This window comes from Lynx canadensis, chromosome C1 (assembly GCF_007474595.2).
Source record: "Lynx canadensis isolate LIC74 chromosome C1, mLynCan4.pri.v2, whole genome shotgun sequence".
Lineage (NCBI taxonomy): Eukaryota > Metazoa > Chordata > Mammalia > Carnivora > Felidae > Lynx > Lynx canadensis.
Genome location: NC_044310.1, coordinates 172774283 through 172918461, shown reverse-complemented (window position 1 = coordinate 172918461; position 144179 = coordinate 172774283). Strand labels below are relative to the sequence as shown.

The window sequence follows — 144179 nt, the reverse complement described above, 5'->3', positions numbered from 1 at the left end:
TATCACAGAACTGAGATCCAGCAAATTGTCAGTCTAAAATAGAGGAGATGGGGGGGCGCCTGGGTGGCTCAGTCAGTTGAGCATCCGACTTCAGCCCAGGTCATGATCCCACAGTTCGTGGGTTCCAGCCGCACGTCTGGCTCTGTGCTGGATCAGAGCCTGGAGCCTGCTTCAGATTCTGTGTGTCCCTCTCTCTCTGTCTCTCTCCCACTCTGTCTCTCTGTCTCCCAAAAATAAATAAACATTAAAAAAATTAAAAAAACATAAAATGGAAGAGATGGGCAAATCCACAGACACTGCTGGAGACATAAACTGGTAGGAACACTTAAGTGACAGTTTCTACAAATTGCTAGAGGTTGCGCGTGTATTATTTTGAGAGAGAGAGACTACTGGGTGTTGCTGTCTTAGGAGTATCCTGTATCCTGTGGGTTTTTATGTTCAGGAACTCTACTATGTCCAGTGAAAAGCCTGGAAAGAGCCCCTCATGCTTCACACAGAAATAGGGGACGATTAATAATAGAGAATGAGCCAGAGCAATTTCCATAACAAAGGCCTACTCTCTAGGGGATAATCTTAAGAGAGCTTTATTCCACAGGACATATCTCTCACTCAGCCCCCTGAAGCCTTCTTTCACCAACAGGGGATAGAGGAGAAGAAACACTTGGGAAGGTCACTGATCAGGTCAAAGGCCCACTAAATGATACATTTATCCACAAGATCATAGAATGCTTCCCCTCCTCCACACCTTACCACCACAGCAACAGGGCTCCACTAATAATTCTGGATCACAGCTGAAAGAGCTGCAAGATGGACTCTCTGAGAAACACTTAAGGACGCCCAGGGGCACCTGGGTGGCTCAGATGGTTAAGTGTTGAACTTGGGCTCAGGTCATGATCTCACAGTTTGTGAGGTCAGCCCCGCATAGAGTTCTATGCTAATAGCTCAGAGTCTGGAGCCGGTTTCAGGTTCTGTGTCTTTCTCCCTGCCCCTCCCCTGCTTGTACTCTGTCTCTCAAAAATAAACATTAAATAAATTTTTTTTGAATTAAAAAAAATATTTAAGGAAGTCCAAAGCCAACAGAAACAAGAGAGAAAAACAAGGCCATTAGAGGAGGTTGCAGCTATACAAAACATTAAACAAAGCCTAACTGACAAAACCTTACACTAAAAGCCTATTTACTTCAGTTCCTGTTGGCTACCACATCACATTTGACTTGAACAAAAAGTATATATATTAGGCATGTAATGGGCAAGAATTGAGAGACAAAACTAACCTAAGAACTGGGTACAAATATGACAAAGATGTTGGAATTATCAGACAGGGAATTTGAAATAAATGTCACTAATATGTTAAGGGCTCTAATGACAAAAGTAGAGAACATTAAAGACCAATGGCTATTGTTAGCAGAGAGGTTAGCAGAATTTTCTGTAAGGAAGAGTCAAAAGGAAATGCTAAAACTCAGAAACACTGTTACCGTAATGAAGAATGCCTCCAATGGGCTCATCAGTAGACTTAACATGGCTATGGAAAGAATCAGTGAACTTAACAAGAAGTCAATAGAAATTTCCCAAATTGAAATGCAGAGGAAAAAAAAAGAATAAAACAAGTAAAGAAACAAAAAACAGAACCTCCAACAACTATGGGACAATTACAAAAGGTATAAAACATCCATGAAGTTGGAATAACAGAAGGAGAAGAAAGAGATAGTAGAAGAGAGGATATATTTGAAGTTATCATGGCTAAGAATTTTCCAAATTTATGACAAGACACCAAATCACAGATACAGGAAGCTCAGGTAAAGCAAGCAGGATAAATATTCAAAATTCTACACATAGGCATAGCATATTCAAATTTCAGAAAAACAAAGACAAAGATAAAATCTTGAAAGGAGCCAGAGAGGAAACCAAGCTCTTTATGTATAGCAGAATAAGGATAATAATTACAGCAGACTTCTCATCAGAAATCATACAAACAAGAAAAGAGTATAGTGAAATATTTAAAGTGTCGAAAGAAAAAAAACACTCACCTAGGATTCTATATCCAGTGAAATTATTCTTTGGAAAGGGAGATGAAAAAAAGCTTTCTTAAACAAAAACTGAGGAAATCCATCATCAACAGATTTGTTAAAAGTTCTTCAGGAAGAAGGAAAACTATATAGCTACTCTCAGGAAACAGTGGAGACTACTTTGAAAGTAAATAGCAGAAACGGTTGTGAGGTCATCATATTTATGGGATGTCCACGGAAAACATCTTGAAGTAATTAGAATTAAGCTGAGGTATATAGAATAAAAAAGATTTGCCTTCTGTAAATGTAGGAAAGGAATTTTAGGTAGAGGAAATAGCATGTACTGAGTTCCTAAGGCAAATAATAGAGTGATAGCCAGAGTATGGACAGCACATATGTTGAGGAGTTTATATTTTGAAAGGTTTTATGCAAGAAGGTGAAATATATAGATACTACTAGATTTATATTGCTATTGTTTTTACTCATAAATTGTTTACATTAACAAAAACAGCCAAAATCTAAGAAAAAATCTAATTTACAATAACGTCCAAAAGACTAAATATTTATGAATAGACTTACCAGAAAGGTGAAAGACTTGTGCTCTAATAAGTAGAAACGTTGATGAAAGAAATTGAAGGATACACAAATAAATAGGCGATGGCCCATATTCATGGATTGGAAAACTATTAGAATATTGTCAGTCCATAGTACTCAAAATAGTCTACAGAGTCAATAATATTTTGATCAAAATCCCAATGACATTTCTTACAGAAACAGAAAAATGAATCTTAAAATGCATTTGAAACCACAGAAGACTGAGTAGCCAAGCAATCTTGGGAGGGAAGAGCAGGGCTTGAGGCATCACACTTCCTGATTTTAAATTTATATTACAAAACTACAGTAATTTTTAAAAATATGGTACTGACATAAAGGCAGACATATAGACCAATGGAACAGAGTAGAGAACCCAGAAATAAATCTACACATTATATGGGCAACTGAACTTCAACAAGAGTGCCAAGAATACCCAGTGGGAAAAGGGTGGTTTCTTCAACAAATTGTGTTGGGAAAACATGTTATCAACATGGAAAAGTATAATATGGGACCCCTATCTTACACCATCCACAAAAGTTAACTCAAAATAGATTAAAGACTTAACACATGAGACCTGACACTGTAAAATTCCTAGAAGAAAGCATAGGTGAAAGCTTTATGACATCAGTCTTGGCAAGATTTTATGTCACATGACACCAAAATCACAAGCAATAAAAACAGAAATAGACAAGTGGGACTATATCAAACCAAAAAGCTTCTAGCCAGCAAAGGAAAAAACCAACATAGTGAAAGGTGAACGTACAGAATGGGAGAAAATATTTGCAAACCACATCTGATAGAAAATTAATATTCAAAATATACAAGAAATTCCTAGAACGCAGTAGCAAAAAAAGCTTGATTAAAAAATGAGAAAATTACTTGAACAGAAATTTCCCTAAGACATACAAATGGCCAAAAGGTATATGAAAAAGTGCTCAACATCATTAATCAGGGAAATGCAAATTTAAACTAAAATAAGGTATTATCTCATATCTGTTAGGATGGCTACTAAGATAAAAACACAAGTGTTAGTGAGGATGTGGAGAAAAAGAAACCCTTGTACATTGTCCGTGGGAATGCAGACTGATGCAGCCACTATGGAAAATAGTATGGAGATTACTCAAAAAATTAAAAATAGAACTACCATACAGTGCAGCAATTCTACTCCTGGGTATGTATTCAAAAGAATTAAAATCAGGATCTCATAAAGATACCTGTACTTTCATGATCATTACAGCAATTATTCACAATAGTCAGGATATGAAAACAATTCAAATGTCCATTGACAGACAAATGGATAAAGAAAATTTGGTATATACATATAATGAAATAATATTCAGCCTTAAAAAAAAGGAAATCTTGCCATTTGTAACAACATAGACATGGAGACATGCTAAATGAAATAAGTCAGTCACAGAAAGAAAAATCAATGAAGCAGACAGTAAAAATGGTTGTTGTCAGGGCCTTAGGATTGGGGAAAATGAGAAGTTGTTCAATGGGTAGGAAGTTAGATTTATACAAGATGAATAAGTTTTGGAGAATCTGCTATACAGTATAGTGGTCAGAGTTAAAAATATGGCACTGTGCACTTAAAATTTTGTTAGGAGGGGAGAATCTCATGTTAAGTGTTTTTACCACACACATACACACACACAAAGCAAAGGGACACAAGAATATTTGGGGAGTTGATGAATATGTTTAATACTTTGGTTTTGCTGATGGTTTCACGGGTGTTCAAATATGTCCAAAATTATCAAATTGTGTGCATTAAATATGTGCAGTTTTTTGGTAACTCTCAATAAAGCTGCAAGGAAAAAGAATGAAACAACAAAAAAAAACTAAATTCAGAAAAAATAAGAACAAAGTAAACCAACATCATTGCCTTTCTAACAATGGGATAACACCAGACTATGTAAAAAAAAAAAAATTATACTGTGCCTTAAGAGGCATACTGTGCCAGAGACCTGATGTTGTAAGGCAACCAAATAACCCAGGTTTCAAAGACTGACAAACCACTCAAAGGAGAAACAGGTCACAGGAACTGTTTCAACTTTATTAGAGCATGTCAGAGCTAAATGCCATAAAGATAGATGAGAAATAAATCAGTTATGATTTTAACAAATTTCTAAGTGCTGTGTGTGAATTACTGTATCAGTTTAGGATGACTAGAGCTCCAGACACAGGAGAAACTTGCAAACTCTTCCTCAGGAGACCTAGGGGCTCCTAAGAAAGAACGGAGAACTCTGTGCAGTGATGCAGGATAGCAGGAGCTGCTTGCGGCAGGTACCAAATACTGCACGCTTCCCCAGGCCCTTGATCGTTCCTATTTTTCCAGTAATTTGTTCATTTCATTTATAAGATTTATGGGCATAATTTTTCCATAGTATTTTATTATTATCCTTTAATTTCTATAGCATTTGTAGTTATATCCTCTCTACTAGTCCTTATATTGCTTCTTTACAATTTGTTTCTATCCTCTTTTTTACTCTGATCAGTCCGGCTAATAATTTGTCTATTTTAATAACTAATTCAAAAAATAATTTTAACATTTTTGAAATTATGCTTTATTAAGAACTTTGATTCTGGATGAGATTGGGAATAAATGTTGACATGCATAAGATAAAGTCTGATGTGAGCACCCCAACGGTTAGAGGTCAGAGAGGAGGAGGGGTACGAGGAAAAGAGACTAAAGAGTGGTGGTTGATGAGGGGCAGAAACACTAAGCGAAGGATGTCCTGAGGGAAAGAATGTTCAAGGAGGAGGATGTGATCAACTTTGTCAACTTTGCTGATAGGTTGAGAGAAGAAATTTATCATTGGATTTGTCTACACGGAGATGTCAGCATACCTAAAGTACTTGACACAAAGAACAGATCATTTCTTAATACTTTCCTCCTCTATACAACGGAGGACAAAAAATTGGGAATCGTATTTCCTTGTTTGTTTTAATCAGTGAAATAGAAACCAAGGTCACCAACAGAGAGTGAAGAAGAAGAAGGATATTAAGAGTTTTGAAAAAGGAACAAAAGATAGGAAAGTAGTTAAAGATAGTTGTAGAGTGAGTGAAAGAGGAAAATGTAAGTAAATTATGGAGAAGTACTTTCTTGAAGTTAGTGTGACAGCTTCGTGTGTGTGTGTGTGTGTGTGTGTGTGTGTGTGTGTGTGTGTTAATATATGGTATGCCTGATGAGCAAAGGAAAATATCTGAGTGGTCATCTGCTGTCTATTTGGGACTTAAAAGCACTTGAAAGCAGGAAAATGTTCTTTTTTATATTCCATCTTTTGTCTCTGCACTGAAGGGACTGATGACTTTTTCTGCAAGACATATGCACATGGATTATAGTAAAACCAACAAATATCAAAACATAAAATAACAATATGAGAAAATATAAAATACAACACAAAGAAGTATGTTATGTCAGCATTTCTGACGGTACAGAATACAGACTTTTGGCTCAAGTAGAGATGACTGAGTCCAGAAAGATTTCATTGTATAGATGGGGTCTGTCTGGGACATGAAAGAGACATAGACTTTTAATAATTAGAATAACCAGAGGATGTCATGTGATTTACACTAGATGAACAAAGGTGACTCAAGTGGTACCTGACACATACTAGGTGCTTGATTTGAGTAAATTACAAGTGGACACTTGATCTTTACATGCATATTTCCCATATTAGTGGGAAATATAGTTGAAAAGCTATTTGTGCAAGATTATAAAAGACATTAAGTAGGGTAATGAATATAGACATTTTTCTTACAGGCAGTGGAGAATTGATGACTCTTGAAGAGAGAAATCATTTGAGGGTGCTTTTGAAAGAATAAGCAAGCAGCACTGTAGAGGAATAATTCAAAGGAGAGAAGCTGGTGGTGAAAAGCTAGTTAGGAGATTATAACAGTATTCCATAAATGAGTATGTTATCTTTGTCTTAAAAAAAGGACAATATAAGTAAGTGGATATTTACTGAACATTTACAATATGGAATACATTATGTTGTGTGTTTTTGGCAAATGTTGACATTCAACATAGAGCACATAACAGCATGAATACCACAATGTTACCTTGTTGTATCTTGATGTCACTTTTAGGCGATTCCAGATAAGCTAAAATGCATATTAAAAATACCTAGTTTGGGGCACCTGGGTGGCTCAGTTGGTTACATGGCCAAATCAGGTCATGATTTCATTTCGTGAGTTTGAGCCCTACTTCGGACTCTGTGCTGACAGTGCAGAGCCTGCTTGGGTTTCTGTCTCTTTCCCTCTCTCTCTGCCCCTCCCCTGCTTGCTTTCTCTTTTTCTCAAAATAAATAAATAAACTTAAAAAAGAAAAAATACCTAGTTTTTCTGGATATAAAAGCTATAAACCCAATTATAATGTATTAGCTATTTATCATTCTTATAGTTAGACATGGGAAAAGGGTTTACATCTTTGCCGGGTTAAAAAGGATTATAAAATGTTTAATTAAATCTAAGCATTGTAGTTGATAATTTTATGGCTAACTTGGGATGCAGTGGTTAATGTGATTTAATTTGTTGGCATTAAAGTCCTAATTAAAGAGGAGTACAGCCTTTTGTAGTATACTAAGTGAATTTTCTTTGGTGTAGTCCATATGGTATATGGCTTACAGAGAAATTTTCATAATACAATCATGGTGGGGGACAGAAAGCCTACATACTTTTGACACAATATTTAAAGTTTTAGGTTAGCTTAAAGTTAAGTAGAAATCAATAGATACTTTGAAGCAGCTTTGCAAATGTATTAGTAACTTTGATTGGTATTATTAGAAATAAGAATTCATATAAAATTGTTGAACATATCTTTCATGCTGAATTATCTGAAATAGAAGATAACATATTTACCTCAAATTATTCTTTAAAAGATATAATGTGGGAAAAATGATTAGTAATTGAAGTTATTTTTAAAAATTTGTCAAATTCTACTTGGAATTATAGTTATTACTAATGCACATGTCACCATCTTAACAACAGATTTTTATCTTATTTACTTTTTGTATTTCCAATAGCACTTTTGAGTTTAGCAGTTTTTTGTTTTAACTTATTAATTACTTAATAATTATTGATGAATTTATATTGGATATAGAAATTGTTTGGATTAAAGTTGTAGTAGATAGATGAACATGAATTTCTTGTTATATTTTGTAGTTAACGTCATCAAAAATATACTTTAGAGTTTATGTTTTTTTATCCTGTGTTAGAAATCCTTCCCACTTATAAAATGCATATTTAACTTTGTCTTCCTGAGCTTTACAATTTTGCTTGTTATATCTGGATATTTAATCCACCTGGGAACACATATTTTCATATACGATATGAATTAGTAATAACGATAAAATTATTTTTTTATGAAGTGAGTCAAATTTCCCAAAATAATTTATTGAAAATTCTGTTACTTTCAAATTTGTTTGTGATGATACCTGCATGTAAAGCATAATGATTTCTGGACTCTTGTATGTCTTTTACCACTTACTCACTTTTTTTTTTTTAATTCTTAGAGATTTTATTCCAGGGTGCTTTTCCCCTTTAAAATTTGTGCTTTACATATTTTAAAGCAGAATTATATTTATTTTAATACAAAATTCTCCCTAATCCTACAGTAATTTCAAACTGTCATTCAAGTTATGTACAAGCATCTTGTTTAAATAACTTATACCCACAATCCCTATTCTTTTGTTTTGTTTGTTTTTTTTTTACTTTACTCATATTTTATTGTTTTTTACTTGTATTTTAATTGCAATGGCATCAGATCGTTTAATATCTGTTAGGGTGCATTTTCCTTGGCTTCTCATATATGTGTTCTCTTTAATTGTTTTCACTCAATATTGGCATTTATTTTCCTATGTAAACTTTTAAAAAAATTTTTTTAACGTTTTATTTATTTTTGAGACAGAGAGAGACAGAGCATGAACAGGGGAGGGTCAGAGAGAGAGGGAGACACAGAATCTGAAACAGGCTCCAGGCTCTGAGCTGTCAGCACAGAGCCCCACGCGGGGTTGAACTCAGGGACAGCGAGATCATGACCTGAGCCGAAGCCGGCCGCTTAACTGACTGAGCCACCCAGGCGCCCCCCTATGTAAATTTTTTACAAATGTTTATTTAGTTTTGAGAGAGAGAGAGAGAGAGAGAGAGAAAGCATGAGAGGGGGAGGGCATAAAGAGATGGTAACCAACTGAATTACCCAGGTACCCCACTTTTATGTTCTTTAATAGAGTTTTAAAATTATTCACAAAATTCTTAGATATATATTTTGTTACATGAATTCATATATATATATATATATATGTATATATATATATATATATATATATATATATATTTGTTTTTGGTTTTGCTATTGTGTTATAACTGGTTGTTTTGTATATTGAAAAATACCATCGGTTTATAAGTTCCTAGATCCAACAAACTTTCTTCTTTCTGTTAATAGCTATAGCAGTTTGTTTCAGTTTGTATTATAGAATTTAACCTTTTGAGGCCTTACCCATATATGGTTTTAAAATCATGGGGATGGAGCGCCTGTGTGGCTTGGTCAGTTGAGCTTCCGACTCTTGATTTTGGCTCAGGTCATGATCCCAGGGTTGTGGGATGGAGCCTCGTGTTGGTCTCTGTGCTCAGTATAAAGCCTGCTTAAGATTCTCTTTCTCTCTCCCTCTTCCTCTCTCCACCACTTACTCTCTCTCAAAACAATTTTTAAAAATCATATTATATTATTAGAAGTACCATAGTAGCTCCTTACTATTCATTAATATATATCACTTATAAAATTTTTTAAGAGCAAAAATTCAATAGTGAGCTGTTGCTAATTTCTTCTATGAAAATGTTGCATTCTTATTCAGGATAGAAAGATCCTGTTATAGTTAGAGATGCGGTCTTTGCAAGGTGGCAAATGTAACTAGCTTCCATTTCTTATCACTATAGTCCAGACACTGTATGTAACAGCAAACAAATCAGAGAACTTTCCTCTTCTCAGTCACATCTAGGTGGAATATGTAGTATCTTTTCCTTTGAGAAATCAGTCTTTGTTACCCATTAGTCACCCTAGTGAGGCACTGCAACAATCCGACTTCCAGGTTTTAGAGGAACAATGACCAAGAACAGGGCAAATATGGTTTCTCTTTCCTTCTTTACCAGTGTTTGTCAAAAATTGTCAAAATATAATCTAAAGAGCACCATTGGAGTATACTTTCAAACATTGATTTCTAAGAAACAACAACAAAAATACCCCTCTAAACCTGCAAAACTATGAGGAAGTGACACTGGGGCCTCTGGTTGTCCTCCTATCTGCTTGGATGGTGATGGACCATCTGTGGGGCTCCTGAAAAGAAACCCACACAGTAGGAAGCAATGCCAAGTCAATAGGAAAAGAGAGGTCTGAATTCAGTTCCCCTCTTCAAATTCGTCTTCAAGATAGACACTATATTTTATTTAATTAGACTCCTTTGGAGTGTATAAATATCATTCACAGTCAAAAGCATCCTAAGGTGTGCCTGGCTGGCTCAGTCGGTAGATCATGCAACTCTTGATCTTGGGGTTGTAAGTTTGAACCCCACATTAGGTATAGAGTTTACAAAAAAAATCCTAATACTTAGTCTGATACTTGGAAGTAGAATATTACATCTGACTGGTTTAAAGCATGAAATGTTCAGTGTCATTAGATGGGTGTGAACATTACTCCACTAACAGATGGGAATTTGGCAATCTTTATTTGATATCAAACCCTTATTTGATAGTTACACAACTGATTTATGTGTGTGTTGGTGGATGGCGTAATCATATGCCTCCAGGGTTTAGAAGTTTAGAGAACTAAGAAGAAAAATGTGACACTGTAGAATTGTGTTAGCTCATTCTTATGGCCTTTAATACTATCTGGAAAGAAGTAAAGACCTAACTTTACTGAGAATCAGAGATCTTCAAAAAGATTATTGTAAAAACTTTGGCTTTTGCTTTGAGTGAAATGGAGAGCCACTGAGTGGTTTTGAACAATAGAATGAGATGATCTGTATTATTATTTAAAAGGATCCCTCTGGCTTTTGAATAGAAAATAGAAGAAAAGCAAGGAAAGACCAGTTGGGAATCTGTTATAAAGATCGAGATGAGAAATGGTGGTGATAAAGGTAGTAGTAGATGTAGTAAAAAGTAGTCAAAGTTTCAGACATATGGATCTACCTAAATACTAACTGTGAAATATGATTAGCCAATTGGCTATCCCATACTGACTATCCACAGAAACTGAGTAACAGATAACCCAACATACCTGTAAACACTGATCCCTTGGAGTTCCCTGGGCACCCTTGCCTACCCTTTTCAGCCCACTCAGTGGACACAATGCCAGGTTGAAATATTTCAGAGCCTCGCTCCCCAGAAGGCAGATTACTTAAATATATTTCACCAAGATTCCATGATTTCCAGTTGCCATTCCAACCAATAAAGGTGTAAATGTCCAGTGATGCCTCTATATCAAGGCTATATTTTATAAATGTGGACCAAAATGTGGTCACAGGATAAATGTGGACAGGATGTTGTGACTGTATATAAACATGTTACTTAAACCTAAAAATTTTTGGACTTGTATTGTTAAATTGATATCCTATTATTTAAACAGAGTTTAAACATGTCTATGCACTTTTAAGTCAGTTACTTTTGAGACAAACTGTTAAGGGAAACTTTGTTTTTAGCCATGCAGAACTATATATTGCTCTCTTGAGAATTTTATCATCAAACTAATTAAGTGGTGTATCTGAGAAGAGTAAGAGTGCTAATTATATTTCTAATGAAAACTAATAATATATAAATAAAATGTGTTGATGTCATGTTAATGAATATTAAGAACATTAAGAAGGGTCTACACTATGCTTATTATAGCAAGTCCTATTAATTTGCACCAACATTTTAATTTTCACCTGTAATTGAGTGAGGAAGACATTTTAATGTTGTAAATTTAGATACAGAAAGGGAATTAGACAATATTTTATTTCTTACATTAAAGAATTATTGCTGGATTCATGTACTTTAATAAAGAAAATTATTAACTAATTACAAGACAATTGGCCAAGATGTTTTTACATATTAGTGTCTAATTAATAATTCATACTGTCCTATGGTAAGCAGTTTTGAAAGGAAGCTATTTACTTGTGTATGCTACTAATATTTAGCAAACAACCATATGTAGAATCCAGCAAACAGTAGATTCCATCAAAACCCCACTGGGTTTTTTTCTCAGAAATTGACAAGCTGATTCTAAAATTGATAAGAAAATGTGAAGAACCTAGGAAAGCCAAAAACAGTTTAGAAAGAGAAAAGCAAAGTTAAAGGACTTAAACTGCCTGATTTCAAGATTTACCATAAAGCTATAATAATTAAGATAGTGTGATGTTATACTAAATATATGGTAAAATACTGAAATATACATACATACATATACATGTACATATACATATACATATACATATACATATACATATATATACATTGGTGACACAGAATAGAGAATTCAGAAATTAACCAAATGGATATGGTCAATTTTATATTGATAAAGGTGGCAAAAACAATTCAGTGTAGAATAACAGTCTTAAAAAATAGTCACGGGCAGGGCACCTAGGTGGCTCATTTGTTAAGTGTCTGAGGTTCATGATCTCATGTTTTTGGATTCGAGCCCTGCCTCTTCCTGCATTGGGCTCTGTGCTGACAGCTCAGAGCCTGGAGCCTGCTTCGGATTCTGTGTCTTCCTCTCTCTTTGCCCCTCCCTCACTAGCACTCTGTCTCTCTCTCAAAAATAAATAAACATTAAAAAAAATTTTTTTAAATAGTGATGGGAAAGTTGAAGACCCACATGGGAAAAAAATGAACTTGAAAACTTAGTTTATACCATTTACAATACTTAACTCAGAATTGATTATTGACATGAAAGTAAAAACTACAATTGGGAAGCTTCTAGAATAAAACAAAGGAAAAATATTTTGTGACCTTGAGTGAGATTGTTAGACTAGACACAAAAATTATGAGCCATAAAATTTAAAAAATCTGATAAATGGGACTTGATCAAAATTAAAACTATGTTGCTCTTCAGTAGTCACCATAAGCAAATACAAAAGCAAACCACAGAATGGAAGAAAATATTTTCAAAACACATATCAGATAAAAGACTTGTACTCAGATACATAAAGACATTGTGACTCAATAATAACAAGAACATAATCTAATAAAAATGAGGAAGAGATTATGTTCTTGTTGTTATTGAGTTTTGAAAATATTTTCTTCCATCTGTGGCTTGACTTATGACTTATCAAATGCTGTGCACTGAATTATCCCAAGACTTAGCATCTCCCTCAAAAGAAATGTTTATGTCCTCACAGTGTCTGTAAGCCAAGAATCCTGGAGGAGTTAGCTAGATTCTTCTATGACCGAGTCTCTCATAAGACTACAACCAAAGTGTAGACAAAGGCTGCAATCAGGTTAAGGCTCAGGTGGGAGTGGATTAGCTTTCAAATTCACTCAGATGGCTGCTTGAAAACCTCAGATCCACCTGCAGTCTCAGTCACAGGGACCTCTCTCTACCTGGCTGCCTGCATAAATGGTAGGTGAGTGCTCCAGACAAAAACCTTTTTGTAATGTAATCTCAGAATGCTGTCCTGTAGATTCTTTTATATTCTATTCATTAGAAGTAAGTTCAGCTTACAAAGTTGGGATATTACACAAGAGTGTTAATAACAAGAGATGTGAAAATGTTAGGGGACCATCATAGAGACGCTAATTAAAGTATACCCTCTGGTCTCCAGTGATTCACATTCTCCTTGCATGCAAAATACCCAATGTCCTCCAAAGGTGGGTTTTATTGTTTGTTGGTTGGTAGACAGTTTATTGTTTAAACACAGAGCATTATGATGGTACCTTTAGATCTAGTAGACCCCTATTTATAAGTTTAGTTTAAGGAAAACTTCATAACTCATTTAAGGAAATTGGCTTGAGGAATTTTTAGGAAATTTTATTGTTCCCTTATTTTTAAAAATATATTTATAGTAACATACCATACAAACATATACTTTTAAGGAGGAATAAATACCTTTTTTAGTTTTCTAAATATCTTTCATATCCATTTTACTTCTAATAAAATGCTAGGATATTTATAATATACACATAATAATCTCTAAGTGAAATCTCTTTAAAATTGCTTCACACAATCTTTATTTATATTTGCCATTAATTCTATTCTGAATTAATTTGCCACCTCTCAGGGGCACATGGGTGGGTCATTCAGTTGAGCATCCGACTCTTAATTTTACCTGAGGTCATGATCCCAGGGTCATGAGATCGAGCCTCACGTCAGGCTCTATGCTGAATGTGGAGCCTGCTTATGATTCTCCCTCCCTGTTTCTCTCTCCCTCCCTTTGTCCCACTCCCCTGCCTTGTACTCTCAAATAAAAAGAAAACACAAAGAACCCCAAAACATCTATAAATTGCCACTTCTAATATATGAGAAGTCTAGAACTGATAATTTTCAGATTTAAAATAAAAATGATTTATTTTTCAAACTTTAAAATAAATTATGTTTAAAAATACTAGTGGACACTCAATTTGTCATTATTTTTTCTGACTTTGGATTACAAATTAACTTTTTGTTTAATTTCAGAGGGTTATAAAAATTTACTTTATCTACTAATGATTTTTAAAAAGTAATGAAGTTTGGATAGTTTTTGAGACTCCCATTTCAAAATGATTTTATTCTCTGATATATATCTTTCTTCTTAAAGAACTCTTTATTTCATTACAGAATTAGCTCAAAGGCAGGAATCTCATCATCTAAATCAGGTCCGTGCATGGATGAAGCCCTGCAGCTGTGTCTCCTTAGTACAGCTCCTTGGTTATAGTTCTTCTCAATTTGCACAACCAGGAAGTCAAAAAGACATGTTATCTGCTCTCAATATACCTAACTAGCATTAGTGCTGAAATAAGCATTAAGATAATTGCTATAGACATTCTGGTTGTAAAGGGGGAAATGAGAGGTACAGAGTGGTCACTTGTCCTTAAGAATTCTAAAATCTGTCCACATGTTGGAAGCTCCTGATTATATCCCAATGCCCAGAAAAAAAAAAATTCTCCTTGGCACTCATGTCTGTGCTCTGGGTTCTTGGTTTCACTCTGGGAGCCATTTCTTTTTGCATAAAAGTTAGCACTTTTTTTTTTTTTTTTTTTTTTTTTTTTGCAGCTAAGTAGATGTAGTTCCCTGCTTCATGCAAGTAGAATTCTGAAGGTACAACAGCCTCCTTTCATTTGGTACTTGCTTGATTTTGGCATATGTACTTTCTGGAGAGGCTGAAGACTTTTTAAACTATCAAGTCCTGGCTTTTTTTTTTTTTTCTTGTCTTTCTTTGCATTTAGCTCTTTTCTTTTACATTTCACTATTACCAACACAAATAAAACCAGTCCTCATCTTCAACACTTTTCTTAGACATCTCTTTAGGGAAATAACTCAGTTAAGCACATTAGTTAAGTCACTAAATAACAATAACTCTTATTCCTTTTTCAAAGAGATTTTCTTCACTTTTCTACAGGTCCTCACCCTCAGCACACTCAAAGTTCAAAATCCCACAAATAGTGTGTTCAAGACACTTTAAGTTTTCACTAACACTCTCCTCAAGGTCCATTGCTTAATTTCAAAGTCATTTCCACACATTAGGTCTTTGTGATGGCAGTCTTCCATTCAGGCCCCAAAATCTGTATTAGTAATTTATTGCTGCCTAATAAATTACTCCAAAACTTAGTGGTTGGAAACAGCAAACACTTATTATTTCACAGTCTTTGTGGGTACAAGGTCAGATTTGCTGTGTATTTATGCCTAAGCTCAAGAGACTTAGGAGACTGCAGCAGTCAAGGTGTTAGCTGGGATTGCAGTCACCTCATATTTCAAATCAGGTAGGATTCACTGGCAAGCTTACTCTCATGATTCTTGGTATGCCTCATATTGGCTTTCAGGTGTAGTGATAGGGACCTCTCCACTGGGCTGCCTCATAGCATGCCAGCTGGTTTTCATCTGAACAGATAGTCTAAGACAAAGTGAGAGAGAATGCTAAATACTAAGGCTACAGTCTTTTGATGACCTGATATCAGAAGTGACATCGCCTCATTTTTGCTATATTCTTTTCACTAGAAATGAGTCAGTAAGTTCAGCCCAAATTTAAGGGTAGGGTATTACACAAAGGCTTGAATTCCAACAGGCCTGGGTCTCTGGGGTTGGGGGTTGTAGGGTGATGGAGTGAGGAGCATCTTCAAGGCTGTGTGCTATAATAGTTTTGTATAAATACATATCATTAGTGATTTACATTTGTCCATAATATTGAGCAAAATTTTTCCTTCAATCTCAAGATTTTCATAAAACATACAGTAAAACTTGGTTTAGGAGCATAATTCATTCTGGAAACATGCTTGTAATCCAAATCACTTGTATATCGAAGCAAATTTCCCCATGAGAAATAATAGAAACTCATATGATTCATTCCACAACCCAAAAATATTCATATAAAAATGATTACAATACTGTCATATAATACAAAATAATAAAGAAATACAAAATATAAAGAAAAATAAACAAATTAACCTGCACTTACCTTTCAAAACCTTTGTGCCTGGTGTGAAGGAGACAAGAGAAAGGAGAGTTATTGTGTAGGATGACTTTCACTACCACTAATAGAATCACTGCTTTCTGTGGGCTCAATGGAAGCTTTCTGCATGGGGGCCATTGTATATTCTTGCACAGATGTTGGGATGTTGACTATAGTACAGTATTAATAAACTCTTGTCATATGCTATATTTAATGTAACTGGCAATACGGCAGCAGAGGAAAGGGTCCATATCTGCAGCAGCCTGACCTAGAGTGAAGCAAAGCATTCCTAAGCTTACTCTTATATGGAAAAGCAAAGGACTGTCCATAGGTGCTTGGAAGTGACAAAAAGTACACTAGTGCCAGTTGTGGGCACCTTCCAATGTTCTGCCAAACCTCACGACCTGAGACTGAGCATCTGGGCATGGGAGACCATCACCCACAATCCCACAGCGACAGAGAGAGAGAGACAGACAGACAGACAGACAGAAAGAGAAGAACCATTGGCTCAGTTGTGATCATGTGATGCCCAGCATCATGTACTACTCGTATTGCAAGATATCACTCATTATCAAGTTAAAATTTATTAGAAATGTTTGCTCATCTCACAGAACACTTGCAGAACAAATTACTCACAATACAAGGCTTACTGTACTTCTTATCTTAAAGGGGAAACCACAAACCTTTAACTGGTTGAAAATTTCTTCAGTAGACCTTTTAAGTTAAAATTTATCAGATTCAAATTAGATGTGGGTGAAGTTGCCTTTTTTTGTACTTTCTAGCTTTTATTTTATATATGTATGCACCATGAAAAAAACTACTACTGTACCTAAAATGTGATTTTGTTAAATTTTTTTTTCAATTAACTTTCCAGTAAAGGAATTCTCATGAGACTTGGCTTGTGCCCTCATGCTACCACATTTTTCACATGTATCCCCACCTTTATACACTAAAAATTCTTGATATATGAGAATTTGGACCACTGCTCCTCCAGGTCAGAGGAAACATTCTGTATAGGTCAGGATCCAGCAAGACAAAACAGAACAGAACAAAACAACACAAATCGCATATTTAATACAGGCTGCTGTTTTCATGGGTAAAGTCTAAAAGTCTAAAAGAGGATAAAAGGGATGCTAAAGGAACTCAGAGAATCAAAGGTGTATAAAGCTCCCACCACCGTTTCAGCCTAAAGGAAAGAGGTGGTATTACCTGAACCTGGTGGCAGGGACATCCAAGGGGCTGTGGTTTGATGGTGCTCAGAGGACAGAGGGAGGTGGATGCAACCTGGAGTTTTTGAAACTCTAGCTCCTGATGCATGTTGCTGGGCTATTATTCATACTCTACAGGGAGTGGTACATGGCCACTGAGTGTGCCAAAAGAAGCTGAATTCTGAACTTAACTGGCCTAACCAGAGAGAGGTCGACAAGACCAAGGAGCTGGAAGCTGTTCTCACTTGGAGCCCTCTAAGCTTCCACCAGTGACTACCCCTAGGAGAGATTAATTTAGCTGATAAGGCAATTGGTTAAATATAGTTTGCAGACTTCTAACCCCAGAACCCCTGAAGGGAGTATAGAGGGAGAGGCTTAAAAGTAGGAGACTAAAGGTAAGTAAATGCTCCCTAACAGAATGTTGCAATGGTGTCAGGTTACTGAGGGCCTGAACATATATAAAGTTCTATGAGTGCCTAAAAATGTCATGCATATTTATTTTCAGGTTTATAGTAATAGCCTTGATTCATGCAGGTACCAATACAACAAAGTTGCCATAGCTCAGGTTCCCAATAAGCAGATGCTGATAAATAATTGGGCTGTAAGATATTTATTAGAGATTAATGTTTGTAATGGGAAGGGAGAGAAAGAAGGATTAAGGAGAGTGGTCGTTCTCAAAGTTCAGCACCCATCCAAAGCACCGAGAAATTGCTGATATTCACTCCCAGAATATCCGATCAGTAGTTCTGAGATCAACCAAGAATTTGAATTTTTAAAAAGGTCACAGGTGCTGCTGCTGCTGATATGGGCTTCGGGTAAATTACCCACACTAAATTGCAGGCTCAAAAAAATCCTTGGTCACCCTGGAAGGGAGCTCTCTCAGGAGAGTATTGTCTACCTTGCTGGGCCCAAAGGATCAGGCCTTTGCTCTCTCATCTCTTTCAGTCATTGGATAGAGGTTGTCTTGGGAAGGGCCTAGAGTTGGGGGAAGCCAGCTCTCTGCAGCTGAGGCAGGCTCTGAAGAAGTTACAAGTTGGAAGCTGGAAGCTAGCTGCTGACCTTCACCTCTGTTAGGCTCTACCTTCCTGATGGGAGATCTGGTGGTGCATCTCCATATCTACCAAAAAAGTTGAAATGAAGTTTCTTTATTATGGACTGCTGTAAGTTTTTTAAAATTTCAGTTAAATTAATGTGGTATCCAGTATTCAAATAAAATATAAAATACACAACTATAGTTCCTTACACAGCCATAAAACATAATGGAAAGAAAAACATGCTTATAAAAATGAATGTGATTTTCTCTGTGTCCTCATATTGTTCTGAAATAATTGTGCAATAAATCTATAAAACAAAGCTATTTCACAAAAATAATACAGGGTGCAATTAAGGATGTTAGAGCTCTTCTGAAGGATATAGATGTAAAGTCCAGGTATAATGGGTAGAATTTATGATTCAATTATGCAAAATATTTACTTTCTTGGTTGCAGACATAAACTAGGTTCAAGCCAATGGTTGATCTCATTGTGAACTTCACACTGAAACCAAAAATAAGCTCATTTATGAATTATAACATACTCAACATTAATAAAATATATTTAAATACACTGTTCAGATTAATTTCTAAAACCTACATGTTTTAAAGGATTAAAACTTTATATATATCCAGAACAACAAAAAAGTATCTTTTTATTCAGAAGGTAATTAGTAGGAATTTTGCATTTTGAGAAATGAATCAACCATTTACTACATAAAATTATCTGTTCTATTTTAAAATCACACCTTCTTAACAGAGTAAGTTAGTTTTTGTTTTGTTTTGTTTTGCTTCATTTGCAAATTCCATTACTGCTGAATATACAACTCAGATGCTATTTCATAATGGCTATTTTCAGCTAGTTGTTTCCAACTCTATTAGTAATAGAGTTTGTTCAAAAGTTGCAGCAAAAATTCTGATGGCCACATCAAAAACTACAAAGCCTAAAATAATCATAAATGGCTGAAATAAGTGATGATATCTAAGGAAATATACAAAATATACAAAGTAAACTATACAAAAATATTCTATTCTTTATGACATTTACTGTATTAAAAATGACTCTTTAGAGATTTGGAGCAAATCTTCAAGAAATTATGTATTTTAAATGAAAAAAATAGATATACTATAGAGTTGCCAATTCCACAAGAATTCTTCATGTGAGTATATTGTAACACTGAATTGAAGCAATTCAAATGTTAGGAGTATTTTGATATTAATTATTATATCACATTTATATTTGAAGTATTAGAATATATTAACATACATGATTATTTTAGAGTTGATATTATTCCAATAATATTTATAATATTGTGTTTTAATTCCAGTTATATTTATATGTATGTAAGTAAATATAAGTCTATGTGTGCTTTTGGATGTATGGATCTTCATATGGGCATGTATGAATGGTTTGAATGTGATTTAAGAGTGAATGGATGGGAGAATGATAGAAAGTAGGTGTTCCTGAGTGAATCACTGTTTGATGAATTAATATATTTATTTTTAATGCTGTCCTCGCTGCTCCTATTTATCCATATTTATGGATGTGTGTGCATGCAAGTGTTTGTGTTCATAATTTTTATAAAAATCTGTAACATTAACACTGTGGTTTAAATTGCATTTATCGAGTGTAGTGACAAGTTTTAAAATCATTGTGCTTTATATGTTTGTTTGAAACACTTAAGTGGATTTTTTAAAAACTGAGTCTAGTTTATTAGATATAAATAAGCTTTTGAAATATTAGGAAGATGGCTAAATTTGTAAGTAGATACTTCCAATGGTTAAAAGAAAGACTCAGTTTTCAGATATAGTTTGGACTGTCTTAAAGATTGATAAAATCAAGTTTGCAGACATTGTTAGATGTTGAGGGAAATTTACTTAACAAAATGAAAATTAATTAAGCAGTAAACATAAGGGAGAGAGGGAGAGGAAGGGTGGAAAAGAGGGAGGGAGAGAGATGGGAGGAGGGAGGTGGAGACATTGACAAAGATGATCTTTCTTGTCTTTGCCCTCGTATATAGTCCATACTACTAAGAGCAGCCGGCATAATCCTTGGGAAATAAAATCAGGTCATCGCTGGGGTGCCAGGGTGGCTCAGTCATTTAAGCATCTGAATTCGCCTCAGGTCATGATCTCATGACTTGTGGGTTCAAGCCTTGCATTGGGGTCTATGCTGACAGCTCAGAGCCTGGAGCCTGTATCTCCCTCTCTCTCTGCCCCTCCCCCGCGCTCGCTCTCTCTCTCTCTCTCTCTCTCTCTCAAAAATAAATAAACATTAGGAAAAAAAATTAAATCAAGTTATTGCTTGGCTCAACAGACCCAGAGGTTTCCATTCCACCAACATGGCCTTGTTTTTCTTGGAACATATTAAGAATGAATTGAGATGTACTTGACACTCCAAAGCTCCTTCTATCAAATACCCTCTTGTACCTTTTTGAGTGGCTTTTCCCTCTCTTCTGTCAGGTCTCTTCTCAAAGTTCCCTTTGTTGAAGAGTTCTTCCTGGCCTATTCTATATAGAACACTGCTTTCTGTATTATCACTCTAGCTGCTACTTTGCCCTAATCTCTTTACAACATTTATATTGCTCCAGAAGACAACTACAAAACCAGGAACTGTGTCTATTTGATTTACTACTATAACCCAGTATTTAAAACAGTGACTGGAAAATATTAGACACTCAATGCTTATTTCTTATGCGAACAATATATGTAGAGCTAACTTTGAAGAGGTATTAACCTAGATGCCAGGTATTATGTTAAGTGGTTTAAATATATGACACATTATCCTGACAGGAATCCCATGTTATACAGAGAAATGGTCAGTTTATCAGTGGTAGAGATAGGATTTGACCTTAGGCGGTCTGATTTCAGTGACTACACTGGGTTTAAAAAAATTTTTTTAATTGTTTTTATTATTTATTTTGAGAGAGAGATATAGAGTGTGAGTGGGGGAGGGGCAGTGAGCAAAGGAGACACAGAATCCAAAGCAGGATCCAGGCTCTGAGCTGTCAGCACAGAGCCTGACCTGGGGCTGGAACCCATGAACCATGAGATCATGTCCTGAGCTGAAGCCAGATGCTCAACTGACTGAGCCACCCAGGCATCCTACAGAAACTACATTGTTAATCATCATATCAAACTATCAAACCATGAGAAATATCTTTCAGTGTTTAAAATAAAACAGTACTTTCTCTTCTTTGGGGTTTTGGGATTTTTCATTCTCTTAAATAAAGACAGCAAATTTAATTGATGTTTATTTTTACCCTTGCTGAGAGCTTAAGCTTTTGTTTGTTTTCCAATCACTAACTTTACCAACACCTTGGAATATATGCCTTCTCTAACATGCTATCTTTTTCTGGGAAAACGTCGTGAATTAAAAAAAAATTACAATTTGCCTTTAGGATGTCTAATCTGCTGATCTCGTATTCTAGCCTTATTTGTGATTTGCATTGCATTCCTGCCCTCTGGGGAACTTTAGGTTTTATTTTTCCTCCTCAATGTTTTATAGTATGTTCATGCTTATTGCACTTAATTTTGTGCTTTGTGAACACTTTTCCTACTTTACAATGTAATTTTAACTCTAATTATATATGACATGTTAGTGTTACTTTCAATTCCACATATAAACTCTAGTTTCCAGGAAAAAAGTGCAAAAGAATATATATTACTTGGGCTTTGTTCAGAAACTGACAGTATAATTTGGTCATAAAATTCTGTGCTAATGTTTTACTGCTTTCTCACTGAGAGACTGAATATACAAATGGACGATAGCCAGACCATATATAAAAGTAGAGTTCTGACTCTCAACCTGCTGCAGTCAGTCCAGGAAGCTGAACAACAGCCTCAGTAGCCATTGGCCCCAAACAGTCAGGACTTGATCAATAACTGACAGCTTCCCTAAAATTTACCCCTGCTTCCAACTTAGGACCAACTGGAGAAAACCAAATATGCTCCCATAACCAATCACATTGAATGCCCTGCTTTTACTTAGCCCACTCACAGCTTCTCCATGGCAACAGCTTCCAATCAGAGGATACTTGAAACCTTCCCTTTTTCCATATAAAGCTTTCCCATTCATCTGCCTGCCTTTGAATCTCTGCCAAACAAAAGTGTTGATGGCTGACTCCCTTGTTATAGCAAGCTCTGAATAAATAGCCTTTGCTCATTCTCATTTGGGTAGTCTTAACTTGTTTCTATAGTTCCTTTATTAGTACACTGACAATTTCAATTTGTTTTCATTGCTTCTAGAGTATACATTTCTAATATTATATTAAAAATATAAACTTTATTTATTTATATATTATATTCATGAGGACCCATTTTGAGAGTTTAAGTATGGAGGGAATGGCAGTCAAGGACACAGCCCCTCACTCCTGGGCCAGTCATGCTTACATGCATATCGGCATACCTAGCTTGGGTGCCTCCATTCAGAGACTATAGGTGACTATATAGGTGACTAAAAGGTGCACCTAAAATGTGCCTCAGCTGAAACCGTCTCACTAAGAAACTTTTCACCACTCTGATTCAGCACTTTTTCACTCCTAGCACATCCCCTACCTGTTCCTCTTGGCCTTCTGGGTATATAAGAGGCTGGAGGCTTTTGTTTTCAGGATCCTCAACCTGGAAATGATTCCCTTCACCATGCTGCACATCATCTGACTGACCCTCACCATGGACAATTTCATGGAACATGGTCAACCTTCACTCCTTTTCTTTGCCTCTTGCCTGTACCATACCAGTGCTATAATCTGTGTCTGTACACAATTCATATGTTGAGGTCCTAACCCCCAGTAACTCAAAATGTACATTTAAACTTTAAAGAGGTATTTAAGGTTAAATGAGGTCATTGGAATGGTCCCTAATCCAAAATGAATTGTGTTCTTATAAAAAGAGTATTTTAGGACAGAAACGTGCAAAGAGAAGGCCATGTGACATAGGGGGAAGATGGCTACCACTAAGCTCAGGAGAGAAGCCTCAGAAAGAAGAATCCTGCTGACACCTTGTCTCAGACTTCCAGCCTCCAAAACTGAGTTTAAATTACCCAGTATGTGGTACTTTGTTATAGCAGCCTAGTAATAATATCCAACTAGTAGAACTGCAGTAGTATGCAGTTGATTTCAATGTATTAGGATGTCTATTCAATTGTTGAAGCACAAGTGAGTGGTTAGGTTAGTAAAGTAGTATAGACAAAAAAATGTAACTTTAGGTAGAGGTGACATATTTAGTTCTATTAGTATAATCCATAAATGAAAATTATGTAATATGTAATTCTCTTCCAATAAGATCAACACAGTTAAATATGGCAAAAATTGGTGCTAAAACAAAGTAAACCAGGATAGAATCTAAGGTTAACTTTCAAACCAATGTAGGCAGAACTAATATAACTCGAATCAAGCTAATCTCTTTAGATTCCCTTGGGAGAACCAAATACGCAGTTAAATTTCATAATTAAATGGACCTCTCAAAGGTCATGGCAAATGACCAAATATAATTTTATATGAGAGTTTCAGGAGACACAGTACATTTATAGAACCCCTTAGTTTATTTCAGGTCTTCCCAGTCTCACATAAATTAAGAGTTTTGTTTCCATAACCTTTTTTTATATATGATCCAACAAAACTTAGCAAAATATATATATATACTTTTCATACCAAGGGTCTAGACTTATCCATTTTAACTTTGTATTCCAGTTTTGCTCACAAGACACAGAATGTTTAAGTGAAAATGCCTCATATATACATATGCTAGAAATTGTAAAAGAGAGGACTAAGTAATTATTCAGGTAGTCTAAGATATACCAATCTACACCCCCTAGTGTATGTTCAAATTACTTGTTTTAACTTTTTCATTCTCATACTATAGGTTGTTTCTAACTTCTGATTACCTTAAATGTTTTGTGTTATAAGGGAGTAGAGTTATTTTCATTCAAAAAATTCTTTCATACCCACCTACCTTTGAATAGCTCTCAAAATTTGCTGTCAGGAGCCTTTTAGATTTGTTCATTGTAAACACCAAAGGAGAGACCGCTATTATTGGCATCATTTGCCATAATCCATCTTAACCATTGCCAGAAGAGTATCTACATGTTTTCCCTCTACTTCAAAATATGCTACTTCTGATATAGATGTTTTGTAGACACTCACTAATATAATAATTAATTAATTGTCTTGACTCTGAAAAGGAAAGTTCTTTGCCAGTAATGATATTCTATCAAATTAAATGACAAGTTTTTGATTCATATCATTAATATGAATTTTTATTTTCCTCTGCTTAATGATAATGTATCAGCATTTGCAATATTCAGTAGAAAATATTTTTCCTAAAACTTTCAATTATTAGACCAGAAAAAAACTTAGTAAGTTGTATGTAGCAGAAACAGAGCTCTGTTCCCATTTGCAAAAATGAATATATTAGCTATGTACCTGGTGTAACACATTTACCACTTAATTTAGGGTGGTGGCTCTCAAAAATTATTCTCAGGAACTTTTTAAGTTCTTAAAAATTATTAAGAACCTTAATGTGGTAAGTTCTATTTATTTTTACCATATTAGAAATTTAAACGGAGAATTTTTATAATATTTATTTGAAATAGCTATCCTATATAATATGTAACACAACAAATAAAGCATATATATTTTATGAAATATTTATAAAATATTCTATATATTTATAGACCTATAGAAATATCTAAAACAAAGCAAGAAGAGTAATGTTTTATCATTTAAAAAATCTTTTTTGTATTTGGTTTAATAGAAGAGGTCTTATTTAAGCTGCTTTACTATCACACTGTAATAGTCTGTAATACATATAAGAGTGTGAGCATGAAAAAGGCAAATTTGGGGGCGCCTGGGTGGCGCAGTCGGTTAAGCGTCCGACTTCAGCCAGGTCACGATCTCGCGGTCCGGGAGTTCGAGCCCCGCGTCAGGCTCTGGGCTGATGGCTCAGAGCCTGGAGCCTGTTTCCGATTCTGTGTCTCCCTCTCTCTCTGCCCCTCCCCCGTTCATGCTCTGTCTCTCTCTGTCCAAAAAATAAATAAACGTTGAAAAAAAAAATTTAAAAAAAAAAAAAAGGCAAATTTGGCATTGTCGTTGCCTCCTCCTCCTCCTTCTTCTTCAGAAAACAGTTTTGACCTCACCAACCATCTTGTGGAACATAGAAAATCAAGAAGCAGCTTTTTAAGTTACCTAGCAGTTTGCTATAATCATCTATTGTACCATTTGGAAGCTATGGAGACATTCTCTTATGTGTTCTCAGTGTCACACCCTTGGGTATGTAAAAATTCTGATCAGTATATACCTGGTGAACATTGAGCAACTTAAGCTAGTTGATAAGAATGTCAGCACACTCAGAATGCAGGATTTCTCAACAAATAATATTTATAATAACTGGGTTTTTCTGTACAGAAATAGATTTTAGGCCATATTATAAAAAATAGAAGAGGAAATATTGATGAAAACACAAGTTCATCAGAAGTTCCTTTGTAATCTTCTCTTTTTTAATTCTCTATTTAAGCATTCTCTTTTTTTCTTTTTCATCCTATCATTAACTCCTTTCCCAAACTTCATATTTTAATGTGATGATGTTTTATTTTGACAGTTATTTTGTGGAATGTTCCCTTTTCACAGTCTAGCAAACACATTGCAAACTGATAGATATGTAGCATTATGGTGTTATTTACCTTTATGAAATGAGTGGTCTCATCTCAAGTGGGGCAATAACTCCTTTCATATATCTCTTACATTGTTATTAAATTTACAAAAATATACGGTAAACTGCAAGGTGATATAAAAATATAAGCTATAAATATTTCAATGAATAATACTAGTCCTTGATCCTTGATACACATACACTCGAGACACAAACCTGGATCCATGAATAGATGATGCCTTGGTTTCTTGTACCCAAATATTAGTATGAGAATAGGAATCCAGGTTGAGAGGTGATAAACAGCTGTTGTGTAGTTGTGTAGTTTTTCCAGTGAGCATTAGAAAACTCAATTTATGGGGCACTTGGGTGGCTCAGTTGGATAAGCATCCAACTTCAGCTCAGGTCATGATCTCGCAGTTTGTAGGTTTGAGCCCCACATTGGGCTCTGTGCTGACAGCTCAGAGACTGGATCCTGCTTCGTATTCTGTGTCTCCTTCTCTCTCTCTCTCTCTCTCTTTCTCTCCCTGCCCCTCTCCTGCTGGTACTCTGTCTCCCTCTCTCAAACATAAATAAATATTTAAAAAAATTAAAAAAAAAGAAAACTCAGTTTAGCTATAGATCCTCATAGATTTAGTAGATACTAGAAAATACAATTAGTTCTGAATATACTTTGGGAAATTTTAATTTTTTTTTTTTTAAATTTTTTTTCAACGTTTATTTATTATTTTTGGGACAGAGAGAGACAGAGCATGAACGGGGGAGGGGCAGAGAGAGAGGGAGACACAGAATCGGAAACAGGCTCCAGGCTCTGAGCCATCAGCCCAGAGCCCGACGCGGGGCTCGAACTCCCGGACCGCGAGATCGTGACCTGGCTGAAGTCGGACGCTTAACCGACTGCGCCACCCAGGCGCCCCTGGGAAATTTTAATTTTGTTATGTAGTCTAATTTGTGATAGTTGATGACTAGCTACTAGGGGAAGTGTGTGTGTGTGTGTGTGTGTGTGTGTGTGTGTGTGTGTGTGTGTAATGATGAATTGCCTGAGAGTTGCATATTGGAACATGCTCTATCTAGTTCTACAAACTCCAGCTATTCTAGAAACATAGCAACCTCTGGGTAAGCAAAATAATTTTTTTCATCAATCTTACAGATTTAGCATAATTCTTCCTACTCATCATTAAAGAGCATTCTGGACTCTCTGCCTGTAGGGGGAAGAGGAAGTTAATTGCTTTGTGGTAGCAGCAATAGACTGCATTCTGTCACTCAACCAATATCAGTGACTTAAGTGAAATGATACAGTTTCTTGGTACTGCATTCAAAAGAAAAGCTTTTAAACATTTTCCATAGACATCTTAGTATGCCCTTGTCAGTATAATATAGCTGATATAATGGCAACCTAATTTCCCAGTGAATATTCACTTTAGCCATACCAGCTGCTAGGCCACGCTACTAGCTACAGCTTTGATGTTAAACAGAGATAGTCATTTTTGTAAAGAAGTAAATTGCTTTATTTATTACTGATGTTGCTTGCCTCATTTATTGAAACACTTTGTCACAGCTGGAGAATGCAGCTGCTTTCCTCTTCCTTATATTACAATAAAAAATAAATCGTAAGAGAAATACATTAGAGAGTAAAATAGTTTATTCAGTGTTTAAAATAGGCTGTCAGCAAGTTATAAATCTGTAATTTTCAGAAAATGAATACAAAATTTAAACCAAAAGATATTGATAATGATCAATTATTCTAAGTGTGTTGTAGTATTATTTTGAAACTCCTATTTCCCAGTCAAGACCCAAAAAAGACCCATATTTCAAACTTTTAAAGAAAATTAAATCTTCTGTGTAATCATCTACAAATGATGATCAGATGTAAAATTTTATTAAATACATTTATTTATATCAGAACCTGGCACATATTAGCAATGGAAAACTTGAAAACACAAAATATAATTGTTCCTGAATGATATGATGACGTAGTTTACAACATCAAAAATGATTTATCTAAAGCATACTTCTGAGTCAATAAAAACTAAAGTCATACAGTCTTAGTTGTTTTCTAAGGTCAGGTATATTTAGACTTGGTCGTTCAAGCTCAGAGGGAACTTAATGCGCTTAGAGGGAATTCAACAAGGAATTGATCATGAGCTGAACTTATAAAACTCTAGTGTATAAAATATTTTAGCACACAAATTGACCAGAACCTGGTAGAAAGTTTCCAACTAAAATTACCTGATGATTTGCCAAAAAATTATTTTTTTAAAGAAGAGAGTAAAAATAAAACAATAAGTTCTCTTTCCATCCATGACTGAGTAGTGGTCTGGATTTACCCTCTCTTTATGCAAAAACAAAATCTAAAAGCAGACAAAAATATACGCAATATTGTTTTCAGACATTGTACAAAATACAGTGTAAGTCTGATGATCCACTGAGAAAAGAAAAACAAACAAGGTGAATCCTGTGAATTTCTCAAATTATTACCTGGAAACTGTTTTGTCAGTGTAGTACAAGAAAGGTTTCTGGGTATACGGGGGGTGGGGGTGAGATTTTTACCTTCTAATATTTTTATAGGGTATGGAACATCTGCACAAAACTCAGTAGTGGAGTGACTCTTTGTGGCCTGTGAAGAAACACTGGGGCATTAATCTAAGTTACAACAATTAGGGTATTTGATCTGAACAAAAACTATCCATGAATGATACAAGTCTTAATTCATTAATTTTAGAAAAAATTGAGGGAATAGTAAATTCAAATAAAGTCCACCAACATGTTGTATAGCAAAGTAATTGTTATTTAGATTAAATAGTTATAAACCTAGCTTTAAATTTTACAATCTATGACCTTGGATAAGCCTATTAACTTTTCTGGATCTGTCTTTTCTCATCTGTAAAATGAAATTGTTAAATAAGATTGGTAGTTGATAATAATTCAGAGTAATAACAGTGGGGCATCTACGTGGCCTAGTCGGTTAAGTGTCCAACTTCGGCTCAGGTCATGATCTTATGGTTGGTGGTTTCGAGCCCTGTGTCTGGCCCTGTGCTGACAGCTCAGAGCCTAGAGCCTGCTTTGGATTCTGTCTCCCTCTCTCTTTCTGCCCCTCCCCCACTCACACTCTGTCTGTCTCTGTCTCAAAAATAAATAAACATTAAAAAATTAATATATATGGATATATTTGTCGTTATATATTTTATTCTTGTTATTTATTTTTTAGCCTGGTGTCTTAATGGTCACTTCTAGGGCTGCAAAGCTAAGTATTAGTCAATGACTGGGGAAGAGGATATGTGAAGGTTCTAAACCTCAGCTGAATTATCTGCGTATGTTAGAGTACATTCGAAATACAGCCAATCAGAGATGTCTGGGTGGTTCAGTCAGTTAAGCTTCTGGCTCTTGATTTGGGCTCAGGTCATGATCTCATAATCATGAGATCTAGTCCCACATTGGGCTCTGTACTGACAGCATGGAGCCTGCTTGGGATTCTCTCTCTCTCTCTCTCTCTCTCTCTCTCTCTCTCTCTCTGTCTCTCTCTCTCACTCTCTCAGAATAAATAAATAGACTTAAAACAAATAAACAACAACAATAAAAATACAGCCATTCTTCTAGTCTTCCTGGGCTTTCACATCTTTAGTATCTGAGGTATCTCAGGTATCCAAGATCACAGGGATTCTCAAGTGTCTCCAACGCATGCATTTACTTTGTTAGCCAGGAATGTGTGGATAGCTTATTTCGCCCTTGTAAGCTCCCCAATACCCAGGATTCTGGATACAGAACCCTGTACACCAACCATGACTACAAATCAGCCCTAGCATGGTTGCGTTTTTTTTCTTTCTTTTCTACTTAATTTACTACCATTAATGAAAAAAATCACCTCAGGTTTTTACCTTCTACTCTAAATCATGTGCCCTCTCTAGAAGCAAAGCTTCTCATTATGGTGGTCATCTATGCCTGAAGAAAACTGTCCTAGCTGACCAAGTTAAAAAGAGAAGATAGGGAGCAGCCTCATGCAAAAATAGATCTCTTTCTGTTCTTACCTGAAATTCTGTCAGGTTGTTATGAATTCCCAATTTTTTGTTTGCCCGTGGTCTATTTCCAGATTCTTGATATGGTTTGTTTCAATAATTTTGTCTAGTTTTATATTTGTTTTATAAGCAAGAGGATTTATTAAAGTCCTCAAAGCCATAGCCAAAAGTCCCAGCCACAACCTTTGCAAATTTACTCAGATAATACTCAAGCACTTAGAGAAAACATTAGTTTCTTTGTCTTTCTCTAAGTTTTCTAATATTCCTTTCCATGGACTTTTGTGGGATCTCACTTTGCTTATAGGGATATAAACTACTTTTAATTGACATCTTAGATCTGAAATCAGATCCTCTTGAATATCTGAGGGTGAAGTCACAATTCTATTTATGAAGTAATATGTTGGTTCAGTAATTGGTCTCCTTTCTTTTTTGGTAAAAATGCAAGTCAGGTATTAGACAAAGAAGGGTTTGATATAAATTAATAAAACAATGCTTTAAAATTCCCTTCTATTTCTATATGCATTTCTGACCATGCTGCAGAGGAAAATTGCACACTGAATTCGGTCATGAAATCTAGGTGTTCTCAAAAATAAAATATGAGATAAAACTATTGACCAGCTAAACTCCTGAGTTAAAACTGGTGTAGAAAATTGGCAATGTTAGGACAAAGTAAAAGAAGACAGAATTGTGGTATATATGAAAATGTACTTCAAATATTCTTTCTGTCCCTTTTTCTTTCTTCTTTCTGGGATGTACATAATGCATATACTTCATGGCATCTCATATAGGTCCTTTAGGCTCTATCTACTTTTCCTCATTCTATTTTTTTTTCCTGATACTCAAACTAAATAATTTCAATTGTCCTAGCTTCAAGTTCACTGATTATTTCTTCTCCTTGCTTAACTCTGCTGTTGAACCCCTCTTGCAAATTTTTTGTTGCTGTATGCTTCACCTCCAGAATTTGTGTGGTTCTTTTTAAAAACATTATTTTAGAAATTATGGTAAAAATAACCATTTTAGTAAAAATTACCATTTTTAACCATTTAATTCAGTGGCATTAAGTACATTTACAAATGTTGTACAATCATCACTTCTATGCATTTCCAGAATTTGTTCATCCCCCAAAACAGAAACTGCACCCATTAAACAATAACTTCCCATTTCACACTGTCTCTAGTTCTTAAAATTTCTTCTTTCTCTATGAATTTTCCTTTTCTATGTACCTCAGATAAGCATAATTATACAACATTTACCCTTTGTGTTTGGTTTATTTCACTTAGCATGATGTTTTCAAGGTTCATTCATGTTGTAGCATGTGTCAGAGTTTTATTTAAGACTGAATAAATAAATATATTTATTATTATATTATATTATAAATATATAATAAATATTTTGAGGAAATGTCAAAATTTTCCACAGTGGCTTTTTCTTTTAATAATTTCTACTTCTTTATGGATATTTTCATTTAGTTTATACATTGTTTTTCTGATTTCCTTCAGTCTTTATCTATGTTTTTCTTTAGCTTTTTGACCATATTTAATGTAATTGTTCTCTAGTCTTTGTATGATTAACCCAAAGCCTGTATTTCCTTCAGGGATGATTTCCTTTTCTTTTTTTAATGTTTATTTATCTTTGAGGGTGTGGGGAGGGACAGAGAGAGAGAGGGAGACAGAATCCAAAGCAGGCTCCCGGCTTTGAGTGGTCAGCACAGAGCCTAATGAGGGGTTCGAACCCATGAACCGTGAGAGCATGACCTGAGCTGAAGTTGGACGGTTCACCCACTGAACCACCGAGGCACTCCCTCAAGGATGATTTCTTAACATTTTGTTCCTCTCAATAGGCCACATTTTCCTGTTTCTTTGTATTCCATGAGTTATTTTGTTGAAAACTGGGCATATGAGTATTACGACATATGGAAATCAGATTTCCCTCTTTGCCAGAACTTATTGTTTCTCCACTGTTGAAGGCTGTACTAGTCCATTTGTGTAGTGACTTTCTCAAACTATTTTTTAAAGACTGTGTTGTCTTCTCTGACCACTGAAGTCTCTGTTCTTTGTGTTAAACTAATTTTGGCAGAGATTCCCTTGAGCACCAGGAGCTAAAACACAACCCTGCACTCACACCCCTGACCTTCACATACACAAACAAAACAAACAAGCAGACACGGAAACAAAATAATTCATCCCTTTGTGCAGAATGGTTCTGTGCAAAGGCACTATTTCAGTACTTAGCTAGGCTTACATTAAGCCTAAGGATTAGCCTGAGGTGAAAGCTTAGTGTCTTTCACATTGTTTTCTGCACATGAATTTTGCTCTGGGCATGTGCACGGCTTTCTAAATTTCCTCACATGGGAGTTTTTGAATGTCCTAACTTCTTAATGAATCTCCTTAACTTTTGTTCCAGGGCCTTTGGCATCTGTTTCATGTTTCCATCATACTCTTTCCCTGGGAATCTGAGTTGTGAGTTTGGCTTGCACTTGTTTTGAGTAATGCCCACTGTTTTTCTGGTCTGTTTTCTATCAGGTGAAACAGAGACATGCTCCTTGCATCCCTCATTCAGGCATCTCCCAGATGGTTTGGAATGGACAAACATACACAATAATTTTCTAATAAGGTTTGCTGTGCTCCCTATAGAGCTAAGAGCCCAAGGACTTAAATAAGGTTGCAGGTTTCTTTTTCAAGAGTGCTCATGTGCTGGGGGGATGCGGGGGTGTTGGAGCAAGGGCAAGTGAAAACACCACAGATCTTTGTTACCATTTTCAATTTACCTTTTGTCAGTCTTTCTGTGGGGGCTGAGAACTTGGAGCTGCTTACCCCCTTCTGTTGCAATGGAGATTGATGATGAATGTTTTACAAATATGACTACCAACTATTCTGAAATTATGTCTGGATCCATTTTGATTGGCTATTCCCAAGGTAAGAAATAATTTTTACTAGAAATTCAGCTACAAATTAAACTTTTTTAACCCAAGGTCGATTTTGAATGCTCATGTGCCTTCTTGGCAATATATTCAAATAACCAAATCACTAAAGAGATAAATGTTTGAAATTTATGTACTGATATTTTGTAATCACTGATTGTTTATAAAGTACTTCACTAGTAAAGTCCATTGCTTTTAGAAATATTCTGCATCCTTCTTATCATACTCAACTAATTTATGGATCCCAAATTTTTAATGGAAATGAGTAAGCAAACTACCACCAATGCCATAAATCTAGACTGCCATCTTTTTTTGACCAGCTTAAATGCTAAGAATGGTTTTACAATTTTTTTTCCTCCAAGATTTTAGTTAAATTCAAGTTAACATATTGTGTAGGATTGGTTTCAGGAGTAGAATTTAGTGATTCATCACTTACTTTTAACACCCAGTGTTCAACACAAGTGCCCTCCTTAATACACATTACCTATTTAGCTTATCCCCTCACTGAAAAAAATCAGAAGAATGGTATTTTGTGATGTGAAAATTAAAGTTCAAATTTCATTCTTCATAAGTAAATTTTCATTGGATCCCAGAAAGCTACATTATTTGTTTATACATTTTCTAAGGCTGCTTTTGTGCTACAAAGGCACAATGGAATAGCTTTGATAAAGATCATATGCTCTGCAAACCTATGGTGTTTAGTATCTAGCCCTTTACATAAAAAGTTTGCCAAATTCTGTTTTTGTACAACATAAACAGAATCAACAACCTAATAAATCATTCCAATGCCTTATGGATTTAAAAGGCCTTCTTTAGGATCAACAGCTCAAAGATAGGTGCTTCTAGAAATTTCAGCTACCAAAAATTTATCAGGTAATATGCTTTTAAAAAATTTTCTTGTTTGTTTATTTTTGAGAGAGAGAGAGAGAGAGAGAGAGAGAGAGAGAGAGAGAGAGAGAGAGCATGAGTGAGTGAGGAACAGAGAGAGAGAGGGAGACACAGAGTGTGAAGCAGACTCCAGGCTCTGAGCTGTCAGCACAGAGCCTGACTAGGGGCTCAAACTCATGACCTGAGCTGAAGCTGGACACTTAACTGACTGAACCACCCATGTGCCCCTATCAGGTAATAGGCTTTTTTTTTTTTTAATTAATCTTTGATCCTTTTAGCATCTTTTTCACTACGTTAGCCAAATATGCCCAAAGTTTCATTTAACACATGACTTTTGACACAGAACCTTTTCAGGTTGAAGGTTTTACTTGGGACTTAAATTTAACCATAATTTTAACCACTTTTTCCATAATTCTGACAGCTTTAACAACAAATCCTGAACTTGATGCTTCTTCTTCTACTTGAGGTAGAGAAAACTGAAAGTCTCCTTTACCATTAAAAAAAACTTCATATGAGTACACTATTCTGTGTTATTGTTCTTTTTTTGTCTTTTTTTTGTTTTGTTTTGTTTTGTTTTTGAGAGATAGGCAGAAAGCATGTGAAGAGGTGGGGAGGGCAGAGGAAGAGGGAGACAGAATCTTAAGCAGACTCTATACCTAGCATGGAGCCACAGGTGGGGTTGGATCTCAGGACTGTGAGTTCATGATGTGAGCCCAAATCAAGAGTTGGTTGCTCAACCCACTGACCCACTTAGGTGTCCCTGAGTACATTATCCTTACATAGTTAATATTTAACTACAGGACTATGTGAATCAGAGTGTCTTGAAATCAGAGTGAATTTCACCTATGAAAGATTTGCTTATTTCCTTATCAACTTTTGAAATGATGGATAAAAGCTTTGTAAACAATATGTTAAAAGGCAGTTTTTATTAAAAGCATGTGACATTGAACACTAGTGGTTTTGGTGACATCTGTAAGAATACTTTCAACTTAATACTTGTCAATATAAGCCCATTGGTAGAATTCTTCTGAGAACAATTTTGAACTGGACTGCCAGTCATTTCTTATTAACTATCATTTTTGAAAATGACTGCATCTGTAAGTTACATTATTTTGTGTATCTTTGAGATCAAATAATTCATGAGATTAGTATAAATAGATTAAATTACCAATTGAGTAACTACATTGTCATTAGAATGTGAAAATTCTACTATATAATCACATCTTTTTCTCCAGAGCTCAATGTCATAACCTAACTTTATTAAAGGAAATTCAGTTTTATAAAATAAAATTTTCTCAGATGTTTCTACTTTAGTGCTGGCTACTGTCAAGAAAATTTTAGATAAAAGAGAAGATGTCACATTTTCTAAAAATTCATGAATCGGGGGCGCCTGGGTGGCGCAGTCGGTTGAGCGTCCGACTTCAGCCAGGTCGCGATCTCGCGGTCTGTGAGTTCGAGCCCCGCGTCAGGCTCTGGGCTGATGGCTCAGAGCCTGGAGCCTGTTTCCGATTCTGTGTCTTCCTCTCTCTCTGCCCCTCCCCCGTTCATGCTCTGTCTCTCTCTGTCCCAAAAATAAATAAACGTTGAAAAAAAAAATTTAAAAATTCATGAATCGGCATTAGGTTAGATAGTGATGATCACTGACACTCTTTGCTGTTTTGGATCTTTTAAACAAGATCCTTAGAATCTAGTGGCAAATATGCTACAAAGTAGCAAGTTAAATGATTTTGAAAAATTTATTTTATCACTCTACTAGCTATTCCTCTTGTTAAATTGTCATTTTTATGTTCCTACAAATAGAGCCTTTATTTATATTCACGAGAAAATATTAATATAAAGGATTTAATGCTTTGCTGACCAACAATTTACCTATTGATAGTATTTGACCCACAAAATCCCTTTGTCTTTTCTGAAAAGTTTTTTTAAAGTTGTAAAAGTTATTTTATGCATACATAGATAAAATACTATGTATTTTACTAGTAATTAAATTACTGGTAACTAATTACTTCTACATGGTGCTTTATTCATAGTTAGATATTTTTGCTTGGGAGGTATTTTATAAACTGATGATACTTTATCTGAAGGTGGGAAAAGCTGATTTCTTATATCTGGTATATTTTTATTTGAACATACAAATACACCTTTAATAGTGAACCATTCAGTTTCATATCTGTGTTACAGAATTCACTTGAGTGTTATCTCAATTTGCTAACTATTTTGGTGAAAATACCCTCTAAAAATTTAACAGGAAACCTCCAAGGTCATTTCCAGGTACACTGTTGGTCGCTTCATATTTATGGCACACAGGTAATACTAACACTGTGCCTCTTTTCATGCCAAATGTTTATCAAAAGCATTCATCAAACCTTTCTCTTATCCAAATTTCTATTGTACTTTCTTTGATCTTAAAATTCTGCTCAGTATTATAAAAATCATCTTCTAGGACAATATGTTATGCTTTAAAAATCACTTTATTTTCTAAGGGAAGTAAGCATAGTTCTATCAGGTATAAAAGCTTCAGGGCTCATCTTGGTCAGGTGGTGAGGAAGATTTGGAAATATTGGTGTTACTTCGAGAAAACACCTTTGAGAGAGCTGAAGATACCTTTGCCAACATTTTAGATCCTTGTTTGGAAATACTAGGCTTGGGAGTTTCTGTGGAAAAAGCAAAAAAGTAATATGAATATTTATTAGGCATTCTAATTGAGACAGTATTTATTAGGCATTCTAATTGAGACAGTTATACTATAGAATTGATGATTTAGAATTAAGAAAGTGATGTTTATAAAATACTTTATGGGATTTAAAAACATTTGCAAAGGTTCTTTTTTTTAAGTTTATTTATTTATTTTGAGAGACAGAGAGAGCAGGGGAGTGGCAGAGCCAGAGGGAGGCAGAGAGAATCCGAAGCAGGCTCTGCACTTATCGTGCAGAGCTTGACATGGTGCTTGAACCCACAAACCATGAGATCATGACCTGAGCTGAAGTCAAGAGTCAGATGCTTAACCAGCTGAGCCATCCAGGTGCCCCTCACAAAGGCTCTTCTAATTTGATCCTTCTAACACTCTTGTAAGGGAAATAGGAAGAGTGATAACTCCATTTTTGGACACTGAATCTTGGCAAGGTCAAATACCTTGCCTAAGGTCATATGAGTAGAAAATGGATGCTCTGGGAATAGGGGCCAGCTTTTTGACTCTCATGGACCTACTGCACTTTGATACTTCTCCAGTTAGGTGTACAAAGAATGTCTTTCTTTTTCTATCAGAACACTATTGGAAAAAGCCTGATGAGCTAAACTTAAAGTAACTTTCAACTTTACACAACAAGGGTATCTATTTCAGAGTACTCAAGTGAAAGCACAAGTGCATTAAAATTGTCATAATTTCTCACCTACTTTGGGTGAATTTTCAATTGGTTAACTTCAAGTGATTTTTTTTTTATCATGTGAGATAAGACTGTATAGATAATAAAAGAATTTTCACTTAGATTCATTTTTCTACATTTTTCTACATTCATTTTTCACATTTTCTACATACTTCATATTTTAATTATCACAAAATTATAATTTTACTTATAAATATGTAAAGATAGAAATGAACATTTATGTACTTTTTTGAAACTTTTTGATAAGACATGAAAACACACATGACCAAATTTTCTTTTTTTAAATTAAAAAAATAATGTTTAATGTTTATTAATTTTTAAGAGACAGAAAGACAGAGTGTGAGTGAGGAAGGGACAGAGACAGCAGGAGACACAGAATCCAAAGCAGGCTCCAGGTTCTGAGCTGTCAGCACAGGGGCCAGTGCAGGTCTTGACCTCAGGAACCATGAGATCACGACCTGAGCCAAAGTCAGATCCTTAACCGACTGAGCCACCTAGGCACCCCCATTTTCTTAATTCCATCATGTGCCAAAGTTCATGACTATACATCTTGTAGTTACCTAGATTTGTCTTTTCTAGCAAGATAATCTTCTATAGTTAAAGATAGCCAACGGTAAATTTAACTAAAAATAAAGAACAAAAAAGTATATTCAGGGTTTTTACTCTACTATTATTTTTTAAAATGACCTAAGAATTTAAAAGGAAAAAAACCCACAAAATTTGCAGCATATAAGACACAAAAGCATAGATGAAAGAGAAAGATGTACTTTCTGAAAAAGTAAGATAAAATTTTACTGACATGATTGAGGCATTTGTTGCAAGACTTCTGAAATTGTCATTGGAGGTACAAAATAATTTCTGTTCTTGAAACTTGTGGTCCTGTTAAAAATTCAGATCTCTGGGCACCATTACTCAGAGATGCTAACTTAGGCTAGAGAGGGTCCAGGAATCTACATTGTGAAAAAAGTACCCTGGGTGGTTCTAATGCAGAGCAGCTCCAGGAAACACACTTGGGACACTGCCTCAAATCCGCATGCTTTATTAGATGACTGTATATTGTTCAAGACCGGAGAGTGCCTGGTATCTTAGCTTAATAACCTACATGAGAAAGTCACGAACCCTGCGTTTATCTTGTTAGTAGTTCTTTCTGTAGCAAAACTATAGACTATCTTTGGTTATTACCCAATATGGGGCTTATTCTGGGATGCAATGGCAACAATATGAAACCACATTATGGAGGGAAGAAAGAGTGGAGGATCAAAGTCAGAAGATCTGTTTTTGAGCCCTAAAAGCTTTGTATTTGTTGACTGTGTAACCTCAGATAGTTATTCCCTCCATTTTCTCTTTTTTAAACTAGGGCTTTATGATTCACAGAGGCAGAATAGTATGGTGTAGGGGATATAGACAAGTTTTGTTTGGTCCACAAAACATTTCAGAAGAACTTTGAATTATGTGTTAAACTTTAAAAGTCAGGAATTTTCACCTCTAACTTCTTTTGAAGAATGCAAAGACTTCAATTGGAAGACCTGGCAACAAGCCAGTGTGTCAGTGATTGCTGAGTAGCAGCTCCCTCCTTTAGATGGGACATGCCATCATCAGTGCACCACAGACCCTTGCTCAACCTACTGCTCTTGTTTATAACATTACCTGTATGGCTCCTGTGGGCATTTAAGTGTATGAATTCTGGTTATATTGAACAATCTTAGGCTTTGAAGTTGGGCAGATCTGTGTTTGAATCCCAGTTCTGCAGCTTATTAGCTGCAGGGTGACCTTGAATAATATACTCTTACTTTCTTCTTCGGTGACTCGCCCTTCCCTCTTTGATAAAAAGGGGATACTTAGTTCCTAATAAATGTTAGTTATATTATTTGTAACTATGATTTGAAGTTAAAATAAAAGTACCCCATAATAAACTGCAAATTGTTATACACACAAACATACACATAGTAAGAATATTATTTCAACCTCATATTGATAATAGGCATCAATACTTCAAGGAAGGAGCCACTCATTCCAGGATGAATGCTAAAGCATAGTATATTTTGTACCTGAAATGACTTCTTTTGAAGAACGTACACTGCCAACAATATCCTTGTTTCCTTCAAAGATGGTGATAATCTGCCAAGACAAAGTAAAGTACTTATTTAATCTTTTATTGGATAGTACACACTAAGATACCTAGAAATCCCCAAAAGATGTAGTACAACCATTGTAGCACCTTACATCAATAATGTCTGTGCTCTGAAGTCTCAAAGAATTATCCACTGAGACAGGATCATAATTTTTGCCAATTATGGCACCTAGGGTTGACCCTTGTCATAGATGTGGGCCTTGGATACCATTCAATGATGATCAAATGCTCAGCCATCTTAAGTCACAAAAAAAGCCAGCTCTGTCTGCCCCCTCCCTCTTTTGGGGGTATTAAAATAAGTAACAAATTATAAATTCTTTTTATGATATGAGAGATAATGTTAAGGGGTAAAATGGCTGTTCACTATGTAACTCCAGTTTCCTGTTATGGAAATCTTAGGTATTTTGGAGTCTGGAGCAGTAAGCAGGTTATCTGGACCTAGTTGGGCATGGAACATGGCTCAGATACTAGCTTTACTCTGTAGGCCCATATCACCTCTTTGAACAGAGAAGCAGCAATTTTCTCAGAAAGGCATAAAATAGACTGGGATAGGTAATTGGGCTACCTTGTATATATTTTATAAAACTAGCTATTAAATAAGGAAATCAATGATGAGAAGTTTTTTAAAAAGGCCTAAATTCATGAAGAAACATAAAATATGTTACATATAGATTATGTAAAAAACCACCAGGTATTACAGGAGTTTTATCATAGTTCTTCAAAGAGGACTTGAGGTAGCTTATCTATTAATATATTTCAAAACAAATATATACCTGAGGAATAAAATGGAACCAAGACTATCTAAAACACTAATTCTCAGTATTGGCAGCACAATAGTTACATGTGGAAATTTTTTAAAAAAATTTTTAAATGTTTTATTTATTTTTGAAAGAGAGTACACGTGGAAGAGGGGCAAAGAGAGAGGGAGACACAGAATCTGTATTTGTCAGAGCAGAGTCTGACATGGATCTCGAACTCATGAACCACGAGATCATAACCTAAGCTGAAGTTGGACGTTTAACCGACTGAGCTATCCAGGCATCCTGTGGAAATTCTTTTTTTCTTAATATGAATCCCAAGGTCCCACACCTCCAATTGAATTGAAATCTCTCAGGGTGGGACAGATATTGATATCTCTTAAAAAATGCCCACATGTGTGAGACTGACTTCAGAATCCCTAATCTAAACGCTGGCAGGGAGATGCTACCAAGTGTCTGAGATGAGTAAATATACTTGTTATTTTAGGAACATCTATCTTTTCATAAGATTTATTCATAAGAGATTGCCATTTCTTCATGGAACACCGTCATAACCACCACTTTAAGTTTTTGTCTGAAAATTCCAAAATTTTAGTTGCATCAGACTTGGTATCTCTTGTCTTCTCCCTTAAAAGTTGTAGACATTGTCTTATTTCTTTGTATGTTAAGTAATTTTGAATTCTATCTTGAGCATTTTAAACAACTTATGAGTCTCTAAGAACTGTTAGAGTACTCTGGAGATGGTTTAGTTTTTTGTCTGTTTGCTTAAGTAGGTAATTAACCCACTTAGATTTAGACCACACATCCTACCCTTCTATAGCTGTTTCCAATGTAAATTCAGTTTTCAAAGCCTGGGCAGTATATATACGTAGCATCCCTGTGTGTGCACCACTATTAAAGCTATTGTTCAAGTTCTCAAAGCTTTGTTTATGTAAATTCAGGCCAGTTCCATACATGAACAACACAGGAGAGACATACAGATTTGTAGGGGATCCTTTCTGATGATATTCTGTGACTTTTTTTTTCCGTATCCCTAACGCTCAATAGTCTCCTTTCTGGTTCTATGGCTAGAATGCTGTGGCTACCCATTCTGTGTGCTGTCTCACACATCCCATGATTGCGTTTATGTCTAGAGTAAAGTGGCAAAAAGAAGCAGAGAAAAAAAGCAGATTTCCTTTTAATCTTCAGGTTACTGGAGACCTTGTCCTAATTCTTCTGGTCAGAGGGAAGGATTTTTCTCTCAGAGTTTTAAGTGCCTCAAGCCTCTGCAGCCATTGCCATATAGATTCGTGTCTGAAACTTGCCTTGAGGCAGAGCCAAGAGATGGGAAAAGTGGGAAATAAGTGAGATTCTTCTACTTCCCAGTCCACAGGAATATCTTAATTCTGGTGAGAGAGCAATGATTTCTCCTGGGGATTTATTCTGCCCATTCTTTCTATGCAATTCCAGAATTTGAATTGCTCTAGGTCTAAAGTAGGAGATAAGGGGGTACAAAACCAGGAAACTCATAATGAAATTGGTGATTCTTTGAGTTTTTATTTGTCCCCTCAAACTCCGGCTATTATTTATTTTCCAGAATCCTCAGTTGTTGTCCAGAGTTTTTAGTTGTAATCAGAGATAGAGATGGGATAGAATGTGCTTAGTCCACCTTACTTTGAATTGGATTGGGTATAACAACTTCAACTATAGTTTTACCATGGAAAAAGCTGCAAGTTATGGGAAGGGCAAAAAGCCAAAAAAAGGCCCAGATTAGCAAGGAATTTAGCCTGACACAAGGAATAGTCTGTCATGAGGTCATCAGTCTACAGATTCTGTCTCCCTGTTATTTCCATATAATTTTACTTGGAAAATAATGGCCTAAGTAAGCCCGAGGTTGTCAGATAGATGTTTATATTCATAAATGAGGATTAGGTTGAATAAGAAACTTCCCAGCACCTTCAGGGTTTGGCATTAGTATGAAGAAGATGACTCTGATGATAAGGGACTGGGTAATTGATGGATTCATGTGCATGGTGTAGGGGAAATTCAGAAGTGGGGTTAAATTGAGCCAAGAAACAAAGTGATAAAAGCAAAAGAAGATCTGTAGCTTTGGCTCTCATTGGAAACTTTTAAAGAATTTTTTTTTCAACATTTATTTATTTTTGGGACAGAGAGAGACAGAGCATGAACGGGGGAGGGGCAGAGAGAGAGGGAGACACAGAATCGGAAACAGGCTCCAGGTTCTGAGCCATCAGCCCAGAGCCTGACGCGGGGCTCAAACTCACAGAGCGCGAGATCGTGACCTGGCTGAAGTCGGACGCCTAACCGACTGCGCCACCCAGGCGCCCCAGTCTCATTGGAAACTTTTAAGAAGAGCTAGGAGGAAAATTTTTCCTGAGTTCGTAGTGGAGAGTAGCTGAACCTCTTGGAAAGCTGCCTTTAAACAATCAGTCCTTAGGAATACAGAAAAATAGATGGAGTCAGCGCTCATTTCCTGCAAGCCATTCTCCTCCATTTTTGAAAGCTTCTATTCCCTCCCTGCCTCCACCAAGTTCCTCACTTGGGTCTACCTGCCTTAGACAGGGCCAAGTGACTCCCTGTACGGTTTTCTCCAGAGTCAGTAGTAACACAGTTAAACAGTGGAAGTCCATTTAGGTTCTAGGGAGGAATAGTGGGTTACTCTGTGCACGTAAGCAAGGAATAACTTACCTGTAAAGTGAAAATTTTGATTAAGGGATTTCTTCAGTTCCATGGATAGTTCTTAGCCAGAGGGAAAGATCTGAGCAGGAAGAAATACTGAACAGGGGTAGGTTTCCTGATGTTCCACAAACTGTACCACCCCAAGCCCTGATGTGGCCTTGAAAACTGGGCTATATTCAACTGGACTCCATGTATGCTAATTAGAGTTTATTGAAAAATATTTACCTTCACATTGTTTGAATTCTCTGGCTTTTGCTCCTGAGAATTTCCTGTTGGGAAGGGGAAAAAGAAAAGGAAAAAATATTATTATTTTTTTCTTTTTTTAGGCATGAATAGTATTGAGACAAACCTGGTCTTATTATTTTTCACCAGAAAGTTCTAGAATTTAGTTAGGTAGAAGAAATTATTATCACTTTCACTGTACAGACATTGGGAACACAACTGAAATAGGTAAGATCTCTAGAGTTCTGGGGCATGTCCTAGACTTTCCTTTAGGAATTATAAGATGAAATATGATTTAGTAGGAAAGGCCAACTCTGTTACTTAGTAGCCACATGTTTATCCATAAGTACTCAATCTCTGCAGGTTTATTTGTTTACATGTAAAATAAGAGATTACCTTATAAATGATTCCTAGGGGCCTTCCAGCTCTAACACTCTTTGATTCTACATAGCTAATTAAAAGCAGATTATTGGAACAAAGAAGAAGGTGCTGGTCTTAAGAAATACTTTGAGTGAGAACCAGGAGAATTTTGAGGCAATACCAAGAGGAAATCTGGAGAAGTTGCTACAGAATCAAAAGTTGCCTAAATTCCAGGGGATGTTAGTATGCCTGTAAAACAAATTTAAACTAAGGGAGTTAGAAATTAAGAGAAAAGTTTTGGGGCTCCTTGGTGGCTCAGTCGGTTAAAAGTCTGACTTTGACTCAGGTCATGATCTCACAGTTTGTGAGTTCAAGCCCCATGTCGGGCTTTGTGCTGACAGCTCAGAGCCTGGAGCCTGCTTTGGGTCTGTGTCTCCCCTCTCTCTGCTCCTCCCCAGCTCGTGCTCTGTCTCTCTGTCTCTCTCAAAAATAAACAAACATTAAAAACAAAGAGAGAGAAATTATTAGAAAAGTTTCACAAAAACCAACCACTAGGGAGGCAGAAAATCTGAGTTTGAGTTTTAGCGTTACTTCTTAGAGTGAAGAACACTGGCAAATAAATCTAACTTATTTGACTGTTTCCTAATTATGTAGAATGTGATTGAGATTCTTCCCTGCCTGTCTGACAACAGGGCTCAATGAGATATCTTATATATAAGAATTTTGCATTTTATAAACATGTCATCATCAAGGGCCAACACAAGTGGTCATTCTCTGAGTTATCCTTTGGACAAATGTAGGTTTGGGGGGGGGAGTAGCAGTAAAACTTCAAATAACTCAAATATGACAGGGATTGATTATGGCACTTATCTGACAATACTGGTAAAAATTTATTGTTGTTTGATCATCTTTCTAAAAGTACCTGGCTCTATATTGCACATAATTGGCTGACTTTTGCTTTTAAATGACTGAGGGTATTGGGTTTACTTCTAGGCCTATCATTCCAAACATAGGTTTTAAGTTTCTAGGCTAAATGGCTGTCAACTTCCCAGGATATACTAGGAGTTTGTTTTGATGAAAAGTCATAGAAAAATTCCTGATAGTTGAGGATCTCAGATGTTCAGAGTTAACTTATTTTATTGTATACCTATATGAAACAAAGAATATAAATTTCCGGCTCTGACCTCTCTGTTAAACTCCATCTTAAAAATCCTGTTTCTTATGTGACACCTCAACTTGAACATCTAATGGGTAAATCAATCTCAACATAACCAAAACAAAATTCTTGTGCCTCTCATTAGTTATTCCCATCATCTCTCCTATTTTACTAAATGGTCCTCCTACTATAAGCCTATTTTAGGTTCTTGGCAATACTGTGGGAACTTACATTCTAGAAGGAGATAGTGACAAAAAAACAACAACTAACAGTGTATCAGAAAGTTATAAGTGCCAGTGAGAAAAATCAGCCAAGAAGTGGAAGAGTTAGTGCCATGGTGAGAATAAGGGTACAATTTCAGACTATGGTAAAAGAAGATCTCACTGAGAAGGTGAAACTTGAGCAAAGACCTCAAGGTGAGGGGTGAGCAAGGGAGATGTAGGGGGAAGAGCATGACACAAGGATCAGAAAGCGCAAAGGCCTGAATGCCTGGAATGTTTAAGGTCAATGAGGCTGGGGCAGAGAGCTGAAAAGAGAAACAGAGGAGGAAGTTAGAGAAGTAAAAGGGGGTGGAGTGATATCCAGATGATGTAAGATTTTACAAGCCATTGTAATTTCTTTTGCTTTTGTCCCAGATGAGATGGGAAATACTTATAAATATCTGGAATCATCTTGTTCATGTCCTTACCCTTTGATGCCCACTCAAGTATAAATTCTATGAGATTAAGGACTTTGTCAGTTTTGTTCACATATAGGATCCTAGAGCACAAAGGAGATGCTTAGTAAATATTTGAATGAATGAATAAATAAAAGATTGAATTGGGCAGCTAAAATATTGCAGAAGGATATAAGAATTAAGCATGATCATTGCAAAAAAAAAAATGGGAAAAAACACCCACAATACATTTATGGTGAGGAGATTTAGGATCCAGAATTGACTCTGACTTTGACTCAAAGTAACCTTGGCAAAATTGCTTCCTCACCCTGAGCTTGAGTTTCCTCATGTAAACATGATGGGGTTGTATTGAATGGTTTCTCTAGCAGCCTATGATTCCATAATACAGGTGTGATTAGTGATTATTGTGATATCTTCTGATTATGGTATGTTCATGGAATTCTGGCATATTTATTGCTATTGTATGAATCATCTTAATTAAAATAATTTCACTTCGAAGATAAGAAACTAGGTTTTTAAAGTAACTCCTTGAGAGGTGTTGTGTGTTTGGAATAGCCAGGGTAAACCTGTGGTTTGAGGTTTTTTTGTTTGTTTAAGTTTATTTATTTTGAGACAAGGAGAGAGAACACAAGCAGAGGAGGGGCAGAGACATAGAGAGGAATCAGAATCCCAAGCAGGTTTCCCGCTATCAGCGTAGAGCCTGAGATACAGCTTGATCTCACGAACTGTGAGGTCATGAGCTACACTGAAACCAAGTATCAGATGCTAAACAACTGAGCCATCCAGGCACCCCACTGTGGTTTGAATTTTAAGGCCGCTTTGTGTTAAACATGACACTCTGCCTCTTGTACCTATGATCACTCTTAGAACCACATTGATCCTCTGAGGTTTCACCAAAAAGTTCTCACAAATGTTCGAAGGAGTAGGTATCACTCCTTAGAGTAAAATAAAAATAGAGATTTATTTTTTTCAAGTGAAGTCCATACTAGTCAGATATTAATGTGAGCAAATACATTTAGCTCTAAAAGGCCCCTCCCCTTTCTTGTACATTATGGTAGGACTAAGTACAAAGGAAGGGTAAGAAATCGTTAAATGCTAGTATAATGGGTTCCAACTGAAGTAAAAACTATTGTATGGTGCAACCTTATTCTATGAATATTTTTCACAGGAACATGGTAACTGAATTCATAATATCACACCATTTTCTTGATCAAAATCATTAATAAAATCTTAACAGTAATTCAGAAAAGGCAAACTAGTTGGCTCATTTTAACACCTGAGTGATGTAGTAATGGATTATTTTCCTCCAAAATAGATAAATTTGCAGGAAAAAAAATATCAATCTCAGGTTTAGTAACTAAAAAAATCATCAAAGCAGTAAACAAGGCGGTAAACGAACAATAAGTAATTAGTAAAAAGTTTATCAAAGCAGTAAAGCAGTCTTCTTTTGAATGCTTTCTAATTTAAGAAAAATAATAAATCAAACCTTCTAATATTTTGGCACTTGTATCTGAGGAAAAATCTTCAGTCTCACTAAAACAAAAGAAAAAGAACATTTCATTTTCTGTGCATTTAATGAATGAAGAAATTACTGGTTAAGCAAAAGAACAACCTGTCAGTTATTCTTCATATGGACGTAAACCTAGAGTAATTTATCACCTAATTTCCAAATCAAATGAAAATGATTTCTAAATTAACTTTTTTTCCACTTTTAAAATTTTGGTTAAATACACATAACATAAAATTTTCCACCATAACCATTTTTAAGCGTACAGTTCTGTGCTTAAGTCCATTCACATTGTTGTGCAACCATTGCCACCATCTATTCTCCAGAACATTTTCATCTTCCCCAAAACTGACACTCTTCTACCCATTAAATATTTAATAGTGCATTATCCTCTCTCTCTATTCTCAGGAACTGCTGTTTTACTTTCTGCCTCTATGATTTGACTACCTGAGGTATCTCATATAAGTGGAATTATGTAATATCAGCCCTTATGTGACTGACATGTCACTTAGCATAATGCCTTCAAGGTTCATATGTGTGTAGCATGTGTCAGAATTTCATTTTTCAGCCTTACTTACATTCTACTGAATGCATATACCACATTTTGCCTAACCATTCATTTATTGGTGACTCTTGGGTTGCTTCCATGATTTGGCTATTATTAATAATGCTGCTTATGAATATGAGAGTACCGCTATCTGAGTCACTGTTTTCAATTCTTTTGGGTATATATCCTGACAATAGTTATCCTAATGAGTGTGAAATAGCATTTTATTGTGATTTTTATTTGCATTTACCTAACGATTAGTGATGTTGAGCGTCGTTTCATGTACTTATTGCCCATTTGTATATTTTTTGAAGAAATATCTATTCAAATCCTTTGCCCAATTTTTAATCAGGTTGTTTGATTTTTTTATTGTTACTGAATTACAGGAGTTCTCTATATATTCTGGGTAGCAACCCCTAATTAGATATATGATTTGCAAGTATTTTCTCCTATTCTATGAGTTGACTTTTCACTCTGTCCTTTGAAGCACAAAAAATTGTAATTTTGGTGAAGTCCAGTATATCTAATTTTTGTCGTTGTTGTTCTTTCTTGTGTTTTTAGTGTCATATCCAAGAAATTATTGCCAAATCCAATGCCATGAAGCTTCCCCCCCCCCCCCCGTTTTCTTATAAGAGGTCTATAGTTTTACTTAGGTCTTTTATTCATTTTGAGTTAATTTTCACATATGGTGTAAGGGAAGGGTCTAACTTCATTTTTGTGTGTGTGGTTAGTTTTCTCAACACCGTTTTAAGAATGTTCTTTTCCCATTAAGTGGCCTTGGCATGCTTATCAACAATCATTTGGTCATAAATGAAAGATTTGTTTGTATGCTTTTTATTTTATTTCATTGTTTTTTATGTCTGTTTTTATGTCAGTACCATACTGTTTTCATTACCATGTCTTTGCAGTAAGTTCTTAAATCAGTAAGTCCAACTTTGTTCTTACTTTTCAAGATTGTTTTGGTTATTAGGAGTCCCTATATAAAATTTAGTAAGAATTTTTTATATAAAAATATTTTGGAATGAATCTTTTCTGTATCTACAAAAAATGCCATCAAATGCAATTCTTATAAAATGCTGATCTGTAGAATACTGTGTAATATTGACATCTTAACCACAGTGAATATTCCAATCCATGAATTATTAAATTATTTTTTTTAATTTGAGTATAACTGACACAGAATGTTACATTAGTTTCAGGTGTACAGCCCACAAGTTTATACATTATGCTATGTTTACGGCTATTGTAGTTACCATCTGCCCCCATCCAATGCTATTAAAATATCAATGATTATATTCCTTATGCTGTGCCTTTTATTCCTGTGATTTATTCATTCCATAAGTCAAAGTCTGTAGCTTCCAGTCATCTTTACCCCCTCCCTTTTGACAAGCATCAGTTTGTTCTCTGTCTTGAATTTATAGGTCTAATTCTGCTTTTTGTTTATTCATATTTTTATTAGATTCTACTTATGAGTAAAAATATGTTGTCTTTCTCAGTCTGACTTATTTCACTTAGCATAATCTTTCCATTAATTTTTGTCTCCTTCCTTTTCCTTCAGGAATGTTCACTTATAGTTTTTACTTTTCCTTTGGGATTGTTCATTGTCAGTACATAGAAATGTGATTGAGGGGCCCCTGGGTGGTTCAGTCGGTTGAGCGTCCGACTTCAGCTCAGGTCATGATCTCGCAGTTCGTAAGTTTGAGCCCCACGTTGGGCTCTGTGTTGACAGCTTGGAGCCTGGAACCTGCTTCAGATTCTGTGTCTCCCTCTCTCTGCCCCTTCCCAGCTCATGCTCTGTCTCTCTCTGTCTCTCAAAAATGAATAAACATTGGGGAAAAAAAAATAAATGTGATTGATTTTTCTATATTGATTTTGTATCCAACAACTTTGATGAATTCATTTACTCGTTTTTTTTTTTAATTTTAAATATTTATTTTTGAGAGAGAGAGAGAGAGAGAGAGAGAGAGAGAGAGAGAGAGAGAGAGAGAGAGAGAAAACAAGTGTGTGAAAGAATCTGAAGCAGGCTCCAAGCTCTGAGCTTTCAGCACAGAGCTGGACATGGGCCTCGGACCCACGAACTGTGAGATCATGATCTGAGCCAAAGTCAGACACTTAACTGACTGAGCCACCCAGGTGGCCCTGAATTCATTTATTCTAAATTTTTTTTTTCTTTTTGTATGGACTCTTTAGGGTTTTCTACATATAAGATAATGTTATCTGTGAACAGAGATCATTGTGCGTCTTATCTTCCAATTTAGATGCCTTTTATGTCTTTTTAAGTGCTCTGACTAGGACTTCCAGTATGTTGAATAGAAGTGTAAGACTGGGCAATTTTGTTTCCAATCGTAGAGGAAACTCCTTCAGGCTTCCACCCTAAGTAAAATATTAGTTCTAGGTTTTCCACATATGGCTATCATTACTTTGAAGTAATTTCCTTCTATTCCGAGTTTGTTGAGTGTTATCATGAAAAAGTATTGACTTTTGTTAAATGTTTTTTTCTGCATTAATTTAGATCAGAGATGTGTGTTCTTCATCTTGTTCTATGTTGTATTAAATGGGCTGATTTCTATATGTTGAACCTCCCTTGTATTTCTGGGATAAATCTCACTTGAGTCCTGGTGTAAAATGTTTTAATGTGCTGTTGCATTCTGTTTGCCAGGATTTTGCTAAAGATTTTTGCATCAATATTCAGCAGGGATGTTAATCTGTAGTTTTCTTGTAGTGCCTTTTTCTAGGTTTTGGTATCGAAGTAATGCTAGCCTCATGAGTTTGGAAATAGTCCCTTCTATCCAATTTTTTGACAAGAGTTTAAGGAGGATTGATGTTAATTCCCCCTTAAATGTTCGCTAGAATTCACCATTCACTAGTGAAACCATCTGGTCCTGAGATTTTCTCTGTTAGGTTTTTGATTACTGATTCAATCTCCTTACTAGTCTGTTCAGATTTTCTATTTTTTTTTTTTTTTTCATGATTCAGTTTCAGTGGTCATGTATTCCTGGGAATTTATCAATTTCCTCTCAGTTATCCAATTTGTTGGTGTATAATTGTTCATAATACTCACTTATAATCCTTTTTATTTCTGTAAAATAAATGGTAATGTCCCTTTTTTCATTAATAGTTTTAGGTTTTTGAGTCTTCTATTTTTTTCCAGAGGCCATCTTGCAATAATTTTGTCAATTTTGTTGGTGGTTTTGAGGAACTAACTCTAGGTTTCACTGATTTTCTCTATTGTTTTTCTATTTTGTATTTTGCTTATCTCTGCTTTGTATTATTTTCTTCCTTATCCTCGTTTTGACTTTAGCTTGTTTTTCTTCTTTTATTTAAGATATAAAGGTAAGTTATTGTTATAAGATCTTTATTAATGAATTTACACCTATAAATTTCCCTCTTAGAACTACTTTCACTCTATCCCATAAGTTTTAGTATATTGTTTTCATTTTCATTTGTCTCAAGTATTTTCTAATTTCCTGAGTGATTTCTTCTTTGACCCATTGGTTGTTTAAGAATGTATTGTTTTGGGCACCTGGGTGGCTCAATCGGTTAAGCATCCAACTTCCACTCAGGTCATGATCTCACAGTTTGTGAGTTCCAGCCCCGCATCCGGCTCTGTGCTGACAGCTCAGAGCCTGGAGCCTGCTTTGGATTCTGTGTTTCCCCTCTCTCTCTGCCCCTCCCCGACTCACACTCTGTGTCTCTCTGTCCCAAAAATAAATTTTCCAGTTCTGTTGCTATTAAATTCTAAATTCATTCCATTGTGATTGAAAGGATACAGCGTATAATTTTAATATTTTACAATTTATGAACACTTGTTTTGTGATCTATATGTGGTATCCTGATCACCCAGCCTATGTTCTATGCTGGATAATGTTCCATGTACACTTGAGAAAAATATGCATTCTGCTGTTGTTGGGTGAAGTGTTCTGTATAGGTCTGTTAGTTCCAACGGATCTATAGTGTTGTTTTAGTCCTCCATATATTCCATCTGGATGTTCTGTCCACTATTGAAAGTAGTCTATTAAAGTCCTCTATTACTGTTGTTTCTCTCTTCAAATTTGTCAGTGTTTGCTTCATCTATTTTGGAACTCTCAAGTTTGTTTCGTATATGTTTATATTAGTTATGTCTTCTTATTGAATGAACCCTTTTATCATTATAATAATGTTGTCTCTTGTTTTTCACTTAAAGTCTATTTTGTTTGATATTGGTATAGCTAACCTTGCACTCATTCAGTTTGTCTTTGCTTGGGGTATCTTTTCCCACCTGTGTGTATCTTTATTTCTAAAGTGAGTCTCTTATAAACAATATATACAGATCTTCTTTGACTTATGAAGGGGTTAGTCCTGAAAAACCCATTATAAGTTGAAAATATCATAAATAAAAAATGCATTTAATATACCTAAACTACTGAACATCATAGATTAGCCTAGTCTACCTTAAACATGCTGAAAAAACATTAGTATACAGTTGGGCAAAATCGTCTAAAACAATGCATATTTTATAATAGAGTGTTAAATATTTCTTGTAATTTATTGAGTACTTAACTGAGAGTGAAAAACAGAATGATTATATGTGTACGGAATAGTTGTTCATATATTGGTTGTTTACCCTCATGATTGTGTGGGTGACTGGGAGTTGTGGCCCACTGCTTCTTCCCAGTATCACAAGAGAGTATTGTACAGTGTATTGCTAGCCTGAGAAGAGCTCAAAATTCAAAATTCAAAGTACAAGTTTTTACGGAATGGGTATTACTTTTGCACTATCAGCAAGTCAAAAAATCGTAAGTTGCACCATCATAAGTTAGAGACTATCTGTAGTTGGATATTCTTTTTGAAGTTCCTTCTATTAATCTGTGTTTTTTTTAAGCATTTAGTCCATTTATACTAAATTACTGATAGGGAAGCACTACTTTTGTCATTTGGTTAGTTTTTTTCTGTATGTCTTATAGCTTTTTTATCCCTCATTTCCTTCACTGCTGCCTTCCTTTGTGGTAGTTGATATTTTGCAGATACACAGTTGGTTCCCTTTGCATTTTATTTCAGGAATAGTCTATAGATATCTTCTTTGTTGTTAGCATAGGGATTACATACAGAATCCTAAAATGATGACAAATTGACACCAGTTTAACTTCAATTGTATACAAAACTCTACTCCTTTTAGATTAACCCCCTTTCCTTCATGTTTTTGTTGTCCCCAGTAATGTCTTTACATCTTTTGTACCCATCTGCAGAGGTTTATACTTATTTTTGTATTTATCTTTTAAATCTTGTAGAAAACAAAGAGTGGAGTTATTAAGCAAAATGATAATACTGGTTTTTACATATATGTCCATGTATTTACCTTTGCTAGAGAATTTTATATTTTTATATGGCTTTGAGTCACTGTTTAGCATCTCTTACTTTCAACTTGAAGGACTTCTTTTAGGATTTCTTCTGTACCGTGTCTGGTGGTAATAAAATTCTTGTTTTTGTCTTTTTTTTATCTTATAATGTGTTTATTTCTCTTTAATTTATAAAGAGTATTTTTGCTAGTTATAGAGTTTTCATTTGATATTTTTCTTTCTTTCAGGCCTTTAAATATATCATTCACTGCCTTTTGACTTGCAAGCTTTCTTCTGAAAATTTCCCCGAGTGTTCTGTGGGGATTTCTTATAGACAATGACAAGTCATTTCTCTCTTGATGCTTTCAGGATTCCCTTTTTATCTTTGGCTCTTGGCACTTTGATTTCAATATGTCTTGGTTTCGTCTCTGTATATCTATGCTACTTGGAGTTCATTAAGCTTATTGTATTTGTATACTCATGACATTTTGCAAATATGGGGAGGTTTTAAAGATCATTTCCTCAAATAATCACCCTGCCCTTTTCTCTCCTTCTTCTGGAAATCCCGTGATACATATATTGATATGTTTGATGGTATCCCATAGGTTCCTCAAGTTCTATTCACTTTAGTCTATCTTTTTTTGCTCCCCAGATTCCACAATTTCAAATGACTTGTGTTCATGTTCTCTTCTGTCTGAGTCTGCTCTTAAACCCATCTAGTGAAATTTAAATTCAGTTATACTTTTCAGCTCCAGAACTTCTCTTTGGTTCTTTTTTAGAAGTTATATTTCTGTTTGTTTTTATTCTCATATTGCTCATATACTTCCCAATTTTCTTTAGTTCTTTGTGTTTTCCTATAACTTTTGAACATATTTAAGATAGTTATTTTAAAGTCTGTTGTATATGTCCAATTGTGTGCTTCTTCATGGACATTTTCTGGACATTTGTTTAGTTTCTTTAAATGGGACCTCTTTCCATGTTTCTTTGTATGTATAGTGAACTTATGTTGAAATTTAGGCATTTGAAGAAACAACTACCTCTCCCAGTTTTTAGAGATTGGTGTGGAAGCCCTTTACTAATTAACAGGACTCAACCTTGAGAACAATCTGAGGCAGAACCTTAAGATTTTATATCTTTTCTCAGCATACATCCTTTTGGTCCTATGTATATGCTTTCTTTTTTCAATTTGTCTGATCTGGTTTTGTTTTTGTTTTTGTTTTATTTTTGCTTATTTTGAAAAATAATTTTATTTTATTTTGTTTCATCATAATAAATGTACTCTTTAATCCTCATCCCATATTATCCCCTTTTGGTAACCATTGGTTTGTTCTCTATAGTTAAGGGTATTTCTTGGTTTGTCTCTCTCTCTCTCTCTCTTTTTTTCCCATTTGCTTATTGGTTTTGCTTCTTAAATTACAGAGGTGAGCGAGATAATATGGTATTTGTCTTTCTCTGACTGGCTTATTTTGTTCAGCATCGTACTTTCTAGTTCCGTTAATGTTATTGTATGTGTCTTTTTTTTTTTTTTAATAAGCTCTAGACCCAAATGGGGCTCAAACTCACAAACCTGAGATCAAGAGTTGTATGCTCTAACAGTTGAGCCAGCCAGGCACCCCTGTTCATTTTATTGCAAATGGCAAGATTCCATTCTTTTTTATGGCTGAATAATATATGTGTGTGTATATATACATATATATATGTGTATATATATATATATATATATATACACGTGTGTGTGTATATATACATATATATGCGTGTATACACACACACACACACACACACACACACACCACCTTTTCTTTATCCACTCATCTATCAGTGGATACTTGGGCTGCTTCTACAGTTTGGCTACTGTAAACAATACTGCAATAAACATAGGGGTGCATGTTTCCTTTGAATTAGTGTTTCTGTATTTTTTGGGTAAATACCCAGTAGTTCAGTTCCTGGATTGTAGGGTAGTTCTATTTTTAATTTTTTGAGTAACCGCCATACAGTTTTCTACAATGGCTGCACCAATTTGCATTCCCACCAACAGTGCAAGAGAGTTCCTTTTTATCCACATCCTCACCAACACTTGTTTCTTGTGTTTTTGATTATAGCCATTCTGGCAGGTGTAAGGTGATATCTCATTGAGGTTTTTTTTTTGAATTTCCCTGATGATAAGTAATGTTGAGCTTTTCATGTGTCTGTTGGCCTTCGGTATGTCTTCTTTGGAGAAATAAGTGTTCATGTCTTCTGCCCATTTTTAATTTGCTTATTTATTTGTTTTTGGCTGTTGAGTTTTATAAGTTCTTTATATATTTTGGATACTGATCCATTATCTGACATGGCATTTGCAAATATCTTCTCCCATTCAGTAGGTTTCCATTTCGTTTTTTTGGTTGTTTCTTTTGCTGTGCAAAAATGTTTTATTTTGATGTAGACACAATATTTATTTTTGCTTTTATTTCCCTTGCCTCAGAAGACATATCTAGAAAAAGGTTGCTATCGCCAATGTCAGAGAGATTACTGCCTGTCCTCTCTTCAAGGATTTTTATGGTTTCAGGTCTCACATTTAGGTCTTTAATCCATTTTGGGCTTTTTTTGTGTGTATGGTGACAGAAAGTTGTTCAGTTTCTTTCTTTTGCATGTTGCTGTCCAATTTTCCCAACACTATTTGTTGAACAGACTGTCTTTTTTCCCATTGGATATTCATTTTTACTTTGTCAAAGATTAATCATATAATTGCAGGTTTATTTCTGGGTTTTCTGCTCTATTCTGTTGATCTATGTGTGCATTTTTATGTCAGTAACATACTGTTTTAATTACTACCACTTTGCAACATAACTTGAAATCTGGAATTGTGATATCTTCAGTTTGTTTTTCTTTTTAGTATTGCTTTGGCAATTTGAAGTCTTTTGTGGCTCTGTACAAATTTTAGGATGGTTTGTTTTAGCTCTGTGAAAAATGATGGTGGTGTTTTGATAGGGATTGAATTAAATTTGTAGATTGTTTTGGGTAGCCCAGACATTCTAACAATATTTGTTCTTTCAACCCATGAGTATGGAATTCTTTTCCACTTCTTTGCATTACCTTAAATTTCTTTCATCAGTGTTTTATAGTTTTCAGAGTATAGGTCTTTCACTTCTTTGGTTAAGTTTATTCCAAGACATATTATTGTTTTTGGTGCAGTTGTAAATGGGATTGTTTTCTTAATTTCATTTTCTGCTGCTTCATTATTAGTATATAGGAATGCAACATATTTCTTCACATTGATTTTGTATCCTGCAACTTTGCTGAATTCATTTATCAGTTCTAGTCTTTTCTTGGTGGAGTTTTGATGGTTTTCTATTTATAAGATCATGCCATCTGCAAATAGTGACAGTTTTACTTCTTCCTTACCAATTTGGACTCCTTATATCTCTTTTTGTTGTCTACTTGCTATGGCTAGGAGTTCCAGTAATTTGTTGAATAAAAGTGAAAGAGTGGATATGTTTGTCTTATTCCTGACCTTAGGGGGAAACACCCAGTTTTGCACCATTGAGTATGATGTTGGCTGTGGGTTTTTCATATAAGGCCTTTATTATGTTGAGATATGTTCCATCTAGACCTACTATGCAGAGTTTTTATCATGAATGTGTGTTGTACTTTGTCAAATGCTTTTTCTGTATTGACTGAAGTGATCATATGGTTCTTATCCTTTCTCTTATTGATGTGATGTATCATGTTGATGGCTTTGTGCATATTAAACCACCCTTGCGTCCTAGGAATAAATTCCACTTGATTGTGGTATATGATTTTTTACATTATTGTTGGATTTGTTTTGCTTGTATTTTCTTGGCGACTTTACATCACTATTCATGAGAGATATTAGCCTGTAGTTCCTTTCATGTGGTGTCTTTATCTGGTTTTAGTATCAGGCTGATGCTGGCCTCATGGAATGAATTTGGATGTTTACCTTCCTCTTGTATTTTTTGGAATAGTTTAACAAGAATGTGTATTAACGCTTCTTAAATGTTTGTAGAATTTGCCCGTGAAGCTACCTGGTCCTGGGTTTTTGTTTTGTGGGAGGTTTTTTTTTTATTTTATTATTACTGATTCAGTTTCATTGCTAGTGATTGGTCTGTTCAAATTTTCTATTTCTTCCTGCTTTAGTTTTGGTAGGCTATATGTTTCTAGGAATTTATCCATTTCTTGTAAGTTGTCCAAGTTTTTGGCATTTAGGTTTTCATAATATTCTGTTAAAATTGTTTGTATTTCTGTAGTGTTGGTTGTTATTTTTCATCTTTCATTATTAATTTTGTTTCTTTGGGATATCTTTTTTTAAATGAATCTTCCTAGAGGTTATGATCTTTTCTTTTTTTAAAAATATATATTTATTTTTGAAAGAGAGAGACAGAGTGTGAGTGGGAGAGGGGCAGTGAGAGAGGGAGACAGAACCTAAAGCAGGCTCCAAGCTCTGAGCTGTCAGCACAGACTGATGTGTGACTTGAAATCATGGACCACAATATCATGACCTGAGCTGAAGTCTGATGCTTAACCAACTGAGCCATCAAGGCACTCCTGTTGATCTTTACAAAGAACAAGCTCCTGGTTTCATTGAACTACTCTTTTTTCTTTCTTTTCTTTTCTTTCTTTCTTTCTTTTTTTTTAAATATGAAATTTATTCTCAAATTGGTTTCCATACAACACCAAGTGCTCATTCCAACAGGTGCCCTCCTCAATACTTATCACCCACCCTCCCCTCCCTCCCACACCCCCCATCAACCCTCAGTTTGTTCTCAGTTTTTAAGAGTCTCTTATGTTTTGGCTCCCTCCCTCTCTAACCTCTTTTTTTTTTCCATTCCCCTCCCCCATGGTCTTCTGTTAAGTTTCTTAGGATCCACATAAGACCATATTTCATTCTTTCTCATTGCCACGTAGTATTCCATTGTGTATATAAACCACAATTTCTTTATCCATTCATCAGTTGATGGACATTTAGGCTCTTTCCATAATTTGGCTATTGTTGAGAGGGCTGCTATAAACTATGGGGTACAAGTGCCCCGATGCATCAGCACTCCTGTATCCCTTCGGTAAATTCCTAGCAGTGCTATTGCTGGGTCATAGGGTAGATCTATTTCTAATTTTTTGAGGAACCTCCACACTGTTTTCCAGAGTGGCTGCACCAGTTTGCATTCCCAGCAATAGTGCAAGACGGTTTCCATTTCTTCACATCCTCGCCAGCATCTATAGTTCTCCTGATTTGTTCATTTTAGCCACTCTGACAGGCATGAGGTGATATCTCAGTGTGGTTTTGATTTGTATTTCCCTGATAAGGAGTGAAGTTGAGCATCTTTTCATGTGCCTGTTGGCCATCTGGATGTCTTCTTTAGAGAAGTGTCTATTCATGTTTTCTGCCCATTTATTCACTGGATTATTTGTTTTTTGGGTGTGGAGTTTGGTGTGCTCTTTATAGATTTTGGATACTAGCCCTTTGTTCGATATGTCATTTGCAAATATCTTTTTCCATTCCATTGGTTGCCTTTTAGTTTTGTTGATTGTTTCCTTTGCAGTGCAGAAGCTTTTTATCTTCATGAGGTCCCAATAGTTCATTTTTGCTTTTAATTCCCTTGCCTTTGGAGATGTGTCAAGTAAGAAATTGCTGCGGCTGAGGTCACAGAGGTTTTCTCCTGCTTTCTCCTCTAGGGTTTTGATGGTTTCTTGTCTCACATTCAGGTCCTTTATCCATTTTGAGTTTATTGAACGCAAACTCCATTGAGTTTATTGAATGGTGTAAGAAAGTGATCTAGTTTCATCCTTCTGCATGTTGCTGTCCAGTTCTCCTAGCACCATTTGTTAAAGAGACTGTCTTTTGTCCATTGAATATTCTTTCCTGCTTTGTCAAAGATTAGTTGGCCATATGTTTGTGGGTCTAGTTCTGGGGTTTCTATGCTATTCCATTGGTCTATGTGTCTGTTTTTGTGCCAATACCATGCTGTCTTGATGATTACAGCTTTGTAGTAGAGGTTAAAGTCTGGGATTGTGATGCCTCCTGCTTTGGTCTTCTTCAAAATTACTTTCGCTACTTGGGTTCTTTTGTGGTTCCATATAAATTTTAGGATTGCTTGTTCTAACTTCGAGAAGAATGCTGGTGCAATTTTGATTGGGATTGCATTGAATGTGTAGATTGCTTTGGGTAGTATTGACATTTTAACAATACTTATTCTTCCAATCCATGAGCACAGAATGTTTTTCCATTTCTTTATACCTTCTTCAATTTCCTTCATAAACTTTGTATAGTTTTCAGCATACAGATCTTTCACATCTTTGGTTAGGTTTATCCCTAGGTATTTTATGCTTCTTGGTGCAATTGTGAATGGGATAAGTTTCTTTATTTGTCTTTCTGTTGCTTCATTATTAGTGTATAAGAATGCAACTGATTTCTGTACATTAATTTTGTATCCTGTGACTTTGCTGAATTCATGTATCAGTCTAGCAGACTTTTGGTGGAGTCTATCAGGTTTTCCATGTATAATATCATGTCATCTGCAAAAAGTGAAAGCTTAACTTCATCTTTGCCAATTTTGATGCCTTTGATTTCCTTTTATTGTCTGATTGCTGATGCTAGAACTCCCAACACTATGTTAAACAACAGTGGTGAGAGTGGACATCCCTGTCGTGATCCTGATCTCAGGGAAAAAGCTCTCAGTTTTTCCCCATTGAGGATGATATTGGCTGTGGCCTTTTCATAAATGGCTTTTATGATGTTTAAGTATGTTCCTTCTATCCCGACTTTCTCGAGGGATTTTATTAAGATGCTGAATTTTGTCAAATGCTTTTTCTGCATCAATTGACAGGATGATATGGTTCTTATCTTTTCTTTTATTAATGTGATGTATCACGTTGATTGATTTGCGAATGTTGAACCAGCCCTGCATCCCAGGAATGAATCCCACTTGATCATGGTGTATAATTCTTTTTATATGCTGTTGAATTCGATTTGCTAGTATCTTATTGAGAATTTTTGCATCCATATTCATCAGGGGTATTGGTCTGTAGTTCTCTTCTTTTACTGGGTCTCTGTCTGGTTTAGGAATCAAAGTAATACTGGCTTCATAGAATGAGTCTGGAAGTTTTCCTTCCCTTTCTATTTTTTGGAACAGCTTGAGAAGGATAGGTATTATCTCTGCTTTAAATGTCTGGTAGAATTCCCCTGGGAAGCCATCTGGTCCTGGACTCATTTGTTGGGAGGTTTTTGATATCTGATTCAATTTCTTCCCTGGTTATGGGTCTGTTTGTTTTCTATTTCTTCCTGTTTGAGTTTTGGAAGTGTGTGGTTGCTTAGGAATTTGTCCATTTCTTCCAGGTTGTCCAATTTGTTGGTATATAATTTTTCATAGTATTCCCTGATTATTGCTTGTATTTCTGAGGGATTGGTTGTAATAATTCCATTTTCATTCATGATTTTATCTATTTGGGTCATCTCCCTTTTCTTTTTGAGAAGCCTGGCTAGAGGTTTATCAATTTTGTTTATTTTTTCAAAAAACCAACTCTTGGTTTCATTGATCTGCTCTACAGTTTCTTTAGATTGTATGTTGTTTATTTCTGCTCTGATCTTTATTATCTTTCTTCTTCTGCTGGGTTTAGGGTATCTTTGCTGTTCTGCTTCTATTTCCTTTAAGTGTGCTGTTAGATTTTGTATTTGGGATTTTTCTTGTTTCTTGAGATAGGCCTGGATTGCAATGTATTTTCCTCTCAGGACTGCCTTCGCTGCATCCCAAAGCATTTGGATTGCTGTATATTCATTTTCATTTGTTTCTGTATATTTTTTCATTTCTTCTCTAATTGCCTGGTTGACCCATTCATTCTTTAGTAGGGTGTTGTTTAACCTCCATGCTTTTGGAGGTTTTCCAGACTTTTTCCTGTGGTTGATTTCAAGCTTCATAGAATTGTGGTCTGAAAGTATGCATGGTATGATCTCAATTCTTTTATACTTATGAAGGGCTGTTTTGTGACCCAATATGTGATCTGTCTTGGAGAATGTTCCATATGCACTTGAGAAGAAAGTGCATTCTGTTGCTTTGGGATGCAGAGTTTTAAATATATCTGTAAAGTCCATCTGATCCATTGTATCGTTCAGGGGCCTTGTTTCTTTATTGAACCTGTGTCTAAATGATCTGTCCATTGTTGTAAGTGGAGTATTAATGTCCCCTTTAATTACCACATTCTTATCAATAAGATTGCTTACATTTGTGATTGTTTTACATATCTGGGGGCTCCTGTATTCAGTTCATAGACATTTATAATTGTTAACTCTTCCTGATGGATAGACCCTGTGATTATTATATAATGCCCTTCTTCATCTCTTGTTACAGCCTTTAATTTAAAGTCTAGTTTGTCTGATATAAGTATGGCTTCTCCAGCTTTGTTTTGACTCCCAGTGGCATGATAAATAGTTCTCCATCCCCTCACTCTTAATCTGAAGGTGTCCTCAGGTCTAAAATGAGTCTCTTGTAGACAGCAAATAGATGGGTCTTGCTTTTTTATCCATTCTGATATGTCTTTTGGTTGGCGCATTTAGTTCATTTACATTCAGTGTTATATTGAAAGATATGGGTTTAGAGTCATTGTGATGTCTGTAGGTTTCATGCTTGTAGTGATGTCTCTGGTACTTTGTGGTCCTTGCAACATTTCACTCACAGAATCCAGCTTAGGATCTTTTGTAGGGCTGGTTTAGTGGTGATGAATTCTTTCAGTTTTTGTTTGTTTTGGAAGACTTTTATCTCTCCTTCTATTCTGAATGACAGACTTGCTGGATAAAGGATTCTCGGCTACATATTTTTTTCTGTTCATCATGTTGAAGATTTCCTGCCATTCCTTTCTGGCCTGCCAAGTTTCAGTAGATAGGTCTTCCACTAGTCTTATTGGTCTCCCTTTATATGTTAGAGTGTGTTTATTCCTAGCTGCTTTCAGAATTTTCTCTTTATCTTTGTATTTTGCCAGTTTCACTATGATATGTTGAGAAGAAAATCGATTCAAGTTACATCTGAAGGGAGTTCTCTGTGCCTCTTGGATTTCAATGCCTTTTTCCTTCCCCAGATCAGGGAAGTTCTCAGCTATGATTTGTTCAAGTACATCTTCAGCCCCTTTCTCTCTCTTCCTCTTCTGGAATTCCTATTATACGGATATTGTTCCGTTTCACTGCATCACTTAGTTCTCTAATTCTCCCCTCATACTCCTGGATTTTTTAATCTTTTTTTCAGCCCCTTCTTTTCCCATAATTTTATCTCCTAATTCACCTAGTCTCTCCTCTGCCTCTTCAATCCGAGCTGTGGTCACCTCCATTTTATTTTGCACCTCATTTATAACATTTTTTAACTCCTCATGACTATTTCTTAGTCCCTTGATCTCTGTAGCAATAGATTCTCTGCTGTCCTCTAAACTTTTTTCAAGCCCAGCCATTAATTTTATGACTATGAATCTAAATTCTTGTTCTGTTATATTGCTTAAATTGTTTTTGATCAATTCATTAGCTGTTGCTACTTCCAGCAGTTTCTGTTGAAGAGAATTCTTCCATTTTGTCATTTTGGATAGTCCCTGGGGTGGCGTGGAACTGCAGGGCACTTCCTCTGTGCTCTCTGGAGTAATTTGCGTTGGTGGGCGGGGCCGCAGTCAGACCTGATGTCTGTCCCCAGCCCAGCACTGGGGACACAGTCAGACTGGTGTGTACCTTATCTTTCCCTCTCCCAGGGGCTGACTTACTGTGGAGTGCTGTGTCCCCTGTCTGGGCTACTTGCACACTGCCAGGCTTGTGGTGCTGCTTTCATGGGGTCTGGCGTATTAGCTGGAATGGATCCACAAGGTGCACAGGGGCGGGAGGGGTAGGTTTAGCTCGCTTTGCCATCGGTGGTCCCCTGCGGGAGAGGCCCTGCAGCACCAGGGAGGGAGGCCGACCAGTCAGAGGGATAGATCCACAGAAGTACAGCGTTGGGTGTTTGTGAAGTGCAAGCAAGTTTGGTGATGGGAACTGGTTCCCTTTAGGATTTTGCCTGGGGGATGGGTGAGGGAGATGGGCAAGGGAGATGGCGCTGGCCAGCGTCTTTGTTCCCTGCGGAGCTGAGCTCTGTCTTCCAGGGCTCAACACCTCTCCCTCCTGGTGTCCTTTCACTCTCCCCCTCTCCGAGCAGAGCTGTTGACTTATAACATTCCAGATGTTAAGTCCCGCTGGCTGTCAGAACTCACTCCGTCCGGCCCTTCCACTTTGCAAGTCAGACTTGGGGGTTCTGCCTTGCCTGGCGGGCTGCCCATCCACCCCCACCCCCACCCCAGCTCCCTCCCACCAGTCTGTGTAGCGCACACCACCTCCGCCCTTCCTAGCCTCTTCCGTGGGCCTCTTGTCTACGTTTGGCTCTGGAGAGTCCGTTCTGCTAGTCTTCTGGCAGTTTTCTAGGTTATTTAGGCAGATGTGGGTGGAATCTAAGTGATCAGCAGGACACGGTGAGCCCAGTGTCCTCCTACTTCTTTCTTTCTGCCATCTTCTCTCCTCCTACTTCTTTCTTTCCTTCTTTTTCTTTCTTTCTTCTCTCTCTCTTTCTCTCTCTTTCTTTCCTTCTTTATTTCTTTCTTTGTTTCTATATCATTTATTTTGGCTCTAAACTTTATTATTTCCTTCCTTCTATTAAGGTTAGGTTGTTTATTTGAGATTTTCCTTGTTTCTTAAGGGAGGTCTGTGTTGTGACCAACTTCCTTGTTAGAACTACTTTTGCTGCATCCCAAATTTTTGGACCATTTTGTCTTCATTTTCATTTGTTTCCATGTAATTTGTAATTTCTTCTTTGATTTCTTGGTTCACCCATTCATTGTTTAATAGCATATTATTTAACTTCCATATTTGTGGTCTTTCTAGATTTTTTTCTTGTGTTTCATAGTGTTTCATAGTGTTGTGGTCAGAAAAGATGCATGGTATGACTTTGATTTTTTTAAATTTGTTGACACTTGTTTTGTGACCTAATGTGTGATATATTCTGGAAAATGCTCTGTGTATACTTGAAAGGAATGTGTATTATTTTGATGTTTAGGATGGAATGTTCTGAATATGTCTGTTAAATCCATCTGGTCCAGTGTGTTATTCAAAGCTATTGTTTCCTCACTGCTTTTTGGTTTGGATGCTCTGTCCACTGATGTAAGTGGGGTGTTAAAGTCCCTTACTATTATTGTCTTACTATCAGTTATCTCTTTTATGTTTGTTATTAACTGTTTTATGTATTTGAGTGTTTTCATGTTGGGCGTATAAATATTTACAATTGTTATATCCTCTTGTTGGATTGTTGCCTTTCTTATTTTATAATGTCTTTGTCTCTAGTTGTCTTTGTTTTAAAGTCTACTTTGTCAACTATAAGTATTGCTACCCCAGGTTTCTTTTGGCATCCATTTGCATGACAGGTGTTTCTCCATCCCCTCACTTTCAGTCTACTGATGTCTTTTTTTGAAGTGTCTTGTAGGTAGCATATAGATGGGTCTTATTTTTAAATTCATCCCGACACCCTATATGTTTTGATTGGAGCATTTAGTCCATTTACATTCAGAGTAATTATTGATACTTATTTATTGCCACTTTTTTATTTGTTTTGTGATTGTTTCTATATATTTTCTCTGATACTTTCTTCTTTTGCTCTCTTTTATGGTTTGTTGGCTTTCTTTAGTGATACACTTGGATAAGCTTCTCTTTTTTCTTTACATATGTATTACTGGTTTTTGATTTATGGTTACCATTAGGTTTGTATAGGACATCTTATGTATAGAGCAGTCTATATTAAGTTGATGGTGGCTTGTGTTTAAATCTAATTTTTACTCCTTTCCCTCCCATGTTTTAGATATATGGTATCATATTTCATATCCTTTTATTTTTGAATCCCTTGACTGATTTTTACAGAAATATTTATTTTTACTTCTTTTGTGTTTTTTACTTTTCCTAGTCTCACTTATTGTCTTCCTTTCCACTCCAGGTGTCCTTTTTAATATTTCTTGTAAGGTTGGGTTAGTGGTCACTAGTTCCTTTAGTTTTTGTTTGTCTGAGAAACTCTTCATTCCTCCTTCTATTCTGAATGATAGACTTGCTGGATAGAGTGTTCTTGGTTGCAGATGTTTCCCTATCAGCATTTTGAATATATCATGCCAATTCCTTCTGGCCTGCAAAGTTTCTGCTGAAAAATCCACTGATAACATTATGAAGTTTCCCCTTGTATATAACTGTCTTCTTTTCTTTTGCTGCTTTAAAATGTTTTTATCACAGTTTTTTCCATTTTAATTGCTCTGTCTTGGTATGGACCTCCTTGGGTTGAATTGTGGGGGAATCACTGTGACTCTTGGATCTGGATATATGTTTCTTTCCCCAAATTTGGGAAGTTTTCAGCTATATTTCTTCAAATAAATTTTCTGCCCCCTTATCTTTTTCTTCTTCTGAGATCTCTATAATGCAGATGTTATTATACTTGATACTTTCTTAAGTATCAAGTAATCAGTGACTGAGTTCCCTGAGATAATTCTCAGTTTGTGTAATTTTCTTTCTTCTCTTTTTGACAGCTTGATTTCCATTACTCTGTCTTCCAGGTCATTAATTTGTCACATGTGACTAGGTCTGTTTCTATGTGTTAGAAAAGTTAGCCACTCCTTGCTCTTTAATAATCATAGCCTTATGGAGAAGATGTCCTGTAGTGCCCTGCAGTGCAGTATCCTTGTTCCCCAGGGCCTGGCATTTCAGGGGATATCTCTTATGTGTATTGTGTGTGCCCTGCTATTGAGTCTTGGCCTCTTTTTCCTTCAGTCCAATTGTTTGCGGAGGCTGTCTTTGCCTATTGTGGGCAGCAAGATGTGCAATGGTCTGCTTGCAAAATGAGACCTGCCCCTGCTACTGCTGGAACTGAGGTCCTGCAAAATTTGAGAGGTCAAATAATGTGGTATTTACAGGGTTTGTGCTGGTCTTCTGGAGAAGGGGCCTGCAGTACTGAGACTGAGGTTAGCATCACTGGGAAGGGTGGATCTGCTGAAGTATGGGGGGATGCTTGGTGCAAGCAAGTTAGGCAAGAACTGCTGTGTTGTTTCCTGAAGGTGGCCCTTGTTTATGCTGGGGGGAAGGGGAGGGAAATGGCACCTGCTAGCTCCTTTGTTCCTGAGGGGGCCTACCCAAGATCCTTGTGTCTCTGGGCTGTGCTCTGACAAGAGCAGATCATTCTCTCCCCTGTCTGCCCCCTGAATTTTTCAAAATGCTGGTTCTATGCTGTATCTGCATGGGCTGTTTGTCATGCTGTCTCTTTTAGGGCAAGGATGCCACTTCCTAACACCTTCTGAGCTCTATCATAGCCAAACCTGCTGATTTTTAAAATTCCAGACTTTAAGTCCTGCTAGTTTTAAGAACTCATGAAATTTGACTCCTCTTAGTCTCAAAGGCAAATATTACAGAGATTCATTCTCCTCTTTTGTTGGCTTCCCTGTGTGAAAGTCTGTATTCTGCCCTTCTAGGTGCCACCAGTTCCCTCCCTATCACAGAAGCCCATGGTCTGTTTTGTTCGCACACCATGTTTTTACCTTTTCTACCTTATTGATGAGGCCTCTTCCTTGCCTTTAGTTATGGAGTTTCTTGTACCAGTCTTCCTGGTTTAATTATGGCTGGCATGGGTGTTATCTAGTTGTATCCATGGGACAAGATGAGCTTAGGTTCCTCCTAATCTGCCATCTTCTCAGCTGAACTTCAAAGACTCCCTCTGTCTGATATGCTTTTAAACATTTTATTTTCCAGGAATGCTTCCCATCATACTTCTTCTCAGGCCCTTTAATATTCATTACATCCCCCTGCCTGTAAGCTCTTACTCTCAGGTGCATCTGCAGTCCCCTGTGATTTTCATGCACTGTGGCACCCATCAGCTGCCTTCTGTGATTTCAGGCATGGATCCAAACTGTGCCACTGTCTCAGTCTATTTAGGTGAGACAGAAACATTCCCTCAGGCACCCGACAGGTAGGCCAGAACAATGCAAACAAGTTCCAGTCTGCTCTTTCCAACCCAAGGGAGGGAACTGAGAATTGAGCCATTTCTTCCCAACTGTGTCTTGTCACATTGCAGAGAGGATTGGGCAAAGGCAAAGAAAAATCTGTGGAATTTCCTACTGGTTTGAATATGCCTTTTCCTTGATGAGACATTCACTTGGTTGCTGCAGATATTTGACTGCTTGTCAGAGCTCGTATAAAGTTGTTTTATCAGTATGTAGTTGTTTTTTTTTGTTTGTCTTCCTGAGGAAATAAGGGACTGCAGTTTCTTGGTCTGCCATCTTGCTCTAAATTTACATTTATTTGATGTTATCTGTGCCTTCTGTCTTCATCATTAAAATAAACAGTAGAGAGGTGCCTGCATTACTAGTGTATTTTAAAACAACCATTATGCAGGAAAAAGAGGCAATGATGGGCCAGGAATAGATGTCACAAAAATAGTGTCACTGTTGAAAATAAACAGTTCCTTTATGGTATGTGGAAAGAACTGTAACCAGGCAAGTTTTTCTTCTTATACCTATTGCATCTCCTATAGTCTTATAAACTTAAGAACAATGTTGAAGAAATTTGAGCTCTTCTAGATACAGTTATTAGATTTCAAATCTACAGTATACTTTTCTCTGTCCTCTATAATTGCCACATACTCCAGACTTTGCCTCTATAGTCGTCCAAACCTGAATTGTCTTTTCATGTAAATGCTTTCTATCCTTAGAGGACGACATCAAACTCCATTGTTTTTTAGAGTTCATCTATGAACCGTCTACCTTACACTGCTCCCTTTCATCTTTGAATCGTTCCTACAGGCAGTTATATACACTGGAACATTTAATTCATGAAGAGAGTTGAACAGGAACCCTTTGGGCTGATAGTGCAGATACTGTTATGCCTGTCTCCCAGGGTAAAAAAAAAAATATATATATATATATATATACATATATATATATATATATGTATATATATATATATATGCAAATTCTTGATCCAAAATACTGCTCTACAAGAAAAAAAATGTACAAACCAGGTAACTATAAATTAGGGATCAGGTAGAAGGGGGAATGCCTCAGGAAGTCTTCACAGTGGGAGGCTATAGGTGGGAAGAATATGAAGGAATGAAGGAAAGTCTAAGGCTGAATACTGCCCAACCATAGTTTTACCAGGGGCCTCATTCTTCCAATAAGTAATACTTTCATCTCAAACTTCTGTTTTTATATTGCTTAAATTTCACATACCTGGAAGATGAAATCAGATCTTCTAGGTTATATGAAGATGAACTCATAATTCTATGTATGAAGTGATGTGTTGGTTCAGCAGTAAGATTCCTTTCTTCTTTCTGGAAAAGTGAAAAACATTTGTCACATAGAGATTGACATGTACTTTCTCACCTTATTGGCATATTTTAAACTCTAGTCTACACTACAATGAAAAAAATATCTAGAAATCACCTAAAAGATGGATGAACCCCATGATTCTCATTAAAAGATCTCTTTCCAATATGTATTTTTTGGGGAATGACTTAGTGAGGATGATCTATTATAATATGGGAGTTTGAATAGATTTTAAATTTCAGATTGTTTGAAGAATATAGTTTTCCATTTCTGCACTTTACAAATATTTTAAATCATACCTTACCGACTTCAAAAAGGAAAAGAAAAGAGACATAACTCTGTTCAATTCAGATGCTTTTCAGATCAATTATCTTAACATGTACTCTGATCTATTTGTTGGGAAGTCATGTGTGATTTCATGACCATATTTTTTACGAGAATATCATTATTGTGATTTTTCTTAAAATCTCAAAAAAAGCGAATATTGAGATTATTGTTCATATAATCCATTTTGAATTTTGCTATATACAATTTGCTATACATTTGCTATATACAATTATGCTATATGCTATAACATTTCTTTGGCTACCTATAAAGCCAGCATTTCTGAATATGAGGCTCAAGAAAGCTATTCTGCAGACTGCATCTGGTCATGAAATCACACATAGCTTCCCAACAAATAGATCAAAATTTGTGTGAAGATAATTCACTTGTTAAGCTTCTGAATTGAACACAGTTGTATTTCTTTTCTTTTTCTCTGGCTCATCTCAGCTTCTGTATTTACACATGAATCATGTTAATTGGATAATCAATAGAGTTGTCTCACCAGGAAATCCCAAATCATACAAAGTTTACAAAAACATGTTTTGGTACTAATTATTGGACATGGCCAACCCCCTATGATCACTGAAGTTGAGGCTGTCATTTCAGAGTTATGATTCCAGGGACAAGAGCTATGCCCCACGATAATGGTGGAGTTTATGGGCTGATTACAAGGATGATACTTAAAATATTTTGATTAGCCTGTTTATTTTGGGCATGTTGGCTAAGTAACTTTTAAGAAAAAAGTTGGCTATGTAGCTTGCCCAAAGGAAACATAGCTATTAAAGGAGAGTCAGGAATCAAACCCAGACAATTTGAATTTGTATGGATCTTTTTTTCACTTCCTCCTATGTTGACCCAATCTAGTCCTATCCTACTTGTGTAAGTCTTCTTACACAAAATGTTCAATTTTGGCTGTTATTTACCAGCCAAAATAACAAAAAGGACTGGAATCGATTAAATGATATATTTAAATAAGTAGGTTGCATTTCTTTTCAGTGGTTTTCATTTTCTGTTCTCCTTGGGCTTCTAACTAATCTAGGTCTCTTTCAGTTATCTGCTTTCCCTCATTTGAGTTTCATGGTTTCATCTGTTAATAATTCTGTTATACTGTAATTAATACCAGGCTTGGGAAGAGACTGGAACCATGTAAGTATTCTTTACTGCCTAATTAAGATACATTCATGGACAGAATATCTGAAGATCTCTATTCTTTGCATAGATATCTGGTCACTGACAGTTATGTTTCTCATTCACCTTACTCTGTGGCTTTTTCTTCCAAGAGTCTGTTTCAGTCACGGCTGTTGAGCACGTGGCCATGTCAAACTCAGCAATGGTTCTTTTAACTTTTCTCCCCTGAAGTTCTATTATATGATTTGAGGTTCCTTCAGTACTTTCAATATTTGCACTGGATGTGGACTGACAACATTTTCTTAAAGAAAAAAATTTTTTCAGGGTGTTTGTGCTTAGTGTTGGCTTGGGAGAAACAACTTTGCTTTCTACTGGCTTCATGGCTTCTTTCACTTGGTCTTCAAATTGCTCTCTGAAGTGTTCTTCTTTTACAACCTCTCTTGAAACAACTTCATCTTCAGACATTAGTCCCTCTTCTATGATACTTTCTGAATCTTCTTGATCAATATCATGAGCTACTAACCGAATGATAAGATCTTTTTTGGTCTGAACATCCTTTAAAAGCTCTACCTTGGTGATATCAGGCTTTCTTATATTCTGAAATGAATTTCTGCAAACAGCCTGGAATTGAAGGTACAATGAATATTAAAAACCAATGCTTCATTCACTCTTTCTGTGGTTCTATTGTAATATAGCTATTTTAATATGATTTATAGTTTCAATTTAAGTAGTATTATCTTTCAATGCCACTACTTGTATAAAGAAGAAACAAATGAAAGTTATAAAAAATATTTGTCAGTATCTAGCATTTTTTTTAATATTCCAGAGATCATATTAATCTGCCAGAATTTACTCCCAAGTATAGAGGAAGGTCTAACATAGGTTTCCTTCTAGTCTTTTTCTTTTTCTTTCTTTCCTTCTATTTATTTATTTATTTAGCTTAAATTTTATATTTTGTTGCATAATAATTTACTTTTTGTTTTTTCATTGACTTTGAAGTCTGGGGACAGAAGTAGACACTATAATCCACTTTTCTAAAATTCTACATAGGCAGTCATAGAGAATCCAAATGTACATATTTGTAATAAAAAAAGCAAGGTATTGTCTGATATTGGCTTTTTAAAACGATGAATAACCAAACTTGTGAAGGTCTTTGACTCCTCAATCCCTGTTCTTCCACTCCTGATCCTGGTTATATTTTCCAAAAGAATCTTCACAACATAACTCTTAATGTTTTTCTTACCCTCCCAAGTCAAGTCAGTGGAAAGCTTTCCATTTTCAATGTTTAAGGACAGATCAAAGAAAAGACAATGATAATTAAATAACAGAATTTCTCTAATTTCTGTAGCCTTTGATGATGCCACAGAACCTCCAAACTGAGTTAGTAATCTTAGACTTCAACATCCCTTTGTAACACTGTGATCCAGTTTTTCAGATAATGATGCCCTAAAAAAATATCTTCTGTGGAAACAAAATATAGAAACAGCTTTTTCAAGAAGATAAAACACAATCAATTTTGATTTTCTGTGTTAGTAGAGGGAACTAGTGGTTTAGAAATCAAAAATAATTCCATATGGCTTTGGAATTTGTTATTATATATAGTTTGATATGTATATTCCTAGTGTGTTGGGAATTTATAGTACTCAAAACAGAAAACAAAGTACTGACATGGAGCCAACAAATGTTTAGATTCTTTGAACTAATCTATTGTTCTTTTGTCTCTTTTCTGTCCCTATGCTAAAGATATACAGTATTGGAACCCAGATTCGTGCAAATAATATGTCTTGATAAAGTTCTATGTATCTGCTTTAAAAAAAATTTTTTTTTAGGATGGCTTTTCTTCCCCTTAAAAGGACAGGGGTAATTTTTTTGGCTTAAATATTCTCTTTCCCACTGTGTGTGGTCTATAAATGACTTAAGTAAAGAGAGGCATTAACTAAGAGTAAGATTTGTGACAGACAATTCTACAGATAATTAAAAACAGATTTTGAGTACTGTTAGTTTACAGTCTGTTCATACAAATCTTACCCCAAGGGATTACTTATATATAAATGAAGACTGCTAAGCAATATGCTAATACAGTGATGAGAACACATATGTAAGAGTAAATCTTAGAGCTGGAAGGAACTGTCATCTGGTCCAGAAAATTTAGGGCAAAGGAGATTAATTTGTGCCTCAGCCCATGGTGATCTCAGTATTTGAGTATGAAAATATAAAGCACTAATTAACATACTTACCGACTCTAAGATGGAATTCAGTGCCTTACAAGATAGTACTGGCAAAACATTCACCTCAAGTTTATGCTCCAGGGAGAAGGGTTCTATCAAACTTTGCTCATTTTCCAGGCCACAGATTATATCCCTAAGCATACCCAGTCTTCTGATGAGTGAACACCATCAATTTAAGGGGATTGACAAAAATCAAAACGTGTAGATCAGTGTAACTCTATAGGCCAGACAATTCCTTTGTCCTCAGTGCTATAGTTTCCATGTAACAAGGACATCATTTTGACATTTTAAAGTCCTTAGGACTTTAATCAAATAATATATTTAATCACATAATCAAATAATATGTTTGATGCCCTAGTGTGTAGCTAATTTAGGGCAGAACTAGGTCCAGTTTACCAAAATGGCAGCATTAGGGCAACTGGGTCTCAAATATGGACAGAAGAGGAAACTGGGCACTTATAGAGGATATAGAAAAAATCGAGGAAGGCTAATTAAAATAAAATGATAACAAACAAGTATAATCTAGCATTTGTAATGTAATGTTTGTTAGTGAACGCTGCTAAAAGTAAAGAGTACCACTGTTATAGAGTCGTAAGTTTGAGAAATTAAAACTATTTTAGATAGTTTTTGAAACCTCATATATCCTGATATTCTTTAACTGGCCTTTAAAAACTGCTTTAGCTATCCACAATAAAGAATGTAGATATCCACAAAAAATAACAGGAACTATAGGAGACTGTGTTTCCTCTGAATCTGCAAATGAAGATTATAATTTCAGTCATCCTTATTTTACTGTTAAGGGCATTTCCCTGTATTTCTGTTCTTTAAAAATGCCAGTTTAAACTGATTTCCTTAGGAAAACTAGCCTGAGACTTTTAGAGTGATCCACTGAACTGACATGGCAAGTCTCTGTAAATCATGTGACTAAAGGAATGAACCTGTGCAACCAGTTTTCCTTTTGGGCATGGAATAACAACAAAAAGTGCATTCCCATATACCTGTTGGAGGAAGGAAATCACAGGACAATCACTATTCACTTATGGTTTTGCTATTGCTTTTGCACTTACCTCGAAGGGTTTTACATCCAGTCGTCCCACCTGATTCAATGAGATACGTCTTTCTCTCTGTATATTTTCTACATTAGATGTGTCTGGTAAGGAGTAGCTTCTCCCGCTTATTGATGCTTTTCTCAGTTCTGTTATGCTATGTCCAGTTTTTCTCAAACACTCCATCTTGAGTTTCTCAAGAGGTTGGGTTTTTACAGAAAGTACTGCTAAGTGTTCTGAGATAATTTCTGGATCTATTTTGATTGCTTTACTCCCAACGTGTGGAACTATTTTAATTGGAAAATTCTCTTCATTTGAATCTTGATCTGGCTCTTCTTCCTGTAACTCAGGGAGTGTATCAATAGCCACATGCTCTTGTGCCTTTTGAATAATTTTATTAACATCTAGATTTCCAGAGAGATTAGCATTTGAATTCTTTGTGCTAACTGTATCTAATGGAAACTGTGAAACTCCATTAATAATTAAACCAGCCACGTTTTTAGAGAAAACAGTGTTTGTACCTTTTATATCATCATAGAGTTCTTTATGGGTTCCAGATTGTTGCAGTACTTTACTGTATACAGAATCAATAACCTGAGAAATCATTTCTATGCTTTCTGGATTTAAAAAGTGTCCTTCAGGATCAGCAGCAACAAGATTAATGTTACTTTGGGAAATTTCAGCTGTCACTGATTTTGTCAGTTGAGATGCAATTTTATTTAACTCAGGCTTTGATAAATTTTTTGCATCTTTGCTTGAGGCACTTGGCAACCTTACTATTTTAGCCAAGAACAAGGCCAGTGCTTCCTCTAACAACCTGGCATCTAACATAGACTCTTTTTTGGATGAAGACTTTTCCTGGGACTTAAATTCATCAACAATTTTGACCACTTTCTCCATAATTTTGACAGCTTCCAGAACTAATTCTGAACTTGATGCTTTGTCCTCTACTTGAGGTTGAAGTTCAGAGTTGGAAATTTCCTTCACCATTAAAAAACCTATTACATCAGAGAGGACATTGCTTTTACCCATTAAATCCTTAAATATAGAAGTGTGTGAGCCAGAGTGCTTTAAAACACTGGTGTAAACAGAATTAACTACCTTTTCAATAGTTTCATTGTTGGCTAAAGGTACAGTAGGCAATTCCTTGGCTGGCGGTGTAAGTTTAATCTTACTTTTGGAGATAAATTCTTGTATTGAATTTATTATTTTTGAGCTTATTTTTTGCATGTCAGTTTCTAGAGATTTGGTTCTTTCCTTATCCACTTTTGGAAACACAGATAAAAGCTTTGATAAAAATTTTACAGCAATTTCTTCTATCATGTTATAAGGCAGTATATGAACATGTGATGGTTGAGGCTGGGGAGCATCAGCAGTTTGGATAACATCTTTAAGAATATTTTCAACAACATTGTCAACTTCTGCACACTGATGTGGAGTTAGCTCTCCAGAAAAATAGTTTTGCAATTGATTGCCAGCCACTTCTCGCATAACTAAGTCAACTATGGTTTCTGAAAGGATTCTGCATCCACTGGCTACACAGTTTTGTATAATCTCTTGTGATCCAAACTGTGATAAGAGGTTATTATAAATAGAATGCATCACTAATTGAATAATTTCATCATCATTGGGATGCAAGCATTTCACATACTGTATAGTCATATCTTTATCATTGGCGATTGCTGTTGTAACTGTATTTAATAAATTCATTTGAAGGAAGTCCAATTCTGTGAACCAACTGTACTCAGATGTTTCTACTTCCGTGTTGGATTCTGTTAAGAAAATTTTGGATAAAAGAGCAAAAATCACATTTTCCAAAAATTTGTGAGGCAGCAGGATGGTATATGGTGATAATGTTTGACATTCTTTGCTGGCTGTTTGTGCCACCTTTCGGATGTTTTTAACATCTTTAGATTCCAGAGGCAAACATGCTGAAGCTGGAACTTCATCACAAAATATGAAATCAAGTTGATGTTGAAAAATTTCATTTATCACTGTACTGGCTAGTCTTCTTGCTAAATTTTCCCCGTTACTCTTTATATTTTTACAAATGGAATCCTGAGATCCATATTCCTTCAAAATATTGCATACAGAAGAATGAACAACTTTGTCAACCAATGTTTTATCAATTGCTTGTATTTTATCTAAAGATATCTTATTTGATGAGGGTTTTCTAGTCACTTTATGCATATGTGGCATTCTATCCACAGTTATTTTCTTAATGTTGGATGGTGTTTCATCTGTAGATTCTTTATGCCAAAGAAGTGCTTTAGGAACTGATGACACTTTATCTACAGGTGGAAAAAACTGATTTCCCTTATGTGGCCTAAATACCTTAATTTGAGCATCTGAAAATTCCTTTAACAGTGAGTGCATAAGTTTCACAGCTGTGTCATAAAGTTCAGATTGATTTTCATCATCTCTTACATTTTGACGTCTATCACATGTTTGTGTTTCTGATGAGGAAAAAAAGATCAATTTGTTAACCATTTCAGTGATAACATCTTCTAAAAATTTAGCAGGAGCAATTCCGGGTTTAGTTTTTGGTGGGTAGTGAGGACTGTCTGATTTACTGGGTTCATTTTTAATCTCCTTACTTTTCACTTTTTCTGTTTTTTTCCCTCTCTCTCTATCTTTCTCTTTCTCTCTTTCTTCCTCTCTCTCTCTTTCTTTATTTCTCTCTTTCTCTTTGACAGGGAGATTTTTGTTAATTGAGAGGGATGAATCCTTTGTTGAAACAGACTGTGTAAAATCTTCACCAACTTCTTGAATTGCAAGCAATGTTGTATGATTTGGGAGACTGCGGGGTTTTGAATAATTTGCTGATTCTGGAGAATTACATATTTCGAAGATATTGTCGTAAATGTTTTCAGTGACATTTTGAACATACTCATAATCTGAGTATTGTTTCTCACTTATATCTGTTTGAGACGGAGAGTCTTTTCCATCCTCATTATTTGGCTTTTGGGTAACTGTTTTCAAAAAATTCTCTGCTGTGGTCTCTGTATTTCTTGCTTCAGATGTCAAAGATAACTGAAAGGGCGTGTCTTCTTTTTTAAGTGTATTTTCTCTTGTATAGTCAATCTTCTTTTCAATGTTTATTTCAAATTTTGGTCCAAGTACTTCCTCCTTATATTCTGTATCATCAGTAGGAAATTGTACGTCTATATTATTATATTGTCTCTTCTTATATTTTGAAACTGGTATGTTTTTCTTCTCAATGTGATTGTTTTTTAGAGTTATCTTTAAATCTGGCTCCTGCATAACTTTACTTTTCACACTGGTGGTTGGAAAAGTAACTCTTGATAAATTCTCATGTTTTTTAATGGAAGTTTCCATTTTATTTTCTGTCTCTTTCTTTTTGTTTGCCACACTTTCAGCTGACCCTGATAACAGGTTAACTATGTTGCTTTTCATAATTCTAGTTGCAGAGGGAACTATTGGATCTTGGATGTCACCTTTTTTCATTGAGGTCTCTTCAGTTTTGAGTCTTGTCTTTCTACTTATTGTACCTCTGTCTATTTCCAAAGTGTCCAGCACGTTTTTCTCGTTTATGGTTGCAAAACTGTGTTTATATGAATGTTTTGGTAAAGCAAGTTCATTCCCTTTTAAGCATTTGTTTATCTGTGTAGAGGTTTGCTGCGGTAAATGCTGAACCCTTTGGGTGATGTTATCTGGATTTAGAAATGAAAAGAAGGTGGAAGACAAGTCTCCTGAAAAAAGTGGTTGAATCTTAAAAGCAGAGATTGCCTTCTGAGCTAAAGTGGCAATCATTTCTATGACAATGTTACTTTTATCAACCTTCTGAATATCACTAGATCCATACTTTCCTATGAACTGATCATACACAAAATTGGATATTTTGTCAACTGTTTCTTTATGAATTGGTGGAAAAGAAAGTGTTCCTTCAGCATTTGGTAGAACTTTAATTTCACTTTTCCTAAATTCTCCTATCAGAGAGTTTGCAAATTTTATAGCTAAGCCCACAAGGTCTGGCTCTACCATTTCTTTTTTCTTAGAATCTTTAGTAATACTTGGAAGAGAATAAAATTTATGAACAAGCTCAACGATTACATCTTCCAAAAATGTAGCTGAATAAAGAGCAGGCTGTGTCTTTTCTTTATCAGGTTTACTAAGTACAGACACATGCTCATAATCAGAGAAGTCACTGGAAGATGGTTCTTCACCATGTAAAAATGGATGCAGATGATGATCCACGATTTCTTTCATGATGAATCCAGCTATTTTACTGAGGAATGAGCCTCCTTTTTTGTCTGTACCTTTCTGTACTTCAGCTTGAAATTCAGATTTCTTCAAAATATTATTACATATAGAATCAACCAAACTCTCAATCACTTCTAATTGCATACTTTCTGCATTCTCCTCTGCTGTGGCAAGGCGAATCTCATGTTCAGAAATTTCTTTGATAATTTCATCTGTCAGTTTCGAAGTTGCATCTACAAACTCACAATCGGATATAACTTCTTCCTCTTTTAGTTCACTTTCAGTGTCAGTTGAAGGGAAGATATGCACTAGCAGCTTGTAAATCATATCTTCCAAAAGAGAACGAGGCAACACAGTAATACATGATGGCAAGGTATGGCTATCCTTTGTGATGACATTGAGCACATTTCTGATGATATTATCAGCTTGAGGGGAAGAATAGGAAGAAGACACTAATTCTCCTGAAACTAATGACTGCACCTGATATTCATAAATTTCCTCCAATAGCAAATGATATATTTTTCTCCCAAAACAAATAGTGTCACTTTGTACAGCCCTGTATACTTGCATCAGAGATTTATAATCATCTAAAATTTTTTCATAAATTAGGTTGACTGTGTTTTTAACAATTTCTTTATATCCTTCTGAAAAACACATGTCATCATCAAAGTTATCTGCAACTAAAATCTCTGATGTGGTAAACTCCAGAACAATCGAATTTACTAATGTTGTAACAATACCAGTAATTTTGGCTTTTACTGTATCTGGGTTTTCAGCAGCCAAGAAATTGTGTGAGAATGCATAAAGGAGTTTACATAAAAGCTCAGAAATTACCTCCTCCCAAAACACAGCCGAGTTCACAATGAAAGATAACTCTCTCTTTTTAGGATCTATTGCTTTCTGTTTATATGTTTGATCAACTGCAGCTGAAACAAGAGTTTTATCTTCAGATAAAAATGACTGAAGATGGTGGTTAAAGATTTCTTTTATTATAAAACTTGCTATTTTTGAAACAGCTATATTACTTATACCTTTTTTATCTCTTGTAAGGGATTGGTATAGATTTGAACATGAAAGATCAGCATAAATGGAATCAACCATAGACTGGATATCTTTTTCTGAAATCATACTTTGTTTTTCATTCCCATGTTTAATAATACATATTGCATGTTTTGAAATTATTGACATAATTTCATTTATCAGTTTTGTGACTGTATTATTTAAGTCTGGTTGAGAAGTATCTGGGTGTTCTGTCATGGAGGCCAATGGAGTCATCTGAGATATAAGCTGAGTGACAATTTTTTCCAAATGAGTATGTGATAACATGGTAGTATATATTGTTGATGCCTGCCTTTGAAATTTTGATTTGGAAATGTTACACTGAAGTCTTTTTATTAAAACATTAGTATTGAGTTTGGAGTGTGACTTAAAAGGAATCTTTCCTATGAGGTGTGGATGAATTTGGAAATCAAAAGTTTCAGCAAGGATGATTTTAGTTATCCTTGCAGCCAATGTTTTTGTGTCATTTAGAAAATCTTTAGGAGACATTATTTCCATTTCATATTCTTGAAGAAGTTTGCTGTATGCCATATCAATAATGTTCTTGACTGCATCTCTCTCCACTGGAGGCAAACACAGTTGTTCCTCAGCATTCTCTAGAATGCTAACTTCAACTTTTGAGAATTCCTCTGCTATCAAATGGATGAGTTTTTCAGCTTTATCAAACAGTTCATCTTCTGAATCCCTTCCTGATGTTGTTTGTACAATGCCTAACACCCTGTGGAATATTTTGCTTAAAACCCCAGAGACTACATCTTCCAAGAAAGTTGAGGAATAAACACTGGCATAAAACCACTGTTTTCTCTCATCATCAAAATATTTATATGATGAAGAAGGTAATAACTTTCCATCCACAAATGGCTGAAGATGTTGTTGACAGATATGTTTAATGATAAAACCTGCTATTCTATCAATAAGAACATCATTACTGCTTGTGATATTTTGCTCAACTAATTCTTGAGACTCAGAGTTTTGCAAAATATTTTTGAATACTGAGTCCACGAGATGCTGAACATCATCTTCGGAATAAACAAACTTGGTTTCTTCTTCATTTTTTGAAAACCGAATTTCATGTTGGGAAATTTTCATCCTAATATCACTGATTATCTCTGAAGCAATTTCGTTGAAATTCATTCTTAATCTGTCTTTTGGGCTTTCTCTATCTGGAACAATGCTAGATGCAGGAGGAAATATTCTAGATAATAGTACTCTTACCATGTCTTCCAAAAACGTGTATGGCAGCAAGGTGTTATATGGAGATAAATTCTGACTTGTCTTGGTAGATTTACTGATGTTACCAAGAGTGTCCTGAACAATATTCTCAGCCATTGAAATAGAAGAGGAATATGATGACACATCCCCAGAAAATAGAGGATGAAGAAGGTAATCTGAAATAGCTGCTACAATTAACTTTGTAATATTTTCCACAAAAATATCACTGTCTTCAGACTCTTTATCAACCTCAGGGTCTAGCCCATGCTGTTTTAAAACATTTCTATAAATCGAGGTGACAAGTTTATCCACAATATCTGTATCTGTAGAGGTGTAAGACTGTTCTTTGCCATCATATAGAATGTGAATTTTAGCTTTGTTAAAATGGTTATTTATTGAGTTTACTATTTTTTGGGTCATATTTTCTAGTTCAATTTTAGTGTTATGCTTTGGACTGAAAATCTTTGATAAAAGTCTGGCAACAATTGCCCCTACAAATGTATCAGGATAAATACCTGAGGGTGATGGCGTGTGGGGTCTCTGTGACTCTATAACTTCATTGAGAACCTGTTTAACCATATTTGATACGGCATCCGATGGAGTCTTTGGACGAGGTAAACCTTCTCCACACAAAAATGGCTGAAGATGATTTTCAATAATCTCTTGGATAATAAAACCGGCTATTCGGTCAATCATAATTGGGCTTCGGCTGGCTATACTTTTCTGTATTGAAACAAGAGAATCAAACATTTGCATAATATTGTGATAAACGGTATCCACCATCTTCTGGAGGTTTTTTCCGCTACATAGATACTGATTATCATATATAGTGAACCAAATTTTATGTTTTGAAATGGCTGACATAACCTTATTTATTATACAAGTAGACATTTCACTGAAATCTGAACTCATGAAATATTTGTTTCCCAAAGGGGAGGTCTTGTTGGGTGAAGGAATCAGTTGAGATAAAAGTCTTCTGATGATGTCTTCTAAAAATGAATGTGACAACATGGTGCTGTAGCCTGTTGAAGACCTGAACTGGGAAGTAAATTTTCTCAAGTTATTTTGAAGTTTCTGCAATATAATTTCAGCTTGGAGAGGGTAATATGAATTTGGTATGAGCTTTTCTCTGAAGCAAGATGGGAGTTGGTAGTCTAAAATCTCTAACAATATGTTACTAGTTATTTTTTCTGCTATTGAGGTATTGTCACATGCCAGATTATCATCACAAGTCACTTTCAATTTATATTGCTGTAAAACATCATAATAAACTGAGTCAACAATTCTACTAATCGTTTCTTTATGGATTGGTGGAAAACACAGCCTTTCTTCAACATCCCGTAAGACAGTGACTTGTGCGTTATTAAACTTATTTACTACACCATTGACAAATAATGTATTCATCTCATTGAGCCGGCCCTCGGTGATGTTTTCATTTTTTCCCCACAGTGAAGTAGAGAGATTAAAAAACAGTTCTGAAATTATCTCCTCCAAAAATGTGGCTGAATACACACCGATATTTATATCTCCTGGATATAGCTTATTATGGATGGGTATTGAATCCATATCCTTTGTTCCCTGTCTTTTGAGAAGGGACACAGAAGTGGAATTTACTGAACATTTCTTGCCAAATGGTGATTGCTTTTGGGGGCTAAACCCTCTGAGATTATTCAGGGATCCTGTCAAAGCATTACCTTCATAATTCATGAATCCTAAAAAGGCTTTACCTTGTCCTAATTCTGTTAATTCTGGCCTTTGTGCATTTATGAAACTAGACTGTATTTCTCTTCCTGTGTGCCTCAAATGCTTGTTTGCAAAAGGTGGGCTTTGGGGGAGTTGTGTACTGTGACATAGTTTGTCCATCAATGATTTAACCAAGCTGTGGGAAATAATAGTAAGCATAGAGTCTGATGATAATAAATCTTGATCCATTTCTGCCAGATTTTCCAAATAGTCTGACATATAATCTCCTTGAAATTGTTCACAGTCCATTGCTCCCTTACAATAATCAAATTCTTTGTCTTCTACACTTTGCAGTATTTTTAAAAGTTTACATTCTTCTGCTGATATTTCATCAGAAAGAGGGCTATTATCAAGAAAAACAGTGCTTGTGCATTTTTCCAAAAGTGTTCTTATAAGTTTCTCACACACGACATTGAGAAGAAAAACTGATTTGGGGGTGAGGCCAAAGTTATTTCCAAGTACGCTATTAGTTTGCTGCTCATTTGAGGATGAGGAAAATGTTCCTGCTTTTTTATTAGAATTCATGGCCTCACCTGGATATTCATCTGGTGAAAATAAATCTAAAACAATATTAAAAACTTTATTGACTACTTCTTTGGATTCACAAGTTTTTAGACTACCAACCAGATTGTCTAACTTACATGCCAGATAATTTAATTTATTTTTTTGAAGGAGATGATCTATTTGGTAAGTAGATGCTTCACAATTTCTGGATCCTTTCTGTCTTTCCATGGTATTTGTTTCATTGCAAATGGGCACACTATTTTTTCTAAGCACGGAAAATGATTTTTTTCTTCCATTGCTTTCAAGATGATGGTTTTTTCCTGTTTCTCTGGACATTACATGAATTACTCCTGTTAAAAGATCCTGAAAGAGATTATCAAAGTCATCAGCAGCTACTCCTGGGCAGTAAATGTACTTTGTTTTTAAAGGACACATTTGTTGTGCAATGTCAACCTCTATAATGTTACTGTTAAAGAGGATTTTGGTAATGATTTCGGAAATACTTAAAGCAAGTTCTCCAATAGAAATTGACCTACTCTCAAACATTTGAGAATCAATTGAAATAATCTTGTTAAATGTTGCATTTTGGCTTTCCAATGTTTTCTCTTTTTCTCTACTATCTTTGGTGTTACCAGAAATGCTTGAAGTTAAATGGCAAATGACAGACTCAGTAAGATGTTCACAAAATTGATTAAGTGAGGAATCATTGTATATGCTTCTTAGAGGCTGTTGTGATTCACATTTTTTCCTTGATAATGTAGAAATAATAGATTTCTCCTCACTGGAAGCTGAAAAAAAAACATGATCATTTTTAGCACACATGAAGAGAAATATATAAAATTCAATATATTGGAAATTATTTACATATAAATTTCACCTATGGAATATCTCACTAAAGAAAATGAAAAACATAATCAAGAAAGATATTGGATTTTTTTTCAGATATTTATTTCCCACATGTAGAATCTTTTTTTTTTCCTCACCTGTAGAATCTTAATTTTAGCCAAAAAATTGAGAAAATAATCCTAAAGAATTCAAGTCTCCAAGTCAAGTGCTGATATCTGTCTTGCTTAAATGGGTAGGGGCTCTAAGAAGCTGCAAATCATACAGAGAAATGATTTCCAAGTTTAATGTTATAATCTATCATGTATCCAGTGATCTCTAGAGAGCTCATGTAATTAAATTTTTTTAGTGAAAACATTTAATGTTAGGCTATTCATTACTTTTAGGATGTGATGCAATAATGACTTGATTGAAATGAAAATGTGCTAGGAAGGTTGGAGATAGGTTGCAATGTCAGCAGAACTGTAACCCCTCGATTATAGTTTGTCATAACTCTACTCTTTTTTCTATTCAACAGAGTATTTATTGAAAATCATATACCTACTTAGGATGGCCAGCTTCTTGGAAGTGGCAGCCAGAAAAACACACTATTATTTCCTCAAAATATCCTCCAAATGTAATCATCTATTATATATCTGCATGTAAGGTCAGGCAACACTCTGTGGAGATGGAAGCTTTAAGCCTGGCTTTGACTGCTAGACAGGATTTGGTCATATTGAGATGAAGGGAATGAGGAAAAAGAGTATTCTAAGGAGAAGAAGGAGCAGGAGTAAAATCACTGGAAGGCCTTGAACATGTCTGGAAATAGAGAATAGATTTGATAGAAAGGGACAAATACCAATGGGATGAATTCATGAATCTCTTTTTTTTTTCCCCTTTATTAGTCTCTAAATTTAGTTAGGCTATGTTTGGAGAAAGTCTGTTTATGAGCTTGAAATTGCAGACACACAACTATCCATCTTGAAAGAATGCCAGTTTTGGGGCACCTGGGTGGCTCTGTCAGTTAAGTGACCGACTTTGGCTCAGGTCATGATCTTATGGTTCATGGGTTTGAGCCTCGCGTTGGGCTCAGTGCTGACAGCTCAGAACCTGGAGCCTGCTTTGGATTCTGTGTCTCCCTTTTTCTCTGCCCCTCCCCTGTTTGCACTCTCTGTCTCTCAAAAATAAGTAAAAAATGTTTTAAAAAAATTAAAAAAAAAGAATTTCAGTTTTAAGGATGAGAAATGATCTCCCTATGCAGGTGGGTAGGACTGGTAGTATGTGTTCTCCTATTAAAATGATTGGCAAGTGATGTATATGAACTGATATTACAGCAACTAATTATTGCAATTATTGATCCAGTTCAGGGACATTTTAGTATTATTACATTAAATTTTATGAAATTTCCAATAATCAATAGGTTTTGAGATGCAAAAATGGCTATTACATATGATTTAACCTCTTAGAAAAGAAGTGAAAATAACTTTGTGAACATATGTTTAGACTTTAAGGATTGTAAGAATAGTGGAATACAAACAAAACAAGATTGGTAATACCTCTGTCCTTATAAATAATGACTAATAATGGCAAAGAATTCAACTGTACACCTTGGAAAGAGAAATTGCTAACCTTCAATCAATTAACTGTGTATTTGGTATGGGTATAAAGAAGTCATGCAAAAAAAAAAAAAAAAAAACAACTTTAAAAACGCTTTGGAACTTGTATCTCATAATCAACCCAAATCCCCTCCTTTAAAATAATCCCATTTTTTTCTCATCTGCATATATGGAAAACAGCAATAGACTTACTTGTTCAGATTCAAGCCAGGTGTATGTTAAACTTTTTTTCTTTCTTTCTTTTTTTTTTTGTATCCTGATATATTAAGAAGTAATTAAATACTCCACCTCCAAGGCTATTTTTAGAAAAACAATAAATGCAGCTTCTTGAATAAAAGAGCTTTTATACATATCTATTTTTTTCTGAATTATACCAACTTTTAAAGTAGGTTGTTTCTTGCTTACCTCTAGTTTCAAAGTTCTTGAAATATGTGACCACAGATGTGGTGATATGTCTTGCTACCAAATGAATTTCATTTGGACCCAGCTCGTGATCAGCAAAAGTGATGACTTTAACTTCCTTCAGGGTCTTTATCTTTGGGTATCTCTTACTTTCCCATTTTTGCAATAAAGAAAAATCTCCTCTACTGGCTTTAGGTTTTTTATTTTCTTCTTCAGGTATACAGCTGTTTTTTTTATCACACATTCTAAGCAGACTTTTTTCCTCATTCTTTTGTCCGGATATTATAGACACAGAGTTTTGCTTTGATATGAAAAATGGTTTCATTGTTTCCATGTTTTCATTAATGCGTGGTTGACTTGGAAAACCATAGCTTGATAGCACAGTACTGACAATATTTTCTGCAGCTAAACATATTTTGAGTGGAGATACAGTTGTGTGAATTTGGTTTGGCTCAACTGGTTTTAGAGTTTCATAATGAAATACTCTCGGATTTTCACCTTTTCCTATTTCTATGAATGACATGACTTGTTTTAATGCTGCTTCTGTGGATTCATTTGCTTTATTAAACAGTTTTTGTAAGACACTTCCTTCAGGGAGAGAGCTGATTCCTTTCATGGTTTGGTCAAAAAGGCCAAAGTTCGATTCCCTCGGGCTGTAGTCTTGTACTGGGTTTCTAGAGCATGATGTTATATTTTCTGAATCAAGCATTTCCATTGGCTCTGAACTTTTAATTGTACCTTCTACAGAGGGTCTGGCATATGAGGGTAAGTTCGATGAAGGCTTATGCCTTTTTTTCGTATTTTCCTCTGGATAACACACAAAACTAGGTACACTGATTTGTGAAGGATTATTTCCCAAAGTAACTTCCTTTAATTTTGACATGGGCATTTTCATATCGGTTGCCAATTCAACTTGATTAACAATATAGGTATTTTCTTTTCCTTGGAACAAACTTTCCTTTGGAAGGTTATTGATATGAGTGCACTGGTCCATTAGTGTGCCAATGATCTCACTTGCTATAACAGTCTCTTTCAATGTACTAACTAAAGATGGTTCCACTTGGCTTATTTCTTTATCTAGCTTGTTCCTAATTATACCAAGCATGTCACTCACAATATTAACAGCATATGTAAATAATTCTGAATGGAATGAGTGAACCTGTAGAAGGGTATTCTGTATGTTTTCCTTGGAAATAATAGTATTTGAATTGGGTTCATCAGAAAACTTTTTCAATGGTTGTAATTTTGGCAGCATGTTTTTGCTTAATAGCCTCTGTTGGATAGGGAAAAAGTTTTCTATAGGCATTTTCACTATTTCCGAAAACTCATATTTAGAGATATATTTAAACTGCAAATCTACAAATGACTCTAAAATGTTTAAAACCCTTTCTATAATTTCTCTAACAATTTGGTTGCTAGATCCCAGAGAAATTTGGTTTATTGTCTTTGTGTTAGATATTGGTACACTGCCGAGGATGTCCTTGATTGGCAAATCATATTTACTTTTAGTACTAATATGTTCTTTTCTACTTGCTAGAGTTTCTTGCCTACCTGGAGAGGGCACCTGGGACAAAAAACAGAGCTGTAATTTTTCAAACAGCATTTCAATAATTTCCCTTCCAAACATATTAATTTGTGCTTTGGTGTCTTCAACTCTAGTAGAGGTTCCTTTAAAATGATTATAGAACCTGCTTTCGCAATCCTTAAGATGTGGCAAATTTAAAAGTGAAAGAGAATGTTCTAATTCTTTTGTTTTTATTGGGATTTCAGTCAGCACATTTTCAGCTATCGTCATTAGTGTATACTTTTCATTTTCCATATCATTTGATTCTGCTTGCCATTTGTCAAACAATTTTTTAAATACACCTTCTTTAGGAAAAATCTGTTCTAGCTGTGAAGAAACATTTTCCAAGTAAAAACATGCTTGTTGTTTGGCAATATACTCTGCATCCGAATGCCCCTGCGTAAGTCTGAGATCATCCACATGTGAGCATTTGATTGGAGAAGCCACATTGCGGTTACTTGTAGCATATAATCCTTGCAAAACTGTGTTAACTATTTTATTTGCTGCCATGATTTGATCGAATGGTAAAGCTTTAACATTTATCATTGCTCTAGTTTGCTTCATCTTTTCAAATTCTTTCACAATTGTTTCCAGGATATTACTTACTATATCTTTGGCATACATTTTTAGTTCTGAAGTGGGCAGTTTCATTTCCAGTAAGTTTTGGGCATCACCTGTTGATTGGGTGTGTGGCAGCCCAGTGGTAACCTTGGACTGATTGCCTTTTGGAGTCTTCTCTCTAGGACCTAACTTGGTCTTGATCTTGACCTTAGAACCACTAGGTCCTAGGTGTGATTTTGTTTTAAATTTAGGCAAAGGAGTAACTTTTGATTTTGCTTTTAAACTTGTTTTAAAATCTGGTTTAGGGCTGCCCTTAGAGCCCACTTTAGAACTGTGTAGCTTTAGAGGTTGCAACTCATCAGAACAACTTTCAGGGGACAAGGTCTCTTCTAGATGAGTTGAGGCAAAATTTATGATCTTATTAAGAACTATTTGGACTAAATCTTTCCCTACTTGCAATGGCGAATATTGAAAAAAATTGTTTTCTAATAGAGAGACATTTTGACTGCCTGCATAAGGATAAACCTGCGGTATCACACATCTGGTGGGATTACACCCTTTTCCTACTTGTTTAGTTTCTTTGATGCATGCTGCTTTCTTAGACAAGGTATCATTGTTGTCAGATGCTTCTTTTTTGTTACTTTCATTTAATGATGTAACTATAGAGTACATTTTCCCCAAAACACTTTCGACTATGTTATTTGTTACGCTGTTAATCTGTGATTGAAAGTTTTTTTGTGTTATGTATGACGTTTTAATTTTAGAATTAGATACAAAGTGGGGGATTTCATTAAATGGCTGCAAATGGCCTATGATTTCCATTATTCTTTGATGAACTGTAGTTAACACTTCTTCCACTGCACTGAGCAGTGCAGCCTTTTCTTTTTGTTTTGATTTTCCATTTCTCATAAATATTTCTTCCAAAAAAATATTCTGGCTTTCTTTTTCCAATGCCATTTGGTTTTGTTCTAAAGGATATTTTGAAAACTGAGATAGTTTATTTTTCTCTTGCTCTCTTTGTCCTAGCAATATTTCATTTGATACAGTTAGTTGTGAAAATAATTGAGGATTGTCTTTTGAGTAAACACTAATTTCCTTTGCAGATCTTTTATCATATAAACTCTCTAAGATACTGTTCACAATTCCACTCACAATGATGTTTTCTTGGAATAAAATGTTGTTTGGATATGGATACATCTTTTGGATTTCTAAGTCTAAGTCATTTTTAATAAGTTTCAAAGTGGCACTGGCAATGATATCAGCATATTCCTTAAGAGTAGCTTGTGATAGATGAATTGGGGACTCAAGATTTTCTCTGTACCTTGCAAAAGTGGAATCTGTGAGTTCTTGGCTGAGGATAGTTTTAGTGGATATTTTCAGGACATTTGATTCCACTTGGCTTGATTCATGAAAGATGCTATCATCTTGTTTATAATTTTCCAGTTCCAGGCTATCAAATGACTCTTCTTTAGGCTGGAAAGCAAGAATAATTAGTGAATCTATTCTTTCTGTGGCAAAAGCTTCTAACCTATTGAAAATAATTTTAGTAATGAAGTTGGCATTTTCCTCACATGGGTCAGGAGCAGATTTATTGTCTTCTTTCTCTATTGTTATCTGACAATCATCAGCATAAGCTGATTCCAGATTTCTTGAGGATGGCCAATGCTCTGTTTGTCTTTCACTTTTTGACCCCATAAGAGGAGGCTGTTGACACTCTACTTTTGAAGATATGTCACAAACAGTCAGGGGCAATTTTGCAGAAGTAAGATTCTTTGCATTTATGCTAAGCATGACAATAGAACTGAGATTATGAAGAACAATATCCACTATATCATTAGATATCAAAATGACATCTGATTTAGGCACTGAAAGTTTTGGGATAATCTTATTTGCATCCTCAGTGAATATCTCAGAGTTTGCTCCAGAATGTTTTCTAGCTATGCTACATTTCCGAGTGGATGTGGCACAAGGTAGATTATTCTGATACAGTGTTTTTTCACAAATATCACATAAGATACCTTCAATGGTATCTTGTATTTGAAACTGAAGTACTCTTCTATATTCAGTCTTATTAAACAGCTTTTCAATAATACCTTCTTGGTGATCTGAATTAATCTCTTCCTCAGAATTGTTTTCGTCACATTTTCCTTTAGATGACACAATATCTAACACCGTGTTAACAATTTGACTTGCAATATTTTCAGAAACCACAATGTTATGTGTTAAGAAAGGACTTCTTCCCCTTTCTTTATCTAACCCATGTTTGAGTCCTTGTAAAATTTTTTTAGCCACTTCTGTTGCATATGTATTTAATTTATTTAAGGAGAGTTGGCACACTGAGTTGGTCTTTTCTGAGGTAATACGATCCACTGAGCAAGGGGAAAATTGGTCTTCAGAATACAAATCTTTGACTGATAATGCTTTGCTTAATGCATTTTTATCCAAAGCCACTGGCAATGTGAAATTGATTTTGGGACAAAAGAGAGATTTTACTTTGGAAGTAGCAAAAGTTTCTAAATTTGTTAATATTGCCTGTACAATATCTTCAACTACATTTACTTTAGCCTGTTTGTCAACACTGAATCTGGACTTAGGAGTACAAGGGTTCTTGTCTAGCACAGTAACAGAAGACTTCCCTCCATTGGTGTGTTCATGTAAAGAAACATTTGCTCTAAAGGTGATGGTTTTATACCTATTTTCACCTGTGTTTCTTTCTGGCATGGCAGCTGCATAAAGCTTATGAAATACAGTTCTAACAACATCATCTGCCACTATGATTACATCTGCTTCAGACACTAAAGGACCCATCATTTTATCTATTTTATCTATAAATTGAACAGATGTTTGAGGAATTGGCTCATCAGTGTTGTGAGGGATGCCACTTAAATGAGAGTGGGATAGAGAAAGCACGTTTAACTGATTGACCAACGCACTGTGGAAAATTTCATTCAAAATGTTTCTTATAATGGGAACGACTGGAGATTTCTGTGGTTCTTTGAGTTTCACTTCAATTTTGCTTAAGGCTCTCTCTAGAACCCACTGTTTAAGAGAATCTGATTTAGTTTCTTCTCTTAATAATGTTCTCTCCACAGTGAATTCTTTCTCTGTATGTGAGGCATCTTCAGGAAATGAATCTGATTCAGCACCTCCAGGAAGAAAATTTCCATAGGTTGGCCTGTATTGATAAGTTTTAGTGACTCCCTCTTCAGATTCAGTTTCACTAAACATATCTGAGGACACTGCATCTAAAATTAAATTGACTATATTCTTAAGCACTTGTTTCTCAGGTGGTAGGGTATTTACACTTGTCCTTAAATCTAATGAGTTCATATTTAATTCTGTTTGAATAGCTTTCAAAATAGTACTTGATATCTTTTTTGCATTCATGTATAAAGCAGACTGCAATAGTTCTTCATGTGTGTCTGTGAAAATACTGGGACTTTCACATTCCAAGTCGATCTTATTGCTTTTTTCATTTCCATCATTAACACAACCCAGAGTTTCTAAATTTCCATTAGCAAACCTTTCCAGTTTAGCAAAAACCATATTAAGAATATCTGAAGCTACATTTTTCAGTTCATTTGGATGCATTTCTTTTGTTTTTCCTGTTTTGGAAGTCACCGAAGCCATGGTTTTTGTTGTGCTTTTTGTCACCTCTTTATTACCCTCCTGAATCATCCTGGAAACTATGCTGGAGATCATGTCAGTGCATTTGGCCATTTCCTTAATAATTGAAGCAAATGACAGGCTGTCGATATCAAGAGATTGAGACTCTGAGACAGCTTTAAATCCAGAACTTACAAAACTGGTATCCGTATCAAAACTGCATAATTTTGCAAGGATGTATTCCAAAATTGTTTTGGAAATGATCTGAATATTAGACTTCAATGCAGGAGCCATTTGAGGATTTTCATTCTCTTCTCTGCCTTGTTTACTACCACAAGGTGGCTGATGGTGAGGATGGGCTCCTATGAGCTTACATAACATTTCATATAGTATTTCTCCAATACTGTCTAACACTTGCAATCTGGCATTGCCTTTGAGATCTTTTGCATTTACAACACTATGGAGAGCACAGGGAGTAGCCAAACATTTGTGAAAAGATTTTTTATCCTGCCCACTTGGCAAAATGTCTTGTTCATCAACATCGTCAGATCCATAGGAAATTGCAGGCTTTGGCTGGTCTGAAGGGAGTGAAATATTGCTTTGATCTGAATGTCCACTAGATAACATTTCACAAATACAAGTTAATAACGGAGATTCCATAAGGTCATCATTGAGATTTGAGACAAGAGATTCTAATTTATCAGTGTCAGCAAAAAATCCTTTACCTGTAAGCAATTTGGCAGGGTCTATTTCCCTATGATTTAGGGTTCTGTTACTGAGTTCTAGTTCATTCTGGATAGCACGCAAAACAATGTTTACCACTTTAGTTGTGTAAGTACTAAGTTGAGATTGTAATGAAGATTGCCTCACAACTGAAGGTTTGAAGACCATCTGCAATTTCTGACAAATGAATAACTTCAGCTTTTTAACAATTGTATTAATGATCTTATCGGCAATGTCATCTATGGGTTGAGGTTCACTTTTTTCAGATTTTAACAGAGAAGGCCTCACAGTATCTACACTGAATGAAGATAAATATTTCACTTTCTTTTCACTGTCAAGCCATATTTTTAATGGCTTTTTATTTGGTGCTTCTTTGACCATGTGAGGAGTATCAGAACTATCTAGAGAAGTTTGAACTGATGATGAAATGGAACCTTCGGTGGTATTTGGAATGCAGCTTAAGGCCTTATGGAGTATATTTAACACAGCGTCTGTTATTTCTTGAGCCACTGCACCAATTTCTGACATGGAGAACATCTTGTCCGTCCATTCTTGATGTGACAGTCCTTGAGATTTTTTTGAAACAAGAACAGAAGAAGCTGCTTTGCCACTTTTACTGTCTAAGTGATCAGAAGATAGGTCCTTGAGCATTTCTGTTAAAATACTTTTAACTATGTTTTCTGAAGCCTTTTGTATGTGATGCTTTTCATCTTGGCTGAAAATCAAACTGTCTCTATTCAGACAGGGTTTTTCCTTTACAATTTCTTTATTATTAAAAGATGGTAGCCCAGTCTTTAATCCCTCATCGCAAAATGCAACTTTGTTTCTTTGAGAAGTAGCTCCTTTAAGTGGTTTGCTATTCCTTTTGTATTCAAAGCAAGTGTTTCCTTTTTTAAACCAATTCTCAGGAACTTGTTCCCGAGATTTTGGCTTTTCATCTTTAAAAGATGAATCAAGCACATTTTTCACAATTCTGTCTATTTCTTCATTATCATCTTCAGAATAAAGGACCATGCCAGGAACATTAACAGGTGGAAATGGTCTTCTAGACATAGGACCATTTGATAATCTAGTGCCAGTAAGTCTGTACTTTCCTTCAGCGTCAGAAGGACTTCTTAGTCTAGAGTGTCTACATTGTTTAACATCTCCTTTTCCTGGCTCCTGATGCAGTTGAGTGAAAATATCATCAAGAAGCTGAAGGAATATTACTGTTTCTTCAGATGCAATAAGTCTCTCGTCATTAAGTTCAGATTGTATGTATCCTAGTATAGTGCTGATTGCTTCCTCTATATAGCCGACCAAAGAGGACTGGGAAAAAATATTTGACATTAAACTTTTTATTTCATCTTTAACAATTAAATTAGCAGCATCAGGTTCAGGACTACATTTCTTTTTGTCGGCTCTTTTGAGGGACATGTATGTTGGGTCTGTCACAGGTTGCTGATCGGAAAGTTCAACTGCATCTTCAAGATGAGGCAGTTCATTTCGCTTACAAGATGCAAGAGTCATCAGCTTTTCTAAAATGGCATGTACCATATCCTCTGCAATGTCACACATGGGTTCCACATTAGAAGGCAGTGAAGCTTTTAAAGGTTTTCCATTTGATGGACTGAGGTATTCTCTACTGGGTATTAAGCCCGGCTTAATGTCAACTGACAGATCTTCTTGTGAAAATATCTCAACACATTTTTTCTCAACTGCAGACTGTAGCTTCTCGAGCATATTCTCCACTATCTCTGAGGCTGTTGAGCAGATATCAACATTGTAAAGCAAGTCTCCCTTTTCAGGTTCACTTTGGTCCACAAAAACTTCAGCAGTAACAGAAGAAATAGAGGGAATGGCCTGTGTTAAATCAGACATTATTTCTTGAAAAATGCTTTCCAAAATCAATTCAGTTTCCCCTTTTAAGTGGCATTTAAAGTTAACAAAAACATTCTTCAAATTCTTCATTTCATCCATGGCTTTTGCTTTTTGATCAGGAACAAGTAGACTCTCTAAGCCATCTGTTTCAGTAGTAGCATCCTTAGATTTTCTTGTGCCTGTTTCAAATGATGTTAAAAGGTGGCTATCCGATTTACAAATTCTGAGCTTAGGATTTGCATATACCATACTGGTTTTATCATATTTGAGTTCTGATGTTATAGCTGGCCCTTTCACGTGGCATGTTTCTCCCACAGATGTTCTTTCGATGTGAGCAGAAGGTGGTTTTAAAGGTGTGGTTGGTTGCCTTATTGAGACGTCAACCTCAAAGGCACAGGGCTCTTGCTGAAATGTTTTAGTAGTAGTAAATGCGCAGCTTCTGTATGTAAGCTCTCCACTACATGTGCTACAGAAACTTGAACTCTCTGAAGAGAGGATGGAGTCAGAAGACCCTGGGTATGCTTTATTCCGGAACCTTTCTTCGTATTTCGTGATGGCTGGGTATAATATACTGGTCACTGTAGCTACAACCCAGGTCATTACATTCTGAATTATACTATTCAGTTCTTCAGAAGTTACCTGGAAATGAGGCAAGAAGAATGAAGAGAATATCATTTAATAACTTATTCTATTCTGGGACAGAGGGTAACATTTAATTTTTTATATAGAACAGTGCATAGCTGGATACTATCATAAAGAGAACATAATGAATTTATTTAGAATCTCAGATTAATTTCAAATTGACTTATTCTGTACTGTAGTAAAATATTTTTTTGTAGGTTTTCATTTGATTCACATTCCCTCAGAAGTTTTTTATTGTTTTTTCCCAGCATTCATTGCTGAGATAAATGACTTTTTGATGAAATAGAAAAAAAATCTCACCAAACTGCTGTCTAGCTACATAACAATGCTTCTGCAAACGTTGGCAAGAAGAAACAGTGTCTACAACCCAGAAATATTATTTAGTAATATACCAGATTATTTACAACAAAGTATTTCTCAAAACAGATGTGGTCAAAACATTTGGGTGCTTTCAGAGGCATCTGTCTGTCTAGCTAAGATGTAAGGATGAAAATAAGCCATCTCTCCTTCCCATTCTCTGCTGCAGAGGTGAATCTGTGATTTATATATATATGGAAATGACTGCAGCTAACGTTAAGAATTATTTGATAGCAACAAAAGGAAATGCTTATGGAGACTGAATCACTTTGCATTGAACAAGAGTATCAATGCAAACTATTTTAGGTAGGAAGGCTGAGAAATGATGATGCAATGAAAGAACAAATTAGATAGAAAAAAAAAGGGCTCCACTAGACTGGGGTCTGAAAGAGTCAGGAGAGGAAAAGGGTAGAGAAATTGAATTCCTCATTTTGAGCCAGAAATATAAACCCAAGGACCAGATTTGGATAACCATTTTCTTAGTAGTTAATGGTGGTGTCACAGATTACACTGGACCAAAAGCAGAAATAGAATGCATGTGTAGAATTCTATCAACCACGACTTATTTCCTGAAAATAAATTTGAGCTTGCAAAAATTCTTTTGCCTATAATAAATGAGTAATCTGCTTTTAAATTGTTATTACTCTTAAGATATAAAGGCTATAAACATAAGTAATTGACCTCAAAGTCTGGAAGGCTAGTATGATTCCTGTAAAGAGGCTGCTGATACCCCACATATTACCTTAAGTTAGCATGGAAGTATTCATATTTCAGGGCAACATTCAAAGAAAATTTAACATCTATACAACATACTCTCTCCTGATATATTGGGAGAGTATTTAGAGGCACCCTAGGGAGAGCAATTCTATCTTATTCTAATTCATGAGTCTTCCAATATATTTTTTTCACTTATTGTACAATGGCTAGTGATTTGAAAACATATTTTGGATGAAGGAATATATTGTATAATACTTGTTTTATATAATGACATCCTAAATCAAACATTTTTAAAATAAAATATAAATTTTAACAGAAAAAGTAATTGTTATAATCCACTGCAATACATAATAAACTAAGACATTCTATATACACTACTTTTGTATTCAAACTTCATTACCAGGAATAACTTTTTAAAAATCTACATTATTATTCTTAGGCTAGGTGTGAGAAAGAGTTTCTAAATTTTATATATGAAAGAGAGATATTCCAAAAGTTTTCTAAGTAGTGAAGTATAGGAATTAAAACCTAGTTTTCATTTGCTTTCCATTTTAATGTTAAACTAAGAAATATTCCCTTCAATCAAAGCTTTTATATTTGCTACACACTCTATGACTTGAGCAAGTGTCCATGGGAAAAAGTATGTCAGAGTATGTGTTGTTCTCCAACCCCTTTCTATTTCCTGAGTGGTCTGACTAGTTCCAGACTAGGGCTTTGTAAATTGGACCATATTATCTGCCTATTCCAAGTCTCAACTCATAGGTGACAAGGTACCTTTTTATGTGACATTCTATGGTGACCAGGCCACTTCTTACTAAAATGTCTAGAGCTAGACCCAGGCATCCCAGCTTACCAGCCAAGTCTGCAAAGCCATGTCACCTAATGGTTTCCCATGATAAAATAGGTTTGTGGTATTTGTTGCTGTCATGATGGCTATGTCCTTTAATGTCATTCCACACACCTCTATACCCATGAAACTTCTCTCTGAAGGGCCAACATTATCTTTTGATAAGAACTTTAGATCACTGAAAAATTTAAGAATTAACTGAAAGTAAACTTTAAAGAAAGGCAGAGGAAGACATTAATATCAATAGGTGATTCCTCATTATTTTATTCACAGTTTTTTTTCTATTATGACACATTAGAAAGTATGATTAATATGCTGTTCATCAATGATACATACTTTTTCTTGCCAGCAATTTTGTAAGAAGCTCTGTTCTCTGTAAAGTCAAGAAAGGTTGAGCGTTTAGTTATTGTCTAGGGTCAAGAATTGATATAACTTTTTCCAAAATTTCTAATCATTAATCACCTGCTTCTTATCTTTATATCTGAGAGTTTTTCTATAGAAATTCAAAAGGAAGAATAAGCTTTATTTTTTGTCACCTCCTCCCCCTCTCTCCAATTTATCCTGCTCCTTGATACTGGCCCACATACTTTATTGCTTGAAGGTATAGAATTGTAGCTGATGCATAAAAAATACATCTATCTAAAAATTCTACTTCTGACCCTCCTTTGCCATGCCTGCTTTGTGGCTCTCTGGAGGAAGACACAGAATTGGAGAGAGAAGGGGACTTGTCCTTTTTGTTCACTAAAAGGCACCATAAGGTGGCAAGGTATTTGAGAAGACCTTTCTGACAACTCTATGCTCTCATCAAACAGCAGGAAGGGAATATGTGAATGATTATTCAATAACTACGTGTTAAAATAATTAGTTTCTAGCCATGGAATACCAACTTAGATGTAGACCTTTTCTATATATGAAAATATTCTATCATGTTTTCTAATTAGAATTATTTATCATCACACACTAATGAAATAGAAAACACAGTTTCTGAATTATAACAAGTAAAATAACAATAATTAAAATTAGAGGAAAAACAAGTCATTAATAAAACAAGCTCTAAGACCATATGATACTTTCATAAATTTCAACATGGGCTCTTTGCTTATATTCAGGTATATGATATTCTCATATATTTCAACATAGGCCCTCTTCCTACTTTCTTAAAAGAAAATTGACATCCCCTTTCCAGTTTTGAAGGCCTGTACTATCCATTATAAAATTCAATTTTTCCTGAAGTCTGAAATTCAATGAGAGACAGCAAGACTGGGAATTACATCCTAAATCTTGGCAGAAAAAACAAAAACCAAATTCAAACCAACCCTCCCATCCTCACCCCCCCAAAAAAAACACCAAAAAAAAAACCACCCCAAAGAACACCTTCATTGGTTTCAGCTCAGAAATTGGGCTTGGTAAAAACCTTACTTAGACTAAAACCTTTTTTGCAGTATGGAACGTGGAGAATGAAAGCTGATGTCAGTGACATGTCTTTTGGCCTTCTTTATTTCTTCAGGATATGATTTCTCAGGTCAACCTAAGCATAGTTTTCTTCTTTTAGATATTTTGCAAGTTAGCTCTCCCAGATTCATTTTTCTGTTCCCTTCACATTATACTGTAGAGACCAAATAGAACTCAAGGAGTCCAACCTATTTACTAATAACTGTCTCCAACATGCTTTCTGTCCCAAAGGCCTGTATATGGATCCAAACAAACAGCAAAGACCTAAGAATAAAATTAACCAAATAACATAAAGTTTTATGAAGAACCCTTCAAACAATTTTAATAACCAGATAAAGGATGACATTGGTGAAAAAGGCAGAGTAAAAAGCTCTAAAATCTACTACTCTATAAAAGTAATGAAAAACTGGCAAAAAATTACAATTTCATAGTAATTGTCTTTTTTTTTCAGTTTTCTGAACTCTGAAAATTAACCAAAGGCTTTCAGCATGCCAGAGAATGTTTATTCAAGAAAAATGGTTGATCTAGATAAAAACAGTGAGCTCTGTGCTATTTTAACTTGCCCTATTTCTATCCCCTTTCTCCAGCTCCATGATATCTGTGAAAAGCAACACCTGCCAAACACAGGGGCATGGTTTTCTTCATTGTGGTATCTGCCTAACATTTAGCATTATGTTTTGAACATAGAAGCTTCTCAATAAATGTTTGATAAATAAATTCCCATTTAAAGTCTTTTGGATCTAGGCCTACTGTCTAATACAAAATTAGTGCATGCCACTAATGGACTTTGAGAACTGGTTCCTGGTTTCTTGCCTTCAATTTTTCTTATATAATTCTGTCAGAGTTATCTATCATGCATACCATTACTTCCCCCTCCAAACCATCAGAGTGCCACCCATTAAATAAACTACAAATTCCTGACCACAGTCCGCACAACTGCAGACTTATTGCCTTCTACACTCTGTTACCCCTTACATCTTCCATTCCAATAATGCAAAACTTACTCATTATCAAAGTGCAGTACACAATTATTGCAACTCTGTTTACTGCCCCCCCCCCGCTATCGTGGGGTAAACATTTTTGCTTTGTCTTCGTTCTCTTGGTCCTGAATTTCCATGTCTATTTTATAAAAATTTTCTGTGCCTTTTGTATTGACATTAGAAAAAACTAGAACTGAACAATAGAAGAAAGGGAGGGGAGAGGAGGTGGACAGTAGATCAGATATAATGATTCCATAGTAAAGTCTTACAAAATCTGGAGTTAAATCAGAACAAGAGGAATGTATGGAACACCTGGGTGGCTCAGTCAATTAGGCATCTGACTTCGGCTCAGGTCATGATCTCATGGTTCATGGGTTCAAGCACTGCATCAGGCTCTGTGGTCACAGCTCAGAGCCTGAAGCCTGCTTCGGATTCTGTGTCTCCCTCTCTTTCTGCTCCACCCCACCTCTCAAATATAAATAAACATTTAAAAAAATTAAAAAAAAAGAACAAGAGGAATGTGATATGTGTATGATGGCTGGGCATAGTCAGACCAGAAAGTACCTTTAGTTGTGTTTTATTTGTATTCTGACCTGAGGTTAGGCTGGGTAATGCAGCCGTAAGTATTCCTGTCAATTTGGGAGGAACTGGTAAAGAAGCTCCAGGCCATGCACTGAGTTAGTCATCTTAGCCAAGCTAAGATTTTTAATGAAAGAGTAGCCGAAATATTTACTATGTAAGGTTCAAATGATTCTGTAGTTCTGTAATCTTGGGTGGGGAAAATAAGAAGGCAAAAATTAAGATTTATGAACCTCCTGCAAACTTTTTAATGAAGAGGTATTTATATTTTCATTTTTTTTTTCAACGTTTATTTATTTTTGGGACAGAGAGAGACAGAGCATGAACGGGGGAGGGGCAGAGAGAGAGGGAGACACAGAATCGGAAACAGGCTCCAGGCTCTGAGCCATCAGCCCAGAGCCCGACGCGGGGCTCGAACTCACGGACCGCGAGATCGTGACCTGGATGAAGTCGGATGCCTAACCGACTGCGCCACCCAGGCGCCCCATATATTTTCAATAAATAAAAATTTATTTATTCAATAAAATAAAAATGGTCATTATATAAACATGATCATCATTCCTCCACTCCATACTATTGCTTTAAACTGAACTAGTCAGTTTTCTTCCTCCTGCATCTATTACAGTGCTACATATCCTATGAAGTCTCAATAAGTCAGTCAGACTGACATCAGTCCTAAAATCAAGATCCTTCCTCCAAGGAAGCTTGATCTGAATATTTTGACACCCTCTATTGCCATACATCACTTAACTTTACCCAACCATTTTCATAGTGATTTGGTTTCTAAAGTATATGCTAGACATTTTTTGGCATACTACTTTTTTAAAAAGGTGATGATACGGGCCTAAAATAATAGTTTTTCTTCTAAAGTTGAGAAGATCGTACATAACCACTAACAGAATAGGTGACCACCAGAGTTTGAGGAATAGAAATCCCCCAGGCCCCCAAAATTTCTTCTCCAGAGACTTGCAATTTCCAATGTTAGTGGTTATTATTTGGGATTATACTGCAAATACCCTTTAGGAGAAGAATAACTGATGAAGCTAATACTTGGGAATAAACTAATTTACCATCCTTAGGAAGCCAACAATCTCAAAAAGCCAAGAAATGGTAAATGCTTCAAAGGGAATAAAAGCAAAGAAACAGGTTTAGATCCTGGAAATCTCCTGTAGTGGGGGAGTTAACGTAGGATATACTTGAAAGGTGCACGAAGGCTCTGAATATAGTGGAAGTGTAGAACCACACTGGGGATAAAGAAACAGAAAAGGAAGAGGAAGAACATTGGCTTTGTCTGCTTTACAGTTTACGCTTAGTGCTGAGAGTTTGCAAAAGACAGAAGTTTTCAGTAGAACTACTAGAAGGTTACATGTAATCATTTGCTTTTGAATAGCACTCATGTGATTATTAAAGTATTAATTTATAATTATACACTAATTTTCTTAGATACTTACGTATTTGTGAAAATACGACAAGGGAAAGTACCCTTGGATCTGGCATGAACCTGAGGTCCTAATTATTAGAAAAAGAAAATTGTCATTAGTTTGTATTCTTCCCCAGAAACTTGTAAAGTGGAAATTAATATCCTCTAGTAGATCTTTATTCTCTCGGACTGTTTTGTTTAAAAGCCTCCAGACACTCTCCACAATGAAGTCCAAATTCCTTAGTAAGACATAAAATATACCATACAATCTGATGTTCTTACTTACCTCTGTAGTGTCTACTCTGGTTAGCCTCTATATATTCATGTATGTTCTATAGTCCAGAGACACACAATAACATAGTTTACTGAGTAACATGTTTTCCATGCCTCTGGGCCTTTGTTTTTGCCATTTCCTTTGTCTCAAGCACCCTATGCCTTCTTTTAACTTCTCGTCTTCTAGGCTTTATTCAGTTTGTGTTAATTCCACTAGAAACCCTTGCCTAAGTAAATAAATAAATATCTTTCTTCAGTGCTCCTAAAGCATTCTACACATGTTTCTATTATAAAACTCATTATGTTGTATCATAATTAAATGTGTACTCTTCTGTCTTCCTGACTATGACATAAATTTACCACTATATCCTCAGCACTTAACACACAGTATACAGTAACATTTATTTGTTGAATGCATTATTTGATTAATATGCTTCTCACCATTTATTCATTGGTTTATCTGCCATTAATCTCCTCCTGCTTGAATATTAGCTAACTTGCTTTGTACATAATCCAGCATGATTCTATTACTGGGTTTTAGTAAATACTTTATATATAAGTGATATAGGAAGTCTGTGCAGTACATCTCTACAGGCATGCTGGATTGGTATATGTCAACTATGCAAAAAAACCAAATGAATAAAAGATGTAGACAAAAAGGATGCCCTGATTTCAGAAACTATTATCAGTAATTAGAACCAGTTCAAAGTCAGGTTTAAATGGTAACTCTTGTTTCTTCTAATAAATGAGTAATCAATAGGTACTAATCATGTGCATGAAAAAGTCTTATTTAAATCTCATGAACCTTTTTGGGGTTTGTTTTTGTGGGTATGTTTTTGTGTATGCTAGGTTTGGAGAAGTAACTGGAATTAAGAGTGAGTAACTGGGAAATTAAGTGTGAAGACTGTACTATTTTAAAAACAAAATAGAAAACAAACAAAAAAAAACCTTTTCTGTGGTTTCCATTAATATGTGGGAGTTAGAAATTTAAAAAAATTGCCTAAAATTCTATATAAAACATTGAAACCAACCTCTTAAAAACAATCAAACAAAAAATTTGGGGTAGCACAAATCTAGAAGGGTAAGCAAGTGTTAAAGCTGATGCCTTCCTTATGAGACTTGGCAATACCTGCAAACAAGGTGGAGAATCAAAACTAAGAGCCTCTAAAAATGTACTGGATCCCAAAGAGCTATACCCTTGTTAGAAGAGATGTCTTTAAACGTAAACTCATGCCACAGAGGTAGCAGCACAAATAAATTATGTCTTGGCTTCAGCCTTGGATAAAGGAAGAGGAAAAAATAAAAATCTCTCTTTTTTAAAAAAATTTTTAATGTTTATTTTATTTTTGAGAGAGGGAGAGAGAGAGAGAGAGAGAGAGAGAGAGAGAGCAAGCAGGGGAGAGGCAGAGAGAGGGAGACACAGAATCTGAAGCTGACTCCAGGCTCCCAGCTGTCAGCACAGAGCACGACGCGGGCTCGACCCCATAAACTGTGAGATTATGACCTGAGCCAAAGTCAGTCACTTAACCTACTGAGCCACTCGGGTGCCCCAAAAATATCTCTTAAGAGATAATCTGTGATGATTAATTCTTATATAACTTTGAGGTTCAAATATACTGTATATTCCATAAAAATTAAAATAAACCTGTATTGATATCTCTCCCAGATGCCTACCAGAAGCATATGGTAAAATTTTAACTGCTTTATTGAACCATAACTGGTGATCAAAGAAGTATAACATATTTAATGTGTCTAATTTGATTCTATAGAGCAATATATACTATCCAAATACGGAATTCCCAATGATACATTTCTGCCAGATATGAGCTCACAGACAGGGACACCTGGGTGGCTCAGTCGGTTAAGCGTCTGACTCGATTTTGGCTCAGGTTGTGATTTCACAGTTTCATGAGTTTGAACCCCATGTCCAGCTCTGTGTGGACAATGCTGAGCCTGCTTGAGATTCCTTCTTTCCCTCTGCCCCTTCCCTGCATGCACTCTCTCTATCTTCCTCAAAAATAAATAATAAAATTTAAAAGTGAACTCATGGAGCACCTGCGTGGCTCAGTTGGTTAACAGCTGATTCTTGATTTCAGCTCAGGTCATGATCTCACAGTTCCTGAGTTTGAGCCCTGCCTGGGATTCTCTCTCTCTCTCTTCCCCTCCTCTGCTCATGCTTGCTATCTCTCAAAATAAATAAACATTTAAAACATAATAATAAATTTAAAAAATGAGCTCACATATATAATAATGCCCTGTACACACACACACACACACACACACACACACACTACACACACAGACAAATATGAAGAAACACCATGAGTGCAGAAAAAATAGCATTAGGCATAGACATCAATGTTTTAAAATATTTGAATTACTAGATATAGAATATTTAAAAAGTGAATTTTATCTGTTAAAATATATAAAGATGGAATTGGAAAATACAGGAATGGGACAAGAACCTATCAAAAAAGTCAAGTCAAATTTGAAAAATATCTACTCAGATATATATATATATATATATATATATATATATATATATATGTAATGTTTAACCAGAAAAATTTCAAAGTGCATGGAATTGATAAAATAGTAAATTAGATAAACTGAAGAAAGAATTGGTGATTTGGAGGACAAATTGGAAGAAATTAACCAGAATGCAGCACCAGAGAGATGGAAAATATGATAGTTGTTAAAGGATGTAGAAGAAAAAGAAGATATCTAACATATATATACCTGGAGTTTTAGAAGGACATAATAAAGTGGAGAGAAGCAATATAGGAGAGAAAAATAGCTGAAACTTGTCCAGACCTGTTCACTATGGTGATACTAACGAAAAACCAAGGCAAGACCTTAAAAGCAGACTGAGGTGTGTATGGAGGGGAGGGGAAGAATCATTTACACAAGAATTATTAAGTACAGAAAAAGTAGAACATTTAAGTAAAACAGTATCTTCAAAGTACTAAGAGAAAAATAACTGTTCTTAATAACTTGTATATCCAGCCATAATTATATCCCAGAACATGGGTAAAATAAGGAGAGTTTTATCAAATCAAATCTGAGGATTTATTCCCAAAATACATTCACTAATGACATTTCTGAAGAATGGATTTACTTTAGGAAGAATGAAGGTGATTCTGTAAAGGACAAAATGCAAAAAGGAATGGTGAACAACAACAAAAAAATATTGGTAAACATGGAAAAATATAAACAAAACCTGGATGTATAAAAACAGAATTTTAATTTAGATGGTAATAAAAATCAAAACTAAATAACTGGTTAAATGTGAGATAGTGATTTAGAAGTAAATTATTCTAACTTTGACTTTTACTTTAAGTATACTTGTTAAAATTCAAAGGTAATTGTCAAAAGGAATATACACAGCATACAATTCCTAAAACTGTAGAGGGAAAACTGGATTAAAAAATAAGTTTAATAAATTAAAAGAGAATATCAGAGCAAATTTAATACTCTGAAAGAAAGCAAGAAAGGAGAAATTAAAACAAAATATCAAAAAGCAGAACAAAGCAAAACACCAATATGGCAGTAAAAATCTTCCAAAGGTTGTAATTAACAAAATGTAAGTGGCTTACATTCAGTTAAAAGTCAAATTCTAAGACTCAATAAAAATGAAACAAGATGCAGGGATAGAGTGTTTACAAAAGCCACATCTATCCATAAAATATACTAAGACTGAAAGCTAATGTTGCTATATTAGTATCAGACCTACTAAATTTGAGACAAAAAGCATCACTTCTGGTAAAAACCATACACAATAATAAAAAACTCAATTCTACACCTGAAACTAATATTACACTGTATGTTAACTAACTGGAATTTAAATAAAAGCTTAAAAAAAAACCCTCAATTCATCAGGATAGTCCTTGATGTGCCTAATAACTAACCTAGATCAAGGGTTGGACACTTAACCTACTGAACCACACAGATGTCCAATTCCAATGATTTTTAGAACAGAGTAAATAAAAGTAAGTATATAGATTTTTTGAACTACACAATTAAACATCTTGATTGAATGGAAATATTTAGAACATGGTACTACCAAATTGATATTTATTGTTTTCAACCATATACAACTCTTAAAAACTAATCACGTGTGCTAAGCCAGTAAAGAAATCCTGCAGATATTTGAAAAAGCTGGTACTGGGGCGCCTGGGTGGCTTGGTTGGTTAAGCGGCTGACTTCAGCTCAGGTCATGATCTCACGGTCCGTGAGTTCGAGCCCCGCGTCGGGCTCTGTGCTGACAGCTCAGAGCCTGGAGCCTGTTTCAGATTCTGTGTCTCCCTCTCTCTCTGCCCCTCCCCTGTTCATGCTCTGTCTCTCTCTCTCTCTCAAAAAAAATAAATAAACAAAAAAAAAAAAAAAAGAAAAAGCTGGTACAATAAGGCCATGATCTCAGTCTGCAAAGCAATTAAATTGGAAATAAATAACAAAAGGGAACCTAGAAATCCAATATACTTAAAATTTTAAGACGAATTCACAAATACAAAATAAGATAATTAGACTATAGATATGAATTAGAAAAAAAATGAAAATATTGCATATAAAGTTTTGCAGTACATTTCCAAATCTTACATATCACAAATCAAGTGCCACACACTGTTCTAAGCACTTTTACAAATATTAACTTATTGAATTTCCATAGGAATTGTATGAATGATGTACAATTCCTGTTCTTGTAACAATACTCCAGCCAGTCCTAAGGGTTAACTTGCTTCAAGTTAACACACTCCTTGCTTCCTGACCCTCGATCTGTAGCAGAACTAATTTACTTTCTTTGAGATTTGCAGAACACTGGCCATGGGGGAAATGAAGGACCTGAACGTTCCCAGGCCACAGAGGCCAGAAGTCTGTTTGAAGCCACTTTAGCTTTTTGATTGGCCCAGCAATCTTTTAGCAAAATATTTTTCTTTTGCAAGGTCACACAAATAACTTTATTGTCCTCCCTTTACACATCAGTAGAACTTGCCCTCCTATGCAGAAAGAAGAGAGTAATCTTGCACAACCCCTGGATACCAAGGAACTGGCCCTTCTTGCACAGCCCTCATCCTGGGCACTAAGGAACTAGAACTTGAACAACCTCCAAGCTCTGAGATAACTGGTGCCATCGAGTGTGCAAGGTAATCCAGAAATGTCACAGACCACTGCATTTACCTTAACTGATTAAACCCCTTTTAAAATCTTTTGACCAAGCAAAAACCTTGGACAAGAGTACATCTCTCTCCAGGTTGCCAGCCTCCTGAATAAAGCTCAAATTCCTTTCCAATCAAAACTCTTCTCTTGATTATTGATCTTTCCAGCGGTGGTCAGCGAACTTGTGTTAGGTAACTTGTGTTAGGTAACATTCTCATGTATAGTTGGAAAAAACAAAGAACAGAGAAGTTAAGTAACTTGCCCAAACATAAATTTTAAGTGTTGGAGTGTGGATTCAACTTAAATATTTGGGTCAGATTATATGTTCCTACCCATTATGCTACACTGCCTTTCAATAATCTAATCCATATGGATAGGACATATGGTAACTTTCTGCCAAGAAGTTTGAAAATTTATATGGATAAGAGAGACAGAAAATATGAATAGTTTCAGATTTAATTGAATCTGTAGTTTAAAAATCGTTTTTCTTACTAAGAGAGCCAGGGCGAGGTTAAATATTTTTTCAGTAATTTGTACCAAACATTCCAGGAATATGTAGCACCATACCAGGCATGAAGCAGGACTTCAATAAATGTTAGTTAAAAGAATGAATTAATAGATCTCATAACTTACTCAGTAGCTGTTACTGATGTTTACCTGGTTCACAGAAGTAGTTTGATCTCTTGTTTGATCGTTCATTCCATTCAGCATTTATCTCCTTCTATATAATCCAAACAACAAAACAAACATCCTCAAAAGATTTCCCCCTCCATGATTTGAACATCAACTATTATTTATATATTTAAAATACAGAAATTTAAGATTCTGAGAATTTCCCTTAAATGTCAGTTTTTAAGAACTGCACACATTTTGTGATATTTACATAATTTAAAAGTTCATAGTTGTATCATGGGAGATACACAAGATGCCCACACATTTGGTGATTTTCTAAGGCTCATGGGATTCAGAATATAGTTGTACTCACGTCTAAGATTTATTATAGTAAAAGAACACACTATAAGATAAAGAAAGGGGAAAAGGCGCAGGCCGAGTCTTGAAAACTCCATGTGCAGTTTTTCTTATGCTCGCTCCCTTCTCTGTGCATGCTCTTTTCTCCAGCAATTAAAAAAAAATTCAGTAAGATGTACAATGTTTTTACCATGGGAAATCCATTAGAAACTCAGCACTCAAAGGTTTTTATTGAAGGCTGGTCATGAGGACACCCTGTGCCTTAGTGCATATCAAAATTCCAGTCTCTTAAAAGGAAATCAGATGTTCAGCAAAAATCACATTATTTGCAGTACAGTGCACCATCCATTCAGCTATGGAAAGTTCCATATTACTTCAGGACTTGGGAAAAGTCAACTTCCCAATGCTAGCCAAAGGGGTAACCTTGCAAACAGGCCCTTCTAAAGACACAAGTCTCAAGCCTGCTTTAACTCTTTTCTGACAGTGATATTCACTAGCATCCTAAAATGAACTATCTTTGGAATACACTGATTGGTAAATATGTTAATCAACTCAGTGGGATAAAAGAATAGGTGTGCTTTTTAAAAAAATGTTTTAAGTATTTTTTTTTTTTTTTTTGAGAGAGAAGACAGAGTGCAAGTTGGGGAGGGGCAGAGAGAGGGAGACACAGAATCTGAAGCAGTCTCCAGGTCCAAGCTGTCAGCACAGAGCCAAACACGGGAATTGAACTCACAAATATGGGATCATGACCTGATCTGAAGTCAGAAGACTAACCAACTGAGCCACCCAGGCACCTCATTGTGCTTTTTTGACAAAGCTACAACAAAAGTTTTAGAGGTGGAAAGCAGATAACAGGTTCTCTGATTACAGAGAGATGTGGTTCTCTAGACTTGCTCAAGAACTCAATCTGCTCAAGGAGGTAAATCAAGTGAAGCAGTCTTCTTTTTTTGCCCACCAGATCTGAGAGCTGAACATAGGTCACAAAAAATATATTTTATGACAGTGGTAGGCTACGTATAATATGTTGGAAACAGAGTGTAATACTTAGCATAATAAAACAGTCAGGCTTTTCCTCATAATAAATTAGGAATTTGTGGACATTTGGTACTCATTTGAGATCAATATGGATGGCAAATTTAATAATATGCACATTAACCAAAAAAGGTCAGTAATAAACTTTAGATTTTTACAGGAGTTTTTGTTTGTTTGTTTTTAGTAAAAGACATGGTCTTTGGAATCTGTTAGGCAATCTGAGAATTTTAAGTGTCAAAGTTGTTAAGAAATTTCTTTTTTGACTCTTAGCATACTTAAAGTGGATATTGACACAGTAAAATGCTGAACTGTAAAATGTTTGTAACAAAACTGCACTATAGAAAAGCATTTTATGGTAAACATACATCTTAGAAGTTATGTGTAGTTTGTGTAGTTTCTGTGCATTATAAGAAACAGAAAATGATGCCACTTCCTACCCTATTCAAGTACAAATTCATTTGGGAAAAAAAGTTAATTTCCATTTTCAAACCAAGTTAACTCTTCAGTACAGGTGAACCAGTTAACACTGTGCTGGTAATGGAATGTGGTTTTGACTCCTAAAACCAGTTGGTAACTCACAGAGGAAAAAAAAAATGTAATGTATATCAGAAGACACACCTTGAATTTATGATGGTAACTTTCCAAAAGCAGGTAACTGATGGCTAGTCAAAAACAAAGGGGAGAGAGAATATGACTACCTCTGAACAGTCCATCCGTATTAGTAGAAGCACAACCAAAGAAAGCCAAATTAATATTTCCTCTGAAGGCTGCAGGTATGCACTGTGAACTACAATGTTGTAGCCTATACTTAGGAAGATTATCCTAGGGATGTTAAAATTTTGTTATGGTATGACTAATTTCAGGGAATGAAGCTCTTTTGTATGTCCACTTCATGAATGAAAATTTTTATACTCATGCTGATCATAAGAATGTACTTCATTAATTCTGCTTGCCTTTGGGGCAAAAAGAAATATTATATACCTTATTTTTTGGAGGATCCAAGTAAGACTGTGAAGATCTTGGACAATTTCTTGTGGGTGAAGTTTGAGCTGAAATAATTGAATTTTGAGTTGAGATGTTTACAGCTCCTAGAGAAAGAAGAGATTAATTTTACATATGAGAAGATCATATTTCTGGAACAAGGGTGAATGCTGATGAATAGATTTGATCGAATGTTCCCTCTGCTGAGCTGCAACAATCATTGAATTACCACAATCAGGGGTTTATTTGAAGTAAAGAAGTATCTCCAGGAATTACATGACCTGTTTTTAGTGTTCACTGGCTACAAATTTCAAATGGTTCATTATTGCCTTTAGAGACAAGTCTGAAACCCTTAACCTCTGATCCTAATTAATTTAATATTATGCTAGCTTAGTCCCTATAATTAAACACAGACCACTGCCAGAATTAACTGCTTTCTTTTCATTCAGTCTGCAATCAAAAACCACTCACTACTTGGATAAGGGAATAACCAAAGCTGTGTTTTAGGAAGATTGCTTTCACAGCAATATTTATGGGGATTAAAAAGAGGAGGAGGAGAATGGGGGAAGGTACTGAAATAGACAAGGATGAAAGAAACAAGGTAGAAGCTGTGGGAATGAAAAGAGAGGAAAGGGCAAAAGAAATTAAGGGGGTAGATTAGAAAGAAAGTAGCAACCTTGGGATGCAAAATACAATAAAGAAGAGTCAAAGAATAATTAACATTTTGTGCCTAGGTGAAACAGAAGGATCAGGAAGATGATGAGTTTGATATTCTATAGAATTTGAAGTGATCATTGGCTACTGAATGGAGGTGCCTAATATTTTCTTTATGTATATGTAGGATATGCATATGAGTATTTTTAGTGCCTTCCAGAAATCTAACAAGGTATGGGGAAATTTAGCTATTGTATAGTCTACTGAAGGGGAAATGAGAAATACAATGTATTGTTTATGGAGAATTGATGGCAGTGGAGTGTGGGGCCCTTCCAGAGACAGTTCTCTGTACTGTAACTTACTGAGTCACATATGTGAGTAATGTACTCCATCACTATAAACAGCCACAGCAGGGACCCTAACTTTTCCATACTTAGCAAAGTTCAAAAGCCATACTCATCAAGCAAGCACTGACATATGAGCTAATTATATCTATATTCATAAACAATTTTTTTACCATTTTTTATTATCCAAAATAACCATGATTGTTATAATCAGCAAAACAAATTGAAAAACTGTGTGTGTGTGTGTGTATATATATATATATATATATATATAGTGTATATATATTATATACATATAGTCATGATTATGAAACTGTGTATATATATATAGTCATGATTATGAAATTAACAATATAACAAGTATGACTGTTTTTCATTTTCTCACCTCTATCATCAGAAGTATTTGATTTTCTAGTTACTCCATCTTTCTACATGGTACATTAAAGAGAAAAACATTCATTAGTAACTGCACTTATAAAAGAAATTTTGTCACTATCAATCAACCAAATTAATATAGTTTCTCTCTCTTTTATCCCCTAATCTCACATGAAAATTGTCTCAGGAAAATATATATTAACAACCTCCTGGAATACTTTCTATAGGGATCTCAAATTTAACTAGTTTAAAATTGAGTTCAATATGTAGCAGTGTACAAAATTGTTCCCTTTCTAGTATTCCATATTTTGTTTAAAGGCATAGTAATCCATTCAATGGTTGGTTTTACAAAGTTTAGAGTCATTCAGTCTATTTCAGGGAAATACAATATAACCTATTCCAATCCAGCCTACAGCTTAATTAAACACAGTTCTCTTTGATTTTGAGAACATCATTTTCTTGTGATAACATTTTTGAGTCTGTCTGTCCTATTAGGCAATGAGTCCTCAAGAGAATTGATTATGTTTTATTCATCTTTATATCTTATGTGTCCCAAATTTCCTCATTTTCCCTTCCTTCTGGTTTAGCACAGGGCTTGGCCAACAGTGAATACGTTTTAGCTATTATTATCATTGTAATTGCTAAATGTTTGGATTAGTTACTACTGTTAAATTACATAGTGACTCAATACGCCCAAGGAAAGAAATCTGGCCTCATGAATAGACCCTAATATCCCTAACCAATTGGTATCATGCTAGTGAAAGAGATCATAGAAGTGAAAAATTAACTAGATAAGTAATCATCATATAAAAGTTTGAGACATAATTTTATACCTTTTGTTCAGTACTATTAACTTGTACATCTGACTGGCCAACTAAAGTTGCTGATTTTTTGACGACATTCTTTGTATTACTTAGAGATTGATAAATGGCATTTGCTGCAGGCCCTAAAAGTAAATAAATGAGAGAGAAAAACCATAGTTGTTTTATTTTAACAATCTATTGAAGTGTAATTGAAGTATAATAAACTATACTCATTTAAATTGAAAATATTTCAACTTTAAAATATGTCTACAACTATCACTACAATCAAATAACTTTTCTAATACTCTTTTAAAAGTTTTTTCATCCACCTTTGTAATCCATCTATCTTTCTCCTCCCATCCTGACAACACCACTCTATACTTCTCACACAAGATTAGCTTGAATTTTCTAGACTTTTATATGGATGGAATCATATAATATGTACTCTTTTTTTGCCTAGCTTCTTTTACTCAGTATAATGGTTTCACATATTTTAATAATTTGTTCCTTTTTATTTCTGAGAAGTGCTTCATTATATGGATACGCCACAGTTTTTATTCATTTACCTGTTATTTGGGTTGTTTCCATTTTGGCCTCTCACAAATGAACTTTTATGAGAATTCGTGTACAAGTCACTTTGTTTTCATTTCTATGGGGTAAATATCTATTAGTGGAACTACTGGATCATACAGTGGGTATATGTTTAACTTTTACAAAACAACACACTGTTTTCCAAAGTTGCCATACCATTTTACAAGCCATTCAGCAGTGTATCAGAGTTTCAATTCTTCCAGCTCCTTGTCAATATTTAGTAAGCAGAAGAAAGAAAATAGTAAAGACTGAAGTGAATATCAAAGAAATCAAAAAAAAAGGAAGAAAATAATGAAACAGCTAATTCTTTGAAAAGTTCAATAAAAGTGATAAGCCAGATTACCAAGAAAAAGCACAAATTTGTAGCATCAGGAAAATTAGAGATAATAGCACAACAAAAGTCTATATAGATAATACTAAAAAATAATAATAAAGGAATATTATGATAAGTGTATGGGAGTAGGTTTAAAAATTTATATACAAAGGACAAATTTCTTGAAAAACACAAACTAATCTCATTTATGAATAGATGATATGAAGAACTACATATCTATTAAAGAAATTGAATATGTAGTTAAAAACATGTACACAAAGAAAACTCCAGGCTCAATTGACTTCATTTCTGAACTATATCAAATATCTAAAGAAGAAATTACACTAATTATACACAAACTCTTCCAGAAAATTAAAGAGGAATACTTCTACTCTCACAACTCATATTTTGAGACCAAAATCACTCTAATACCAAATTCATTAAAAGACATTACAAGAAAAGAAAACCTCAGTCACCATCCCACATGAACAAAGTTGCAAAAATTATAAATGAAATATATTGAATCTAACAATATATGATAAAGATAATGCATGATGAATGAATAACGTTAATCCCAAGAATGTGGGACTGGTTTAACATATAACATTAAAAAGAAGTCAAAGTTATTCACAACTTTAAAAGAAATAAGGAGAAAATTTAGATGATTATCTCAAAGATGCAGGGAAAAAATGATAAAGTTTAATAGCCATTCATGATCAAACCTCATGATCAAACTAGCAATATGAGGATATGTCCTTCCTGTGATAAAAGCTATCTTCAAATCTCTAGAGCTGACACTCTATATTGATCATGTTCCCTTAAATTTTGGAACAAGATTAATATGTACACAATCACCATTTTTTTCAATACTATCCTGGAGGTGCTAGCCAGGAAGAAAAAGAAATGAAAGGTGAGCCCAAATAAAATCCCAACAGACTATGTTGTAGAAACTGGAAAGCTGTTTCTGAAATTTATATGGAGAAGTAAAGGCCCTACCACAAGACAGTCAATCTAGAAGAACCACAAATATTAGAGAACTCAAACTACCAAATTTGAAGACTTATTATAAAGCTATAGTAATTAAGAGAACACTGTATTCATGTAAGAACAAATAGATAAATAAAACAGGAGACTGTCCAGAAATAGGTCTATCTATCTATCTATCTATCTATCTATGTATCTATCATCTATCTATCATCTATATATGTTCACTTTATCATTTAAAAGATGCCAGTGAAACTCAATGATGTTGAAGCAATTAAATGTGTACAAAATAAGCTTGAATAATCCTGTCTTCCCAGATAGCAAGGAAGCTATAAAAAATCATTAGGGTTATGTCACAAAGGACTCAAGAGTTATACTAATGGGAGATCCCACTGGCAGGAACTATCACCCTTTTAGCATTAATAAACACATTAACATAATTTTATTGAAGTACATTAAATTTATTTAAATCTGTAAATTCACAATGAAAAAAACAAACCTAATTGCTCACTGTTGAAGGATGCTACTGAAACAATTTACTACTTTGAAAACTGATAAATGATTGTAAAATGTTAAGCTTCAATCTGCTTTTCCGAAGTATCCTATACCACACTGTAACCAATAGTAGTTAAGAGGAAATTTCTTTTTTTAATTTTTTTTAACGTTTATTTATTTTTGAGACAGAGAGAGACAGAGCATGAATGGGGGAGGGTCAGAGAGAGGGAGGCACAGAATCTGAAACAGGCTCCAGGCTCTGAGCTGTCAGCACAGAGCCCAAAGCGGGGCTCGAACTCACGGACCGCGAGATCATGACCTGAGCCGAAGTCGGCCGCTCAACCGACTGAGCCACCCAGGCTCAGAAATTTCCAAGAGGAAATTTCTTTTAATACAACTTTTCCAATTAATCTAAGAAGAAGGAATGATAGAATTAAGTTATCCCAACTTGAAACCCTTAATTAATTCATAGATCTAGGCCTTGAACATAAATGGCTGCTAACAGTACAAAGAGAAAGGAAATGAGATATTATATGCCTCTTGATGGAAAGGCATGCCACCGTCTATGAATCAGTCTTGCTAGAGAAACTGAACCTGCAAGATGGTAGCATAAGAAGACCCTGACCTCACCTCCTTCCGTAGACCCACCAATCTCCAGCTACATACACAACAACTTTCTCTGAAAAAGCCCTGAATGCTAGCTGAGCAGTTCCTCCACAACAAAAGATAAAAAGGCCACATCTGCTTGGGAATGAGATACACCATGCAGAGGTGTGGTCTAGCCAAAAACCCCACCTGCGGTATGACAACCGACCTGTGAGAGGGATTCACAAATATGGAGCATATCCCTGAGAAGCAAGCAGTTTGAGCTCCCTAGCCCTTGGGACCTGCACTGGAGAGATGAGCCTCCAAACATCTGGCTTTAAAAATCAATATGGGGGAGCATGCGTGGCTCAGTCAGTTAAATGTCTGATTCTTTTTTTTTTTTTTTTCAACGTTTTTATTTATTTTTGGGACAGAGAGAGACAGAGCATGAACAGGGGAGGGGCAGAGAGAGAGGGAGACACAGAGTCGGAAACAGGCTCCAGGCTCCGAGCCATCAGCCCAGAGCCTGACGCGGGGCTCGAACTCACGGACCGCGAGATCATGACCTGGCTGAAGTCGGACGCTTAACCAACTGCGCCACCCAGGCGCCCCTAAATGTCTGATTCTTGATCTCAGCTTGTGTCTTGATCTCAAGGTTGTGATTTCAAGCCCCATGTTGGGTCCTGCACTGGTCATGGAGCCTACTTAAAAAAACACAAAACAAAACAAAACATCAACATAGCTTACATCCAGGAGACTCAAAGGGCATTAGGAAATAAGATTCTGTTCCTAAAAGGTCAGTACACAGACTACTTACCCTAAGACCCAGCACAAGTACAGCAGGCTGAAAAGCATGTAGACCATACAGGAAGAAGATCCATTGGCTATTCTTAAAGCATCTTCTGGAAGGGTAGAAGTTTGTTCCAACTCTCTCCAGGGAAGGAGGTGCTGATCGTTCCCATTTTTATAGTCTCCTATCTTGGCAAGTGTTGGCACTGCCAAGTGCCATTTTTGCACTCTCTCTACCCTGCTAATTCTGCTTGCCTTACCCCTGCAAACTCCTGTGGCCCTGCCCCACTGAAGCCAGTGGGTGGGCGTGCCTGCCCCAACCCCTCCCCTGTGGCCCTATCAAAGCCAGCAGGTACACACAGTTCACAAGGGATACCCTTTGATTGTCTGGCTCTAGTGGCCAGGGGTCCTTGTGTTTTGGGCCCCATGGGACTGAAACAATCGGAGAGCCAATTCTTGGCAGGATGCTGCACAGACAAGTGAAACACACACTCAGTCTTCTTTTGATCACTCCCTTAAGACTGGGAGAGATAGCTGTTTTGCCTAATACATAAAAAACAAAAAACAAAAAACAAGCAAAATGAGGAAACAGGGGAATGTGTTCCAAATGAAAGAACAAGAAAAACTCCCAAAGCAAACTTTAATGAAAAAGTGATAAGTAATTTACCTGATAAAGAGTTCAAAGTAATCATCATAAAGATGCTCACAGATCTTGAGAGATGAATGGATGAACACAGATCAACAAAGAGAAAATATAAGACAGTGTGAAACATAAGTCATAGAGCTAAAGAATACAATAACTGAACTGAAAAAGATACTATAGGGGTTCAACAGCAGAATGGGTGGAACCGAAGAAAGGGCTAGTGATCTGGAATTGAGTGCAGTGGAACTCACCCAAAAAGAGATAAAGAATTTACATATATATAATGTTTATTTATTTTTGAGAGGGAGAGAGACAGAGCATGAGCAGGAGAGGGACAGAGAGAGAGGGAGACAGAGAATCTGAAGCAGGTTCCAGGCTCTGAGCTATCAGCACAGAGCCTGATGCAGGGCTCAAACCCGCGAACCATGAGATCATGACCTGAGCCAAAGATGGATGCTTAACCGACTGAGACACCCAGGCACCTAGAAAAGAATTTTAAAATATAGATTAAGAGACTGATGGGTAGCTTAAGGGACCTTCTGGGACTGCAATTAAGCAAAAAAAAAAAAAAAAAAAAAAAAAAAGAAACAAAAAGCATCCAAATTGGAAAAGTAGAGTAAAATTGTCACTATTTGTGAATGACATGATTTTATAGATAGAAAAGGTATTATGCTAAGTGAAACAAGTCAGATGGAGGCACCATATGGGTTCTGCTGGTTTTTATTTATGTTTGAAATGTTTAATAACAAAAACTGTTGTGCGTGGGTGGCTCAGTCAATTGAATGTGTGACTCTTGACTTTGGCTTCAGGTCATGATCTCATGCTTCCTGAGATCAAACCCTGCATCAGGCTCCATGCTGACAGCACAGAAACTGCTTGGGATTCTTTCTCTTCTTCTCTCTGCTCCCCACTCTCCAAATAAATAAATAAACTTAAAAAAAAAAAAAGAACAGCTAAAAAAGCCATTAACAAACTGGAAATATTTGCTACAAATAAGACAAAAGATTAACATCAGCCATATTGAATTAAGAACTGTACATCAAAAGATAAAAAGAAAGGATAGAAACAAATCACAATTGGAAGAGGATATTTATTGTAATGTGTATATATATATATATATATATATATATATATATTAACACAATTATCTAGTATGGCTTAAAAATCTTTCACATCCACAGGAGAAAGAAAACCCCTTAGGAAAATGGACAAGAGATTTGAAAATATGATTTCTCAGAAAAGGAAACATGATGCAGAAATCCCATATCTAGGCATATAACCCCTAGAGAATCTCTTCAATGAGTACCATGAGATTTTATATTTATATAAACATTTATATAAATATAATATATAATATATAAATATAGTATCAGTAACATATAATACAAATATATATATCATAAAAATACAATATAATATTATGTTTATAATTTCCATCAAGAGAAATATATGTATATTGTGGTATATTCACACAATGGGATATATCAGTAATGAAATAAAATGTCAGGCAACACAGAGATAAAACTTCTGAAACATAATGCTGAGTGTAAAAAGCACATCGCATACAACTGGATACAACAGCATATCAGTTACATTAAAATATTTTTAATGGTATTTATTTCTATCTATATGTATATATGTAGTTTAAGGATATACACTCATGTAGTAAATATATTTAAAAAATATATTTAAAAAATAATGGTTATGGTAATCACTAGATTTGGATAGTAGTTCTTTCTGTGAGATAAGGAAGTCTGCTTAAATGAAATTTGGCAAAAGATATAAACTTAAGTTTAAGGAAATTCAGTGAAGATTAAAGCAGGCAAAAAAATAAAAATCCACACCCAGATATATCATAATTAAGTTGCTAAAAGCTATCTCCCACCCCCCAGAATTTTAACCAGAGAAAAATGTCACCTTACTTATAGAGGATCACTATTCAAATATAGACAATATCTCATCAGAACTACAGAAACACAATGAAACGGAAAAACAGTTTTCAAGTTCTGGAAAAAATGTCAACTTACAATTCTATATCGAATGAAAACACTGTCATTCAGGAATGAAGGTAAAATAAAGACATTTTTAGAAGAAGGGAAATAAGATGATTCAGTGCCAGAAAATCTGTTCTAAAAGAAATACAAAGAGAAGTTCTATAGACTGAAAAAAATGATACTGGAAAAGAAACCTGGAATATCAGAAATTAAAGAGCATTCAAAATGGTAGCTATCTGGGTAAATATAATATGTTAGTCTTCTTCTATTTAGTTATTTAAAATAAAACATGTTACGTTGTCTGAATGGATGTTTGATGTATGTAGATGTAATACATAGGGCAACTATAACAAAGGGTTGGGGGATAAGAAGTCATATATAGTGGAAAGATGTACATTCCACTTAAAGGGTGAAGTGGAATTGTGAAAAGATAAGTACAGTGTTGTCTAGAACAACCACTAAAAAAATATGTAAAAAGAGGTATAGTAAAAAGTATAGTCATGGACAACAGGAAAACAAAATTTAAAAACGTCATGTATAATAGTACCAAAACAATGAAGTACTTATGTATGAATATGACACAACATATATAAGATCTTTATGCTGAAAACTATAAAAACACTTATGACAGAAATCAAGTATAACCTAAACAGAAAAGATACTATGTTTATGGATTGGGAGACCAAGATTTGTAGAAGGTTTCTTTTCTCCTTAAAGTGATCTGTAGATTGATTTAATGTACTTCACTAAAATATCTCAGCCTAATTTTTTCAGACAAGCTGATCAAAAAATTTATATGCAAAAGGCAAGCAAATTAAAATAGTCCTAAAATTTTGAGGGAAAAAATTAAGTTGGTAGAATTATACTACCTGATTTCAAGACTGTAAAAAGCTATGCTAATTAACAGTGCAGTACTGGCAAAGAGATAGACACATACATTGATCAATGGAACAGAAATTAAAAGGCAAGTCACAGACTGAGAGAAAATATTTGCAAATCACATATCTGAAAAAGATTTGTATTCAGAGTATATAAATAACTTCTGAAACTTAACAGTAAGAAAATTACCCAATTAAAAATGAGCAAAAGCTTCAACAGATACTTTACTAAGCAGGATTTACAAGTGGCAGATAGCATATGAAAAGATATTCATCATCATTAACCATCAGGGAAATGCAAATGAAAATCACAATGAGCTAACACTATATCTATTAGAATGACTAAAATAAAAAATTGCTGATAATACAATGGTTGCAAGAATGCATAGCAAATGGATCTCTCGTGCATTAGTGATGGGAATGAAAAATATTACAGACACTCTGGAAGCAGTTGGGACAGTACTTCGTTCACTTAAACATACATTTACTATGACTCAACAATCCCTTGTTTACATAAAAAGCTGACTACAAATACTTCTGATTTTTCTATTCATAATCACCCAAACCTGGAAACAACCCAAATCTCCTTCAACTGATGAATGTACACATTTTGTAGAGGTGGGGCTGGTGTTGTCATAATTGTGTGCCTTGTAATAACTATTGGTGTCTTTAAAAAAGTCTTTGAGCTTTAAAAATAGGACCCATGAAGCCTAAGAGTTAAATCTACCTCAGTGGTCCTGAAAGTGGAAGACATCCTCCGCTAAGACAACTCTGTCGCTCCCCAGGTTTCAGAGTCTTGATGAGACTAATCAAATTACATACTCAGGGAGGAAAGATTGTGGACTTTTCTTCTTTAAATTTGAATTAATAATGCCAAATTAATTTAACTTTTTTGCTTTGATTTTTTCCTGGAAATTTGGTAGTGGGAGGAGATTCATATTGTTCAATTTTTAACAGCCCCACACTTTGACAGTGTATTATTTGGAGAAGTTTTATGCTGCCGTTTGTGTTCCTGGTCTAATCCAGTGAGCCCTAATAGACAACATGAAGTAACAGTATGGGATACATAATAAAGTAAAATTCAATAGGGTTCAGAGTAGTTTTGGAGTTAATTTCTGACTGACTTCAGAGTTTTCTAAAATCATTTTGAACATTATAAAAATTAGTTTGTTTTTTTTTTTAGGTATCATATACTGTTTAACAGCAATAGATTTTTCATTTTATTTTTCTAAAATTATGACATAATATTAAGTTTAGAACACTAAATCAGTAACTAGAGATCAAATTCTGGAAGCAATAGAGGTTGTGTCATTATTGGTAAGCATCATTCTAAATCAGTCATTTGACAACACAAAACAGAAGATTTAAGCATTTAAAGCATTTAAGCAAAAGATTCTATCCAAACTCAGTCTTTCTCAAATTACTACAGTATTTCTTATCAAAATATTAAATTACCATATACTCCTTTATTTGGTCTCTGGTCACCAACTTGGTAAACTAAGTTCATATTATCAAAAGACTTCTTTTTCTTCTTTGGAGAATAAGCTTAAAAATGTAATAAAACATTTATTTTTAGTAAGAGTGATGACAGAATTACCCAAGATAGACTATTTTATCAAGCCCAAGGGAGGTGAGCCTTATGCTAATTTGTATGTGGGATTATAGGGAGGTATTGGAGAAGATGGAAAGATGTGAAATGGGAAGGTAATAATTCTTGAAATATTATCACTTCAAGTTAAAAGATATACTTGAAGGGACAGAATTTTCTTCTGGTAGAGAGAAAAGCTACACCCAGACAAACTGTAAAATGTCATTTCCTATCTGCTGGGATGCATACCAATGTAGCTACTGGCTAGAGACCCACTGGGCCACAGTTACTATTGCATTCTTGGATGTGCCTCCCAGCCTGGCACAGGCAACTGTATATATATTACTCCTTTGTGATACAGGTAATTATAGTTCTTCTTTTTAACCACGTAAGGAGGGCAAAGTCTCCTCACATAATGGGTACTCAACGGGTTTTCATTAGAGATGTAAATGTGAGAGTGATCTGTCTGCCCACTGGAGTAAATTTCACCTAATATTCCCTTCCTCTTTCATTCTCTCTCTCTGTCCCTCTGGAAGTTGTCAACTTGGTGGAAGATGACAATATTATTTGGAAGTATAATTGTTTGTTTTGTAAGATAGATATTTGTGTCACCTTGATAATATAAATTGGATTCATTTATACCTTCTTAATGTATTTTATCTTTATTTTTTGAGAGAGAGAGAGAGAGAGAGAGAGAGAGAATGCACATGAGGGTGAGGAGGGGCACATGGAGAGGGAGATGGAGAGAGAGAATCTTAAGCAGGCTCCCTGCTCAGCACAGAGTCCAATCTAGGGCTTGAGCTCACAATAGTCAGATAATGACCTGAGCCCAAATCAAGAGCCAGATGCTTAACCAACTGAGCCACTCAAGCACCCCCTTTACATCTTCTTCAAAAGGGAATTTGAGGTAACAAATGTTTAAAATGTCTACCTGGAACTCTTTTCCTATTTAGAAAGTTAACAGTTGAGTTTAGGAATGTATATAGTTACTGAAGTGATTTCTTTTCTGAAGCATGAGATTGTTTTCATTATTTTGATGAGCTGAATAAATTGAGTTAGTCTATTTAGCAAATATATATTTTATACACACACACATGCATACATACATAAATACAGTACTATCTGCTCTGTGAAAACAGAAGTGGGAGATATGATATTATGGGTGATTAAGACAGTGGGAAGTATGTAATAAGTGTATTGAGAATAATACAAAGTACTATAAGGGATTCAAAGAAGAAGGATCTTCCAATTAGGGCTGTTAAGAAAGACTTTGTGGGGGGCGCCTGGGTGGCTCAGTCGGTTAAGCATCCGACTTCGACTCAGGTCATGAGCTCACGGTCCATGAGTTAGAGCCCTGCGTCGGGCTCTGTGCTGACAGCTCAGAGCCTGGAGCCTGTTTCAGATTCTGTGTCTCCCTCTCTCTCTGGCCCTCCCCCGTTCATGCTCTGTCTCTCTCTGTCTCAAAAATAAATAAACGTTAAAAAAAAAAAAAGAAAGACTTTGTGGAATGTCACTTACAGTGGGGCTTAAAGAATTGTGGATTGGGATAGATGGACACTGAGCACATCACTCCAGGCTAAGAAAATTGGACAGAGAGGTACAGAAGTAAGAAAAGGACCTTGTGTGTTAGGAATGGTCAGTAGTCTCATTTGATTGGACAATGAAATAAATTGAGTAGTTACTATAGACTTTTGAGATCTTTGTGAGAACTTAGGAGTACTATTTTTGTTTTTAGATCATGAACTGTAGCTCAAAGAGGTTAAGTAATTTTTCCAAGCTATTTGAATGGATAGATTATTATGGTAAAGCAGTTTGGTAAAGATTATGGACTTTAGCAGTTTAGCTCTAGAGCCTAAGTACATCACCCCTAGATCATAGCTGCCTTCTTCAAGGAGGTGGTATGAAATAAAGCTTAAAATTTAGGTTTGAGTTGGGCTCTAGGTAGTGATGAATGGTTGCCTCAAAAGTCTGAGCTTCAGTTAAGAGGTGATGGACATCTTTATGTTTTGGGAGCAGAAGAAAGCCTCAGAACAGATTTAAAGTGTAATTAGTAGCAGTTTGAAAAATAGATTTGAAGTAGGTTTGAAAAAAGAGGCAATGAAAACTAGTTAGTAATCTACTGGAGTGACATAAGGAGGCTTTCATCTAGAAAGAGGATTGATAGGACGAAGGATGATCTTGTTCTTTCCTGATACCACATAAGATAATTAAAGCAAATCTACATTTTTGCATTCTGGCTATGAAATTGTAGTTAACATCATTAATTTAATTTAACAAATTTAATGTATTTTATGAGCTTAAAGAAAGCTGGTAGAGATTGGGCATAGCAAAGTCATGACTGGATATCCCTCCTTTAAACTCTTCATTTCCTTCTTTTGTCTTTTCTTCCTTACACTCCCTTCTTCTCCACTTCCTCCCTTCTTTATTCCCCGACCTCCTGCCTGCCCCCCCCCCCCCCCACCTTCTTCTGGTACTGTCTATTCATTATGGCTGGGAAAATAGTAGAATACCATGTTGGTTATAAAATAGCAATTATCTTACATGCAAGTTTTTAAAGTTTCAGTAGCAAAAAATACATTATTTTTAGTATAGGGAAGTCAGAACTACAGTATAGGCAAGCTTGCTTACTAGACCACTTGATAAGATTATTTTACTTTGTTTTAATTTTTACATATATGTCTATTTTTCCACTTGAACCGTAATAGAAAAACGCCTAGAACTGTGCCTAACACAAAGCAGATAGCAATTGTAAGCAATCAGAGTTTTATGAAAGGATTTTTACGTAAATACATAGATAAGCATTTTCTACATAGCTCCATCAGCTTTTTAATATTCTCACATTCACTATATGTTCCATCTTGTCCTCTGTAATGAAATGTGTTGTTTCTCATCTCTTCTCTTTTAAAGCCATTTTCTTGCATTTTTTGTAAATGATAAGCCATTTTTTTCTCTAGAAGGGCTTGTTTCTAAAATATTAAGGTATATAATATTAATGTCAGCTTTCTGTTTAAAAATGCAAAACAAACATTTAAAATGTGAGAGTATATGTTGGAAATCAACAGTCACTCCTGTCTTAAGCTTCTGGGCTAATATTGACCCTCAATGTACCAGAAAGAAAATAACTGCACAGAGAAAGAACCCTAGAGATCCTCCATGGGTTCCCTAGAGTATTTAGCAAGAGAATGGATCAGTACAGGTATGCAAGGAAACAAACAAAGGCCATCCTAAAGGATTAGAGAGAAAAGTGCTTGGTACCTGTCTATCATGCCTATTTTCACCATCCACTCCAGAAAAACATCTTAAGTCACAGGGCATTGGGTAGAGTACTAAAATGGGTCTTGGTTCAGTAGTGAGGAATAACTAGTATAAGATTAAACATGGCTCTGGTCCCATCTAACAAATCTTAAAAAGCAAGACTTAAAACAAACTGTTTCCAAAGAAATTATCTACATTCAAGAAAAAAGTTAAAGGATATTTAGAAGGATATGAAAATATTCAGCATCCAAAAAGTAAAATTCATATCTGACATCTAATCAAAAAGCACCAAGCATATAAAGAAGCAGGGAAATATGATCCATAAAATGAGTCAATCAATCAATTAAAATTGACCCGTAAATGATACAAATGCTAGAATTAAAGGTAATAATATTAAAGCATAACTGTATTCCATATATTTACAAGGTAAGGAAAAGACATGGAAGATATAAAAAGGACCAAAATCATTTTTTTAAACGTATGAGATGAGTAATATAAGATATGCATTAATAGCAGAATAGACATTGCAGAAGAGATTAATTAAAGTGCATTAAGGAAAAGAAACCATCCAAAAGGAAATATTGAGAGAAAAAAAGTTACAAAATGAAAAGAGTATATGTGAGGTGTGGAACATCAAGCAACCTAGTTAATATATGCCTGTACTGAGGAGAGAAGGGACAAAAGAAATATTTGATAATAATGTCCATTATCACTTTTTCTAGTCTAGGTTATAACAGGGGTTATAAGTCAGTGCAATCAGGCAAGAAAATTAAAAAGCATCCAAAGAAAAGAAATAAAACTACCTTTATTCATAGGCAACGTAATCATTTATGTAGAATGTCAACTGGCATCTAGAAATAAATTACTAGAATGATTTTGGCAATGCAGACTAAAAAATTTGCTTTTCTAGATACTAACACCAAATCATCATAATTTAAAATTAAAAATACCAATTATAATTGCATAAAAATTATGAAATACCTAGGGATGAATCTATCAAAAGATGTGTAAGACCTGAAAACTGCAAAACTTAAGGAAACCTAAATAATTGGAGAGAAATATTTGGTCCACAAGTTGGAAGACTCAATATTATCAAGAGATCAACTGTGCTCAAACTGACCAATAGAATCAACATAATGCTAATCTAAATCTCAGTAAGATTTCTTGGTAGAAACTTAAAAGCGGATTCCAAAATTTATACAGAAATGTGAAGGATTTAGATTAGCCAAAACAACTTTAAAATGGTAGAACAAACTTAAAAGGTTAGCACTACTGATTTAAAGAACTATAAAAGGTACAGTAATCAAAGCAGTGTAATAGACATAGATCAAAGAGTAGAAAAGAATACAAAAATACACTATACAACTGATTTTTGACAAAGATACAAAGGCAAATCTTTTAAAGATTTCCATAATTGTAATTTAAGCACATACACTGGAGTAAAATGTATGTCAATGTAAAATGGTGTCAATCTGAAAAAAATATTAAAATATTAAGAAGGATACACCAATGAATTGAAAACTTCTATTAAAACACAATTCAAGAGAAACAATTTAGAATAACTCATTGGAAATATCAATAATTGAGATATCTCTCTGCCATGAACATGGCTCAAGCTTCCTGTGTTGTCACCATGTCTACCATCAGCGGTAGTGTCTAAAAGCACTTCCAGTGCCAGAACTTGTCCCATTGCACTGGTTGCCACGAAAATTGGTCAGGACTCCTTGAATAGTAATTGGCATGAGGCAAAAAGGGGAGACCTGGGACATTCTGTTGCTCTACAAACCAGATACTTTCAGAAATGTCTGGACGCAAACAAAAAGGTCAGTTTGGAGAGAATTCCCATTGCAAAAAAGTGATTATTAGAAAATAATAATTACAACAAAGTGGGATAAGCTGAGCTCACCATATGAACCTTGAAAATACTAAAAGGTATATGTACCAAAGTAGAATAAAAGATTATCATACATATTTAAATTTACATTAATAAAATATATTACATAGCAGTATATATCAATATAACCAAATTATGTAGATCTTATACTACATCTAGTTTGTCAACCATAAGCTACTGAGGGGCGCCTGGGTGGCTAAGTTGATTAAGTGTCCAACTCTTGATTTTGGCTCAGGTCATGATCCCAGGGTTGTGGGATCAAGCCCTGTGCTGGGCTGTGCACTGAGTGTGGAGCCTGCTGAAGATTCTCTCTCTCTCTCTCTCTCTCTCTCTCTCTCTCTCTCTCTCTCTCAAGATTCTCTCTCTCTCTTTCTCTCCCTCTGCCCTTCCCCTGCTTTCTCTCTCTCTCTTAAAAATAAATAAATAAAAATAAAAACCAATAAGCTTTGAAATTACTTGTAATTTTAGACAAGCATTAATCCACATGGAGAGTTGTCAATGTTCTTTTATTAAATGAAAAAGCAATCTACAAAACACCCTGTAAGGTGTAATAACATGAATTTATTTATTGTAATAAATTTTCATAGAAATATCACACAATGTGTGCATGTACCATACAATAGGTGGTGCTAGGATTACAAATAATTTCTTTCTGTTTACACTCGTTTACATTCTAAATCATAAAATATTATGTATCATTTAAAATAAAAAATAGTTACTCTAAAAAAATTAGCTGGTAGGGAAATATTGAGAACTTTTTCCAAGAAATTCTGAGAGTAAGAAAAATCAGTTTATCATTTTTTTCCTAGAACAATTACTAGTTTACGTCGTGAGATAAAGTCAAAAGCAGTTGTATCAAATAATAAGGCAGCACTTTTTTGATTATAGTCAGAATATAATATAGCCAAAATATATCCGTAGCTTTCAGTTTTGTATAATGCATATCATTTGGGGTAACTGGTCCATTGTTATCTCGCAAAGTGTACTTTCAAATACCAAAACTAGCAAAAGCTTCTCCTCAAACAGTCCCAGTTAGAGGTTTTAAAGCTCACCCCACCTTCCTGTCACTCTCTTCTCTGCTGCGACGCCGTTGTTCCTCTATCCTAGCTTCTCTTTTAACATCTTCTCCAATCCTCATCAGAAGTAGCATCTCTTTTGTCTTCCATTCCTAGGGAGCACGGAGTTACATACTCAGTACATGCTCACAATAAACCTTTGTATTTTGCCCACCACCGCCAAGCAAATTAGAACACGTCAGGGGCCCAACAGACATCAGATCAAGCATAATGAAAGTCATACATTGGGTTTAGGATGGGCTTTCCTTACTGCAGTCCTATTAACAATGCAAGATGGTTATTTTTTACTAAAGCTGAATTAAAAATCCCCCCCCACCCCCGCCAACAATGAAGACTTTAGGGGAGTTAAATAGTGTCTATTAACTTTCACAATCATCTCTTTAAGAGCAGGTATTGGTTCATATACATAGTTTGCGCTATCAGCCTCATTATTTTATGTAACAACTTGTATATTATAGCTGTGAAGAAAGATTAATGGGGATATATGATTCAGACCTGAAATGACTTCAGGAACTATGATGGACAACTAGTTACAAATGAAACAGTTGTATACAGTTTTTCTCTCAATATTTTAAATTTGTTATCTCACCTCTTCAATTTTTCTACGAAGACTAAGTTTTCTTCTTGTGTGTTCTCGCTGTCGTCTTTCTTCTCTATCCATTCGGAGCAGGTGTTGCTCTTCTGCTGTACGCTCAAGTTCTAATTCCCTACTTATCATATCCAAATATCTAAGTAAAAGTGCAAATACAAGTAAAGGTGTATTGGCTGTTTCCCTTATGATGGCTTCATCTGCTTTGATATTCCCAAACCACCCTCTGGCTTGGTTTTTGTTTCTTAAACTACAAGAATTTTATTGACTTTCTATCAGCTCTGTTCATAGACCTTCAAGCCAGCATGATCTCATGGTTCCTGAGATCGAGCCCCACTTGGGCTCTACGCTGACAGCAGAGCGACGGAGTCTCTCCCTCTCTCTCCCCCTCTCTCTTTGCCCCTACTCTGCTCACGCTCTCTCAAAATAAGTAAACAAACATTAAAGAAAAGGAAGCATGTGCTAAAGATACTTTCCCTCATCTCCTACAATAGGAAAGATTTTGGATCTGATTTGTTCTTCAGTTATCAGCTTGGATTACCTTTTGGATTCCCAGAAACCCTGTCTTCTCTGGTAGAAATTCCTCTTCATACCTTTGCCACCATAATTTCCCAATTCCTGTACCTCTTGGTCTCCTTTCCTCTCCATAGTGGGGACAGTAGTGGAGTTAAATAGTGTCTTGTTATCTAAAAAAATTCCTACTTTCAATTCTTTCCAGTATCTTCTTCCATATTTGGGTCTACAATATATACATAAAATATGCATTAACTTCAATCTTACCTGTTCCTTATTAATTGTTCCTGGTCCTTAATAGATTGGGTGTCTTCCTGTAACAACCAATTTTGGAACCGTGCAACATCAGAACGTCTAGGTATTTGACTGTTTTCCTGTAGTTTATTTACTTGCTTTGCAAGCATTTCCTATTGAAAAAAGTATGCAATATATACACACATAGACATATATGTACATAAATGTGAATATAGATATACATATATATGTATATAAACTCTTTTTGCATTCTCCAGAAATAAAACTGTCCTACGATATGCCTTTTTATTTAGTGCTTAGTACTTTGTGAATAGCTACTTCTGTTTAATTGCATTTGAACCTATTATAGACATGGACAACTGACCCAAAATAAAGATGTCTTCCTCTGAAAATAAATGATAAATATTTCATCATATTTTTCTACCTATTCTGAAAAAGTTAAGTGAAAATAAGAAAGAAGGGGAAGAGAAGCTCTAGGCATAGGAGAGAAATTGGGGAAAATATAGAACATTTAATAGTATAGGGAAGTCATTATCATTCTTTTACAACTCTTAACCTTTGAACATAAATTTGTGAAAGTACACATACACATACATTTCTCATTTTTATCCAACTCACTCGAGCCTAAAACCCGAGCTCACTCATGCACATGTGCATGTGCGTACACACTCTCACACAAACTTTGAGTCAAAAATTGAAAGGAAGTCACTATCTATACCCACTTATTCTACATCAAGGCATTCCACTTCACCTTTAATAACATTTTTTATTGAATGAACACAGCTGCATGTGTGTGGGTACACATACACAATGTACGTGTTTTTTGAGTCACCTGTAGGACATTATAACTATCATATACTTCCTCTCCTGTTATTCCCACTGTTTTGGGGGTTACGGATGAAGAATCTTGCTAGCCCAATAGACTCTTCCTATTGGTCCTCGCTCAGGTAGAAGTGACATGTCTGAGTTGCTAAATTATTGCTAAATTATGTAAGCTACCACAGGCATATTAATAGATGACTTGGTCCCTTTTTTTTAGCTCAATATAGCAACTGTGTTGGTAACAAAATATTATTTATTCTTCTTCTAAATTTTATTTGGAAAAAGTAGTTTGTCAAAATTAAAGGTAAAAATATTAAAAGAAAATATTTTGCATACAAAGAAAGCTTTCTTCCAAACCCTAGGTAAAGAAACCATATTAAGTATTTAACTTACTTGATCTCTCATATAGTTTCTTTCAAAGTCTAATTTTAAACTGGTAAGATATTGCCTGTACTTATTCAATTCCCTCAAGGTACATACAATCTAAAAAACAAAACAAAATAATAACAACAAAAATATATGAATACAAATATTTAAAAATCATTAACAATTACTTTCTAGAGGAAAAAACAGTAATGGAATACCATTTGATAATATTTTGGTATTAAGAGTAATAAAGTGCTAACAATTTTGCAAGCAGGATCTCTCTATAATTTTTAACCCAGAGGAACTATCTTTTCCAAACCATTACTTTATTAATATGCATTATGCCATGATAGAGGATTTAGTACCCACAACTGGAGTTATTAAAAGACCAATGTAATAAAAATGTTCAGCCCCAGTAAGAATATAGTCCATCAATATTCCATCAGACTGATTTTGCTAGGTTCCTATTTTGTCTCAAGTTTTTAAAAAGTGTATGGGACATAATCCTTGACAAGCATATAGTGACATTAGAGGCAGAGAAAGAGGACTATGATACAATTGGGAAAATTACCTTTATCTCCCCAAATTATTTGGTAATCATCTTTTGATGTTATAAAGAAAAAACGTGAGGGAAGAAGTAGTTTCATTTAGAAAAAAGCGATTGTCTGATTTCCTTTGACCCAAATACTGAGTAATTTATGAAATTTCCCATTAAGTATTTCTTCTGACCAAATTAAAGGTGATACAGATCTCCCCCCTCCCCCACCATAAGGTACAGAAGCAAGCCTTATCAAGTCTTAGAAATTTGCAATGATTAAAAAGAATTAATCTTCAACCCACTTTATTATTGCTGGTGATATAGCCACCCTTCTTTAATCTTCTCAGGATATCTTTGCGCTTATAGTATTCTCTTAAATGTGGATCATGGAGACTTTTATATTGGTTTTCCAAAAGTCGACAGTAAGGATCAGTCAGGTTAAAACCGTAAGAAGGTCGAAAAAGCTGCAAACACAGATTTAAAAATATTATAAAGGGAAAACTAATGAAATTCACTTTTAAATGTTAACCTATCGAAATGACTACACTGTTCATCGAAAATAAAGCATGCATGAAGAATCTGGTGTGGAGTAAAATCAGCAACAGAAAAGACTTGGATTAGGCAACATAAATTTATTATCTCTCCCTCTTTTCTCCACATGATCCTATTCTAAAAACCTACTCTCATTCAATTAATTCCTTCTCTGATCTCCATCAGTCCTTGGCCCTGAGCCAGAGAAGAAAGAAGGGAAAGGAAAGAAAGGGAATAGGATAAAATTTGTTTTAATGTATAAAGAAAGCTAAAACTTTCTTTTCCTCCTCCCTCTTCCAGGTCAATGTACTCACTTCATTTAAAGTATAAAGGGATAATATTATGATTATATATCAATAAACTGAAAATGAAGAAAATAGAAGTCTTTTATGAAGATTCATGGAAACAGCTTTTTTGTTTTTAATTTTTATTTTTTATTATGAAATTTATTGTCAAATTGGTTTCCATACCACAGCCAGTGCTCATCCCAACAGGTGCCCTCCTCAATGCCCATCACCCACCCACCCTTCTCCCCACCCCCCATAAACCCTCAGTTTGTCCTCAGTCTTTAGGAGTCTCTTATGTTTTGGCTCCCTCCCTCTCTAACCATTTTTTTTTTCTTCCCCTCCCCCATGGTCTTCTGTTAAGTTTCTCAGGATCCACATAGGAATGAAAACATATGGAATCTGTCCTTCTCTGTATGACTTATTTCACTTAGCATAACACTCTCCAGAAACAGCTTTAACAAAAATAGTAGAAGTAAAAATCAGATTTTAAAGATAATGGATTAAAGAGTTATTTTGTATTGGGGGGTCTTATCTAAGGCAAGAAACCCAACGATCCCTGAATGCTACAGTTAGGAAAAAAATCAAGGTCTTACAAAGTTCAACATATTGAAAAACCAATTATAAAAGATATTGATAATGGGGTACCTGGGTGGCTCAGTTGTTAAGTGTCCGACTTAGGCTCAGGTCATGATCTCATGGTCTGTGAGTTCAAGCCCCGCATTGGGCTCTGTGCTAACAGTGCACAGCCTGCTTTAGATTATCTGTCTCCCTCCTCTCTCTCCCCCCCCCCCCCCCGCCAACGACTCATACTTGCTACCTTTCTCTCTTTCTTTCTCAAAAATAAATAAATAAACGTCAAAAAATAGATCTTGATAAGACTGAAGTTTCTTCATATGTGTAAAGACCAAATACCACCTTATACAATAATCATTAGCATATAAAAGAAGGAAAATATCAGCTAACAGTCATGTTTCTCTGTTACTTTAGAGAAAACGGATGAATTATCTACTTTCATTTATAAATTACATTACCAAAGTGAGGTGGATTGTTTTGTGTGTGAGTTCTTAGTCCATTTTTCAATGGCAGGGTGGGATAATGGGTTGTGGGGGAATTTCTCAAAGGGAAAAAGTGGAGGATACAAGTGGGTGTGGAAGTGGTCCTAATATTGCCTTTGCATTCTTTCTTTCTGCTTTCCTTTAAGTTTTCTTGCCCAGAAAAATGGAAGTTCTAGTCTAAAGTACAGTCAAAGCAGCAGCTGTCTCAAGTGAAAGGCAACTGGAATGTGCGTAAGATGTGGGACCCTGAGAGCGCCTGTGCTGCTTGAGGGCCTTCAGTTCAACTGATAAGACCCCACACACTGTACACCAACCCAGATCTGCCTGCAGGTACCAATTTGTGACCTCTGTGTTCAGTCTGGCAGTAGCCAACTCAGTCAGATTCCAAACACTACCGAGCCTGGCTGGGTGGGACCCTATAAAGAACTCCCTTAAGGTAGGCGGGAGGATGTTTCATATGTGGGCAAAGGGGCAGGCTGCGGGAACCTGATAGGATGCTAGCTTTCCTTTTCCATTTAAAAGCCTCCTTGATAAGTTTTTGACCTCTTGTTTGACACCAGGCTTCAATTTCTTCCAAGGCCCTAAATTATAAAGCACAATTCCCCAGTTACCAATGCTTCTCTGAGGAGGCAAAGAAAAGAATCCCATTGGACAATGTTTTGAATTCAGTGAGACCAGATATAAAGACCATATCTTTCCTGTAAGGGGAACAATCAACAATCATGAGTCAAGGAGTGGACCGATTATATTTTTCTAAGATACTGACATCTTTTTTTAAAGATGTTAACATCTAAGAGATGTTGAACGTTAACGGTGATGACAGTATATTTCTCAAGACCAAATCTGGGCTACTGACCTGTAAACAAAGAACACCTTTTAGACATATCCATTCATTGGAGCCAGCGTAACCATTCTGTTGTCAATTAAAGTGATTAGTTTCCCTTAAACACACACACACACACACACACACACACACACACACACACACACACAAACTAAAAGTATAAACATAAAGCACCACTTTATGGAGGAGATTGTACTGAAAGAAAAAGAAGGATCTCACAAAGTCATTCTCCAGGGAAACAGTCTGGTGCCTAATTATGATTAAATCAAGATAGTTTGGGGGAAATAAATATAATAAAGAATAGAGGGGACACATTTTAAAAAAGTAATTGACAAGTGAATTACTATTTGACAGAAATGGTAATTCAGCAAACAATATATTTGAATAAGCAAACAATAGACAGGGCTAAGTTTACACTTAGCCTTCAGAAGGGATATTAGAGGTTTCAAGCATGTTTTAGGAAAGCTAGTTTGTTTGGATGTGACTAAGTCTAACAGTGTGAGGTGGCATAGTTAGTTCTAATAGAACAAATTTGTTTTTAAAAAGAAAAATTAGATATTTTCCAGAAAAAAACATACTTTTTTTTTTAAGTTCATTTATTTTGAGAGAGGGACAGAGAAAGCATGAGCAAGGAGGGCCAGAGAGAGAGGGAGAGAGAGAATCCCAAGCAGGGTCCACATTGTCAGCACAGAACCTAATGTGGGGGTCAAATCCATGAACCTGTGAGATCATGACCTGAGCCAAAGCTGGACGTTTAACAATTGAACCAACCAGATACCCCAAAACAAAACTTACTTTAAGAAATAATGTTTATTAGGATCAGTAAGGTTAAAGCTGTTTATTAGGCAAGTATCAAATACCAAGGGACCTTATTCATTTTTTTTTAAATTATTTTGAAAGAGAGAGAGAGAGAGAAAGAGTGAGAGAGAGAGACAGAGAGAGAGAGAATCATGAAGTGGGAGGGGCAGAAAGAGAAGGAGAGAGAGAATCCCAAACAAGCTCTTGCTGTCAGCACAGAGCCAGATGCAGGGCTTGAACTCACCAGTTGTGAGATCATGACCTGAGCTGAAACCAAGAGTTGGACACTTAACCAACTGAGCCACCCAGGTTCCCCCCCCCCTTTTTTTTGGGGGGGGGAGGCTTATTTCTGGTGACATCATAGATAGAAGAAGGACACGGGGTCACTCAGAATTCTTTCTCCTAATTTTTTTTTTCAATATTGATCAAAGAACCACTGAACAAGAATGCACTGAACTTTCTTCAGCATTAGTTACTGGGTCAAAGGCTGGGGAGGTTTGAGGGTAGAGGTATGGAGGACTAAAAATATGAAAGAGTTTGAGAGAAGCATACTATACCCCAGCATGATTTAAATTATAAACATAAAATTATACTGTAGAGTGAAACTATATAAACCAAGAGCAATGCAAATTTTAAGGAAATACAGCTAATTGGGGGCTATCATACTTCAGAAAGAATCTTGAAAGATGGTTCAGATTCATAGATTGGGCAGAAGAAGAAAGAATATGCCAGATTTGGCAGACAAGGCACAGAACAAAGGAACAAAGGCACAGAAATACTAATGCAGTATGTGTGAGTAGGTATAAAAGACCCCAACTGGAAAAAGCTGAGGCTTTGGATTGGAGGAAAAAACTGGATGAGGAAGTTGGGGCAAATCATGCAGTCATTGTTAAATACTGAACATGTTAACTCATTTCAACTTCATTTCTTTCTCACTTAGTATATGAAATAGAATGCAACTCAAAATAAAATAGAAAAGTGTTCTGTAATTAGAGTTTTGTCCAAGTTATTATTGGTTAAAATCATAACACAATCAAATATCCAGCTATCCCTGATAACCTTCCCCCTCTCAACCAAATATGTTTGCAATAAAACCTCACTAAATAAGTAGATGTAAAGTGATAGTATAAAGACATGTTAATATGGTTCCATAAATTGTAAATTAAGACAGAGCTAAGAATCTTTCTAGCCCACGATTCTGTTCAAACTATACAGATGAAGTTGCCTGATAGGCATCCTAAGCAATATCTTAGGTTAGATATGGGGTTGGTTATCTTTTTCGTCTGTATATCAGTGCAGATTCCCTTAATGGACTTTGTATGATGTAGTTCCTGTATCTAACAGCAAGTAGAAAAGTGCAAAGAAAACAATGTAAGACAATTAAAAATTACTTTACCTTTTCACCTAACTTCGTAGTATAGTATAAAGTATTGCTTCCTGGGATCATAGGCAACTTGACCCCAAGAGGCAGATCCAGTAGTTGACCCGCTCCGACCCCTGGAAAGTGGGTTTTGTGCACGCCCTGTCAGATGCAATTGGGAGAGTTTGGTCTTTCCTTTTAGGTATTAGGCCAGTGTACTCCTACTCCAACCAAATGAACTCCTACGGTCAAGGTCGAAGGGTCCCGCCCTACCAGACAGCCCTGTAGACCTCCCGCTCCCCGGGACACCGCCCGCTCTTGGCCCCCAGCGCCACAGCCAGGTGTGGCCACCGCAACCCGAGCCACCACCACCGGCTGCGCCGCACGAGGGCGCCAGAAGCGGGCGGTTAGGAATCGCGAGACCGGTCGGTGGCTATCCCTGCCCCAGCCCCACAGGGCCGGAAGCCCGGGCGAAGGACCACGACGCCGGGCTGGCTGCTACTCACGTCTCCGCATTGCTGGCTCTCCGAGGCTAGGCCACTGGTGGCCGTCTTGGTGGCAGCGACGTTGGCAGCCTTAGAACAGGCGCTGAGGTACAGCTCCATCGCCAGCCCCGGGCCCTTCTACCCTCAGCCGCCCTCTCCTGTGTCCTTCCTTCGCACCCCTTTCCCTGTCGTCGTCCCCGTCGCCACTGGATCCAGAATGGTCAGTACCCCGCGTCCGCGAGGCCCCACCCTCGTGGCGTTCGAGGCTCCCAACTTGGAAGCGCCGGAAGGGTGGAGCCCTCCCCGAGGTGCTTGGGCGTGAGCGTCACAGGCTCGGGGAAGTCGGTCCCAGGGGCCTGGTCTGAGAGTCACAGTCAGTGTACCATTTCTGTCTCAAACCAGTACCCCGCAGTCATACCAAACAAAAACCCAAACTTTGAAAGCTGTCTAATTTCTCCTGGCCTCCAAGAAGCTATGGTTTGGCCCGGGTTGGGGGAGGGGGGAAGTTAGTGCGGGTGGGGGTGGGGGAGGGGAAGTGGAGTAACAGGGCAAAACACAAAATCCAGGAGTGATTGTACAGCCCACTGTAGGGACAGAGGCCTGGTTTTCTATATGTGCCTCCTTACAGACACTGTGATCGCACTCCATCCCCAGGTTCCCATTCCAGGTTCACATAAGATCCTTTGACTTCCTTTGAGGCTCACTGCCTTTCTCCTGTCCTCCCTCTAGTCTCCTTTCTTTCTAGCTCTCTTCCCTCACTCTCCTACTCCCTCCTTCTTTCTGACTCCCTTGCTTTCTCCATGATCCCTCTTTCTCCTCCCGTCAACCATCCAGCCAGAATTTATAAATACCTGACTCCTTGGGCCCATCATTGAGTGGAGCACTGGGGATATGGTGGTGAGTGAAATTTGGCCCCTTCCTTCAAGGAGCTAACTAGACTAGAAGTACTTTGGAGTCAGACGCGCTACCGTTGCGCCACGAGGCCTCCCCTAGACTAGAAGTACTTTGAAGGCCCAGACTGTATCTGATTTGTCAGCAATGTGGATTTAGACCTTTAATATTCTTTAACCCACTGTTGTTCTTTCTTATTTCTGGGCTATTTAGTAATAATACCTACTATTTACTAATGTACTAACTCTAGGTACTGTGCTAAACACTCGCCACATTTAATCTTTCTAACAGCCTTCCCAATAGTTGCCTCTTTTTTCTGCAAAGGTTAAAGAAGAATTATAATTACTATTTAATAATGGCCCCAGAGGCAGTTTCTTAATCAATACACTAGTTTTACATCTGTTCTATTTGTTTTATGGGCACTCATATGCAAAGTACTCCTAAATTTGAACTCTGATTTTAAGATACAGTCCACTGCCCCTCTCCACATAGATGTCTCGCAATCGTCTCAAATTCCACGTACTCAAATCTCAACCCCTCCCTTTACCGAAACAGGACAAAGCCAATGCCCTATTTTTCCTGCATTTCCCATCTCAGTGACGATATCAGTATCTACCCAAGCCAGAAACTGAGAAATAGTACTAGATACTTAACTTTCCCCATATTCCCCACATTCAGTTGTTCTCGTAGTCCTAATGATTTTATCACTGAAATTAATTGGACCTGTCCTATCCACCTGTACACTACTCCCTCAGTTAAGCCACTCATCATTCTTTTGTCTGTGTGATCGCCACAGCCTTATCTCTCTGCCACCTTTACCCCAGCAATCCATCTTTTATCAAAGTGCTATCTGATGCCATCTCTCTCCCCTGTAGTAAATCTCCAATTGCCCTAAGACTTAACAAAGCATATAACAGCCTCTGTGACTTGGCCCTGTGGTAGTTTTCTCTTGCTGCTGTAACAAATTACCACAATCTTTGTGGCTTAAAACAATACAAAGGTATTATCTTACAATAATTGAGGTCAGCAGCGTGAAATGAATCTCATTCTGCTGAAAACAAGGTGTTGGCAAGGCTGCATTCTTCTGGAGGCTGTTGGACACAATCTACGACCTACCTCTTTATGGTTTCTAGAAGCTTTCCCTTTCTCCCACTTCAAATCCAGCACGTAGCATCTTCAATTGTCTCTCTGATTCAGACCTCTGCCTCCCTCTCTATAATTAAAAATCTGTTAATTATATTAGGCTCATCTAGATGACCTACAATAATTTCTTTATTTTAAGGTCAGCTGATTAGCAACCCTATTTCCATTAGCAATCTTAATTCCTCATTGCCATGAAACGCATATTCACAGGTCTTGGAATTCACAGTCACAGGACTGCTTAAGTGTCATCATCTCTACGAAGTTTTTCTGACATTCTCAGCTTTGGCCAAATTTGCTTCCTCTGTGCTTTCCTCCATTTTAGCACTTTTCATATTACATCAAAAATATCTCTTTACCTGTCAGTCTCCCTTTAAGGGAATGGAAACTCCTTGAAAGCAGCTATTGGTTTATTCACACACTTATTTATGCACAACACTTAGTATAGTGCCTAGCAAGCATTTAGTGAGCCCCCAGTATATTTTTGTTGTCTTGACTTAGGCATACATGAATGAGAACCCATCAAAGCGTTTTTTTTTTTAAATGTTTATTTATTTTTGAGACAGAGAGAGACAGAGCATGAACGGGGGAGGAGCAGAGAGAGAGGGAGACACAGAATCCGAAGCAGGCTCCAGGCCCTGAGCTGTCAGCACAGAGCCCGATGCGGGGCTCCAACTCACGGACCATGAGATCCTGACCTGAGCCGAAGTCAGATGCTTAACCGACTGAGCCACCCAGGCGCCCCCCCCCCCCATCAAAGCGTTTTAAGCAAATTCTCAATTTAGAAGATTATTCTGGTGACAATATGGGGGATGGATTTCTGGGGTTAGAAGGCCTGAGAGATTTCACTATGCGTAGTTACATAGGCAAGAAACACTGAAGTCCTGAAATAAGGAATCTACAAGAATAAAGGGGAAAGAATGGATTTGAGGCAACATTGTAATAACTTTGGTTTCTTCCTCATCTCACCTACTTTAAAAACAATAGAGTTGGAGGGATGATTGTTATGGTGAAGCTGACAAGAGTAGATAATCTTGAATTTTAGAGAAGAACCGTTAAATCAGAAAAGTAAATTAATTCCTCAAAAAAACCCATCCAACAGGTTAAGTTCTTTTTATATGGAAAGCAGAAAGTAAGAATAGAGAAGAGAAAGCCCATGATAATTATGTTTGAAGAAGAATTTGTTGTATTCTTAGAGATGACAGAGGAGCATGTGTTTGAAGTTTCATGAACTTCGGGGTCTTCTGTGTTGGCCCTCACAGAGCTGAATAATCTAGTTGGCTTCACTCACATGTCCAGGGCCTCAGCTAAGATGGCTGGAGTGGTTGGGAATGTTGGACCACTCTGTACAGATGTTCTTTTCATATTCCAGGTGGTTAGATCAAGCTTTTTACATGGAAGTCTTGGGGTTTCAGCATCAAGAAGGGTTAAACATTAGTGTGCTTTTCAAGTCTTCACTAGTATAATACTTTCTAAGGATACTAATCCTTGGATCAGAGCCCACATTAATGCAGTATGACCTCATCTTAACCAGACTGCATCAGCAAATTCTCTATTTCTAAATAATTTCATAGTCTGAGGTTCTGAGTGGACTAAATTTTAGGGTGTTGCCATTCAACCAAGTACAGAAAGTTTCTCCTGCTAATGGAGAAAATATGATATATTGACATTTCAAAAAAGGCTTTATTGGGTTAATTGATTTGACAGAGGACTCAAAATAAGAATTTGTCTAGAAATTACAAAATTATAGATATCAGAATCATCCTGATGTATATGTTTCTAAGTGATTCCAAAACCTATAGAGATAGAATGGTATTATCTAACCTCCCATAACTGATTCGGTAAATGTAGGCAAAAAGAATAAATGAGTATCACCCTCATATACTTTCTAAAGTGGTCTGTTTTTGGTAGGTAAAAGCTTACTTAACTTTTGATTAGTTACTGCGCCTGATTAAACATGCCTCCTATTGCCAACAGAACTGACTCAAATATTGAAGTAAACCATCCTCTGAATATAATCTATCAAATGTTAACTGCTTTTCTATATTTCTGTAAAATAACTTATTTGCTGGTGCTTTAGATTTTTTTTCAAATAATTATCATCTTTACAAAAGAGAAAATGGAAATTATATTAAAAAATGTGGTAAGAGAAATTTTGTCCCTATCACTAGTATAATACTACCTCTACAGCAGAACAAATTAGCACCTGATTTTTTATTGCCTAGCCCTTATCTCTCATTACTTGATGACTCTCTGTGGGTCTTAGGCCCTTAATAAGATTCTAGGTGCTTTTGATGAGAGTTACATTGCTTGGATCCCCTGGGTCAGCAGTGCCCAGCACTGTGCTAGGCATTCAGGCTGCTCATTTCTTGATTACGTTTTAGTAATTGCTAAATAGTGCATACACACACACACACACACACACACACACACACACACACACCAGAGTCTGGTAAGGACTACACAGTATCTTTTCATATTATAAAGTATATCTCTTTGCCAGTATCCTACCCATTTAAATACTTTACACTTGAATTATTATTTTTTAATATTATGTTTATCTTGATGATGAAAAGCTGATATTAAATACATATTCCTGATTTGTTAAGTGGTACAGACCATGCAGAAAGAAGGGTACCAAATTAAATATCAATTGGGAAAATTGTTCTTATATTCTCAATATATATATTTTAGATGATAACACAAATGAATCATAGTGAAATATTAAATAAAAAGTAATGTTCAAACATTATGTCCAGTTTAAGCTTTCAATTGAGAATAACGTAAAATTTAAGGTAGCCAGTCACAGGTAGGGAAAATTCCATGATAGTAAAAGGCAACAGGAATACGTAGTACAGTATTAATAGTGTAGACTTGGGATTTAAATCCTATTTATTTCAACTCTTGGCTTTAGTTTCCTCAGCTCCAAAATTTGTATAGTGCTAACTCTTATTTTATAGAGCCATTATATGAGTTAAATTGATAGAAACAGCAAAATGCATGGTCTATAGAGATGCTTAATAGGTGATAATTTTGTTATAAGCATCACTTTGAGTAGCATTAATAGGGAAATGATTAATTAATTAATTAATTAATTAAAAGTTTCCCCCAGTTTCATTGAGAGATAATTGACATAGTACTGTATAAACGTAAGACATACTGCATGATGGTTTGATTCACATATATTATGAAGTGATTACCACAGTAGGCTCAGCTAGCATCCATCTTCTCATGTAAATACAATAAAAAGGAAACAAAGAATGAAAGAATAAAGGGGAAAAATTTTTCTCCTTGTGATGAGAACTCTTAGGATTTATTCTCTTAATAATTTTTCTATATCATTTTAGCTATGTGTTATATGGCAATGTTAGCTATAGTCATCATGCTGTATGTTACATCCTTACTATTTATTTATCTTAAAGCTGGAAATATACCTTGATACCTTCCTATAATTCCCCCTCCCCTTACCCCCCCCTCTGGTCACCATAAGGCTGATCTCTTTCTACGAGTTTGGGGGGGGTGGTATTGTTTTTCATTTCTTTGTTTTTTTTTTTGTTTGTTTGTTTTAGATTCCACCTCATGCAGTATTTGTCTTTCTCTGTCTGACTTATTTCACTAAGCAGAATGTCTTCAAGGTCCATTTATGTTGTCACAAATGGTAGGGTTTCCTTTTTTCTGGCTAAATAATGTTCCATTGTGTGTGTGTGAAATAGCCATTCATCCATTGGCCCATTGATGGATATTTAGGTTGTTTCCACATCTTGGCTATTGTAAATAATACTGCAGTACATATGAGGGTGGAACCATGATTTTGAGTTAGTGTTTTTTGTTACCTTTGCATGTATTTTCAGAAGAATTGCTGGATCATATGGTAGTTCTATTTTTGGTTATTTGAGGATCTCCTATACTATTTTTCCATAGTGGCTGTGCTAATTTAAAATTCCACTATCAGTGCACAGAGTTCCCTTTTCTCCATATCCACACTAGTATTTGTTATTCCTGGTCTTTTTGTTAATGGCCATTTTAGCAGGTGTGATTTAATATCTCACTGTGGTTTTAATTTGTATTTCCCTAATGACTACTGATATTGAGCATCTTTTCATGTACATTTTGGCCTTTTATATATCTTCTTTGGAGAAATGTCTATTCAGGTTCTTTTCCCATTTTTGAATTGGAATTTTTGTTTTTTGTTTTTTTTTTTTTTTTTGGTTATTGAGTTGTAGGAGTTCTTTGTTTTGGATATTAACCCCTTAACAGGTATATTGTTTGCAAATTTTTTTCCCATTTTCTAAGTTGTTAATAGTTACTTATACTATGTAGAAGCTTTTTAGTTTGTTGTAGTCCTGTTTTATTTTTTATTTTGTTGCTTATTCTTCAGGTGTCATATCCAAAAAAATCATTACTATGATCCATGTCAAGGAACTTGGTTCCTATGTCTTCTTCCTAGGAGTTTCATGGTTTCAGGTCTTGCATTTACATCTTTAACCCATTTGAGTTAATTTTTGTGAGTGGGTTGAGTTTTATTCATTTACATGTGAGTATCCAATTATTCCAGCACCATTTATTGAAGAGACTTGTCTTTTCTCCATTGAGTATTCTTGTCTTCCCTGTCAAATAGTAGTTAACCTTATATACTTGGGTTTATTTCTGGGCTATCAGTTCTGTTCTGTTGGTCTATTTATCTGTTTTATACCAGTACCATACTATTATGATGACTTTAGTTTTATAGTATAGCTTGAAACTAGGAAGTGTGATACCTCCTGCTTCATTCTTCTTTCTTAGGATTTCTTTGGATATTTGGAGTCTTTTGTGGTTTCTTATAAATTTTAAAAGTGTTTTTTCCCCTGATTCTTTAAAAAAAATGCCATTTGAATCTTGATAAGGCTTGCATTGAACCTACAGATGGCTTTTAGTAGTATTGACATTTTAATAACTAATTCTTCCAATCAACGAACATGGGATACCTTTTTACTTATTTATGTCTTCTATTATTTTATCAATGTCTTATAGTTTTCAGTGTAGAGATCTTTTATTCTTTAGTTGAATTTACTCCAAGTTATTTTACTGTTTTTGATGCTACCATAAATGGGATTATTTATTTCTTTTTCAGAAAATTAATTGTTGGTATATAGAAATGCTACTAATTTTTGTGTATTAATTTTGTATACTGCAACTTTATTGAACTCATTGATTAGACATAACTGTTTTTTGGTCTTTGGGATTTTCTATGTATAAAATTATGTCATCTGCAAATAGAGACATTTTTGCTCCTTTCTTTATTCTGATACCTTTTCTTGCCTGATTGCTTTAGCTAGGACTTCCAGTACCATGTAGAATAGGAGTGGTGAAAGGGGGCACTCTTGTCTTTTTCCTGATCTTAGAAGAAAAGCCTTCATCCTTTCACCATTCAGCATAATGTTAGCTGTGGTCTTGTCATAGAAGACCTTTATTATATCAGATATATTCCTTTCATGCCTAATTTGTTGAGTTTTTATCATGAATGAATATTGAATTTTGTTGAATACTTTTTATGCATCCATTGAGGTAATCATTTGTTTTTTTTTTCTTTCATTTTATCGATGTGATGTGTCACACAGATTGATTTGCATATGTTGAATCATCCATGCATCCCAGGGATAAATCTCATTTGATCATGGTGAATGAAGGACATGATTAATTTAAATGGTGGGCAATCTGCCCAGCTAAGTATAGTACCAGACACTGTATTATGTATTCTAGCTTAAAATCATAGAGATATTTGAGGGAATGGACTTTCTGGTTATTAAGATTTTTTTCTTTTCATTTTAATTGTTGGCATATGTTGCCCTCACAGTCCTAATCATTGTTATTAATGAGATTGATTATGTTGTCTACATTTGATGCTTGGGGAGAAAATATTTTTGAAATTATTGGAAAATTTTATCCAGTAAAATGAGTAATTTTGCCGTATTTGTCAAGTAGCTACAGTTTTTGTTTGTTTGTTTTTTTAAATATCAGCTCTGGCCAACAGCTTGATTGTAGCCTTGTGAGAGACCTTGAACTAGATGCACACAGCTAAGCTGTGCCCAGATTCCTGTGGTATAAGAACTGAGAGATACTAAATGTCTGTTGTTTTAAGCCATTAAATTTTGGGACAGTTTTTTTACATAACAACAGATAACTAATGTTTATGATATACCATTCACTGTGTTAGGTAGTTAGCAAGGTGTGTATTATGAAACCCTTTCATTAACATTGTAAGACAGTTATTACAATCTCCATTTTGCAAACAGGAAATTTGGGCTTGGAAAAATTAATTTGCGTGTCATCTTAAAGCTCTGAAATTGGCTCTATTCTAAGGGATTCTTAATCAGCAAACAATTATTCTTTCTCCTCATCATTTTTTAAATAAAATTATATCTTACATCAAAAATATTTTTCCTCAGGTTTGTTGAGATATAATTGATATACATCACAATAAAAGTTTAAGGCATGCAGTATGATGGTTTGATTTACATATATTGTGAAATTTTTACCACAGTGAGTTTAGTTAGCATCTACTGTCTCATATAGATATAATTAAAAAAAAAAGAAAACAACAAAAATTCCTTGTGATGAGAACTATTAGGATTTACTTACATAACAACTTTCTTATATATTATACACAGTGTTAACTATAATCATCATGTTGTACATTATATCCCTGGCACTTGTTTATCTTATAACTGGAACTTTTCACATTTTGACCACCTTTCTCCAGATCCCCCTGCCCTTAAATCTTGATGAACTATGCATTATGTACTTCTCACATTAGACTTCATCAGTATAAAATTAGTGGGAATAATAGAAAACCAACAATAAAACTACCACATGATATAGTTTATTATCTGTACTGTGTACCATTATGATCTGGACCAAGCCTGAATAAGACATGAGGGGCAGGATTGATGTACTGATTTCTCTCCTCAATTCTGTCTCAGATATTAAAGATATAATCTCAAAACTACTTTACATACTTCAATAATTCACTGATACTATTCATCTATTTATCAAAGTCTATTTTTATTTTTATCCATTTTAGTCATTTTTTGTTCTTAAGAAGAATATAAACTCACTACATTTTGAATTATATTCTAATTTCTTTCTTGGCTTTTAAGAATTAACCACCTGTCTTCTCATTATAATGTAAATATATTTGATCAATATGTTCAAAGTATCTTGTCATCCGGAAAGAAAGAAGTTAAGTTGCAGGTCTGCAATACAGTCTCTTCTTGTATTGGGGGTGCTCCAGGGAAAGAAAAAAAGGCAAGGAAGCTGAATTAATCCCCTTCGAAACATACTGATGACAATCCTATTGGCACAGCAGCAACAACAAAGGTTTTTGCTGGTAAAATAGACTTTTTTATTATGTAATGCTTTTAGCAAGATGTGCCTTGGGGCGCCTGGGTGGCGCAGTTGGTTAAGCGTCCGACTTCAGCCAGGTCACGATCTCGCGGTCCGTGAGTTCGAGCCCCGTGTCAGGCTCTGGGCTGATGGCTCAGAGCCTGGAGCCTGTTTCCGAGTCTGTGTCTCCCTCTCTCTCTGCCCCTCCCCCGTTCATGCTCTGTCTCTCTCTGTCCCAAAAATAAATAAACGTTGAAAAAAAAAATTAAAAAAAAAAAAAAAAAGATGTGCCTAATTGTCTAGATTTGTTTATGATAAACAAACTGGAATATATGAAGTTATGGATAATAGCTGGTTGGGAAATGTTACATAATCAATGTAACCCTCTCAGTGTAAAATATAAATTGCTTATAACCTGAATGGATTATTATATGAAAGTGAAGTAAGTAAATGCAAACCTCATAGAAATCTCATCTATTAACATGTGTATCCAATGTGGTATAATAGGACTTGGGGAACTAGACTAGGGGTCATAGACTTCTTTGTTTTACCTGTGACTCATGATGACATATATCCTTGTAATTATTAGTATCTAATTGACACTTAAAACTTGATACAGAGTCAAATCTTTGAGTGATGTTAGTCTGAATTATCAATATGACCCTTTATGTTATCTTAAGTTCCAAGAGATATTGATTCCTATGATAGTCCTCAAATTTCAGCCTTCCAATAATTTATTTAATCATTTTGGTGTCCCTCAGAGGCAGAGGAGGCAGAATTTTGTAGTGGTAAAGTAATAACATGTGTGGGTAAACATTGAAACAATATAAAGTAAAATAATTTACCCTTATTCCAAGATCTTAAGACTCTCAACCCAAAAGCAAACAATAGTAGTCTGTATGTCATTATACATATGTGTAGGGGCCAAGATCATCCCCCCTGCCTCATGGGCCACTTTGGCATGAACATTATTTTGAGTTAAAAGCAATCTAAGCACAGCAGATTCAGAAAAATCTCTTTCCCTCCCCTCATATGAGGGAAAAATCTCTTTCCCTCCCCTGGTCTGTTTGTACCAGGAAGA

At 35.6% G+C, this 144179-nt stretch overlaps 1 protein-coding gene across 1 annotated transcript; it reads right to left on the bottom strand.

Annotated features, from left to right (window-relative positions):
- Window positions 1-36429: 36429 nt before the first annotated feature.
- On the bottom strand, window positions 36430-133825 carry FSIP2 (fibrous sheath interacting protein 2). The gene is made up of 24 exons (XM_030323753.1): window positions 133727-133825; window positions 133257-133382; window positions 128648-128809; window positions 127835-127924; window positions 126632-126771; window positions 125852-125990; window positions 125244-125354; window positions 121883-122003; window positions 118905-118994; window positions 110208-110320; window positions 109385-109427; window positions 108002-108108; window positions 105677-105740; window positions 99624-99681; window positions 95498-95534; window positions 86789-93237; window positions 84288-86740; window positions 72724-82232; window positions 69555-70049; window positions 67881-67981; window positions 46764-46810; window positions 43089-43132; window positions 39344-39413; window positions 36430-36566 (listed from the first exon to the last, which is right to left on the bottom strand). Exons 1-24 carry the CDS (start codon window positions 133823-133825, stop codon window positions 36430-36432), a joined length of 20805 nt encoding a protein of 6934 aa, XP_030179613.1.
- Window positions 133826-144179: the final 10354 nt, after the last annotated feature.

Bases quoted from the DNA above. Each gene is read 5' to 3' on its own strand.
- FSIP2 (XM_030323753.1), bottom strand. From the start codon at position 133,825: ATGGAGCTGTACCTCAGCGCCTGTTCTAAGGCTGCCAACGTCGCTGCC. The intron at 110,321-118,904 runs GTAATTTAATAT...ATTTACTTTTAG, and splicing joins ACCAAATAAAGGAGTATATG to GGCCTGCAGCAAATGCCATT. The intron at 108,109-109,384 runs GTGAGAAAATGA...TTCTTTCTCTAG, and splicing joins AAATACTTCTGATGATAGAG to GAGCTGTAAACATCTCAACT.